This window comes from Helianthus annuus, chromosome 8, assembly GCF_002127325.2.
Source record: "Helianthus annuus cultivar XRQ/B chromosome 8, HanXRQr2.0-SUNRISE, whole genome shotgun sequence".
Taxonomy (NCBI): Eukaryota; Viridiplantae; Streptophyta; class Magnoliopsida; order Asterales; family Asteraceae; genus Helianthus; species Helianthus annuus.
Genome location: NC_035440.2, coordinates 120,630,815 through 120,774,993, shown reverse-complemented (window position 1 = coordinate 120,774,993; position 144,179 = coordinate 120,630,815). Strand labels below are relative to the sequence as shown.

Here is a 144,179-nt window from a genome sequence, read left to right as displayed (position 1 = left end):
TGACCTTTTAGGCTTATGTGAAATTACCAAAATGCCCCTACGGTGCATAGTTTGGTTTTAAATGATAAATTTCACATATATGTAATACCCTACTGATATAACTTATTAAATTAAGTATTTTTCCTGACCAAATCAGACCTGAACCTCAGATTTATATTTGATCTCTTTTATAACCTTTAAAATGACCAAAATACCCCTATGGGGCATAAATTGGTTTTAAATTCATTTTGGGCATAACGGAAGGTATCTTACTGATATCACAACATATTTAAGGCATATTAACTTAGGAAACCTATATATGACTCTTATAGTTACCCGTTACGCATGTTTCACGTTCGGATCGATTTATGTAACTAGTTTGCATAAATTGACCAAAACGGGTCAAACCTTATCATTTTCACTTCAAAATCCAGAATGTGTTTAGTTTACCATATTATACAAGTCTCCAAAACTTGTCGGGTCTCAATCACATTCTAATTCGGTCTGCGCTTAATCTTGCGTTTTGAACCGTAAACCCTTCCTTAAAACTAACCGGTCTATGTTTCAACTTAAATAAGACCCGTTAGGAATCTAATAGGTTAATAAAACCTTCGTTCCAGATTAAGAGCCCCAGTAAAAGTACTTGTGCTTGCTGATTAGGATATACGGCTGAGTATAAATTGCATTGCTAGCTCAGGTAAATACTTTTAACTTATTTTCCCTTATACGGGCTTGGGATATGGTATTATAAAAGTACCGCTTGGTCGGGTGTAGAAACCTTTTAATCGGAGATGATTAAATTGCATAATCCCATTTTAATATGTATTACTTGATAACAAATAACATTGGGGGTTAATGACCGTGTCCTGGATATCCTTGGCTCATTTAAAAAGTGAATGGCCACAACGCAAGCACAAGGTGTAGGCAGAACACCTCCTGTTGCGTATGTAAAAGATATACTCACTCGTAAGGGTGTCTTCTTGTGAGATTATATTTGTGGTGTGTCTATTAATCTTGATCGGTTTGTATAATCACCGGCCCTAAATGTTGGACAAACATGTAAATCAGATACAAGATTTTTATTAATAAAATTGTCCCAAGTTATAAAAGAATTTTTGGGCCTTGTGCATTCAAATCAATTTTCTTAAACATTTTCAAAATGAGTCAGTTAAATTGTATTTACCAGTGTAAACTAACGTATTTTCCAAAAAGGTTAAGTGACAGGTACTGTACGTAATTGGCTGGGAGCTCAGGGCGTTAATAAGGAATCTTGCCAGTTCTAGATGCCTAAAGTCTGTTGAACAGTCTTTCTTTTATTTGATCCGTATGTGGATCTTTTACATACCGTTTGTAATACTTTGATATTCTCATTCGGTTGTAATATAATTATCTTTTGCTTCCGCTGTGAATTTAAATTGTGTTGTCTGACTATGATGATATCAACTACGTCACGATGAGACGAACCGGGAGCAAGAAAGTCGCAAATAATACATGGAAATATCGGGGTGTGACACACCACAAGCCAACAGCCACGGTGAGACGGACTGGGAGCAAGAAAACCGGTTGCGAGTTCCAACTGATTGGAACATATAGAAAGAGGTAACGGTGTTAGGATCTAAGGGTTAACCATGCTCAGCATAACTACGAACCCTTTCTGTATCCAGAAGGTCATCCGTCCCTAATGAGGCTGACTCCAGAAGAGGAGAGGACGTTGGAGCAACTGACGTACCAGAGTATGAAACCACGAGACATTCTTACTATCATTAAAGAACAGAACCATGAGAATGTCTCAACAAGAAACACCATATACATCGCCTGTTAAATTGGGTCAAATTGAGCAAGTCGGCGAGACTCCAATGCAGATACTTCTCCACCGGTTGAAGACAGATGGGTTTGTTTTCTTCCATGGAACATTTGAAAACGACGAAAGGGTACAAGATGTTTTCGTTATCCACCCGGAGTCGAACAAGTTGTGGCGCACCTTTCCGCATGTGTTGCTTATATACTCCACCTACAAGACGAACCGGTACAAAATGCCACTAGTTCAGATTATCGGTGTCACATCCACATACTTATCATTCTGCGTTGCGTATGCGTTCATAGCCAACGAGAAAGAGGAAAACTTCATGATGTGCACAAAATGCAACACATAAATTACATTAATTGTGGCATAAAACTAACCCTTTTTAGTACTAATGTTGGAAAAATTGTGCTTTTGTCTTCCTTTTGTATTTTCAGGATTAAATGAGCTCAAATGAACAAAAGAAGCAAAAAGACAGCTAAATCTAACATAAATACAAGAAAAGGAACAAAACGTGGCATGCTCGACCTCCCGACAACATCTTCCCAAGCAAAACAAGAAGACAGAAGCCTGAACACGCCCCGTGCTCAGGTAGCACGGGGGCGTGCCCAAGTGTCAGCAGAAAAGACAAAGTGGTAGAAGCTTCCATCGCCCACCATGGGGCCGTGCTCAGCGGGCACGGGGCCGTGGTCAACTATAAGATTCGCGGAATCAAGGCAAATCTTGATAGTACAGATATGCTTCGGCACACGCGGTCGTGCTCAGTGGACACGGTGGCGTAGTCAACTAATGTAGACAAACTGCATTTAATGGAGAAAGAGAGGATGATGGACATGGGGCCGTGTCCACCGGACACGGGGCCGTGTCCACCAGACACGGGGCCGTGCCCGAGCTTCTGTTCAGCCTATAAATAGGAGTGCTTGGAGCTCTTGCAACTCATCCCTTGGCACACCACCTCTCTCACACTTCACCCACCACACACCACCATCACAACACCATCATCCACCACCATCATCCATTGTCCATCATAGAGTGTGTGAGTCGTCTCGGGATCCAAGATTGATCGTAAGAGTTCTTGACAATCAAAGGCCATGTTTGCCTAAGTCTCTTACATCACTTGGTGAAGACAAGTGTTTAGTGTAATACTTTTTATTTTTAATCTTTTGCACCTTTTAATTGGTTTTGTATTAGTGAATTTAATTACTAGTTTCTTATGTTGAAGGTGATTCTTCCTTATCGTTTGTCCGTGGTGTCTTGGCATTATTTTACTGTCTATATAAAATAAAAGATTTTCACCATTCATATCTCCACGGTCTATATGGAGGTATGTTGGCTACCTGGTCGGGGGTTAAGGGAACAGTTTGGTAAGAGTCTTGCCATTGTTCAGTGTATAGATCCTGCAAAGGACCTGGGTCAAATTTAGTAGGACCCCCTTCAATACCCAATGGTATTGGATAGCGGGGGTCCAAACTCTTTGATCCCCTAAACTACTATTAAAACTTTAACCCGGCTACTTAGGACTGTATCCTTGCTGACTCAGACTACTTAGCCGAGGGTAACGTCACCTTCAAAAGAGTGGCCTACCACATTATGCATTAATAACTTAATTAATTATCTTTCAATAATCCGACCCTTTAGGATTGTATCCTTGCTGACTCAAACTATTGGGTTGAGGGTAACGTCGCCTTCAAAAGAGGGGCCTACTACAATAACTAAGATAATCTCTTAAACAAGTGCAAAAGTGCGAAAATAATCAAAGGTCACACTATACACGAGTCGGATCCAAGTGATTCATCTTGTCTATCTGTTTTTTACTTTTATTTTATTTTCAGCATTTTAGTTAGTTTTATTTTTCTAGTTTAAAAAAACCTTTTTTCTAACATTTTGATTTGATTAGACGTTGAGGATAAACTGGTACTAAAAGCTCTTGTGTCCTTGGACGACCTCGGTATCTTACCAACACTATACTACGTCCACGATGGGTGCACTTGCCCATATGTGTGTTTAGTGTTAGTGAATATCGTGTTTATAAATTTAAAACTTGGCTAAAAAAGTGTAAAAAGGGCTTAAAATATACACCTAAAAATATACACACTTCACGCACATCAAGTTTTTGGTGCTGTTGCCGGGGACACAAGGATTTTAAGAAAGCTTAAAATCGACGGCCTAATCAGTTTTTCAAAACTTTTTCTAAGCGCGTGCACACTTTTCTGCATTTTAGTTTAGTTTTGCATTTACAGTAGCCTGAACACGGGGCTGTGTTCACTGAACACGGGGCCATGTTGCATATTTTTCGTAAAACACCCAGATACAGAGTCTGAACACAGGGTCGTGCTCACTGAACACGCCCCCGTGCTCAACAAAACCAGTAACTTTAATTTAAACGCCCAGATACAGATCCTGAACACGGGCCGTGTCCACTGAACACGGGGCCGTGTCTAGCCTCTGTTTCCGTCTTTATTTTTGTTTTCTGGTCCCGAGACTCTGTTGAGTGATCCTTATGGATCAATACTCAGGAGGCTACAACTACACCTATGAGGAGGATGATTATAGAAGGGACTATTGCACTAATTGTGGTAACCCGCACTCGGTTCAATATTACAACTCATCTCTACCATCCACTTCATACAATTATTATGAGGAGCCCAGGTACGAGCCATCGACTTCATACACATCCTATGAAGACCAAAGGTATGAACCTTCTCCCTCATACTCCTATTTTGATGAACCAAGGTATGAGCCTTCATACTCATACTTTGAGGAATCAAGATATGAGCCACCACCTTCATACTCTTATTATGAGGAACCATGGCGTGAACAACCCACCTCATATGAGTACTATGAAGAACCAAATTTCGACCCCTATCCATCATATACTTACAATGAAGAACAATGGTGTGATCCATCTACTTCATATGAGTACTATGAGGAACCAAGGATCAAACAACCGGATTCAAGCTTTGAGGATCCCGATCCTTTTTCTATCACCGAAGTGACCAATAGGATATTAGAGCGATACGTAAAAGAATCTCGCGCAAGGGAAGAGGAGTCCCGTGCAAGAGAAGAGTTAAATAAAGAAACGATAGTTGAAGAGTTAAAAATGGAAGAACAAATAAGTGAAAAACCGACACATGAGTTAAACAACGAAAGGGGTGAGGACGATAGCGTTAAAATTCAAAAAGAGTCTAATTTTGAAGAAATTAATCTCTTGTCACCTTCTTTTGAAAATCATTGTTTAGTACCAACTCATGCTAAGTTTTTAAAAGAGTTAAACACTAATACTAAAATTGAGGAAATGGTAAGTGTTAAGTTAACTAATGATCAAACTTCGCTAATAAAAGAAGACCCTTTTGAAATTAACATTACACCGGTTCCATGTTTCTTTCAAAATTCATTTGTTAGTAACGTCACCATTGATAAAGATCTTTGTGTTAACATAATGCCTAATTACATTTTCGAAAAACTAAGTATTAGTGATTTTTCTCCACTTCAAATACCCATTTTTCTATCCAATCGAAAAATAATAAAATCAATCGGTGTAGTTGAGGATGTCTTGGTTCAAACAAACCAAATGGTAATCCCAACCGACTTTGTCATCCTCGATGACGCTCCTCTAGTCTTGGGACGACCTTTTGTAAAAACTCACGAAGCTTTGAAAAACCGGAAATTCAACAATCTACCTCTTCAATTAGGGGCATTCAAAAGAAGCATAGATCTTGAGCGCTCAATGAAATATCCTTTTGGCAACAATGACCCCCTAATTGAAGATGAAGATGAGCCACCTAATACAAGAGAAAAGATTGACCACTTTGTTGAAGAAGAGGTCGCCATAGAACAAACTTTTAAAGTTCTTGATCAAAATGAGCCGCCAAATAAGGAGTCTCCTAAAGACCCCCCTCTTGAGCTCAAAGAACTTCCGAAAGGTTTGGAATATGCTTTTCTAGACAAAGATGGTAAATCACCTGTAATTATTTCGTCTAAATTAAGTAGTTTAGAAAAAGAAAAATTAATTAAACTTTTGAAAAAACATAAAAATGCGATCGCTTGGAAGCTTGTAGATATTAAAGGAATAAGTCCTTCCATGTGCACGCACAAAATTTTAATGAATGATGACTACAAATCAGTAATACAACCACAACGTAGAGTAAATCCAAATGTGCAAGAAGTGGTTAGAAATGAAGTCATCAAATTACTTGACGCTGGACTTATCTACCCTATCTCAGATAGTCCCTGTGTAAGTCCCGTCCAAGTAGTTCTAAAGAAAGGAGGTATGATGGTAATAACTAATGAAAAGAATGAATTAATACCAACAAGAACCGTCACAGGATGGAGAGTATGTATAGACTATAGACGATTAAATGAAGCAACAAGAAAAGATCACTTTCCTTTGCCCTTCATTGATCAAATGTTAGAAAGATTATCCGGTCATAAATTTGATTGTTTCTTGGATGGTTTTTCAGGTTACTTTCAAATTCCGATAGCGCCCGAAGACCAAGAAAAGACAACCTTCACATGTCCCTATGGAACTTTTGCTTATCGACGCATGCCATTTGGTCTATGTAATGCCCCCGCAACATTCTAACGTTGCATGGTGGCCATCTTTCATGACATGATAGAAAAGACAATGGAAGTCTTCATGGACGACTTTTCTATCTTTGGAGATTCATACGACCAATGCCTCGATAACCTTAAACGAATGCTATCCCGATGTGAGGAAACTAACCTCGCCCTTAATTGGGAAAAATGCCATTTCATGGTAACAGAGGGAATAGTACTCGGTCACAAGATCTCAAGCGAAGGAATGGAAGTTGATCGAGCAAAAATAGATACTATTTCTCGATTACCTCCACCATCCTCTGTTAGAGCAATCAGAAGTTTCTTAGGGCATGCCGGATTTTATAGGCGATTTATCAAAGACTTTTCAAAAATTTCAAGACCTCTAACAAAATTACTTGAAAAAGATGCGCCTTTCATCTTTGACAAGGATTGCAATCAAGCATTTCTAACCCTCAAGGAAATGCTAGTCAATGCACCTATCATGATAGCGCCTGATTGGAAATTTCCTTTCGAAATCATGTGTGATGCAAGTGACTTTGCAGTTGGAGCAGTCTTGGGACGAAGAAAAGAAAAGCACTTTCATCCAATTTATTATGCTAGTAAAACACTTAACGATGCACAAGAGAATTACACAACAACTGAAAAAGAATTACTAGCTGTGGTATTTGCTTTTGATAAATTTCGTTCTTATCTTGTTCTTTCTAAAACAATAGTCTATACAGATCATGCAGCCATTCGATACCTTTTCAAGAAACAAGACGCAAAACCCCGTTTGATCAGGTGGATTTTACTCCTCCAAGAATTCGATATTGAAATCAAAGACAAAAGAGGAGCAGAAAACACTGCTGCAGATCATCTTTCACGCTTAGAAGATCCAGCTTTAGAGGCAACTAGGGACGAGCAAATCAACGAAAAATTTCCAACGGAGTCCTTAGAAATGGTGGAATACAAGGAAGAACCATGGTATGCCGACTATGCTAACTATTTAGCTAGCGGTATAGTCGCCAAAGGATGGCCACATCACCAAAGAAAAAAAATTCTTTGCTAATGTGAAGCATTACTTTTGGGAAGATCCTTATCTTTTAAAAATGTGTGCCGACCAACTCATCCGAAGGTGCGTACATAGTAGTGAAGCAAGAAGAATTCTCCGCTATTGTCATGAAGGTCCATACGGAGGACATCATGGTGCCGCTAGTACCGCACGAAAGGTATTTGATTCAGGGTTTTATTGGCCGACCATTTACAAAGACGCGCAAAGTCTAGTTAAGACATGTGATGCTTGCCAAAGATCAGGTAATATTTCTTCCAAAAATGAAATGCCACAAAATGGCATTCTTGTTTGTGAAATTTTTGATGTGTGGGGACTCGACTTTATGGGACCTTTCCCGCCGTCAAAAGGAAACAAATATATACTTGTGGCAGTAGATTACTTGTCTAAATGGGCCGAGGCCGAAGCACTTCCAACAAATGATGGAAGAGTCGTGGTAAGATTTCTGAAAAAATTATTCTCTCATTTTGGAACACCTAAAGCATTAATAAGTGATAGAGGTACCCATTTTTGTAATCATCAACTCGAAAAAAATCTTAACAAGATATGGGGTCTATCACCGGGTCTCAACAGCATATCACCCTCTAACAAACGGACAAGCCGAAGTGACTAATATAGGTTTAAAACGAACACTTGAAAAAACCGTAGGATTAAATAAAAAGGAATGGGCTGATAAATTAGATGATGCTTTATGGGCTTTTCGAACTGCTTATAAAACAACAATAGGCACAACCCCGTACAAGCTCGTCTATGGAAAAAGTTGTCATTTGCCGGTAGAAATAGCTCACAAGGCCTACTGGGCAATAAAAAATGTAAACTTAGATTTAGAATTTGCCGGTAAAAATCGATTTTGTCAATTAAATGAATTAGACGAATTAAGTAATTATGCGTACTCTAACTCTGAAATTTATAAGGAAAGAATGAAAAATTTACACGACAAACACATTAAACCTAATGAATTTCGAGTAGGAGATCAAGTTCTATTGTTTAATTCACGACTTCGATTATTTCCGGGTAAACTAAAATCTAGGTGGTCAGGACCTTTTTCCATCACCCATATTTTTCCTCATGGTGCAGTAGAAATTAATTCCCGGAATGGTATTCCATTCAAAGTCAATGGCCAACGGCTGAAACTCTATCAAGGATTCATTGAGGATGAGGAGGAAGAAATATCGCTTCAAATGGTTGACGAATAAAGGCATCAACATCATACCTGGTAGGTTACGAACAAGCGGATGAACATCGAAACTGGTAAGTCTTCTAACCGAGTTTTGGGAAATCAGGGCACTCACATGAGCACTATAAAAAAAAACTTTGCTCGGCACGGGGCCGTGTCCGCGCAACTGTCGGGATAAAACCCCTTTTCATAACAGTTACATCATTCCACACGCCCCGTTTCCCCGCAAAACGCTCTGGTCCAGGCGATTTTCCGCAGATTTTCAACGTCTCCTCTCATTCTAACAACATCAAGGTATGATTCTATCATCGTTAGTAGTTAGTTTAGTTACTTGCATGTAGTTAAAACATCAAAAATTTGGGGAAAAATCTAAGGTTCTTGAAGTTCATCCGGATCAAACCTCAAATTTTTGTTTAGATCTGATAGCATTAGTATATATTAGTGTTATGGAAAGTAAACCCACTTGTATTCTTGATAGATTTGCCCGATTTCTCACATAAACCCCAAACCCTTGTTTTTGAACCGAAAAAGATAAAATTGAAGGGGTGAACGGTTTGTTTTGGAAAAAACGGCACTTGGGGTTTCATTTTCGGGGGAAACCGCACATACTTGACCAAAAATTTTCAAGTTTTCGGGACCGGGTCGAAAAATGGAACTTTTGAGTAACAGACGCCGGGACACGGGGCCGTGCCCGCTGAGCACGGGGTCGTGTCCAGCCCACTGTTTTCAGTTTTCTCCGAAAAATTTCACTATTTCGTGCTAACTTTTGGTGTATTCTTTCAGATGTCGAAGAATTCACAAGATTCAACGCAAACGAGCTCGATGCTAGGGCCAGATATGACACACTTCAAACAAGACCGGAAGAATATCCAAGACAAGTGTGCACGGATCTCTTAGCCATGGTGAACCAACTTGACCGGTTTAACAACCTCGTTACTGGCCCACTAAGGATTGCCCTAACCACTAGACTTTGTTCCGTCCATGAGTGCACTATGGAGTTCTATAGCACCTTCACTTTCAATTCAAGGTGCGACCCTTTCGACAATGATGGGGTGGCATTCCGATGTGGTGGAACAAAGTACTCGATCTCAATGGCACAATGCAGGGCAATAGTTGGGCTGTATACGGAGGAGGATTCGGGAAGTGAAGAGAACATCGGAGGGGTGCGAGATTTGGATGAGAACGAGCGCTAAGCCGCGTGGGCTCAGATTGGTGAAGGGCACTACAACCGAAGCAGCACAAAGAGTACCAAGCTGAGGGACCCACTCTACCGATACATCCATAGGGTCCTCAGTTACTCTTTAAGCCAAAGGCATGATAGTGGTGGCGTTGTTGGGTTGAGAGATTTGATAGTCCTTCACTGCATTCACACCCGAAGACACCTCGATGTTCCATTTCTCCTACTCCGAAACATGCATCTGAATCAGCTAGCTCATGCACCAACCCCTATCTTCTTCGGGGGATGGGTGTACCGCCTCTTCAAGCACTTCGTGAACATACCTAGGTCTTTCGAAAGGAGCCCATGGTCGGGACGAGTCGATGTACACATTTGCCGCTCCATGAACCTAACCTATGAGGTGGAAGACGGGTCGGTTAGCTTTCAGAGGATGCAAGGGCATGCATGGAACCCACAAGAGGCACTTGTCCTTCACGCTCCACAGTTTCAACAACCTCCCCACTACCAGTACCACCCTCACGGTGATCCAGGCCAATCCTCCTCACAAGGAGGTGGTTTTCCTAACTTTCAGAGTTTGCATGATCTTTTGCAGGAAAACCTTATGTGCACCAGGAACACCTACAACCTCGCCAACAACACGTACAACCGGGTCGGGGCCATCGAAAGAAACATCTCTGATAACCAAGATGACATCGGAAGCATCCGGGAGTACATGGCGGGACATGGAGGAGGAGGTGACGACGAGGACAGTGATGAAGACATGGACTAGGCAGGTGGAGTAGGAGCAGGAGCAGGTGGTTGGTGATCCCACAGGTTAAACCCTATTTTCTATCAAACAATTTCCGGCCTGCGTGCCAAGTGTTAAATAATTTACTTTCCCTAACTCTTTTTATTTTTCTGCATTTGTTTTTTTTTTTACTTTGTGACATGGATGTTGAACTTGGTAATCTAGGATGTTTGGTATTGTTTGGTGTGGTATTTATTGATAAAATAGGTACATACGAGGCTTAGAGTACTAAACATTAGTACTACTAAAGCCGGGACAGGAAAACCAGAGCTAGAAACCTGTTTTTCAACCTTACAGACTATCTACACGGGGTCGTGTCCGGCCGACACGCCCCCGTGGCCACCTCCCAGACCTTCTGTTTGTCTAATTTCTGCAGATTTTTGCCAGACACGGGGTAGTGTCCAGCCAACACGCCCCCGTGTCCACCTTCTGTAAGTTTTCATTACTGACACCTGAACACGGGGTCGTGTCCACCCGACACGGGGCCGTGTCCAGAGTGCCAGTAACATAAAATTTTGCTTTTAACACCCTTTTACACATTTAATCAACCTAAAAACTTATTTTTGGGACACATTGAGGACAATGTGTAATTTAAGTGTGGGGGGATGCTAAAACTTTGAATCTTGCAATTCCTAATCAACAAGCCTTACACAAAACTCTATTGGAACCGCTAATCACCCTAAATTTTTTCAAAAAAAATTTCATTTTTTTTTGTCTAAGTTTAAGTTGGGAATTTCAAGTTCTAAAAAAGGTTATATTTTTACAAATTTACAACCAATAGCGTCGTGATAAAAAAAGAACCAACATAAGAAAATTATGAAACGGCATGACAAGCTTAGTTAAAATTTGATTATATATACTTGATCACATAAAAACCCATTCCCACAAAAGTGAGTTTTGAGCCTTTATTGAGCATACAAATACATATCTTTACACTAAATGCTCATTTTTCGTTTCTTGTGTGAATAGCCGCTTGGTTCTTATGACTCTAGAACTTGCCACGACAATGCATTCCCGGTTCTTACCAACTTAAACCCATGTAAGTAAATGATGGAGGCATTAGGACTAACCCTTTTTCTTTCTACACCATTATTTTTCATTTCTTTTTACCACCTACCCAAAATCCCCATAGTTAACCCCTTTGAGCCTAAACCTTTTCATTTCTTAACCCAAAATAATCACCTTTTTACCCACCTAAACCTTTTTATTTTAACCCTTTCTTTTAGTAACAAAGCTCGGTTTTTCTTATGACTTAAAAAAAATATAATATATATTTGATGAAACCAAATAAACAAACAAGTTCATCAAAAATAACTTTGTTTGAAAGAAATGGTTCATCAAAATAAAAATAAAATTGTGAAAAATAAAAAGTCTTAAAAAAAAACCAACGCTTTTTACGCTTTTCGCCCTTTTACTAACCACTAACCCAACCACCCACCTTTAGCCCAAGCCTAACCCTTCACCCAAAAAGTCCTCTTGATATTTACAAAGGTATATACTTAAAAAGGAGGAGGATTGATTGCTTGGCAAGCTTATGGTAGGAGTAAGTTCCATGCCGCTCTCGAGTGATTCACTAAAAATACACCTTCGGCCGAGTGTTGAGTGATCCCCTGTGAGGTATGTGAACTTGTATATAAATGGAATTTTAAAAAGGCATGTTATGCCCTAATAAGTAATTTATCTTATGAAACGTTTTTAATAAATCATGACGAATAGGATTGTAAATAAATAAAAATAAAACTTGATAAAGAATCTTGGAAATCCCGACACTCTATGACAAGCCCAAAGACCTTCTCTTCTACCCATTCCATTTGGGAGTGAAAAAGCCACATTATAAAGAGTTTTGCTTGAGGACAAGCAAAGATTCAAGTGGGGGGGTATTTGATGTGCACAAAATGTAACATATAAATTACATCAATTGTGGCATAAAACTAACCCTTTTTTAGTACTAATGTTGGAAAAAGTTTGCTTTTATCTTCCTTTTGTATTTTCAGGATTAAATGAGCTCAAATGAATAAAAGAAGGAAAAAGACAGCTAAATCTAACATAAATACAAGAAAAGGAACAAAACGTGGCATGCCCGACCTCCTGACAGCATCTTCCCAAGCAAAACAAGAAGACAGAAGCCTGAACACGCCCCGTGCTCAGCGAGCACGGGGGCGTGCCCAAGTGTCAGCAGAAAAGACAAAGTGGTAGAAGCTTCCATCGCCCACCACGGGACCGTGCTCAGCAGGAACGGGGCCGTGGTCAACTATAAGATTCACAGAATCAAGGCAAATCTTGATAGTACAGATATGCTTCTGCACACGGGGTCGTGCTCAGCGGACAGGAGGGCGTGGTCAACTAATGCAGACAAACTGCATTTAATGAAGAAAGAGAGGAGGATGGAGACGGGGCCGTGTCCAGCGGACACGGGGCCGTGTCCAGCGGACACGGGGCCGTGCTCGAGCTTCTGTTCAGCCTATAAATATGAGTGCTTGGAGCTCTTGCAACTCATCCCTTGGCACACCACCTCTCTCACACTTCACCCACCACCATCACAACACCATCATCCACCACCATCATCCATTGTCCATCATAGAGTGTGTGAGTCGTCTCGGGATCCAAGATTGATCGTAAGAGTTCTTGACAATCAAAGGCCATGTTTGCCTAAGTCTCTTACATCACTTGGTGAAGACAAGTGTTTAGTGTAATACTTTTTATTTTTAATCTTTTGCACCTTTTAATTGGTTTTGTATTAATGACTTTAATTACTAGTTTCTTATGTTAAAGGTGATTCTTCCTTATCGTTTGTCCGTGGTGTCTTGGCATTATTTTACTGTCTATATGAAATAAAAGGTTTTCACCATTCATATCTCCACGGTCTATATGGAGGTATGTTGGCTACCTGGTCGGGGGTTAAGGGAACGGTTTGGTAAGAGTCTTGCCATTGTTCAGTGTATATATCCTGCAAAGGACCTGGGTCAAATTTAGTAGGACCTCCTTCAATACCCAACGGTATTGGATGGCGGGGGTCTAAACTCTTTGATCCCCTCATAAGTTAAACTACTATTAAAACTTTAACCCGGCTACTTAGGACTGTATCCTTGCTGACTCAGACTACTTAGCCGAGGGTAACTTCGCCTTCAAAAGAGGGGCCTACCACATTATGCATTAATAACCCTAGTACGGCTGATAAGGGTTCGTTGATCAATCAGGTTGGTGCGCAAGGTAGTCAGAATGTCCTAAGGGAATCAGGTAAGTCTCCGTTATCTTAAGCTGATTCTGTTGGGGCATCTAGTTCCAGGAAGGTCAATTTTAGAACTCTTGCAAGTCCGGTAGGTCATGAGGGATGTGATGTTGTTTTTCCGAAAGAATCCGTTAGAGTTGTTAAAGATAGGCTTGCTAATACGTTATATGGATACTTCCTTGGTGATCGTGTTGCATACCCAGTAGTCGAATACTTCGTGAGGAATAATTGGAAGAAATTTGGCCTTCAAAAGTCTATGATGAATGGGAGTGGTTTTTTCTTTTTTAAGTTTGCGGATGAAATTGGTATGATGAATGCTATGAAAGAGGGTCCTTGGATCATTCGTTCGCAACCGCATTTCTTAATGTATGGTCCCCATCTTCGAAACTGGAAAAAAAGGAAGTTAAAACTGTGCAACTTTGGGTTAAAATACACGATGTCCCTCTTGCTGCGTATACAGAGGATGGATTAAGCATGATTGCAATGGCTATCGGTAATCCTATGGTTTTAGACACGTACACTACCTCAATGTACTTAGACTCTTGGGGAAGGAGTAGCTTTGCTAGAGCTTTGGTTGAGATCTCGGCTGACAATGATTTCAAAGAGGAAATTGTGATTGCAGTTGCAGATTTGGAAGGGGATGGATTTTTTAAGGAAAAGGTGTATGTGGAGTATGAATGGAGCCCTCATCGATGCACCTTTTGCAAGGTTTTTGGGCATAATGATGGGGCTTGCCCGAGACAAGTCAGGCAGGTCACGAAGGGTCCGGCTACTAGGAAACCTGATACTAAACAAGGGGCAAGCACTCCTTTTTTGGTGGTTAACAATGGTTAGTCTTGCTTCTTGGAATATAAGGGGGTTGAACCGCCCCCTGAAACAAACGGAGGTTCGACAGGCTGTAAAGGATTATAATTTGAGTTTATGTGCAATTCTAGAGTCGCATGTTGATGTTAGTAGACTGAGTCATGTGTGCAGATCTGTGTTTCGTTCCCTGGATTGGACGTCCAATTGGGCTCGTTGTAGCAAAGGTACGGGGATTATTATAGGCTGGAATCCAGCCGTTTTTGATGTTATGGTGTTGTCTCAGACCGATCAGGTTATTCATTTACAACTTTTTTTCAAGACGGATAACAAAATAGCCTTTTGTTCGGTTGTTTATGCGGCTAATTATTATGTGACTTGTAGGGAGTTATGGCACCATTTGTCTATGCACAAAATCTTTGTTGGCAATAATCCATGGTTTCTAATGGGAGATTTCAACTCCGCTTTAAACCTAGAAGATAAATCGGTGGGGGCCTCACCTGTTTCTCTTAGTATGAAAGAATTCCAAGAGTGTGTGGATGATATTGAAATGTTTGATATTAATCGGTCCGGTCTCCATTTTACATGGAGCCAGAAGCCCAAGAAAGGGATTGGTTTGCTGAAAAAGATCGATAGAGTGCTTGGTAATACCCAATTCGTAAGTAATTTTCCGAATGCCGTTGCTCTCTTCCAGCCGTATCGGCTCTCGGATCACTGCCCTTGCGTTTTAAAGCTCCCAGATGCTGGTATTTTGAAACCTCAGTCGTTTAAATTTGCTAATTTTCTGGTGTTTAAGCCTGAATTCTTAGATATTGTGAAGCGGGTGTGGGATACTAGAGTTAATGGAGTGCACCAGTTCTGTGTTGTAAAACGTCTCTGGCTTCTGAAAAAACCTCTTCGTGCACTGTTATTTAAGCAAGGTAACTTGCATAAAAAAGTTGAAAGTCTCCGTGAGAAGATTGATGTCATTCAGAGTTCTATTGATAAACACCCGAATAATGAGAATCTTCGGGTTGAAGAAGCTACTTTAAGTGCTGAATACCAAGAAGCTTTATTGGATGAGGAGCGTTTTCTGAAACAGAAATCCAAAGTGGACTGGTTGAGGGCTGGGGATATGAACACGGCTTTTTTTCATTCTTCGCTAAAAAACAAAAATCATCGTAGCCGTATTGATGTTATTCGTGATACTGGGGGTGTTGTCTTTGAGGGCATTCATGTTCATCAAGCTTTTGTCAATCACTACGAGAAGTTTTTGGGTTGCCGGGGCGATACGTCGCTAAATCCGGCTCCGGATTTATTTTCTAAAGTCTTGGATCCGAATGTTGCTACTCATATGTGTAGACAGGTGACTGAAGATGAGGTAAAGAAGGCTATGTTTTCTATTGGCATTGACAAGGCACCTGGTCCAGATGGGTTTACGGCAGCTTTTTTCAAGAGTGCGTGGCCTATTGTTGGTAATGATGTCTCAAGGGCTATTATTGATTTTTTTGATACAGGGAATCTTCTCCGAGAGTTAAATCACACTCTTATTGTGCTAGTGCCAAAGGTTCCTTCCCCCTCGGTTGTGACTGATTTCAGACCGATTGCTTGTTGTAATGTCATGTATAAATGCATTAGCAAAATAGTTGCGGAGAGAGTGAAGGTGGCTTTGAATAATATTGTCAGCATAAACCAATCTGCTTTTGTACCAGGAAGGAAGATCTCTGACAATATTCTGTTAACCCAAGAGTTGATGCACAATTATCATAGAAATATTGGTCCCCCAAGATGTGCTTTTAAAGTAGATATCCAAAAGGCCTATGATACGGTTGATTGGAGGTTCCTTAAAAATATCTTGCTTGGTTTTGGGTTTAGCACTAAGATGGTCAATTGGATCATGGTATGTGTCTCTACTGCATCATACTCTGTTTGTGTCAACGGTAATGTGCATGGGTACTTCAAAGGTAATCGGGGGCTTCGTCAGGGAGATCCTCTTTCCCCGTATTTATTTACTCCTGTTATGGAGGTTCTCACGGGCATTTTGCATCATATGATCAGGATCGACTCTTCTTTTAAATTTCATAACAAATGTGAAAAGCAGCAAATAATCAACCTATGTTTTGCAGACGATTTGTTCCTGTTTGCCAGAGGGGAAATTGCTTTGGCTAGATGTATTATGAATTCTCTCTCTAAGTTTTCTAAAATGTCGGGGTTGGTGCCTAGCATCCAGAAAAGTACGGTGTTCTTTTGTAATGTCCCAAGTTATATTAAAAACGCTATTCTGAACATTATGCCGTTTAAGGAGGGATCCTTGCCTGTGCGCTATCTTGGTGTGCCCCTAATTTCGTCAGGGCTTCTTTATAAAGATTGTAATGCTATGATGGAAAAGCTTGATAAACGAATCATGCATTGGAGAAACAAATTACTCTCGTTTGCTGGTAGGTTGCAACTCATTATTTCTGTCTTGTCTTCTATGCATAATTTCTGGTCTTCTGTTTTTATATTGCCGACTCGGGTCATTCATGAATTGGAGGTGAAGATGCGGAATTTTCTTTGGTCCCAAGACTTTGTGTTCCAAAAAGGTAAAGCGAAGGTTTCTTGGAAAGTGGTTTGTCTCCCTAAATATGAAGGCGGATTGGGGATTCGGCGGTTAGGGGATGTAAATAAAGCTCTCATGACTAATCATATTTGGAGTATTGTTACGAAAAAGAAACTCGTTGTGGGTGGAGTGGGTTCACAGCTACAGGTTAAAAGGTAAAAACTTCTGGATATCTAAAGTTATTTCGAATTGCTGCTACTCATGGAGGAAGCTTCTTCAGCTTAGACCGCAAATGAGAGAGTATTTTTGGTCGGATATTGGTAATGGTACTAGGACCTCGGCTTGGTATGATTCTTGGTGTGATCTAGGGCCGCTCGGGAATTTTATTTCGCCTAGAACCATTGCTAATGTGGGATTTCGATTGGAGGCCTCTATGTCTGACATTCAGTTAAATGGAGAGTGGAAATGGCCGGTTGCTTGGAGGGACTTATTCCCAGTTTTAATCCAGCTAGATCAATTCCACATCACCTCGAACAAACCTGACAGATTCATGTGGCATGATGGTAATCATCGGAAAGATTTTTCGACCTCGTGTGTATGGAACTCGATTCGATATAAGGAAACGGACGTAGAATGGAGCACTATTGTCTGGTTTGCTCAATGTATCCCGCAGCATGCGTTTCTCATGTGGCTGATCATGCGAGGTAAATTACTTACGCAGGATAAAATTCTAAAGTGGGATTTCTCTCGACGGAAAAATATGAACATGATGTGTTGCTTATTATGCCTTGCAAATCACGATTCCCATAGCCATTTGTTCTTTGAATGTAATTACTCGTCAAAAGTTTGGGATATGGTGAAACGAAAGGTGGGGATGGATTCAGTTCAACCTAAGTGGGCTGATATTGTGACTTAGTTACTTATTCGGTCCAAATCAAAACTAGCCGCTGATTATGTTGCTAGAGTGGTGGTCGCGGCTACTGCGTACGTCATTTGGCAGGAGCGCAATGCTAGGATATTTAAGAATCAGCTGAGACCTCCAGAGACTGTTGGTGCTCATATAATACAATTGGTTCGATACAAGTTAATGGGAGCGAGACTGAAGAATACTGGTAATGTTCGTAGGCTTTTAAGCGAATGGGAAGTCCATGGCAAAGAGATATTGGATGATGGTGGCTGACTAGTTTTTTGGATTGTATTTCGTTTTTTCCTAGATGCTAGGCTAGTTGTTTTGTGTTGATTTGTAGTCGTTGAGTTTGGTGTTTGGTTTACGTTCATGGGGAATACCTCATGATCGAACTAGTGTAGATTCTCTACACTACTTGGTTTGTATTTGGTTGTTGATATATAAAATCACCGGGGTAACCCTTTACCCAAAAAAAAATTATCTTTCAATAATCCGACCCTTTAGGATTGTATCCTTGCTGACTCAAACTACTGGGTTGAGGGTAACGTCGCCTTCAAAAGAGGGGCCTACTACAATAACTAAGATAATCTCTTAAACAAGTGCAAAAGTGCGAAAATAATCAAAGGTCACACTATACACGAGTCGGATGCAAGTGATTCATCTTGTCTATCTGTTTTTTACTTTTATTTTATTTTCAGCATTTTAGTTAGTTTTATTTTTCTAGTTTAAAAAACCTTTTTTCTAACATTTTGATTTGATTAGACGTTGAGGATAAACCGGTACTAAAAGCTCTTGTGTCCTTGGACGACCTCGGTATCTTACCAACACTATACTACGTCCACGATGGGTGCACTTGCCCATATGTGTGTTTAGTGTTAGTGAATATCGTGTTTATAAATTTAAAACTTGGCTAAAAAAGTGTAAAAGGGCTTAAAATATACACCTAAAAATATACACACTTCACGCACATCACTTCAGTGGCTGCTACAGAGGTTGCAAGAGTTACTGGACGGTGTTATGGAGCCCCGTGTAATCGTAACAGACAGAGATCCTGCCCACATGAACGCATGTGCAAGCGTGTTTCCAAACGCTAGACACTCACTTTGTAGGTGGCACATACAACAAAACATCACAAAATATTGCAAGCCAAGCTTTAAAACGCAAGAAGGCTGGGAAAAGTTTGTATACAAGTGGGGCAGGCTGATTAACTCAATGACCGATTACGACTACAACTACTGGTACAAGCGTATACGAGCAAGACTGCCAAACAAAAGACGCAACGGTAAGTTTCCTAGTAATTTTCTTATTAATCGTACTTATCTGACTTGTCTTGACTGCACTTCACTTTGTTTTCAAAGATCATGGACTACTTGTTCTCAAACTGGTTAGAACCATATGGCGACCGGTTTATTTCTTACTGGACCGACCAACATATGAACTTCGGACAACGCACAACCAACAGGGTAGAGAGGCAACATGCGCTCTTGAAGAAATACCTCGATGAACCCAACCACACGCTGGATAAGGTTGTACCACTTATTGATCAACTAATGAAAAATCAGGTCACTAAAATAAAAACCAGCATTAAAGCAAGCAGGAGCCGGACAATGGGTCCACATAACGAACCTGTTTTTGATCTCATTCGAAAGAAGGTTTCACATGCATGCCTAGACCTGTTATCAAACGAAGTTCAAGTAATCGTACTTATCTGACTTGTCTTGACTGCACTTCACTTTGTTTTCAAAGATCATGGACTACTTGTTCTCAAACTGGTTAGAACCATATGGCGGCCGGTTTATTTCTTACTGGACCGACCAACATACGAACAGGGTAGAGAGGAAACATGCGCTCTTGAAGAAATGCCTCGACGAACCCAACCACATGCTGGATAAGGTTGTACCACTTATTGATCAACTAATGAAAAATCAGGTCACTAAAATAAAAACCATCATTAAAGCAAGCAGGAGCCGGACAATGGGTCCACATAACGAACCTGTTTTTGATCTCATTCGAAAGAAGGTTTCACATGCATGCCTAGACCTGTTATCAAACGAAGTTCAAGTAATATAGATCTTAAAAGCAGCTAACGGTACATGCGCGTGCCGTTTGTTCACAAGCTGTGGGTGCCATGCGCGTGCCGATTGGTACCATATATACAAAATCGTAATACATTCTTCGACCAATCACGTCTTATAATATACGCATTTTATCACGCAATGATTTTAACGTTTTATGTTGTTTGTTGTTTTATTTTAATCTAGATCAAAGGATCTCCTTGGAGTCGATAGACCCCTTTTAGCAAAAGCTAGATTTAAAACCTTTAAACGAAGAGTGCAAGGAGGAGTTCTTCGACATAGACAATGAACTGGCGAATCTTAAACAACATTTTTGGGGCAGCCGAGAGCGATAAAGAGAAACATGTTTCAAAAGATAAAGGAGATGGTTAACCCCAATCAGACAAATGTCAAATAGCCAGCCGTGCAGAAAAACCCACGAGGTCGTCCAACCTTAAAGGCTCAACAATAAAGGATGGTTGATTCGTTTGTGGAGCATTCTAGACACAGTTTTATCTCTATTCGGTCATCGGCAGACGCGTATGGTGATTCAGTGGGGATTGCTACACAAGAGTCATACACCCAACCTGCAAGGCATAACTCGTTTGTCCAGTCACAAAGTGATCATCGTGAAGTACTGACATTCATCGACGAGATTGCGAAGGGTGCTAGGCAAAGGAAGGGTAAGCAAAAGGTGGCAAAATCAATGGAAGAGGCACTGACGTTACCTTTACTGCCTGCAGTACAGTTTAACATATTCAAGCACTACCAACAGTTTATACCACCTTGCTTCCATCCATACCTAAGTCACATTCAAGATGTTCGGGGCGATGGTAATTATGGGTTTTGATCTATAGCGGTCGGCTTGTCGCTTCATGAGACGGAGTGGCCGTTAATACGACAGGAGCTCCTAGGTAAGTGCAACCGGTACCAAGACCTGTAGAATCACATAGATTCAATTGAGTTTCAGTTAGTTCAAAACTCCTTTGATTGGAACGGTATAGAGTTTGCACCGAAGCCGAAGTGGCTGCTAATGCCTTTCACGGGAATTTTGATAGCTAACCAGTGGAATGTTATTTGTCACTTATTAAGCGACGTTGGTTGTACTACCTTTTTTCCCTTGTTAACAATAGCCGAACAGAGTGTTCCTCATCAAAACGTTACGCTCGTGCAAGCTAACACGAACCATTTTATTCACGTCAAGTTAGAGGGGGAATATCCAATGCCTACCCCATCAGGGTTCTAGCGACAGCCCACACGTAGATATAGGTTGGATGTAATGATGAAAACTTTGAGCTAAGGTGAATTGTTGGTAAGAGTTGTTTGGTTTCTGTAGTCGTTGGTTATGATCTTATTTGATATTTCGACAATTTGTAAAGACGAAAAGTTTGAGTTAATGAAAAGTTTAATCTTATTTGATGTTCCGAAAATTTGTAATGATGAAAAGTTTGAGTTAAGGTGACCAGTTGATAAACATAAAGCAAAACCAAGATAAGCTTGATCTTATTTCATGTTCTGAACACATACTGACTGCGTTTTTGTCAATTCTAAATATACTAATTAAAAAAAAATTGGTTAATTGTAACGCTTCGAATTTTGTACCTTTCCTGTTTTAGCAAGACTTATTGTACTTTCCATTTTTAGACACTTGTACTCTCGTTGTATTCTATTTCGTTTCAGTGTGTAATCCGAGACTATTGATCATAATGAAAACGCAATTATTTTTGTCATATTCATGTTAGACTTAGGTGTAAACTTATAATCATATTTCACATTTTGAACGCTATGTTATGCTTGATTCTTGCTTCTTTGATTCACATTGATGCTTGTTGCACATTAAACTGATTAGAACACGCAAAATAATCGAAGTTGAAACCAAAATAATGAAAACATATGGCTTCGTACGAAGCCAGGCCGGTTCGTACGAACCCAGCCCCTTCGTACGAACCCACCCAGCTCGTAACCGCTCAATCATTGCTAAATCTTAGGAAACCCTAATGTACCCTCCAATCTATAAATAGAGGCCTTAACCCCTCATTCCAACTCGCCACTTCTCTTGCAAACACTCTCAAATTGATGTTAACGATTATAGGCTTTGTAAGCATTCCTCCCTATTTCTCTTATTCATTTCATTTTCATTTCTTGAGTTTTAAATCACAAACCCTAAACTTTTCTCCAAAAACCTTTGATCCTAATTATCTCGAAGATGGTTTCTACTCGGTTTGCCTAGGCAAACCGTTGTGGAGGAACGCTTATACGAGATTGGATGAAAGTTCATAAAATTTTACAACTTCATTAAATCTCCATTTCGATTATTACACGATCTTGATGGAATCGGGAACCCATCAAACCCTAACTCAATTCATAGTTAAGGGCCTGCATTAGGGTTAATTTCCATCAAGAAATGATGCGTTTCGATGGATCAAACATGAATTTCATCAGGAACAGTGCCTTCATACGAAGGGACTATGCCCGTTCGCACGAAGGGACTTCAGTTCCTACTTTCTGTTTTAATTTTGATTCTGTTCACACACTCATCTATTATCATTTAAACATTTATCTATAAATTAAACAAACACTTCAACATTTTCAGCCAAATCAGATAAAAATCGAGATTTTCATAAAAAACACAGTGGGTTCGTACGAAGGGACTATGCCCGTTCGTACGAACCCACACTGCTAACCAAATCGAACAATTTCCATTTTTGTTTTAACCCCGGATTTCACACCCAATCATTTTATCCACTGTTACAATCATTTACCTTATCGTTTAGCATTCAAAATCGGTTCGTATCGCACTTTAACAGCCCGTTTGTACCAATCACGAGACTCCCTTTGTACGAAGGGGCTAAGCCCCTTCGTACGAACAAACTGTCATGTGTTTTAACTTGTTTAATTTCGCATATTTTAACGGTCTGATCCGACACACTTCTATATCAGTAATCTTATACTCTCATTGAACTATTTCAGTGTGATCTCAAGACTTCATCAAACTTCACTCGTGGTCTAAGTGTAATTCCCACACAAAGCTGTGAGTATATTCAATCCCTTTTTCGTCTTAAACACTTTGGGTGCAACATGTACAATATACAAAAACACACAACACTTGAAACTTGTTTATATGCACATTCTATCCACATTTGAACATGAAAACATTTTGATACTTGTTAATCTCATATGCTATATATACATTTGTGTCTATAAACTCATTAACTTCGATCAAGCCTACCTTAATAATTATAGCGCTATAGGATTAACGCACCGCCCTTGAGTCTTGGGGTATTGTTAAGTAAAACATGTTAAACTCCCTTCGTTTTGACATTGTGGAAAGTCAAGATTGCGTTGGAAACTTTGGTTTGACATATGGTGACACTAGTTCAACATATTAGTAACTTGTATGTGTTATTCATGTTGGATATGAGCACGTCTAAACATTTTATACTTATTATGCTATGTATCAAACCTATATACACGCCAACATTTTTGTTGATAATTATTTTAATATATGTTGCAGGTTGATATGCGAAATGATGAAGAAACAAGCTAGGGTGAACTTAGAAACACACCTTAGAATAAACAATGTTTTTGATTTTATGTTTGATACAATTTGATCATGTTTGAACCTTGTATGACAATTTTGTATTTAATGAAATTTTAATTTAGTTATATTGTCACAATTAGTGTTATGATGCTTTGAGCGATTTGTTTTCGTCTTACTCCGATGTTTTCGCCATCGGTTGGGGTTTGATAGATTTGTATCAGAGCCATAACTATAGGGAATTAGGAAAAGTAGGAATGCTTTTACCTAGTCTATAGTTTAGGAACTTTATCACTATGTGTTCTTTAAAACTACTTGCCTTCTATCTTGTTTGCTTCTTATCTATTCTCTTTGGACTTTAAATATACATGCCTTTCCTAAGGCTAACACAATACACACTTGGAGGCTTGGTGAAGATACTCTTATTCCACAATCGAAACGACTCAACAAAATAGGGGTGATTCCCACATTTGGTGATGACTTTCATTCAGCTATACTTGTTATTTTGCACCAAATTTTAGGGCTGGCAATAGGTAACCTGCTAAGACATGATAACAGAAAAGTATACCATGTGATTTTTTACGTTTTTAAAAATAATCAAAATTTGAAAGTTAGGATCCATTATTTTTCCTTCTAGGTGCATAAAATATACATCTGTCTTATAGACATTAGATATAAAGTAGTTAAACGAGTCGTATTCATGTTTAAAATTTTTGTTGTTCGCAATATCAGATACATGTTAAACCTGGTAAGACACGATTTGCCAGCCCTACCAAATTTACCCTCAAGTTAGGAGTAATATCCGAATCTTGAAGGAAATTTTCATTTCATATTCTAGTGGACCCTTATCAATTGATAAGTACCAACCACACTAGGGTACGATGTTACCAAGCTAGGGGTGAAATTAGCATCTTGATAACTAGTCCCACTCTTTGATTTTCAATCTCACCAAAGTTTCGATTTTCCCAATCGATTAGCGACGTGTAGTAACTGGAAGGACAAATACCGTTAATCGCTTCTCGATAAGAGTATTTGTCTATTAGGCCAAAGCATGTTTTCCTAACTCGAAAGGACTTCGAGTTACTTTGGAATAGTCTTAAGTTACATTCCGTGACAATGCAATTTTAACGTTAAAATCTCTTTTATCCTATCTCAATTTTAATGTGTTTTACATTTGCACGTTATTTCATTTCAAGCTTGGGGACACGAATCGCACTATTCTCGCAATCTAAAACAATAATAATCTCTCGTGAATAAACTAAATTTACGATTCTTTCATTTTTATGTGACACTATGTGAAACTCATGTTATGCTATGTGAAATTACTTGAACATTATATGCTATGTGATGCATTCATGAAAACAAATTTCTTTAAACAAAACATTATGATCAAGTCTCATCTATTCTTTATTTGAATCTTTAGATGTCATCTAGCCGTCTCTCTAACTCAACCAAGAAGTACAAGATTAGCTCCCAAAAGAAGATGATGGCATTCATGGCTAACCAGATAGCACGCATTATTCTGAAAATCGTCAGTGAGATCCAAACTCCTCTACCCCAAACTCCTCTATTGACTCAAAGGTTGAGTAGCCCAAACCTGTGTCATTTAACTTCAAGCACTTTTCAGCGTGCAACCCTAAGCCTTTCACTGGTAATGATGGGGTGACTGCTGTTGATGCATGGAATGTCTGTTGACTACGTCTACATGAAGTCTTAGGTCAAGATTGGTCAACGTAGGGTTTGGAAAGTCAAAAACATGTTTTATGTTGTAGTTTCGCTTCAGTGAACATGTTTGTTAAAGGTTTCGCTTGTGTGTCGATTAGGTTTCGCTTATAAAGTATTGCAAAGGTTTCGCTTGAAAGGCATGTCTTTCAAGCGGAACTACATAGGGTATAAATAGGTAGTTGAAGCGAATCATAGTTGGTGGTTGGTGTACTTGAAGCGGAACTGTTTCATTGTTTTGGAGCTAAAACTCTGTCAAATTTGATTCAAATTGCAATAGAAGAGAAGGAATTGAAAAGGAAAAGCTGTGTTACTTCGCATATATTGATTCCGCCTTTATACGTGAAGATGAACTATCTCAACTGACTATTTAGGGTCGGAACACGGTCCAACAAGTGGTATCAGAGCTCAGGACGAGGAGTTCATAATACTACAGCTTGAATCTGCAGAAATCTCTCTTTTCTACTCACTTTCTCTCATACTTTTTCGATTTGAAGTGGTTACTACGGTTGAAATGGCCTGAATTTTGACTATATTGTGTGTTATACAGTATTAACAAACCCTAGAAAGTTTCAGGTAAAAATTCGGACTAAAACATGGTGAAAATTGGTTAGAACTAGGTTCCGCTTAAACAGACATTGAAGGTTTCGCTTGTAAAGACCTAGTTTCGCTTGTAAGACCTAGATCCGCTTGAAGGTTCCGCTTGAAATACTTCTTTCGCTTATATGTTCTGCTTGCCTTTGACACAACTTATGACATAGTCTCGCTTGAAACTGCCAGTTAGTTCCGCTTATTTGGACGTTTCGCTTGATTGGTTTCGCTTGAAGAGACAATTAGTTTCGCTTGTAGTGAAAGTCTGATAGTTTTGCTTGTACGAACACTAGTGGTTTCGCTTATTCGGACATTGAAGTTTCGCTTATCTGTCATTTGTTGCTTTCGCTTATTTGTCACAAACATTGATAGTTCCGCTTGTTCGTCATTTCTCAAAATCTTGAAAATTTTTCTAAGTGTTTGTTAACTTTGCAGGTACATTCACGATGGATGATATCTTCTTGAACCCATTCAGCGATATGTACGCATTTGCAGGAAATACCGGAAATGATGATACATCGTCAAGCAATACAAACGAGAACCCGCCAAAAGAAAAGAAAAGGGAAGCTTGGGAATCAGAAAGTGCATTTGGAACATTCAATAAACCCCCAAAGCTTATGGCTATCGAGGAGTATAGTCGGTGGTCCAGAAAGTTTGAAGATTGGATGATGGCCTTTGCATTTCCAAGTTGGAAAAGTTTGAAGAACGTATATGATAATGGAAACAAGAATGGTGAAGCATTAACATCATCTGATGAGATTGATTCGTTTGTAGCCAAACAAAAATGTGTGGCACTGTTGTTCCAATCTGTCCGAGAAGACATCATTTCTTTGAATGATTATTCTAACGCTAAAGATCTGTGGAACAAACTTAGAGCAAAATGTTTAGGAAGCGAGGAAATTGTGAAAAACAAACGAAAGCTTCTTAGAAAAGAATTTGATCTTTTTGGATGTCTGAAAAACGAGTCGGTTTGTAAAATGATAGAACGTTTTGGTCATCTAAAGCTGGAGTTAGCACGACATGATATCACATATCCTGAGGATGAGCTTATTGACAAATTGTTCGATTCATTACCAGACGAGATGAATTGGAGATACTATGCGCTGATGTTGAAGAATACCATCAAGGCACCAGAAAAGTTGACGTTAGATTTGTTGATTGAGAAACTCGAGAGTCACGAGTTAGAGCTGAAGAAGACATACAAAGTCAATCATTCATCTTATCAACAAAATCTTGATCTATACTATCCGAAGAGTATGATGCCTAAAGCTACTTCTCCCAAGACTGCATTTTCAGCTGAGAATGTTTCATCAGCAAGCAAAGAAAGTCAAAGCAGTCAAAGTAGTGGAAGTCACAGTGGATCTTCATCTTCTACAAATCGTTCTGATGCAAAATTTTCATGCAACATCGCAATAGACTTGAAGAATGCACAGAATTTTGATGAGGAGTCAGCTAAGCAACAAATGGTCTTCTTGGCGTCAGTATTGGAATCGTATGAAGGGTTGGTAGCTGGTAAGATCGGGAATACAAATCTGATGAAAGAAGATTATGATCAGATAGATCCCAAAGAAATGGAGCTTATCGATATTCGTTGGGCGATGGCAAGTGTTGTTCGTCGAGCACAACGCTTCATGGAAATTACCGGGAGAAAGACGATCGGTGGTCCATCTACTAAGCTGGGGTTCGATAAATCCAAAGTGACATGCTTCAAGTGTAAGCAGAAAGGTCACTTCAAACGTGAATGCAGAAACGCCTATGCTGATGAGTCGGAGAATCCTTTCAAAGATGATTACTACAAGAAGGCGATTTATCACCAAAATAAATCTGAGCCACCTAGATTAAAGCAGAGTGAAGATAATAGAGACAAATCCAGGGCTCTAGCGGTGATCTACGATGATGAGGGGTATGATTGGAGCAAAGAGGTTCTACCGGAGGAAGATGCGGTTGGTTACGCATTTATGGCGAAAAACAATGAACCTGTTCCTTGGAAAGATAATCAAACGGAAGAGCAGAAGTATAGATACAGAAAAATGATTGCTGAAAACAAGATCATTAGACTGTCTGGTATCTATTCGGAAGCAAAGCGAGCGAGAAGATGGGATCCGGATAGAGAGTATTACTTGGATCCGTATGGAAACATCGCGATCGACGACAAAACATTGGATATTGAAGCCATCATCAAGGAGTACAAAGAAGAGGATGAGTATTGGCAACACAAATGGTGGGGAACTCCAACTAAGAAAATGATAGAAGAAGAAAAAGAAAAAGAGAGAAAGGAGAAAGAAGAGATCGAGAAATCAAAGAAGGTTGATACGGGTATTATCGATACAACGCAAGAGTTGACGGCAGAGAACCTGGGAAAAATGGCTGACAAAGTGCTAGCTGCTAAAGCACTTGAGGTAGACTCTAACTCCGTGTCTGAGTCAAAAGGCCAGGTCAGTCCAAACTCGTCAACAAATGCGTCAGGTAAAAAGGTTGAAGGAAATGCTGATTGCAAAAATTGCAGCAAAGAATGCAATTTTTGTAGCACTGTCACGTATCTCAACGGTGAGAAAATTAAAAATCTGACAGCAAAGGTCAGAAGTGTTAAGGATCAGATTCTTGGTCGTGACAAAACAGTTAAAGCTTCAATTGAACGGATAAGAGAATTAACTGGTCTAATTGAAAAAGATAAAATTGAACATGAAAAGGTTAAAATGAAAATGAAAGATTAATTCTTGAAAACCGTCAGATTTCTGAAAAAATTGAAAAACTCAAAAGCACCGTGAAAGATAGTGATGATCGAAATGGTAAAACTTTTAAAGAAAACGAACATCTAAAAGCAGTGGTAAGAATTAAAGAAGAATCAATCAACACACAACTGGATGAAATCGCTAAATTGAAACTTAAAGTTCAAGAGGCTGAAATTGAGAACGAGCGAATCTAGTTGAAGCTTAACAGTTATAGCTCCGCAAGCTTTGTGTTGCAGCACATTGTTCCCAAACCCATAGGAAAAAACAAAGCTGGCGAAGACGTGTATTCTGATGGAACCGGGGTGGGTTTTCACAAAGTTCCACCGCTGATTTTGCATAATTACACGAAAAAGGAATCTGGGTTGGTTGAACTTGAGGAAGAAAGTGCAGTAAAACTTCCTGAGAACATTGATGTTACGTTCACGTCTTCCAATGATGTTAGTGTCCAAAATGATGCGGTAAAAAGTGTTGTTGAAAATGTACTTAAAACAGATAGTGACACTACTGAGGAAGATGGGTGTTTCTTGGACAAATACATTCCGAAACAAAAGTCCAAGAACAACTTAAATGAGGAATCAAATCTTGTCATGTACAAGATGTTGCGTTCGGATAAGTTGTTTTCGGATTCAGAGTTTCCGATTGAGAATGTAAACATGAACAAATTAACAGATGTTTTCAAACTGGTCGATGTTGAGTTGTCAGAAGTGAACAAGTTGAGTCAAACAAAGAGAAAAATTCGTTTTGAAAAACAAAAGGTTTACAACAAGAAGTCTGTTAATCCACCACGTGTCTATAATAACAATCGAAACAACTGGTCGGGAGGTTATCAGGGTGGTAGGAGTTATCAGAAATGGAATGGTCAAAACAAGAAGTTTGTTGAGAAGAAAAAGTTTGTGAACAGTTCGAGTTCACTTGCTGATGCGGAGAAACAAATCTTTTCAAAATCAAACAAAGAGTTCTTTGAGAAAAGAGCTTCTCAGTCTCAGTCTGAAGGCACGAGTCGAGGTGTTGATACTCGAACTTGCTTTAGATGTAATCAAGTTGGTCACATTGCACGAAAGTGTACCAACGTGAAGCCTAAGACTGAAACTGTGAAGACTCAACAGAAGAAAGTTGATGTGAAGGGTAAAGCACCAATCATTGTTGAGAAAAAGAGTGTGAAAAATGAACCCGTAAAGAAGTTGGTAACTCACAACGACAAATTTTACAAAAGGGTTGCTTTATCTCAACAAGTTTGGAAACCAAAAAGTGAGAAGAATGTTTCAACTTCTGAGGTGAAAAAGGCTGAAGAATCAATTACGGTTGATTATGATGCAAATTTCCCACCTCTCAAGGTTGAAAATTTCAAAATTCAAATTGCTAGAGTCAAGGTTACACCTAAGGCTGATGAGGCCTGGGTGGACACCATGTTTGACTAAACAATTTGAATTGCCGGAGCTTCCTGGATCGCGAAGCATGAATCGACATCTTTCTTGAAGTTGTTTAAGTGATGATTTGTTATGTGCAGGATCTTCCAAAACTTGTATCCAGATGGATCATGGATAGTGGAGCGTCAAGACATATGACAGGGAAAACCGCGTTGCTGTATGATGTAAGAAACATTAATGGTGGTTACGTAGGTTTTGCGGGTAATCAAGGAGGAAAGATTATAGGTGAAGGAACGTTATCCAACGGAATCGTAACGTTTGAGAGAGTTAACTACATCACTGAGCTGGAGAACAACCTGCTGAGTATCTCCCAGATCTGTGACAGGATGTATACTACTCACTTCACTGACAAAGAATGTTTGATCTTGAAACCGGGATTTGTGATACCTGAGGAATGGATCATCATGAGGGCACCAAGAGTCAATGATCTGTACGTGTTGGACATGAGCATCGCTACTACAACCACGGGTCAGGCTCATTGTTTTGTGTCCAGAGCAACGGAGAAAGAATCGAGATTGTGGCACCGGAAAATGGGGCATATTCATCTTAGAAAAATGAATCATTTGGTGCATAATGATTTGGTCACAGGAGTTCATGTCAAAGGTTTTCATCTGGAAGGGGAGTGCATTAGCCATGTCAAAGGCAAACAGAAGAAAAAGTCACACCCTACAAAGCAAGTCAATTCAGTTTCAAGACCATTGGAAAGGCTTCACATGGATTTGTTTGGTCCAGTGAATGCCAAGAGTATTACAAGAGATTACTACTGTTTGGTCGTAACTGATGATTATTCCAGATTTTCGTGGGTTTCATTCTTGAAAACGAAAGACGAAACATTTGATAGCCTGATGGCGTTGTTTAAAAGAATTGAGAATCTGTACCAGAGGCCTATCAGTAGAATTCGAAGTGATAATGGTACTGAATTCAAAAACAGTAAGATGGAAGAATTTTGTGATGAAAGAGGTATACTGCATGAATTTAGTGCTCCGTACACTCCGCAGTAGATGGAGTCGCAGAACGCAAAAATCGGACGCTAATCGAGACGGCTAGAACGATGCTCGCAGATTCAAAACTACCAATTAATTTCTGGGCTGAAGCTGTTTCCGCCGCATGCTATACTCTAAACAGAGTTCTTAGTGTCAAGAAGTTCAACAAGACATGTTTTGAGCTGATCAATAACCGCAAACCGAATTTGAAGTATCTAGAACCGTTCGGGTCACCCTGTACAGTTATAGAGCCTCATGGAAAGTTTGGTCCGAAGAGCATTGAGGGAATATTTGTTGGTTATGCCAATCCTTTGCTACCTGTCTTCGTTCCAAGTGAGAAACGGATTATTGAAGCTGCAAATGTTGAATGTCAAGGTTACACTATGCCGCCACAGAACCCTGGTGATTCATGGCGTTATCATTTTGACAAACTTTGGAATTCGTTTGACATGAGAGAAGAATCAGAGGAAGAAGAAGATTTCTTTGATGAGCTGGATATTTTGCGAGAGTATGAGTCGCAGCTCAGGTTCCCAGCGGAGTATTCTAGAAGACCTCGGGAAACTTCAAATGACGATGAAGCAGGTCCTAGTAATGCTGGTGAACATGATGATGAATTTGCTCCTAGTAATCAGTCGGCACTGAATGATGATCAAGAAGCTGAAAACATGCCAGTATTTGACCATGGTGATTCAGATTCTGAGGGGGAGCAGGTCCAGATATCAAGTCAAACAAACCAAGTTGGTGAACAAGATGCAGATCAAAATGTTACTAATCTGGAGGGAAATGTAGATGTTCCAAGCGAAGTGATGCCGCGAACTCTTTCTTATCATCCAGAGGAGTTGATCATAGGAGAATTGCAAGCAGGCGTTCGCACAAGACGTCAAATTGACCAGGGCCTTACATGTTTTTATTCTACAGTAGCACCTTTACAAACTGAATTTAATAAGTTGTTTTATCTCGCAGATTGAACCAAGATCTTACAAAGAGGCGCTTACTGAAGACTCTTGGGTCATAGCGATGCAAGAAGAGTTAAGTCAGTTTGAAAGGTTGGGAGTGTGGAAGTTAGTGGATTTGCTGGATGGTCAAAGGAAAATCAATACAAAATGGGTTTTCAAATGTAAAAGGGACGACAGAGGAGTGGTTGTAAGGAACAAAGCTCGACTCGTTGTTCAGGGCTTTAGTCAACAGGAGGGGATTGATTTTACTGAAGTCTATGCTCCTGTAGCACGACTAGAGGCAATCATAATTTTCCTAGCATTTGCGTCTTGGAAGAATTTTAAAGTATATCAGTTGGATGTAAAGTCAACGTTTCTTTATGGAAAGGTCAAAGAGGAGGTTTATGTTGGTCAGCCGCCGGGCTTTACTGACCCAATCCACAAGAACAAAGTGTATTTGCTGGACAAAGCATTGTATGGTTTACATCAGGCGCCGAGAGCCTGGTACGAGACTTTGTCTCAACACCTACTCGCTAACCAGTTCATTCGTGGAAAAGTGGATGCCACTCTCTTCACTAAAGTCGTTGATGGTCATCTTCTGATCGTACAAATTTACGTAGACGATATAATTTTTGGGTCAACAAATGAGAAATTGTGCAAAGATTTCGAACAGGTGATGAAGCAAAAATTCGAGATGTCATCAATGGGGGAGATGAAATTCTTTCTGGGTCTACAAGTTGAACAACTTCCTGAGGGAATTTTCATTCACCAGACGAAGTATGTTCGTGATATTCTAGAGAAATTTGGAATGTCAAGTTCTACTCCAGCTGCTACCCCACTTGCGACTAATCATGGGATTCACCCAGATCTCACCGGAGACAGGGCTGATGGAACGTTTTACCGTTCCATGATAGGTTCTTTGATGTATCTAACTGCTTCACGTCCTGATATCATGTACCCAACGTGCCTCGCAGCAAGATTTCAGTCTAACCCGAGAGCATCGCACATGATTATTGTCAAGAGGATATTACGTTACCTAAAAGGTACTCCGTCATTGGGGTTATGGTATCCTAGGAAAGGCGATTTTATGCTCGAAGGGTATTCCGATTCGGATTTCGGATGCTGCAAAGTCAACGCAAAATCAACAACTGCAGGATGCCAGTTCTTTGGTCCTAGATTGGTTACCTGGCAGTGTAAGAAACAAACGTCTGTGGCGTTATCTACATGTGAAGCGGAGTATGTTTCTGCTAGCAGTTGCTGCTCTCAGATCCTATGGATACAGCAACAGATGCGCGACTACGGTTTGCAGTTTCTTAACACACCTCTGTTTGTTGATAATGAGGCCGCAATTAACATTACTAAAAATCCAGTACATCACGCTAAAACTAAACACATAGAGATTCGTCATCACTTTATTCGCGATTGTTTCGAGAAAAAGTTGATACGAATTGAGAAAATCCACACTGATGAACAAAAAGCTGATTTGCATACCAAAGCTTTTGATAAAAATCGGTTTCAATATTTGTTAAAACTTAATGGTATGAAATTGCTTTCGGTGTCGGATGGAATTGTGAGCGTTGATGAGAGTACTGTTGCGGATGAAGACGAGAAACAATCTGCAATGGTTTGTCGATTTTTTACGTGTTTTGGTATTTAGGGGGGGGGGAGATAGATGTATATAGATATATTTTCAGAAAAATTCAAAAACAGTAAAAAATGCAAAAATACAAAAAAACATGATAAAATTGAAAAACAAAAGCTTGTGTATATAGGGAAAATGATAGTACATGGGCTAGACAATTACAGTATGGTAAAGATTTGGAAAGACAAAATGAGTTAAACAGTCTCACTGATGATGAGTCGATAGGTTTTCACACATTTAGTAGATTTATTCGGGATAAAAACCTAAAATTTCAAACTTGTGAATTTCGTGGGGAACACTACTTAGATATATAGGTAACCCCTGAAATCTCGTTTGAAAGGTCTCGTATTCTGATATACTAGGTTTTTATACTCAATGATGTCTGGGGTATTATTCCGGGACTTCTGCTGAACGGAAGTTCTGACCTAGTCCTTGGATAATACTTTCATCAAATGCTTGAAACATAGCATAAACCCTCAGCATGCAGATGAAACAATAAAATTGATAGTCGCTGCTGTTGTAGCTAAAAGATCCTCTAAAGGGGACATACTGAAATGTCGAAGCTGATATCTCTCTGCGCATACGGAAGTATCGACCTGAGATCCCTCGGCCCTCGCATACCTAATTTATGTACAGATATCATTGCAGTATTCTCACCTGTAAGACTGAATATTGGGATTCTGGATATGGGAGTATATTCAAGAGGTGGGACACATGAATTGAGCTAAGTTCATAAGTCATCTAAATCGTATTCTGAATAGATTGAAATCAGTGTGAGAATTTAAGATGGATCAGTATATCGACAATCGAGGTGAATTGTTTAAGTCTGAGAATGATATATAGCTTAACGGTACTAGTAATTTGTCTAAAAAGCTGATATGATTCCCTGACACGCTCGCCAAAAATAAGTTTGTATATAGTTCAATTTCTTTACATTCTGCAATTTAAGTTTTCTGAATTTCATTTCTTAGTTTAATACATTATAAAATCCAAAAAGATTTTACATTTCTGCTTTATTTTAGACAAACCAAAGTAGAAAGTTGATTGTTGGATTCTAGAAAGTTGAAGCAGATGCAGGAGATTCTGAGCTGAAGAATGAGGAGAGCTTACTTTGTTGAAGTTTGAAGATGTTTTCAAAGATAAAACAAGTTCATTAAATTGATACTTGTTATTTTCAAGGAAAAATTTTGAAAATATTTTTACTAAATCAGTTTGTTTCGTCAAATAATCAACCAGGGTCATTAAATTGAACCTGGTAGATTAATTGAGTATCAGGGTCATTAACTTGGACCTGAATACTTGAGTGGATTTCTAAAGCTGATTGAGTTTGTGAATTATTGTTTGAATAGATAGAAGTGTAATGTTAATTGTTGAGTAACAGGTTTGGACTTCATTATTCCCACGGAGGCAAATTGTCAAAGATTGATCCAGAACAAGACCTCAGATCCCAGCATATCGAGAGGGGGAGTCTGTGAAAGGGGGAGTCTGGATCAACAGTTAAAGGGAAGTCTGAAGTTAGAGCCAGGATATAATCTTAAATCTGTGAAGAATGCATATGATGAGAAGACAGAGTATTGGAGAAAAGACTAAGACTGAAGACTCAGGAGCTGAAGACTGCTGAAGACTACGTCAACATCCAAGGGGGATTCTGTTGATGCATGGAATGTCTGTTGACTGCGTCTACATGAAGTCTTAGGTCAAGATTGGTCAACATAGGGTTTGGAAAGTCAAAAACATGTTTTATGTTGTAGTTTCGCTTAAGTGAACATGTTTGTTAAAGGTTTCGCTTGTGTGTCGATTAGGTTTCGCTTATAAAGTATTGCAAAGGTTTCGCTTGAAAGGCATGTCTTTCAAGCGGAACTACATAGTGTAGGATCGGTTTTGACACCGTTCGATTGTGTAACGAACGTTCGACGTGCGGAATCCGTGAACATGCGTGACCGAACACACAAGAACGTACTAATGACGTGATTCTATTGATATGATGTCGTGTACAAAGCCGTGAATCACGTAGAGAGACTTTCTCTCTCTAGACTTTCTCTCTCTAGGATAAATCTCTAAATCTCCAAAATGAGCCAAAAGTCTTCCAAAAGTCTTAATCCTTACAACTAAATGATCTATTTATAGGCATAAGGGATATAATGAGAAATCTCATTATTTACAAAATTGCCACCTTGCTTTTCTAACTAGTTGTAACACTAAATGCTTAGAGTTCTTCGGTTTCTGCTACGGAATAGATTGACGGAGGCGATAGACAGATAATGCACTAACAGACTCCCCCTTGGATATTGCCGTAGTCAATCTCGTAGCGCCTTGTCTTTCTCTCTCTTGAACAGAATCCCCGTGGATCTGTCTTCAAGCTTCCGTTGCTCCCCCTCTCGGTAGACTCTTTCTTCAGGCTCCCCCTTTCGTCAAGCTTCCGTGCTTTTGGGATCGACACCTGGATTTCCGTATACAAGCTCCTCCAAAATATTTATCTGGCTTTTTGAATCCACGCTTCCTCTTGCGTTGAGCTCGTCTTCAGACTCCCCCATAGACTCAGCTGTCGGGATCGTAGTCTGGCTTTCAACGTTTCACAAGTTCAGGATCAGTTGATGTTACGGGGCCGAACCATAAACTCGACTAATATGCATATATTAGATTAGTTGATGTTAATACATTTTTTTATGTAAGAAATATATATATATATATATATATATATATATATATATATATATATATATTTATATAAATAAATAAAATAAAAGGAAAATAAATCAAATAATTATACTAAAGTTTGGCACATAATTTGCCGCCCTTTTCTGTTGCCTTCTTTCTTTTGGTCGACCAAGCCCAACAAACATAAGATCCCAGCCCCAACATTACCCATCGGTCCATCTCTCCTAAACCGCCAAACTCTCGAGTGAGTTGTACGTATACATGTTTTTGTTAATAAAAGTTTTTCGCTTGAACTCGGTATTTGCGGCCTAACTCCTTAGCCCAAAACCCTTATCTTTCGGCCCAAGAAATAGTTAACCGACTCCGAAACGTGAAACATATATCATGTATGAGAAGGCATGAAAGATTAGTACAATATACAAGAACAAAACCCTACCTGCCCCTCCACAGAACCCATCGTCTTCCTCATCGCTACCTTACTCGGAATCCCGCAACGAACCAGCCGCTACCATCTTCTTCTTCGACGAGTTCAGTTTCCGTCGAACACCGCTAAGATCCTCTTTTCCCCCATTCGCTCGTAATCCTAGTTATAAGACTCGTCACGGTTTCGGTTTCGGTTCGAGTCGTAATTCATGTTCGCGTGATGCCCGGGCTATCTATTCATGTGTGTGTGGTGCGACATCTATATGTGTATATGAACACCAACAAAGTTAGGAATTATGAAACTGTATGTGGATCTATATGAATATGCTGAGTATATTAGTCGCATTCAATTGTGTGTTATATGTTAATATCATATATGTGCCTCACAAGAAAACATGATTTTTGTTTGTTAGATATATATTTAAATGGGATGTTGATGATTTGATTAATACTCATACTATACGAGCATATGATAGGATAACATGATGTGTAATAGCAAAAACCAACTCGTAATTCCAAGGAGTTCCCGATTAAGTGGAGTGAACAATATAAAAAAAAAATTGAACCTATATGTACAAACACATGAGAGGTGAATGATGTTTTGGGGTCTGATGGTGCATGTTTCACGATTTCTGTGTGGTGAATAAATATGTTGTTTGTATAAAGGAATAAGTATGATATATTGTGTAATGTTGGTTTTAATTAAATGCTTACTGATGAGGATGATGATATATGTGTTGAGCTATGATTTGGTGTGAACATGATTCTATAAGATAGTAATATTTGAGTTAGTATTTTGGAATGAATTGCTAAATTCAAGAACCGACAGTTACGAATTTATGATGTGATGATTTGATTATGTACTAGAGTAGGTTAGCAGGTTATGTGAAAAATAGAGCTTGCTTAACATGTTTAACCATTTCAATTCGTAATTGGACGTTATGTTAATTGGGCCTCGTTAAGATGGGCCGAACATGTTTGGTGGTTAGGCTTGATGTAGTTATGGATAAACTATGTATATATGAATTAAGTTGAGCTATTACATGTACATAGGATTAGCGGTTACGACGTGAACTATATATGTGCGTTACATGTGCTTTATGTGAACGTTGGATTTGTGAGTTAATTGTACGTATAACTTGTGGTTCATGTGCACGCGAAACTGACTGTTGACAATAACCATTTTAGGACGTGATTGATTAACTGATAATCGAGTACCTAATCTTACTGAGCAAACCAAGGTGAGTTTACACTTTCCGCAAGGCATGGGATTCCCAAGGGTTGGGAATGGGTAAAGGATTTAAACTGAAACTGCGTAATCTCCTGGTTTGGGGATTACGTACACACCCTCTTTATTGAAGGGTGACAATACTTGATAAGAATATAATCGGAACCTGCGTAATCTCCTGGTTTGGGGATTACGTACACATCCTCTTTACTGAAGGGTGAAAACACGGATACTAGACCAAAACTCTCTATCATGAAGTCCTTCCTTTTATATCGACTTAATCGCCGGGCCAATGGCGAGCGGGTCATTAGTTAGATAGCGCTATTTAGGTTTGACAAGCCTCACACCCTGCCGCAGAGGACGGGCGTGAACTAATGGATCTGGGCACTAGTCAATGATGATAGACATTGACGTCAGGGCACCAACTTACTTTAGTCAGTGGTCGATATGGTAAACGGGTCTAGTGGTTAACATGGGGAAGCCCCCACCAACTATGGATATGTTTGGGAAACAAGGTAAACGGATTAACTTACAACTTACAAATGAACTCTTGGTTTTGAAACAACTTAATAATTAACACCAACTGTGAACTCGCTCAACTTTGTTGTTGACTCGTTGTTACATGCCTTGCAGGTCGTTAGGTATCTATGGAGCTTGCACGAGCAGGAGGAGTCGTTGTGGGACATGGACCGTTGTGTGCCATGTTAACATTTAAACTTATTGAACTTATGTTTTGGTTTTACCTTTATTGCTTCCGCTGTTTAACTTGAACTTGGTTAACTTGTTTTTGAACACCAATTATATTGTGTGGTTGGATTTTATTTATTTTAAATACATTGTTCAATATGATTGGTGGCTTGATCCTGGTCAGTCACGCCTCCATGCGATGATACTCCGCTGTGGATTTTGGGGGTGTGACACATTGCGCCACGTGTCCAGTGACTCAATGACCCTACACGCTGACTCGGCAAAGCTATAAATAACACGCAGTCTCTCACGGGCCGTGAAGGCCAGCCTTATATCTCTCGTGGGGCGCGAGAGAGCCCTCGTCAGGCCTATATAAAGGGGCTTCGAGCTCATTTGATTCTCGTTCATTTTCTAAATTCTCTCTCAACTTTCTGATAGTCTAAATAATCGGGTATTATACCCCTATAAAGCGAAGCTCTGCCTCGTTGTAAGTATTATAACCCTATTTGTTACCCTACACGATTGATCTAGGGCTCCGTAACGCATGTCAAGGCTCTGCCTGAGTCAGTCGTTGGAGTTCTGTCTCGTGTTACACCCGATTGATCTAGGACTCCGTAATGCATGTCAAGGATCTGCCTGACTCATTCATTGGAGTTCTGTCTCGAGTTGTACGGTTAATATGATTTGGGTTATTTTACTAACACTTGTGCATTGTTTAATTTTAATAGATTATAACCAGGAGATTCACCAGGAAGCTTTAGTTTTATCTAAGTAAACAATGTGAGTACATCTGCTTTTTGCCACCTTTTTGTAAATTACCTCATGATTCAAAATGTTTTACCAAAACCTCGAATGTTTGAAATAAACACTTAACAGTAATTGAGTATTTGTGATTCTACAATTACCGTCGGTATGTTCGGGTTTTGTATAAAAAATGTGAAATATGTTACCATTGGACAAAGAGTTAGCCAATGAGTAATATGACCCACAAGTCAGGTGTTGACAGTACTGAATGAGTAATTGAGTAGATATAACAAATGTAATTGCGGATGCCCTCAATACTGTGAAGTTGTAAAAATTGTTTTGATTAAACTGGGATGCACTCGCCAGTATTTCTTGCTGATAAAACTTTTTTTTTAAATGCGTTTCAGGTAACAAAATGTGAAAGCCAATAGAAGCTAGCTGGAGAGCACTGAAGGCTTGGAAAAATGGCTATAAAAGTTACCTAAATAAAAAGGAGTTTTGCTTTCAATGAATTAGAGTTTATCCCTATAAATTGTGTTGTAATGGAAACTTGGGTTTATCCCAATTATTTGATATACAAAGTTTTGTGTTTTAAGTCTGATAAAATATTTCCTAACTACGGTCCTGATGTATTCCGCTGCCAAATTAATAAACACCGATACCATCTGACTGGCTCGTGGCACCCGCTCTCGGACAGGGGTCGGGGGTTGCGACAGAAGGTGGTATCAGAGCTACAGCCACTGGTTTAAGCCAATGAAGTGTTCTGCTGACACTTAAATTCTGTGTTAGGATATAATTTACGTGATTATGTGTAAATATGTATATTATTGTTTTGCGTTATTTGACAATTTGTTAGTTTACAGTATGAGTGAGCAAGGTACATCGGACGCTTATCGTCACTTAGCTAGTTCACCAAAAGATGAAGGAACATCATCTCAACCAAATCCCTCAGGATACTCAGCTGGTACTGAGGAAGGGATATTTATTTTTAAGGCACAGTCTGAGGAACATTTTACTTCTAAGAAAAGAGGATGGTTTAATAGGGGAGCACATGAGAGAAGAAAAAGGATGAATAAATTACAACAACAAAGAGCGATAGTCATTGCTAATAGGGAAGCGAATGCACAAACTTAGGAAACAGTCAATAGGCCACTATGGGAAGAGGAACTAGATAGATAATTGGCAGATTTCCATATGCTAGCCACTACAGCAGTAGACTCTAACCTAAACCAAATAGCCGAACCACCACTGTTACCCTTATTCCCAGACCAACAAATGCTAGAACCAAACCAGGAAAACCAATTCCCGATACCTGCCTTTGATCCCAATGAGTTACCTAGAATCCCAACCCCAATCTCTTCAGAATATGATCCCTGGTTAGACGACAATAGATCGTACTTGGCCCTATATACTCCCGAAGAACCAGTGCCATAACCACCAGTAAACCCACCAATGAGTCGAGAATATGTACAGGAACTCTGTCAGTATGGAGAAAGTTTAGTCGATGAAGGGAATAGAATTCGACAGATGGGGAAGAAACTAGTTTGGAAGTATGATGAGAATGAAATGCAGTATTGGATGAATGGTACCTAGAATAATGCCTATATATATGTGTAATTTTGATAAAAAAATAAATAATATATAAATAGATAGACTAAAATAGATACCGATGCATAACTATTAGCATGTTTAATTTTCAGTTGTAGTTTGTAATTGACGCATATATATATATATATATATAAAGAGTAAAAGTCGCAATGTTCGACGTTTTTTATCAATCTGTTTGTGTGATTGTGTATAAATATTTGTACTAAATTTTATTCTGTGATAATTAATACCTGATAAATGTTTCCAATCCAGATGGACAACGAAGTAAATCAGGAAAATCAAAATAATGAGAATAATGGAAATCAAATAGATAACAGTGCCATCCAACATATAGTAGCACAAGGAATTATAGATGCTATGCCTTATATTATCAAGACTGTTAAAGAAGCAGAAAATAATAAATCTGCAAATGGAAGTAAATGCCAACACACTGAACCAAGTGACAGTGTGAATGATAATTACGGACCTATAATCCAAGCTCCAATTCCTAAAAGAAGAAGAACTGTCTCTTACGGTTGTTCTTATAAAGAATTCTTTGCCTGCAAACCAATAGAATTCTCAGGCAATGAAGGAGCCATTTCAGCCTTGCGTTGGATAGAAAAGACAGGAGCAGTCAAAAAAATAAGTAAATGTGCAGATGAAGATAAGATTATGTTTGCTTCTAATCTTCTCAAAAATGCAGCCTTAGAATGGTGGAATACTATTCTCCAGTCTAGGGGAAGTGATAGAGTTTATAGTATGGAATGGACCAACTTTAAGGAAATGGTTGAAAGAAAATTCTGTCCTCCCAATGAAAAGGAACAAATCGCCAATAAGTTCCTTAATCTTAAAATGACTAGAATAGACTTCAAAGGTTACACTACCATATTCTTTGAATATGCTAGGATAGTGCCAACCTTAGCCTCACCTGAACCACTATTAATCTCCCGATACATTTGGGGATTAATTAGTGTGATTAGACACGTAGTCAAGGCAGCTAGGCCTCAAACCATAGAATAAGCAGTAGAACTAGCCAACACCCTGACTGATGAATTGGTACGAACACAAGAAGAGAACCAGAGAAAGAACCTAGCTCAGAAGCTGACCCAAGAATTTCATTACCGTAGAAAAGGTACAGGTTCTTCCTCGACACCCTACTGTAAGTGTTGCAAAAGAAAGCACTCTGTAAGATGTTCCATATACTTCAACTTTTGCAAAATGTCTGGACACAAGGAAGAAGATTGTAAGAAGAAACCTAGCAATAGGATATGCTTCAATTGTGGAGAAACTGGGCACATCAGACCGAACTGTCCGAAACTAGCTCTAGCAACAAAAAACAAGGCTAAGACAACTGACGGACCTAAGAAGAATGCTAGAGCATTTGTTCTAACAACTGAGGAAGCCAAGATGATTCCGGATGTGATTGTCGGTACGTTCTTAGTTAATAATAAATTTGCCAAAGTATTATTTGACTCTGGTGCAAACCAAATTTTTATCAATACTTCTTTCTACAAACTTCTCGACCAACCCTTAACCAAAATTCAACAACATTGTCTGGTGGAGATGGCAAACGGAGAATCCACTAAGATTAGTGAAATCTTGCAGGGAGCAAGAATAGAAATCCTGAACCATCATTTCTTTGCTAACCTTTACCCAATGAATCTAGCTAGATTCGATGTTGTATTAGGAATGGATTGGTTGGTAGCCAATCGTGCCAATATTCTATGTGATCAAAAGTCAGTACAAGTAAGTACACCAAGTGGTGAAAAGATCACAATTAAAGGAGATAAGCCAACCAGATCGACAAAATTCATCTCTGTGATGAAAGCTGCAAGTTATGAAAGGAAATGAGGAGTAGTATATATGATTTCCGTAATCATTAATACTAAAGGAAAAGAATTAAAAGATATTCCTATAATATCTAAATTTTCAGACGTTTTTACAGAAGAGTTACCTGGATTACCGCCTGATAGAGATGTTGAATTTAGGATTCACCTAATACCCAGGACGGCACCGATTGCCAAAGCACCATATCGATTAGCACCAACCAAGATGCATGAACAGAAGAAACAATTGGACGAACTTCTTGACAAAGGTTTTATACAACCAAGTTCATCACCGTGGGGAGCACCGGTGTTGTTTGTTAAGAAGAAAGACGGATCAATGCGTATGTGCATTGATTACCGGGAATTGAACAATGTTACGATTAAGAATCGGTACCCACTACCAAGAATCGATGATATGTTCGATCAACTTCAAGGAGCTCGATTCCTTTCTAAGATCGATTTACGCTTAGGATATCATCAACTGAAAGTACAGGAAGAGGACATTCCTAAAACTGCTTTTAGAACAAGGTACGGTCATTATGAATTTACCGTCATGCCATTCAGTTTAACCAATGCCCCAGCCGCATTTATAGACATGATGAACATGATATGTAAACCATACCTGGATAAATTCATAACTGTTTTTATAGATGATTTTCTAATTTACTCTAGGAGTAAAGAGGAACATGCAACGTATCTGCACACACTTTTGACATTATTGAGAAAAGAAAAGCTTTATGCTAAATTCTCAAAATGTGAATTTTGGTTACAAGAAGTGCAATTCCTTGGACTCCTAGTTAATCATGAAGGAACTCATGTGGATCCCACAAAGATCGAGGCGATTACCAATTGGAAAGTCCCTGAGTCTCCAACAGAAGTAAGAAGTTTTCTTGGATTGACAGGATACTATAGACGGTTTATCCGAGATTTCTCTAGAATAGTCATTCCATTAACCAAACTGACCTGCAAATCAGTTAAGATTGAATGGGGACCAAAACAGGAAGAAGCTTTTAAGATTCTTAAGCAAAGGTTAACCAACTCACCTATACTCGCATTACTAGAAGGAACTGAAGACTTTATAGTCTATTGTGATGCGTCTAAGTTAGGATACGGATGTGTGTTGATGCAACGCCGAAAGGTTATAGCTTATGCTTCTAGACAACTTAAGAAACATGAAGAGAATTATACGACCCATGATCTAGAGTTAAGAGCCATAGTTTTTGCCCTTAAGATTTGGAGACACTATTTATATGGAAATAAATTTGTTGTCTATACCGATCATAAGAGTTTAAGTTATATTTTTTGGGCAAAAAGAATTAAATATAAGACAGAGACACTGGATGGAAACTCTTAGTGATTATGATTGTGATATCCAGTATCATGCTGGAAGAGCTAATGTAGTAGCTGATGCTTTAAGTCGAAAGTATCATGAAAAGCCGAAATGAGTACGCTCTCTTAAATTAAATCTGCAGATTGATTTAAATGAGCAAATTAGAGAGGTACAGGAAACAACATTCAAGGATGATGCTGAAGGTTTAAAAGGAATGATTAAGGAATTAGAACAAGGATCAGATGGAATTTTGGTGTTCCATAGGAAAAGGATGTGGATACCTAAACAAGGAAACCTACGCCACAAAATTCTAAAAGAAGCTCATAAGTCTAAGTATACGATATATCCCAGAAGTGATAAGATGTATCAAGATCTAAGAAAGAATTTTTGGTGGATAGGAATAAAAAAGGATATAGCAAACTATGTTGCTAAATGTCTAACTTGTTCACAAGTTAAAGCTGAGCATCAGAAACCCTCACAGTTATTGCAACAATTAGAAATGCCAATATGGAAATGAGAATTGATAACAATGGACTTTATTACCAAATTACCTAAGACAAGAAAAGGTAATGATACAATCTGGGTGATTGTTGACAGTTTAACCAAATCTGCCCATTTCTTACAAATGAAGGAAACTTTCAGTATGGAACAGTTAGCCAAGCTATATGTAAATGAAATAGTTTCATTACATGGAATTCCTTTATCTATTGTATCTGATAGAGATAGCTGTTTTACTTCTCATGCCCATTCGTACGAAGGGGCTATGCCCATTCGTACGAAGGGGCTATGCCCGTTCGTACGAAGGGACTTCAGTTCATACTTTCTGTTAATTTCGATTATGTTCACACACTCATCTGTTATCATTTAAACGTTTATCTATAAATTAAACAAATACTTCAACGTTTTCAACCAAATCAGATAAAAACTGAGATTTTCATAACAAACATAGTGGTCTATATGAAGGGACTACGCCCGTTCATATGATCCCACACTGCTAACCAAACCGAACTGTTTCCATTTCTGTTTTAACCCCGGATTTCACACCCAATAATTTTATTTACTGTCACAATCATTTACCTTATCGTTTAGCATTCAAAATTAGTTCGTATCGCACTTTAACAGCCCGTTCGTACCAATCAGGAGACTCCCTTCGTACGAAGGGACTAAGCCCCTTCGTACGAACCGACTGTCATGTGTTTTAACTTGTTTAATTTAGCGTATTTTAACGATCTGATCTGACACACTTCCACATCAGTAATCTTATACTCTCATTGAACTATTTCAGCGTGATCTCGAGACTTCATCAAACTTTACTCGCGGTCTAAGTGTAATTCCCACACAAAGCTGTGAGTATACTCGATCCCTTTTTCGTCTTAAACACTTTGGGTGCAACATGTACAATATAAAAAAACACGCAACACTTGAAACTTGTTTATATGCACACTCTGTCCAAATTTGAGCATGAAAACATTTTGATACTTGTTAATCTCATATGCTATGTATACATTTCTGTCTATATGCTCATTAACTTCGATCAGGCCTACATTAACAATTATAACGCTATAGGATTAACGCCCGCCCTTGAGTCTTGGGGTATTGTTGTAGATGCACTATGTCTGTAGCTTCCGTCTGTACATAGTGTATATTTTTTCCTGTTAGTGTCATTGTCTAGTTTTGTGTGTATTGTATTTTATACCTGGGTGAAAACGGAACCGTAACATGTTTTGTAAGGCCCATCCAATCGGATGGCTAAGGTCATCCGAATGGATGACCATCCGATCGGAAGACAGATTCTCTCACAGCTAGCCCGCCTATAAATAGGAGACTTGGATCTCATTTGTAAAAAAAAGTTCATGTGTTGTCTTTGAGGCGGAGCTCTTGTCAATTCTCACTGGATCTTTGTACTTTTGCACATCATTAATGAGAATGGAAGCTTTAAACGTTGAACTCGTTGTTGATTCTACTTCTACACTGTATATGGATTCCGCACTTCTACATTGATAGATTCGACCTGAGTTGTTTAATCTAGAACCGAACTACCGGTCCTCACAATTGTTAAGTAAAACATGTTAAACTCCCTTCGTTTCGACGTTGTGGAAAGTCAAGATTGCATTGGAAACTTTGGTTTGACAAATGGTGACACTAGTTGAGCATATTAGTAACTTGTATGTGTTATTCATGTTGGATATGAGCACGTTTAAACATTTTATTCTTATTATGCTATGTATCAAACTTGTATACTCGCCAACATTTTTGTTGATCATTATTTTAATACATGTTGCAGGTTGATATGCGAAGTGATGAAGAAACAAGCTAGGGTGAACTTAGAACACACCTTAGAATAAACAATGTTTTTGATTTGATGTTTGATACAATTTGATCATGTTTGAACCTTGTATGACAATTTAGTATTTAATGAAATTTTAATTTAATTATATTGTCACAATTAGTGTTATGATGCTTTGAGCGATTTTTTTCGTCTCATTCCGATGTTTCCGCCATCGGTTGGGGTGTGATATTAATTGTATATGGGTCGTATAACGTTATTCGACCCATATACAAGACATAAAATAGTGCTCGTGAGCATACGAGCGAATAAAAAATTAATAAAGATTGTATACGACCCATATACGAGCGAAAAACTTTTATTAACAAAAACATGTATACGTACAACTCACTCGAGAGTTTGGCGGTTTAGGAGAGATGGACCGATGGGTAATGTTGGGGCTGGGATCTTATGTTTGTTGGGCTTGGTCGACCAAAAGAAAGAAGGCAACAGAAAAGGGCGGCAAATTATGTGCCAAACTTTAGTATAATTATTTGATGTATTTTCCTTTTATTATATATATATATATATATATATATATATATATATATATATATATATATTTCTTACATAAAAAAAATGTATTAACATCAACTAATCTAATATATGCATATTAGTCGAGTTTATGGTTCGGCCCCCTAAGTTTCTGGTTATGCGAGTTTATGGTTCGGCCCCGTAAGTTTCTGGTTATGCGAGTATTTTTCTAACTTTATGCTTGCATCCACCATAGTGAATATTAACTTTGAGTGAAAGAGTTTGGAAACCGGACGGTAAAAACGAAGTAACTATTGGAATTTGTGGATTTTGGTTGGTTCAGAAACTTAACAAGAGAAGCAACTAAAAAAATACAATTGATTTCTCTTCCGGTTACCAGGCCTATCATCTCCGTCTACGTTTGGTTTCCTCAACGAAGAACCATCAGCCATTATCAGATGTCGATTGTTGAAAGTTTGAACTGATTATTTGTTATCAGGTGAGTTTCTGCTTATAGTTCTTTCTCGGCACTTTTATATTTAATCCGTTCATAATCGTCGACGACGTCACTGCGGTTTTTTCTCTTCATGTTACGGAGAATGTTCTAGAAATTGAAGGAAAAGGAAAAGATTTGTTGAAATCGAATTCAACAGAGATAACTGAATACAACCGGTCAAATCACACACTATATAAAGATGACCGAATAGAGATGCTAGATGTCATTTTGGCTGAATCACACACTTGTATGAACCTGTGTTTTGAAAATAGGCTTTGTTCTTCGTTTATTGGATCGTTCTAATAGATTACAGAGGTTTTTTACCATTTTTTACCATATGTATACGGGCCGTATACGGTTTATACGGCCGTATACTCTCGGTAAAATTTTTTTTACCGATCGTATACAATGTATACGATGATTGTATACGGGCCATATATTGTTATACGGCTCGTATACTATGGGTAAAAATTGGTAAAAAATGGTTTATTCTCTTTAATCTATTAGAACGATCCTTGTCTTGAGAACTTGATTCTTATTTAAACAATGGAATTTGTGGATCAACAGAAATAACTGAAAATAACTCGCCATTCTCTTGCACCTGTATACGTTGGAATTTGTGGATTTCGGTTGGTTCAGATCTCAGAAGTACTCAACAACAGAAATAACAGTTTCGGTTTCATCAACCGGCTTTGAAAACCGGACGGAATCTACGAAGAAACTGTTGGAATTTGTGGATTTCGATATGGTTGGTGTAAAAGCTCACATTTTACTACATTGACCATGTTTTTTGACAAATCATATGCTTCCTGAATCTGAATCTGAATCTGAAAGTTAACTAGACCCCTCAAGTTGTCATTCATAACAACATAGCGTCTGGAGAAGAGTATGTTGATATAGGAGAATTGATGCAATTTTCAAACATTTTATCGTGTGTTGTAATTTTAATGAAGCAATGAAGATTGAATATGCAAACCGGATGGAATCTACGAAGAAACTGTTGGAATTTGTGGATTTAGGTTGGTTCAGAAACTTAACAAGAGAAGCAACTAAAAAAATACAATTGATTACTCGGTCGAATAATGGCCAATATCCGCTCATAATCGTCGACGACGTCACTAGGGTTTTTTCTCTTCCGGTTACCAGGCCTATCATCTCCGTCTACGTTTGGTTTCCTCAACGAAGAATCATCAGCCATTATCTGCCCTTTTTCCTTTGGTTTCTGGTTGATTTTCAGGGTGAGGGTTTTGAATTGATTCCAAACATTTTATCGTGTTTTGTAATTTTAATGAAGCAACGAAGATTGAATATGCAAACCGCATCCGTCTTCTGTTATGATTCGAAACATTCCGAATAACTAGCAGAACCCGACACGTCTTCTGTGATGATTCAAAACATTCCGAATAACTAGCAGAACCCGACACGTCTTTATAGCCATATTCCCACTCACAAGTTGTTGATCTTTGGTTGGTGATTTACTCCCGAACAAACCATGCCCACCTTGACCAGAATAGATAAGCGTATCACTCGATCCATTTACATTCGAATAACGCTGAGAATCCACAACGCTTATGGCCAGATTCTTTCCTTCAATCTTGGCAAAATCAATGCCTGCTTGTTTTATTATCACGAAAGTACTGAACAACCGAGATAGGCACAATAACAACAACAGCTTTCCATGATTTGGAGACTGATCGGAATCGAATCAGTGATTTTACTGGAAGCCGTTTGATTATTGCTTGTTTTATTATCACGAAAGTACTGAACAACCGAGATAGGCACAATAACAACAACAACTTTCCATGATTTGGAGACTGATCGGAATCGAATCAGTGATTTTACTGGAAGCCGTTTGATTATTTCCTCTTGGATCTCGAAAGGCACGTTGTCTGACATCTTGATTTTGATTACCAACTCACCATATCAATTTCTAGGTAGTTAACAATGCTAATTAGAAAAAAACGTGATTCATATACACAACGGTCTCTTTGCTTCGTCCACTAGAACTATTTGTGTATGCATTCTTTTGGTAGTTAACAACGCTAATTAGAAAAAAATCCGTAAAATTAATCATATCGATTGCTATAACAGGATGGATGTGACACACACATATAGATAAGCTGTCACAGTTGTCAAGACTGTTTGTCGGGTTTCCAATGCTCACACAGGGTGATAAACAACGCTGATACGAACACATGTGTTTCGAAATAGGCTTTGTTCTTGGTTTAATGAAGTTACACGTAACATCTACTTATATTCAGATTTAAACAATGCCCGCCTCAACTGAGATAACGGACATCCATCAAGCTCAAAAAGAAAACTTGTGTTTCCCATAGTCAAAAGATTGCGGTTTGTATTTCGCATAGGCATCGTTTCCGTAGTAAAAAACGGTTGGGTTTGCACATTCAATCTTCAATACTTCATTAAAATACCACCAGTAGAAGAACCCGACACGTCTTCATGTTACGGAGAATGTTCTAGAAATTGACGGGAAAGGAAAAGATTTGTTGAAATCGAATTTGACAACTATGACAGCTTATTAAAAGTAGCAAATCACCTCCTGGTCAAATCACACACTATAAAGTTTAAAGTTATCGTGTGTTGTAGTTTTGGAAAGATGACCGAATAGAGATCTGAATAACAAACTGTGGAGAACTTGTTTGTGTCGGGTTCTTCTGCTAGTTACTCGATCAACAGACTGATCGGTAACGTTACTCTACTTGTGCTCCGATTTAAGCGGAGTGTTTCGATCAACGTTTGTTAAAGGTGATGAAGAGTTTAGAAACCCTAGAATGACTGTGTTTTTACTGGAAAAAACATGATACTTGAAAAAACATCCTTATATACGGCCCGTATACAGTTATACGGCCCGTATACATTTGGTAACATAAAAAACCAACCAAAATAATTCCATTGAGCCGTATACATTTTACAAATCGTATAAACATGTATACGGCTCGTATAACTATATACGGGCCGTATATAGTAAAATCAAAAAAACATTCTCTGCGCATTTTCCTATTAAAAAACATTCTATACGAGCCGTATATTTTGTATACGGCCTGTATACACTAGAGATGAAAATAAGATATAGGGGGTGTGGGAATAAAGGAAGCCTATATTTATTACTATACTTTTAAAGTCACTGACAAATAGGTGTAGTGGGTTTGCTTTTCATGTTCATATACAGTAAGATTCATTGTTTGTTTGCTACTGCCTCATCAATCCATTTCCTCGTATTATATCTTTCTCTCACCTAATTCTTTTCTAACCATCGGGAGCAATCCACCACATGGAGTTGAGTTCCAAAGTGATCTTCATATTATGCAGGAAGACAATGATAAGGATGAAGATGATGCTTTGCACAGAGATTGGAATAGCCCTAAGCAAATGGGTGATTGTATGCATGAAGGAGACTCAAAAGAAGCAATTCGGGTCTGTCTTTAAGATGTCGGGTTTACTCGGGTCAAGACCGACAACCGACCCGAGACCGAAATTACATGAAATATGGAACCGATAGGAGCCCGAAAAACATAAAAACAGGTCAGGTTTCCGGTTTTGTCTGGCCGGGTCTCGGGTTTTATATGGGTTACCCGAATTTTGCTCACCCCTAGTTTCAACCAAACTAAGATTTGCAGGAACCCGTGAATAAACAGTTACTTAATAGTCTTTGCAGACACCAGACACCACGTGAAGGCTGAACAATACACAAATACAGAGTACTGTCATCTCATTCAATATGCACAGTTGCATTAAATAATGAGTTTCAACGTCTCTCTTTACACTATAAAGCCGATGTGGGACTTACTCCACTTCAACCCTTTCTTCAATTTTCAACATTTTAGAATATACAAATCTATATATCTGCTCAGAACCGAAGAGATGATTATTACAGAAAAGAAAACCTTTATTTTTCAAAGGTAGTATTTGTTCAAGACTAGATTCTATTATCTTTTTTTTTTTTTTTTCTAAATTTTCAATGTTTCAATCTTCTTATTTTTTCGGTTTAATGACAGGTTTCGTAACGGTTCATCATCAATATGTTGTTGATCACTTGGATGCAGAGATACCAATACAGAAGTACAGAACCTGCAACTTCTGTTCGTGAAGATTATGTTCACATTTATAGGCCGAGACGGGTCGGATTGAACTGCAAGGTAAATACGATGTATTACATGGTTAGAAGTGTAAACGTGTCAAGCCACTTGTGAGCTACTTAGACTAAAGGGTATGAAGAGGATGGGTTTGGAGGGGATGAGCCGCCACATAGGCGTCACGTAGGCTCGGCTTGGAGGGGATGGACCTAGGGGGTGGGGGATGAACCCCTTTATATATATATATATATGTATGTATGTATAGGTATATGTGAGAGGCAAGAGAAGAAAGAAGGTCCGGCTACCCCGGCTGTGGGTGGCCGGTTGTGCCGAGCCGAGCCCAGGGGGGCGGTGTGGGGGACCGGCGCCGGTCCTAGCCGGACCTCAGCCGGCCCCCATACCTTCTAGTCTTAAGATCGGCTCGTTAAAAGCTCAAATCAGTCGAGTTTAATACAGAACAGATTAAACAATGCGGGTAAAATGGCTATGAGATCCGGTTCTAGACCCGCATCTTATGGCATAGCATCTTTTAGCTTAAAGGCATAAGATGCGGGTTCAAGAGATGCGGTTCTAGACCCATCTTTTGATAATTTAAGCAAAAACTATCTTTTCTCAATATATTCAAGAGTTGTGGTTCTAGAACCCGCATATCTTGGTGTTTAAGCTAAAAAAAATTATTTTATTTTTTAATTTTTAGGAAGTTTTATTAAAAATTCCTAATAAATTCCCATTATAAACAAATTATATAAAAATGATAATTAAAAACATAAAAAACAAAATTAAATAAAGCCAATAAAAAATAACCCAATAGTATGAATTACAAAGATTTCAAAGTAACACAAAATTACAAAAGTTTCAAACTAACACATATTAAAATGAAAGTGATATTTAATAACTTCCTGAACTGATATTTTCATACTTGCAACCGAAACCAACGTCTTTAATTCATAGTTGCAACCGAAACCATAGAAGTTGCCTAACAAAATATAACGTTGTATTAATAAAATGAAGCTTAAAATGTATACACAAGTGTACATATGTATAAGATATTAACATGCAATCTTTATAAGACATGTTGTTCCAAGTCTACCCTACATATGCACATAAGACATGAAGATCCAAATCCACGAACTACAAGTTCGACAATACAACAATCGACCAATATATCTACCATATCATAAATCACAAACCATACAAAAAGCATTTATCAAACCATGCAAAGATATACATATCTTATATGATTATCAAAGTTAATGAGTTACAAGTGTCTTGGTCAGGTTGAACCATATATATGTATATATATATATTATACTAATACACACACATATATATACATCCTTATACTACATACTCAACAATTTTTTAGTTGACCCGTTAGATATAAATGATCATTAAATGGTAAAATTCGAGCTAACCTTTGAGACGCCGTTAGAGAGTTTGAACCTCTCTCTTTACACTATAAAGCCGATGTGGGACTGACTCCAGTTCAACCCTTTCTTCAATTTTCAACATTTTAGCCCACAGGGTCCTTTGCCTGTTTCACAATTATCAACTCTTTTTAAGTTTCTTTTATTTGTTTCAGTTCTGATCTATTCACCAACTCATAACAATCTCGAAATCATTTCATGTTTTCAAATGAAATGTTGATAAGCCTGATTTCAGAACATACAAATCTATATATCTGCTCTGAACCGAAGAGATGATTATTAGAGAAAAGAAAACCTTAATTTTTCAAAGTTAGTATTTGTTCAAGACTAGATAAGATTCTATTATCTTTTATTTTTCCAAATTTTTATTTTTTAATTTTCTTATTTTTTTGGTTTAATGACAGGTTTCGTATCGGTTCATCATCAATATGGTTGTTGATCACTTGGATGCAGAGATACCACTACAGAAGTACAGAACCTGCAACTTCTGTTCATGAAGATTATGTTCACATTTATAGGCCGAGACGGGTCGGATTGAACTGCAAGGTAAATACGATGTATTACATGGTTAGGAGTGTACACGTGTCAAGCCACTCGTGAGCTATCGGCTTTAAAAGCTCGAATCAGTTGGGTTTAATGCATAAATGATCAAATGATGCGGGTAAAATGGCTATGAGATGCGGTTCTAGACCCGCATCTTTTGATAATTTAAGCAAAAACAATCTTTACTCAATATATTCAAGAGATGTGGTTTTATAACCGCGTCTCTTGGTGTTTAAGCTAAAAAAATATTTTATTTTTTAATTATCAGGAAATTTTATTAAAAATTCCCATTATAAACAAATTTTCTAAAAATGAAAATTAAAACCATAAAAAACAAAATTAAATAAAGCCAATAAAAAATAACCCAATAATATGAATTATAAAGATTTCAAAGTAACACAAAAGTACAAAAGTTTCAAACTAACACATATTAAAAGGAAAGTGATATTCAATAACTTTCTCAAATGATATTTTCATACTTGCAACCCAGACCAACGTCTTTAATTCATACTTGCAACCGAAACCCTAGAAGTTGCCTAACAAAACATAACGTTGTATTAATAAAATGAAGCTTAAAATGTATACGCAAGTGTACATATGTATAACATATTAACATGCAATCTTTATATTCATATGTTAAAATGCTATCATACATGAATACACATAAAACATGTTGTTCCAAGTCTACCCTACATATGCACATAAGACATGAAGATCCAAATCCACGAACTACAAGTTCAACAATACAACAATCGACCAATATATCTACCATATCATAAATCACAAACCATACAAAAAGCATTTATCAAACCATGCAAAGATATACATGTCTTATGTGATTATCAAAGTTAATGAGTTACAAGTGTCTTGGTCAGGTTGAACCATATATATGTATATATATTATACTAATACACACACATATATATACATCCTTATACTACATACTCAACAATTTTTTAATTGGCCCGTTAGATATAAATGATCATTAAATGGTAAAATTTTAGCTAACCTTGAGATGCCTTTACAGAGTTTATGGCCAGCCCTTAAACATCAAATACCTCCTTAATCCAATGTTCCACTAAGTCTATGACCATAATTTGAACTTCCTCATGCAAAGTCTTCTCTTTTGTATTCCAACTATCTAAATGTATAGAAATAAATTAAAAAGTTGATTATTCTAAACTTTAAAACAACATTAGATAATATAACTAATAAACTATAAAGAATAAGTCTTAACTAAGTACTTATATTAGATCGCTACTGTCACTGTTGTTGAGTTGTGTACCTGAACCATTCGTTCCATTGTTTGCCGGTGTGGATGTTATACTCTCAAAATCCGGTAACTTTGAACTAATTGAAACTCAAATTTAAACTAACCTAGTGGTAGTATCTTTATGTACGAAAGAGCTGAAGAATACAACTCAATAATATGTACTTAGTAGATAGGAGCAATAATGGTATGAACTTAGATCATATAAAGCCATGATATTAACAATAACTTCAGGGTCAAATTCAAATAGAAAATTGTTGCTTAATGTAGGGGTGAGGATTGCCGAGCTATATTTCTAAAGCTCGAGCTTGCCTCGTTCGTAAGTAGTTTTTCTAGCTCAAGCTCGCCTCAGGCTCAGCTTGTTTACTATTTGTTAATTACTTTATATGCATTTATACTTAACTTTTATTATAGTTTTTTATATAATATATTATATTATATAGTTTTTTATCACAATTTTGATACATATAAACTATCATATATTTATAAGTTTCATATATTTTAAATACAAATTAAAAAAAGAGTGAATTTCAAGGATTGTCATTTATTTTTATACCCATTTTCAGGCGCTGTCCTTTATGTTCAAACTTGACGAGTTTTGTACTTTATGTTTTAAAATCCTGCATGTTATCTCCTTTATGCCTAACCCAGTTAATTTTTTTCTCTTAAATTAGGTCATGTGCAGATCACATGAGGGTATAATTGTCTTTTCATCCTATTATTTATAAGAAAAAAATATATATATATATTACCTTCATAAACCCCTCATTCTCCCTCTGTAACACCATCTCTCTTTAAACTCTTTTACCCCTCTCTCTCTCTCTCTATACCTGTTCATCCAACCACCGGTGCACACAACCAATCCCCACCTCTTCAATCTTCACCATCATTCACCACTATCATCCACCACAAAAGCCCCATACCTTCACCATCATTCACCACAGTGAACTGATTTTCATTGAACCACTCCAACCGCCATCTAAAGTTCTGGACACCATGATAACTTCCAACCAAACCACACCAACCATCATCACCGTCACCGGAGCACCTTCCACCTTGTCGGAAAGTTTGTAACTTTTAAACCATGGTGGAGACTCACAGATCTAACTAAGGAACGGACTCAGTTCAGATACTCATGGATCACAGATCTGTTGCCGGACTCAATGTCAGGGGTGTTTCAATGGAGGTGGAGTTGCGATGATCGGAGCACCCTATACCATCACTTCAAGATTTGTTTTTTTTTTTCGAATGGGTTTTTCCCAAATGGGTTTCTGGTTTGATTTTGACTTTTTGTTGTGATCTTTACTCTAAAGTTTCTTTCTTTGGCCTTTTTCCTAGAAAAATTTCATGTTTACCACTTTTTAGGGTTCAAAAATTTTTGCTCTGTTTTTCTCACATATAGGCCATGTTTGGCTTAGCTTTTCAGGAGTGATTTATGATTTTTTAAAAAGTCAGGATAGAGTGACTTTTTGGAAAAGTCACTTTTCCCCTCACATACACCCTCAATCCAAACAGACTTTTTGAAGCTTATGACTTTTCAAAAAGCCAATAAGTCAATAAGTTGTTTCAAAAAGCTTAGCAAAACATGCCCATAGTTATATAAACAGAGAAGTGGTGATGTTATATAAATTAATCAACCATGAATGTGTAGATGGAAGACATGTGGAGTGTGAGATTGAGTGAATAAAGCGGACTAGCTTGTTTCAGAAGAGGTTAGAAACAAAATCATTCTAAAATTGTTTGCGAGTGGTAGATGATTTTGGTGGTGTTAAGCAGGCAAGTAGAAATGATTTAGTGATTCAGTTGGTGGTTGCCGGAGTTGGCGGTGGCCGGAGATGGTGTCGGCAGGTGTTGGTGGTAGTGTTTGATGAAGAAGGTAGGCCACCTTTTTTAAGTATTTTTTTTTATTTTTTAAAATGTTGATTATTTGTATTAAATACACAATTAGTCCCTATAAATATGAATTGACAAAAATGCCCTCATGTGCAAAGCACATGATCAGATTTAACAGAAAAAAATAACTGAGTTTGGCTTAAAGGACAAAACGTGCATGATTTGAAAACATAAAGTACAAAACTCGACAATTTTGAACATAAAGGACAGCGCCTGAAATTTGGTATAAATATAAAGGACAATCTTTGAAATTCACTCTTAAAAAAACTAAAAGACTTGTTTAGGCTTCGGAGCCGGCTCAAGCTCGATAAGTGAAGCTCGAGGTCGGGCTTGGGCTCGATCTCGTTTAAGCTCGACTCAATTCGAGCTTTTAGTAAGCCAAGTTCGAGTAGCTCATGAGCGGCTTGCCTCGTTTGCACCCCATGTTGAGCGTATCTAAAATTAATTAAAGTGACTTCAAGAGAAGAGTTAAGATGTTTTATCTAGGAGCAAGCTTCTGAACTTTTGTCTCAAAGAAGTGGGTTTGTTCATGTAGAGTCAATTATTTTTGCTTCAAATGCGTGCAAGGATCAATTCCTCCGGTAGTATCACAAGCCTTTATGACTGTTGTCATGATATTATTATCCAATAAGCAAATTCCAACTATAAATAAAGATGATCATCCAACAATGGCCTTCAATGAAAATAATAATGTATATCATCAATAAAAATCAAACTTTGTTAAAAGATAATAATTAAGATATTTAAGTCAATTAGTTTGTAACAAAAAATCAAAATAAAAGTCAACTGGTGTGTTTAGTGTCTTAATAAAATAAAATGAAGCTTAAAATGAATACACAAGTATACATCTGTATAACATGCAATCTTTATATTGATATGTTAAAATGCTATCATACATGAATACGCATAAGACATGTTGTTCCAAGTCTACCCTACATATGCACATAAGACATGAAGATCCAAATCAACGAACTACTAGTTCGACAATACAATAATCGACTAATATATCTACCATATGTCCATATCATAAATCACAAACCATACAAAAAGCATTTATCAAACCATGCAAAGATATACATGTCTTATGTGATTATCAAAGTTAATGAGCTACAAGTGTCTTGGTTCGGTTGAACCATATACACGTATATCTATTATACTACATACACACATATATATACATCCTTATACGAATTTTTTGCATAAATAGGTGGTTTGACATGCAAAAGAGTGCTTATAGGTGGTCAACAAAATTGTTTTCAAATATACGTAAGTCGTTGTATGAAACAGCGACCTTCTGCAAAGATTCCGACAGAATTATGTCAAAGCTGCAATAATGTTAACATCGTTGTTTGGCTTTACAATCTTATACAAAGGTCGATGTTTCATGTTAAAAACTAACATAAGGTCGCTGTTTCATCCGGAAAAATGAAAGAAGATCGCATCCCTGTATGTAAAGATAGGTCGTTGTTTCATCCGGAAATGTAAAAGTAGATCGCAGATTGAACCAGAATATTATTAAGGTCGCTGTTTCATGAGTAAATATAAAGATAGGTCGCTGTTTGAAGAGTATACGTAATTGAAGTTTGCTGTTTGATCCAGACCATTAATAAATTTGTTGTTCGAATGCAGAAGAGTAAGGCTGTTCACATGTGACTTTATTTTGAATTTGTGGCAACATTAAAACACTGCAATATGCAGCGAAATCACGTGAACCCCTCTTTCCACATGCTAGCATGCATTAAAACCCCTGCATTCTTACAATGCATGCAAGGAAAAGAAATTGGTGATATGACTACACCATCAGAAATCAAATTCAGTATAATATTAAATCTGATTGTGTAAGATTTACATACTGTTTAGAGGGTTGGGATTCGAAATATTGTAGAGTAGCCTACAATTGAAGCCAAATTTGAGCAGAAGATAGGTGTAAGCATGATTAATTCAAAGAGTAGTCATATCCTATAATTGTGCATACATGCAGATAAAAGTTCATATGAAAAAGAATATATACCCATACACACTTCATTTCAAAATTCTAAGAAACCCACCAAGAAACAATACTTTGCAAATACATTTTGTGACAACTTCAATCTGTTTAAAATGAGTTTCGAACTAGAAAAGTAACCCGCGGCGATGCGGCTGGGACTCACTTAATAACTCTAGTCCTATGTTACCGCCCGCGTCACATTTGATGCAAGCCCCGAAGGGTTGGTGGTAGGGCCTTATTATACTTCTGGATCTCGACCAATCAGCCAGTTGCCAACTTGTGTTATTGCTTCTCCAACATAAGGTAATCCGGGAGCAATGGTTCCCCATGTCCTGGGGATTCGTTCTTCTTTGTTATGCTTGTATATCTAAATGCTGCCACAAAAAAAATTGTATGTCAACATACGAATTAGACTTTTCATATTTATAATATTTTGGACACAACCCAAGTGCAATATCAAGTCCATGATTCATCAAATCATTTTACATTTTTGCTTATAATCAGAATTCTAACAGTACAGTCATGTCCCATTCATAATTTCTTGACATTAGGGCTGTTCATTTTTATCCAAAACCCGAAACCCGACCCGAATTCAAAGCCACCCGAACCCGAATTAGCGAATACCCGAGAAACCCGAACCCGACCAACCCGAACTTTAAATTGTTCGGTTATCGGGTCACTTTTTCCAGGCCAAAAACCCGAACAACCCGACCCGAAAAACCCGTAACACGAAACCCGAAAAAAAAAACCCAACCATTATAAAGAAAACAACAAAACAAACGACACAACTCAAGTATGCCTAGCTTGTTGCAAATTAGAAGTATTTGAATGCTAGATCATATATCATTAAGCAACTATACACCATACAAAAATCAAAGCTCGGAGCCTCTCCATAGTTGCATTTAGAAATGCCTCGCCAAAAAAGAAGCACCATCACATCCATTAATCTCAGATGGGCAACAACCTAGCTTCATCGATACCCAAAGTAACAATGAACATATAAAAAACGCATGCATTAGGCGCAAAGCTTACAGTCGGCTGCAATTAACATTACCACGCCAAGTCAAAAGCCCAATCACAACCATCACTCTTAGATGAGGAATCGCCTATCTTCATCGAGACCCCAAGTGTACACAATCAGTAACACATTTCACAATCTCAATAAACATAAAAATCAACACAACGCATGGCATAACTCAAAACATCAACAAAAATGGCATGTAAAACTCTGATGAAGACATCATAAACATCTCCATCAATCTGTAATACATCAGTGGCAAAAAGCTCAAAGGCACCACAAAGGGTAACCATAAAATACCACCATCTAAACAATGTTACAACCTACAGAAGGAACCGTATCCATATAAAAAGAAAACCCAACTCAAAATCAGAGTGTAACTGGTAAATCCCAATGGTGAAAGAAGAAGCAGGGCAACAAAACCAAAGACGTGAAGCCATAACTCAAGAATCTGTTAGAAAGAATACCCAAGGGACTAATTGGTTAACACAGTACATCTCAAAAAACGACATGCAATCACAAATAATGAGTTGCACACTCAAGAACACAACAAACAAACAATCACAAAGACGATCAGCCAAACAAATCACCCTAAAACGTTTAAAACCCTAGAATTTAAGGGTTTAAAATCCACATGAGCTAAACATTTACCTAAATCGGTACGAAATTAAGAGAATCGATATAGGAAACCGACGGACGGAGGAACACCGGCGAAGGGAGGAGCGGAGGGTAGGTGAGTATGGCAAAGCAAAAAGAACAGCTTCAAAACGAAGTCGATACAGATCGACATATGAAAGTCTCTGATGAACGCAAAACCAACATATCAGGTCGAGTTTCGTTCGCTGGAGCTTGGTCGAAACTTGACCAGATTCATGTCGGAATTAATATTACCGAAAATAGTTTGAAACGACACATCAAGAGCCGATCTAACTAAAACTATAACATGCGGCAAAATAGAAGGCTTACCGGATCTTCGCCGGAGAGTCGTCATACTTCATCGGAATACAGTCGTCATCGAAGATTGTTTGTGTGTCGGTCATGTAGCCTAGCAAGTGAAAAGCGCCGCCTGGTAAACCTCGGTAAACATTGGTCCTTCCACCGTTTCTCTCTCTCAAACGAATCTTCATCTCCATCTGATGTCTCTCTCTACTCTATCTTCTGTTTATATGAATATACAAAGCTTCCAAAAGAAGCTTTAGTAAGGAAATGTACATCTCATCTATGCACATACAAGAAATAAAGCCAGAGTTACAAGTACCTATTGCATAAAGTTGTTGCAAATTAGAGTATATATAAATGTAATCCTGGTCCTCTTAGTGACGCATTGTTGTTTTTGACAAGGATCACCCTGCATTCGAGGTTTTTAAGCATCCCGAAAATTACCGTCAACTAATAAATATTAAACGATCAGATCGTTCGTTTTGGAAGCATCTAAAAACAACATCCTGTTGAACCACGGGTAGAAGTATTAATACATGCAGTAGGATTCGGTAGGATCCTGGACGGTGGGTACCGGTATATAGACCACGCGTTAATAAACGCGTTGGTTGAGCGGTGGAGGCCAGAAACCTACACGTTTCACCTCCCTTTTGGTGAAACACTGTGACTTTACAAGATGTTAACGTGTTGTGGGGGCTACCAATAGAGGGGTTGCCTGTATGTTGGGCTGACAGTGCAATAACATTATGAATTTTTTGCATGTTTAGGTGGTTTGAGATTAAAAAGAGTGTATCTAGGTGGCCTGAAATTTTGTGTTCAACATTAGGTACATCGCCATCTCAAACAGCGATCTTCCTTTAAGTTTCTACAAAATGTCAGGAGATTCTGGAAAAGCTGATTATGTTGCTGAACGTCGCTGTTTCATACCTCCATCTTCCATACGATCGCAGTTACATGCCACAATCTTCATAAAGATCGTTGTTTCATCATACCATCTTCCATAAAATCGCTGTTTCATACTACCATATTCCTGAAGATCGCTATTTGATAAAGAAATCTTCCTGAAGATCGCTGTTTCAAAGAAACATCTTCATTAAGATCGCCATTTCATACAGATATCTTATCTAAAATCGCTAAATGGTGCAGCAATGTTGATTAATTGACTGTGTCATTTGCAAGAGTCACATGTGAGTTTTAATTTGAAATTGTGGCCATTAAAGACTTCCATATGCAGTACTATGACATGCAAAATCAGACCTCTCACCTCTGCAAATGCATGCATTCTTATCTCACATGATATGACTACACAATCCAAAGTTTAATTTCATTGTAATTTTTAAATCGGGTTGTGTAAGAATTCCACTATTTTTCACTATGGATTCTAAAATTAATACAGTGATGAGTAATACAGAGAAAGGAGTTTGTAGTCAAATCTCTGAAGTTGTCATATATGCAGAGAAACGGGTCTTAAAAGATGAACATAAACCAAAGCACAAGCACATTTCGTTTCAAACACCTAACAAACCAACCTTCAAACCTTGCTTTACCAATAAATTTTCTGTGAACTTTGATCTGCCGAAGATGAGTTTCGAATGTCATCCTAGTCCTCTTAATGCATCGGTGTTGTTTTTGAACAAGGATCATCGGGCATTTGAGGTTTTCAAAAATCCAGAAAATTACAGTAACCCGATAAATATTAAACGATCGGATCGATCGTTCTGGAAGTATATGAAACAACATCCGGTTGGTCCAAGGGTAGAAGCTTTAATACGTGCAGCAGGATTCAGTGGGATACTGGACATTGGGTACTGGTATATAGACCACGCCTTAATAACTGCGTTGGTTGAGCGGTGGAGGCCAGAAACTCACACGTTTCACCTTCCTTTTGGCGAAACCACTGCGACATTACAGGATGTTAACGTGCTGTGGGGGCTACCAATAGACGGCGAGCCTGTATCTGGGGCTGACATTGGTATAACAGTGTATACTGCAAGATCCAAGTGTCAAGATCTGTTGGGGTTTATCCCTGAGGAAACTCAAGTGAAGGGCAAAAGGGTTAATTCGACGCGAGTTTTACAAGAAATAATGTCGGATTTTTTTGAAAACCAAGCATCAGTTCAAGACTGCCTTTTTCGTGCACGCTTAATAATATTTTATTTAATAGGGTGCACAGTCTTACCTGATAATGCAAAGAACCTGATTTCTCTAATTTTTTTGGAGTTTCTTGAAGACTTGCCCGCATGTTCGGGTTATAGTTGGGGCAGTGCTGTGTTATCCCACCTTTACATAAACCTTTGTAACACTGCAGCACCAAATGCTATAGCCGTTACTAGCCCATTGTCACTTCTACAAGTGTGGGCCTGGGAGAGGAGAGGTTTTGTTGTTTTGCTCCTTCTATTGCCGAGTTCCACTACAATGCCCCGTTAGCTGCTCGGTACACTAAATTGGAAAAATTTTAATTTATTTTTTCGGTATGTATATAACACTATGTTAATTTATTATTTATCTTTGTAGGTGGAAGGGAAGCTTAAGCTGTACAGAGGTTCCCACACATTGCCTGAAAACATATAGATCTCAGCTGTAATTTATGACCGATGCAACAGTATGGTTGTTAGTTGTTGACATATAAAAGTTTTTTTGAAGACGTTTCTAAAGTTTGATTTTTTTTTTCAGTTTAATTGGAGACCCTACGACGACATTGTGGGTAGACTCCCCGATATATGTCAGTGTGGTACGGGAATTTGGCTGAGTTGTTGCCCTCTGATATACTACTCGGTTGTGGAGCATCACTATCCTCAACGAGTGATGAGACAGTTTGGCATTGTCCAGTATATACCTCACCCAATTGCCATAAATAATACTGAGCATGCCAGGCTTCATTCCATAAACCGGATCGGGAAAACCGGGTGGAACTGGAGATCTCGTCACGATCCGTATATTCGTGGGTGAGACACGTCATCAAAACTTGGTCACCGGGGAATACATCACATCTGTTTCCGTTGCCAATGATTGCATGGCGTGGTACATGCAGCATACCGTGTTATATCTGACGAACCCACGATTTCCACCTGGCCCCATGAGCGGCTTCCAAGATGAATGAGCAAGGGTCCAAATGATGGTATATTTAAGTTTAAAATTATTCAACATTACCTTTATTATTGTTAGTATAAAACTTAATTATTATTTTTTTGCGGTCGGAGACGATGTGTCTAATACACCGATCTCAAGATCTGGACTTTATTCAGGGTGGGGCGTATCGAGCCCTTAAAATGTCTAATGTTCCAAAATACACACAATATCCGACTCACCTGACACAAGAACCGATGGACCTTGTTTCATATCCTCGTACACAGAGGTTAGGGAGGCCACGTCGTCATGGACGTGGTGGTAGAAACGTTCAAGAGCCCGAGACATCAAATTGGGGCACAAACTTCGAAACAGGGGGGATCAGGATCCGGTGTTAACAAAAATGAAAATTTTGCGGGAAACTTTGGTGGGCCACAAAACGTTGGCACTATGTTTGCGGACGCTAATCTAGTCGCAAACAATGATAACACTGAGCCATGGCAGTCAATTTTGGCTACGGCATGCAACTCCGGCGGGTATGACATGACCGACTTATTTGACTCCCAACAAAATGACGTGGGTAACAACAATCAGTTTGTGGACCCAAACATAAGTCAGTCAGGGTTTGTTACCCCCTCGTTACAGATCATGGACCCCAACATAAGTCAGGCAGGGTTTGTTACCCCCTCGTCACAGATGATCACCTTTATGCCAGACAGCCAAACAGACTATCAGTACTGGGCCCATAACCAAAGTAACGAAGATCACCGGACCCGTTATCAAAATCCTGAACCAAAACCCTTAAACTGGGGTGTCGACTTGAACCTGTTTCCAGCGAATGACCCATAGTTAACTGGTTTAAGAATGTAATACATTTTGGAATTAATATATTGTGTTTTTTGTTGTTGTTATTTGTGCAATATATTTTACTATTTTTTTATTGTCCAAAGTAATCTGATACTGAACAAATTTCATAGCATTAAAAAGTTCATTACATTAACAAAAAAAAAAAAAAAAAAATTCAATAACTGGTTCAAACTAAACTGATACTGAACTTCTAAAACTTAGGTTTTATGGCGGTTTATGTGTATTTTTAGTTTAAGTTTTAGAAGTTCAGTATCAGTTTAGTTTGAACCGGTTATTGATGTCTTTTTTTGGTTAATGTAACGAACTTTTAATGCTATGAAATTTGTTCAGTATCAGTTTACTTTGAACAATAAAATAATAGTAAAATATATTGCACAAATAACAACAACAAAAAACACAATATATTAATTCCAAAATTTATTACATTCTTAAACCAGTTAACTATGGGTCATTCGCTGGAAACAGGTTCAAGTCGACACCCCAGTTTAAGGGGTTTGGTTCAGGATTTTGATAACGGGTCCGGTGATCTTCGTTACTTTGGTTATGTGCCCAGTACTGATAGTCTGTTTGGCTGTCCGGCATAAAGGTGATCATCTGTGATGAGGGGGTAACCAACCCTTCCTGACTTATGTTGGGGTCCATGATCTGTGACGAGGGGGTAACAAACCCTGCTTGACTTATGTTTGGGTCCACAAATTGATTGTTGTTACCCACATCATTTTGTTGGAAGTCCAATAAGTCGGTCATGTCATACCCGCCGGAGTTGCATGCCGTAGCCAAAATTGACTGCCATGGCTCAGTATTATCATTGTTTGCGGCTAGATTAGCGTCCGCAAACATAGTGCCAACGTTTTGTGGCCCACCAAAGTTTCCCGCAAAATTTCCATTTTCGTTAACACCAGATCCTGATCCCCCCTGTTTCGAAGTTTGTGCCCCAATTTGATGTCCCGGGCTCTTGAACGTTTCTACCACCACGTCCACGACGTCGTGGCCTCCCTAACCTCTGTGTACGAGGATATGAAACAAGGTCCACCGGCTCCTGTGTCAGGTGAGTTGGATATTGTGTGTATTCTGGAACATTAGACATCTCAAGGGCCCGATACGCCACACCCTGAATAAAGTCCAGATCTTGAGATCGGTGTATTAGACCCATCGTCCCCGACTGCAAAAAAAAAAATTAATAATTAATTTTTATACTAACAATAATAAAGGTAGCGTTGAATAATTTTAAACTTAAATATACCATCATTTGGACCGTTGCTCCTTCATCTTGGAAGCCGCTCCTGGGGCCAGGTGGCAACCGTGGGTTCGTCTGATATAACACGGTATGCTGCATGTACCACGCCATGTAATCACTGGCAATGTAAACAGATGTGATGTATTCCCCGGTGACCAAGTTTTGATGACGTGTGTCCCACCCACGAACATACGGATCGTGACGAGATCTCCAGTTCCACCCGGTTTTCCCGATACGGTTTATGGAATGAAGCCTGGCATGCTCAGTATTATTTATGGCAATTGGGTGAGGTATATACTGGACCATGCCAAACTGTCTCATCACTCGTTGAGGATAGTGATGCTCGACAACTGAGTAGTATATCAGAGGGCAACAACTCAGCCAAATTCCCATACCACTCTGACAAATATCGGGGAGTCTACCCACAATGTCGTCGTAGGGTCTACAATTAAACTGAAACAAAAAAAAAAATTCAAACATTAGAAACGTCTTCAAAAAACTTTTATATGTCAACAACTAACAACCATACCGTCCTCGGTCATAAATTGCAGCTGAGATCTATATGTTTTCAAGCAATGTGTGGGAACCTCTGTACAGCTTAAGCTTCCCTTCCACATACAAAGATAAATAATAAATTAACATAGTGTTATATACATACCGAAAAAATAAATTAAAATTTTTCCAATTTAGTTTACCGAGCAGCTAACGGGGCATTGTAGTGGAACTCGGCAATAGCAGGAGCAAAACAGCGAAACCTCTCCCAAGCCCACACTTGTAGAAGCGACATTGGGCCAGTAACGGCTATAGCATTAGGTGTTGCAGCGTTACAAAGGTTTCTGTAAAGGTGGGATAACACAACACTGCCCCAACTATAACCCGAACATGCGGGCAAGTCTTCAAGAAACTCCAAAAAATTTAGAGAAATCAGGTTGTTTGCATTATCAGGTAAGACTGTGCACCCTCTCAAATAAAATATTATTAAGCGTGCACGAAAAAGGCAGTCTTGATCTGATGCTTGGTTTTCAAAAAAATCCGACATTATTTCTTGTAAAACTCGCGTCGAATTAACCCCTTTGCCCTTCACTTGAGTTTCCTCAGGGGTAAACCGCAACAGATCTTGACACCTGGATCTTGCTGTATACATTGTTATACCAGTGTCAGCCCCAGATACAGGCTCCCCGTCTATTGGTAGCCCCCATAGCACGTTAACATCCTGTAATGTCACAGTGGTTTCGCCGAAAGGAAGGTGAAACGTGTGAGTTTCTGGCCTCCACCGCTCAACCAACGCAGTTATTAAGGCGTGGTCTATATACCGGTACCCAATGTCCACTATCCCGCTGAATCCTGCTGCATGTATTAAGGCTTCTACCCTTGGACCAACCGGATATTGTTTCATATACTTCCAGAACGATTGATCTGATCGTTTAATATTTATCGGGTTACTGTAATTTTCTGGATTTTTGAAAACCTCAAACGCCCAGTGACCCTTGTTCAAAAACAACACCGATGCATTTAGAGGACTAGGATGACATTCGAAACTCATCTTCGGCAGATCAAAGTTCACAGAAAATTTATTGGTAAAGCAAGGTTTGAAGGTTGGTTTGTTAGGTGTTTGAAACGAAATGTGCTTGTGCTTTGGTTTATGTTCATCTTTAAAGACCCGTTTCTCTGCATATATGACAACTTCAGAGATTTGACTACACACCCTTTCTCTGTATTACTCATCAGTGTATTAATTTTAGAATCCATAGTGAAAAACAGTGGAATTCTTACACAACCCGATTTAAAAATTACAATGAAATTAAACTCTCGATTGTGTAGTCATATCATGTGAGATAAGAATGCATGAATTTGTAGAGGTGAGAGGTCTGGTTTTGCATGTCATAGTACTGCATATGGCAGTTTTAATGGCCACAATTTCAAATTAAAACTCACATGTGACTCCTGCAAACGACACAGTCAATTAATCAACATTGCTGCACCATTTAGCAATTTTAGATAAGATATCTGTATGAAATGGCGATCTTAATGAAGATGTTTCTTTGAAACAACGATCTTCAGGAAGATTTCTTTATCAAATAGCGATCTTTAGGAAGATGGTAGTATGAAACAACGATTTTATGGAAGATGGTATGATGAAACAACGATCTTTATGAAGATTGTGGCATGAAACAGCGATCTTATGGAAGATGGAGGTATGAAACAGCGATCTTATGGAAGATGGAGGTATGAAACAGTGACGTTCAGCAACATCATCAGCTTTTCCAGAATCTCCTGACATTTTGCATATACTTGAACAGGGGCGGAGCTACCTTTATGCCGGGGGCAACGCCCGCTACGGCTTGGCGCGGAAAAAATTAGAAAAATTAGTGTAAATTTTGGAAAAATTTGAGGTTTTTTCGATTTCGTTACGGCTTATTTATAAAACGTTACGGCTTGGCGGATTTTCTAGATCCGCCACTGTACTTGAAGGAAGATCGCTGTGTGAGATGGCGATGTACCTAATGTTGAACACAAAATTTCAGGCCACCTAGATACACTCATTTTAATCTCAAACCACCTAAACATGCAAAAAATTCCAAGCTTCTGAACTTTTGTCTCAAAGAAGCGGGTTTGTTCATGATATTATCATCCAATAAGCAAATTGCAACTATAAAAAAAGATGATCATCCAACAATGGCCTTCAATGAAAATAATAATGTATATCATCAATAAAAATCAAAATAAAAGTCAACTGGTGTGTTTAGTGTCGTTTAGAAAAACTCATGTCGGTTAGCTATAACAGACAAAACCGTAGGGTATAATTGTATAAATACCCTCATGTATGTAATTTGTAAAGTGTGTGGAATAGATTGTGTTTAATGTATATTTAAGTGTTTTCTCCCCATATCTATACCACCGAGTCCCTTGCACATTGTGCATACGCATATATACATATAGTCTTCATCCAAACATCATATGAAATGATCCAGTATTAATCGATTCTAAAGAGCATGTGAAACTTTACCTTGGCAAAACAAACTTTCGTGTAGCATCAACAACTCTTATTCCATTAGCAAGTTGTTGATATAAAACTCGCCTTGAAATACAATAATCATAAGCAACATTTTTAACCCCAAGAGTGAGTTTTTTGCTGAAATAATGCCAATTTCAAAAAAAAATTCACAACTAATGTCTTCCTTCAAATATTTTCACATCTAATGCTATAGGCATTACAAATGGCGATTTCTCACAATTACTAGGCATTGACAGAGAATGTAGGGTCTGTATGGTACGGGTAGGGTCTGTATGGTACGGGGTAATGGAATAGACGAGTGAATGGAATGGACGGGGTAATGGAATGGACAAGGGAATGCAATGGATTATTACCATTCCATGTCTTGTTTGATTACCATGTGGGAATGAAATGAATTATTATTGTGTATTGTTTGGTAGGCAAGAAAAACGAAGGAATAAAATCAGCGGTGAGTGGTGGTTGTCGATGGTAGTGATTGTGGGTGGCGGCAGCGGTGGTGGGTGGCCACGGCGGTGGATGGTGGCGGTGGTGGTGGCTGCGAGTGGCGGTGGAGGCGGCGATGGCGGGGGGTGGTGACCGGGGGTGCGTGGAGGCAGAGGTAGCGATGGGTGGCGGGGCGGCGGTGGTTGGTTGTGGCAGTGGTGGTGGCGCCAACGGTGGTGGTGGGTGGCGGAGGCGACTGGCGTTGGCGACGATGGTGAATTGGAACAACGCTTTCATATAATCGTTGTTTGAATTATACATGTTTGGAAAGTCGTTTCAATTGGATATGTTAAATAAAAGTTGTTGAATTGTAAGTTAACATATTAAAGTCGCTAAAGTGATCCACTACTTCCCTTAAAAGTTGCTGATTTGAATCGTGATATGATAAAGACACTGGTTCTTTTGATTTTTAGCCTAAGACCCATCATTCAAAGAGTTGGTTCACGTGCTTTTCTACAAAAAAAAGCCACATGGTGGAGTACTGGTTTTATTATTTGAATAGTGTAGGGAGAATATAGTAGCAGGCATTTACACTAAATAGTAGTAGTATTTGAATAGTGTACGGAGAATATAGTAGCAGGCATTTACACTAAATAGTAGTAGTATTTGAATAGTGTACGGAGAATATAGTAGTAGGCATTTACACTAAAGCCTGTGGCTTTGTGGAGTCGTTGAGAATGAATAATATCAAGGGAAAATCACGCAAATAGCCAAGTTGACGCCGTCATTTCAAGAATAGCCATTTGACACCTCTCAACGAGCCATTTCCGTTTACTGAAACGGCACAAAAAAACCCTTCAACGGCAGCCAATCAGAAGACGACACGTGTCCGACAAACCCTGAAACGGCTTCGGCGACCAACTTTGATGAAAGATCTCAGCCGAGCCGTTTTCCGTGGCTCCTGGACCCAAGCCGGCTAAGGACCCCATCTGAGTACCTTCAACGAGCCGAGCCGTTTCAGCGGGTTGGAGCCGGCTTGTCAACTACGCTGTTTACGTATACACGGGACCCACCACTGCAGCCAAGCCGTTTCACCGTACTATTCGAGTCGTCTTAGCCTACTGTTCGAGCCGTTTCAGATGTTCCAAGCCGTTTCAACAGTTTCGAGCGGTCTAAGCCAACAGTTCGAGCCGTTTCAGCTGTTCCCAAGCCGTTTCAACAGTTTCGAGCGGTCTCAGCCAACAGTTCAAGCCGTTTCAGCTATTCCTGTTGGTGCAGTCATCTGTCGTCTTCGTCTTATGTCGAGTCTCGGTTTCGGTGCGAATCTGAATAAGTGTGACATCACGAGTGACATCACATATATGATATCACTTGTTATCATTTCTACAATAGGCTCATGAAAAGTCAACATGCACAAGTGAAGTCAAGGAGGATGTGCATGAAATATAGAATTTAGTGTTGACCGTTTGAAAAAGCATTTCGTTTGAGATGCTTCCGTTTGAATTGTCATGATCGTTTGAAGGGTTTCAAACGGTCAGGGGTTCATTCCTATAAATAGGTTTCAAACTTTCTCATTTGTAATTTTTCTGATTTCCGACGGCGAAGCTCCGTCGAAGTGTCTCTGTACTGTAACTCTGTTAAAGATCAATAAACAAGACATTTTATAGTGAATCCAAGCTAAACGAAGACCAAATCAATGTATTCCGCCTCTGATTCGGTCTGAGCACTCTTCTGATCGACTCGTCAGGTCGTTTCATGATCCTACATGTGGTATCAGAGCTCAGGAGGAAGAGTTCTTACCGTTTAGCTCGTTTTCGCTAGCAAATTCTGATTTTCTACACCTTCTTTCAAAAATTTGATACTTTTCACGGTTAAAAACGGCTGATTTTCACATATAACATACATAACAGTGTTTTAATCAATCCTTGAAAATATCAGATCAAAACTCGACGTAAAACTGGTAAAAATGGCTTGAAAATTGGTGACCGTTTGAACGAGCCTAGCGCCTGATCGTTTGAAAACTGCCTGACCGTTTGAAACTGCCAACTTATCGTTTGAAACAGGATCCTATCGTTTGAAGATATGCATTCCGTTTGAACTGACCGTTTGAAACAGTCTCATTCCGTTTGAAACATGACTTTCGTTTGAAAATTGATCTTCCGTTTGAACGACGAATTGTTTGAAAACAACATACCGCTTGAACGTACATTGGGTTGTGTGTATATTGATTTTTGTAAACACATTTAACGAGGGTGTCAGGTTTGCATGTGAATATAAGTTGTGCAAGTGATTATACAAGTTTCAAAGTTGTGCATGTGAACATATTAAAAACTAGTTCTTGTCGGCCATCAAGTTTGTTTGTACACCTCATTTCTATACTCGGTCAAATCAAGCAAAATGGCATATGATCATAAACTGAATTGTCAGATCATTAAAGTTGGCATGTGATTCTCATGAATTGAGTGTCTTGAAGACTTTTAAATCGGTCCAATCATCAATCAGTGGGTATTATAATTGTCGGCCACGAGATATAGAAAACAATTAACGTGAAAGTGTTCAGCCCATGTGATTGGTCCATATCAGCGGCCCAATCATAATCATCTTGATATTAGTTGCCGACCCATCAGTTGTTTTGTAGTTGGCCCATGTGCAATTCATTAATATAGCAGATTATTAGCGGCCCAATCAGAAGTATCTTAGCATTGTTTGTTGACTATTCTCGGCCCAATCATTGTTTAGTGCAGCCCAATTCATACTCGGAATAATTAAAAGGGTGTTTTGAGTGAACTTTGTCGGCTACTGTGAATTGTTTGGCCCAATCAAAAGGGATTCATGACAACGGCCCAATGATCATGTGTTTCACATAGAGGCCTGTCACGTGATTAAAAGGACTGCGGCCCAATCATAGTGTTGGAAATTTAGTTTGTCGGTTTTTTATATTCATTGATCAAAGGCCCAAGTTTTATTAACATCGGCCCAATTAAGTGCTGTGTGATTAAAGTTCTCGGCCTAATCACTGTTTAGAGCAGTCTACTTCATACTCAGATTTCGGAAAAGTTTGAAAAGGGGATCTAGTTTGAACTTGGTATTTCGTTTGAACAGGTTGTTTTTGAAAGATGGACAAAATGTTTGATGAAAAGGAGAATGAGTTGGTTGAAAGGTTAAATAGATTTGGTTGGTATCATACGAGTATGTATGAAAAAGATGATAAGAAGATTTGGACTCTTAGACTTGAAAGGTTTGCTTGTCAACAGGATGAGACCGTGAAAGAGATGGGAAAGAGATTTGATTACTTGATGTACAAATTAAAATCATTTGGAATAAAATTGACAGATACTGAAAAAGTATCGAAGTTGGCAGACGCTTTACCTACCGAATGGGATGAGGTTTTAGAGAAATTAAAACAAAAGCCTAAATTTTTGAAATTACATCCATCTAATTTCATCAGTAAACTTCAAAAGCGTCATTATGAAAATTCTGATAAGAAGAAGCTATTGATGAATAAAATTATAGGAAATCTAAATGAAATGAATTTGGGAAATCTAGATAAAATCAATTTGGATGTAATTTCTGAAATTGATAGAAGAATATGTGTGTGTCTTAGTGCAAAAGATGTTATGAAATATGATATTGATATTCGCTAATTTACACATATTTTAGTCCCCCGTTTTACCCCTATTTTATGCGTTTTCGGCCGTAAAACCGTCATTCGGATACTTAATTATCTACATTTTTGTTTACAGGCCTAAAACAGCATACCAGACAAGATAATAGCGAAAACGAGGACTTTCTGGACAAAACGACAAAGCTGTGGTCATTCTGTTAAGGATTCTGAACTGGGCCTGTGGAACGACCGTTCCACCTGATGCACGGTCGTGCATCTCCGACAAAGTTGACCAACTCGGTGATGAACGGTCAGTGCGACTGGGCGTTCTAGGAAAACAAGGCGGCTCGGTGAAGAACGGTCGTTCCATATGAAGAACGACCGTGCGTATCCGATGAACCAACAGAGTCTCGGTGATGAACGACCAAGGAACCAAGCGTGCAACTTAGACCTCGGTAAGGAACGCCCGTGCCATATGAAGAACGCCCGTGCATGTTCGAAGACCAGTCAACGATCTGTGATGTCATGCGGTATGGTGGACCACCACCAATAATGCTTAAAGTGCACGGTCGTGCGATCGGGAGAACGGCCGTGCGACACCGAAAAAGCATATAAACAGAACAGAACCATTCTATCCGTAACTCTGGAATTTTGGAGAGCTTTGCAGGCGATTTTGAGGCTCCGAAGGCTTCTGCTTTCACTCGGATTCAAGCCACATTGCCCGGTTTTGCTCATTTACTATCCGGATTCTTAATCTTGTGCTTGTTTATGGTTGGGTTTTCTAATCTTTCCATGTTTTTGTTAACCTTTCAAGCATTTAGATTAATATTTATGTATTATTGTAGCCTTTGGGCAAAAACACAACAATCCCTTGCTTGATTATAACCATTAGTATGTTTATCTATGTTTGTAATGAAACTTTGAAGTATTTTCTATGATTATCTTTGATGATTAGTTTGCAACCTTGTTATTGATATTGATTTCTTGATTATAAGTAATTGTGTTGGATGATTGGTGCTTGGTTAGGTAAGATAGTTGAAAAATGAAGCTTATTTAATCATGTATTAGTAAACTTTAAACTTTGTTAACTAGCTTAACTTGGTTAAAATGTGGGCACCATGATACTCTAACGGGTGATGTGCGTGAAGTGTGTTATATTTTTGATGAGTATTTAAGCCCCTTTTTACACTTTTAGCCAAGTTTTAAATTTATAAAACACGATATTCACTAACACTAAACACACATATGGGCAAGTGCACCCATCGTGGACGTAGTATAGTGTTGGTAAGATACCGAGATTGTCCAAGGACACAAGAGCTTTTAATACCGGTTTATCCTCAACGTCTAATCAAATCAAAAAGTGAGAAAAATGTTTTAAACTAAGAAAAATAAAAACTAACTAAATGCTGAAAAATAAAATAAAATAAAAACAGATAGACAAGATGAATCACTTGGATCCGACACGTGTATTAGTATAACCTTTGATTATTTTCGCACTTTTGCACTTGTTTAAGAGATTATCTTAGTTATTGTAGTAGGCCCCTCTTTTGAAGGCGACGTTACCCTCAACCCAGTAGTTTGAGTCAGCAAGGATACAATCCTAAAGGGTCGGATTATTGAAAGATAATGAATTAAGTTATTAATGCAAATTGTGGTAGGCCCCGCTTTTGGCGGTGACGTTACCCTCGGCTAAGTAGTCTGAGTCAGCAGGGATACAGTCCTAAATAGCCGGGTTATAGTATTAATAGTAGTTAACTTATGAGGGGGTCAAAGAGTTTGGATCCCCGCCATCCAATACCTATGGGTATTGAAGGAGATCCTACTAAATTTGACCCAGGTCCCAAGCAGGACCTCTAAACGCTGAACAAAGGCAAGACCCTTACCAAACCGTTCCCTTAACCCCCGACCAGGTAGCCAACATACCTCCATATAGACCGTGGAGATATGAATGGTGAAAATCTTTTATTTTATATAAACAGTAAAATAACGCCAAGACACCACTGACAAACGATAAGGAAAGATCACCTTCAACATAAGTAACTAGTTATTAAAGTCATTAATACAAAACCAAATAAAAAGTGCAAAAGATTAAAAATAAAAAGTATTATACTAAACACTTGTCTTCACCAAGTGATGTAAGAGACTTAGGCAAACATGGCCTTGATTGTCAAGAACTCTTACGATCAATCTTGGATCCTGAGACGACTCACACACTCTACGATGGACAATGGATGATGGTGGTGGATGATGGTGTTATGGTGGTGGTGGGTGGTGGATGAAGTGTGAGAGAGGTGGTGTGCCAAGGGATGAAAGAGAATGAAGCCAAGCTCCTCTATTTATAGGCTAAACAGAAGGCTGGGCACGGCCCCGTGTCCGCTGGACACGCCCCCGTGCCCGTCTGACATTCTCTCTCTTCATTAATTGTAATTCGCAATTACAATTAATGCGCCTGCTGTACTTTCACCACGCCCCCGTGCCCGCTGGACACGGCCCCGTGGTGGGCAATGGAAGCTTCTACTGGTTTGTCTTTTCTGCTACTTCCTGGGCACGCCCCCGTGTTCGCTGGACACGGGGCGTGTTCAGACTCTGTTTTCTCTTCTTTGCCTTTGGAGGTGCCGTTGAGGGTCCGGGCAGTCTACTTTTGTTCCTTTTCTTGTATTTATGGTAGAATTAGTTGTCTTTTTGCTTCTTTTGTGATTTTGAGCTCATTTCATCCTGAAAATACAAAAGGAAGACAAAAACACTCTTTTTCCAACATTAGTACTTAAAAAGGGTTAGTTTTATGCCTTAATTGATGTGATTTATATGTTGCATTTTACACACATCAAATACCCCCACACTTGAACTTTTGCTTGTCCTCAAGCAAAACTCTTTAAATGTGGCTTACACTCCCAAATGGAATAGGTAGAAGAGAAGTTTTTTTAGCTTGTCCTAGAGTGTCGGGAATCCAAGGTCTTTATAAGTTTTATTTTTATTTATTTACAATCCTATTCGTTATGATTTATTTTGAACGTTTCATAAGATAAATTACTTATTTGGGCATAGCATGCCTTATTAAAATTCCATTTATATACAAGTTCACATACCTCATGGGGGATCACTCAACACTCGGCCGAAGGTGTATATGTCACACCCCAACCGATGGCGGAATCATCGGGGCGCGGCACTAGTCGAATCAGATTGCTCAAGAGAATCCATAACAACTATATTGCGATAATATTTATTACATTTGTCATCCCATACTAACAAACAATACAATCACGTAAGTCATCACAGATTTCTTGTCCTCTCGAACAATTCAAATCCGACAACCTAGATTTTAGATGAGTTTCTAGACTTCCTAGCTTGATTTGATGTAAACTTCGGCTAAACCTGCAACATACGTTAAAACTTTGTCAATACAAAAGTATTGGCGAGTATACAGGTTTGATATGTGATAGTGTGATAGATTAAAAGTGCTGCGAATTTCCGCATGCATAAACGTAATACACGACATATATACTCACAAAACTGATACTACCAGCTAAGTCCTCGATGCTCGACTCTTTGATGGCATAACTAGACCCCGTCGGGCGAAATAGTACTATACTAGTCTTGGTGGGACGTCACGAGTATAAGTCCTAGCATACATGTACTAGCATCACGTATATCTATGCAAACAGTTATTCGCAAGTGATAAATAGTCCAATTAAATCATTCGTTTGATAAGTTTGGTTGTTATGGAACGTATGTTACACCCAAAATTCGATAAAAGGGGTTGGTTAGTGGTTAGTAAAAAGGGCGAAAATCGTAAAAGCGTCGGTTTTCGTAAAATGCCTTGTCTTTAGCGACTTTTTATTTTGAAGTATTTCTCCAAACAAGCTTTTATATAGCTTTTGTTTGTTTTTGACTTCATTCATATATATATATATATATATTTTTTTTTTCATCACATAAAAAGGCGAGTTTTACGAAAAACCGAGCTTGTTACTAAAATAAAGAGTGAAAAATAAAAAAGGTTTTTGGTGGGTGAAAAGGGTTTTTGGGGTAATGAAATGAAAGGTTTAGGCTCAAAGGGGCTATCTAGGGGGATTTTGGGTAGGTGAGAAAAAAAAATGAAAATAATGGTTTTGAAAGAAAAATTGGTTAGTCCTAATGCCTCCATCATTTACTTACTTGGGTTTAAGTCGGTAAGGATCGGGAATGTATCGTCGTGGCAAGTTCTAGATTTGTAAGAACCAAGCGGCTATTCACACAAGAAACGAAAAATGAGCATTTAGTCTAAATATGTATATTTTTGTGCTCAATACAGGCTCAAAACTCACTTTTGTGGGAATGGGTTTTTAATGTGATCAAGTATATATAATCGAATTTTTAACTAGACTTGTTATGCCGTTTCATAATTTTCTTATGTTGGTTCTTTGTTATCACGACGCTATCGGTTGTAAACTTGTAAAAATATAACCTTTTTAGAACTTGTTATTCCCAACTTAAACTAAGACACGTAAATAAAAAAAAAATGAAAAAGTTTTTGAAAAAAATTTGGGGTGTTTAGCGGTTCCAATAGAGGTTTGTGTAAGGCTTGTATTTAGGATTTGCAAAATTTCAAGGTTTAAGCATCCCCCCCACACTTAAATTACACATTGTCCTCAATGTGTCCAAAAATAAAGTTTTTGGTTGATTAGAATGTGTAAAAGTGGGTTTAAAAAGCAAAGATTTATGTTACTGGCAGTCTGGACACGGCCCCGTGTCCATTGGACACGGCCCCGTGGTGAACTGCCAGTACCGAGAACTTACAGAAGATGAACACGGGGGCGTGTTGGGTGAACACGGCCTCGTGTCTGGCAAAAATTTGCAGGTCAGTGACCAAACAGCAGATCTGGGAGATGAACACGGGGGCGTATCGGCTGGACACGTCCCCGTGTGGACAGTCTGTGAGCCTGAAAAATAGGTTTTGTCTCCCGGTTTCTCCCTTTTGGGGCTGCAAGTGCTAATGTTTAGCACTCTAACCCTTGCATTGCACCTGTTTAATCACTCAATACCAACCAAACAAGCAAAACCATCCTAAATTACCATCGTCAAATATCATCCAAGCATAAAGTAAAAATAAAACAAAGATAAAAAGTAGTTAGAGAAAGTAAATTATTCGACAAATGGCACGCATGCCATGAATTGTTTGATAGATAGAAGGGCACTTAAACCTGTGGGCTCATCACCAACCAGCCCCTTGTTCCTTCAAGCCTCCTACTCCATGTCTTCATCACTACTATCACCTCCACCCCCATGCCTCGCCATGTACTCCCGGATGCTACCGATATCATCTTGTATATCGTTAATGTTGCGCTCGATAGCTCCAACCCGGTGGTGTGTGTTGTTGGCGAGATTGTAGGTGTTCCTTGTGACATGAGGTTTTCCTGCAAAAGATCATGTAAACTTTGAAAGTTAAGAAAACCACCTCCTTGAGAGGAGGATTGGCCCGGATCGCTTTGGGGTGGGTACTGAAAATGGGGATGTGGTGCATGAAGAACTAGAGCCTCCTACGGGTTCCATGCATAGCCTTGTGTCCTTTGAAAGCTCACCGTCCCGTCTTCCGCCTCATAAAGTAAGTTCATGGCTCGGGAAATGTGGTAATCGACTCGTCCCGACCATGGACTCCTTTCAAAGGACCTTGGGATATTCGTGAAATGCTTGAAGAGACGGTACACCCATCCTCCGAAGAAGATTGGTGTAGGAGCATGAGCAAGGCGATTTAGGTGCATGTTTCGCAGTAGGAGGTACGGAACATCGAGAGGCTTCTGGTTGTGGATGCAGTGAAGGACAACCAAATCTTTCAACCCAACAACGCCACTACTGTCGTGGCGTTGGTTCAGCGAGTACGTGAGGAGCCTGTGGATGTAGCGGTATAGCGGGTCCCTCAGTTTGGTGCTTTTGGTGCTGCTTGGGTTGTAGATTCCTTCACCTATTTGAGCCCATGCGGCTTGGCGTTTAGTTGCATCCAAGTCTCGTAATCCCCCAGTATTCTCTTCATTCCCCGCTTCCTCATCACTGTATAGCCCTATGATAGATCCAAACTGTGCCATGGAGGTTGTGAACGTGGTCCCTCCACATCGGAATGTGACCGCCTCATGGTCAAACGGTTCACATCTCGAGTTGAAAATGAAGGTGCTGTAGAACTCCATCGTGCATTGATGTACCGACCGTAGTCGGGTGGTCAATGCGACATGCAGTGGACCCCTCACAATGTTGTTGAAGCGGTCAAGTTGATTCACCATGGTTAGCAAGTCGGTACACGCCCGCCTTGGGTACTCTTCCGGTCTTGTTTGTAGAACCTCGTATCGTGCCCTAGCGTCCAGTTCACTTGCGTTAAACCTCGTGAATTTAGACATCTGAAAAGAATACATAAAAATTAGTACGAAACAAGGAAAATCAGAGTGAAACTGCAAACAGTGGGCTGGACACGGCCCCGTGTTCAGCGGACACGGCCCCGTGTCCAGGCGTCTGTAACCCAAGAATTCCATTTTTCGTCCCGGTTTCGAAAACCTGAAAATTTCTAGCCCAATAGTAGCAGTTTCCCCCGAAAATGAAACGCTAAGTGTCGTTTTTCCCAAAACAAACCGTTTACCCTTTCAATTTCGTGTTTTTCGGTTCAAGAACAAGGGTTTGGGGTTTTAGTTGAAAATCGAACAAATCTATCAACAATACTTGTCTATTTACTTCCTACTATACTAATCTCAACTACTACTAACAAATTACATCAAAAATTTTGAGTTCGATCCGGATGAACATGAAGAACCCTAGATTTTTCCCCAATTTTTGATGTTTTAACTACATGCAAGTAACTAATCTAACTACTAAAGAGGATAGAATCATACCTTGACGTTGTTAGATTCGGTGGTGACGTTGAAAAACTGCAGAAAATCGCCTCTAACCAGAGTGTTTTCGGCTATACTGGGCGTGTGGAATGGTGTAACTGATAGGAAAAGAGGGTTTTATCCCGACAGTTGCCTCGACACGGCCCCGTGCCGAGCAAAGTTTTTGAATTTTTTTTTGTGCTCGTGTGCATGCCCATTATTTCCGAAAATGGCTAGAAGACTTACTGGTTTTTAAACGTACACTTACCTGTAACATGTCGGGTATGAGTTTATTCGTTAACCGTTTGAAGTGAGATCTCCTCTTCCTCATCCTCGATGGATCCTCGGTAGAGTTTTAGCCGTTGGCCATTGACTTTAAATGGTGTCCCATTTCGAGTTTTAATTTCTACTGCACCGTGTGGAAAAACATGGGTGACGGAAAAAGGTCCTGACCACCTAGATTTTAACTTACCAGGAAATAACCGAAGTCGTGAATTAAACAATAGAACTTGATCTCCTACCCGAAATTCATTGGATTTAATATATTTATCGTGTAGATTTTTCATTCTTTCCTTATAAATTTCGGAGTTAGAATATGCATAATTCCTTAGCTCGTCTAATTCATTTATTTGACAAAATCGATTTTTACCGGCATTTTCTAAATCTAAGTTCACGTTTTTTATTGCCCAGTAGGCTTTGTGAGCTATCTCTACTGGCAAGTGACAACTTTTTCCATAGACGAGTTTATATGGGGTTGTGCCTATAGTGGTTTTATAAGCAGTTCGAAAAGCCCATAAAGCGTCGTCTAATTTGTCGGCCCATTCTTTTTTATTTATTCCTACGGTTTTTTCAAGTATTCGTTTTAAACCTCGATTAGTCACTTCGGCTTGCCCATTTGTTTGAGGGTGATATGCCATTGAGACCCGATGATAGACCCCATATCTTGTTAATATTTTTTCGAGTTGATGATTGCAAAAATGGGTACCTCTATCACTTATTAAAGCCTTTGGTGTCCCGAAGCGAGAAAACAGTTTTTTCAAAAATTTTACCACTACTCTTCCATCATTTGTTGGAAGAGCCTCGGCCTCCGCCCATTTAGACAAGTAATTGTGACACCTGTGTCACTTCAACCATCAAACAAATGCCAAACCAAGGAAATATTGTATTTCATACTTGGGATTTGTATAAATATGTGTATGCTTTGCACATATCAATTCTTGTTCAATTTCATACTCTACAACGCTTTCTGGAGAATTATACGCAAACTGGTGCATAAACGTACTTAGTTTAATGCGACAAATACTCCGGGAGACCATCATACACTTAACATACCTTAAATAACCTTTACATAACTTAGAAATAAGTTTTGAAGGCATTGGTATGGCAAAAACAAGTTAATTCGCTTACAGGGACTAAACTTGACAAACTGCGAAAGTATGCCAATTTGAACTGTAACGAACATTCCGGAACATTTCCATAAGTTAAACATACCATATATATCCTTTACATAGCTTAGAAATAGGCTTTGAGGGGTTTGGTATGCTAAAACAAACTTTTGGATCATTCAGGGGCTAAAAGTGTCAAAAAGTGCACAAGTTTGCACTTTCGCGCATAACCTACGTTCTGAATACATCCGGACATCCGAAAATTTATGTAAGCATTATAATATTATGCCTTAGTGTTTGGCATGAGAAAAATCCATTCGTCGCGTCATTTGGATCATCTTTCGCGCTTATGCGCATTCCGTCGTAATTAAGCGAACATCGCGATCGTACGGCCAAACGAACCGACATCCGGAATATTTTTGAGCATATTTCAAGTCCCCTACACTTTAACTTCATCTTAGAGCCTTGAAATGAGGTTAACGGGGCTTAAACGTGCCAAAATGGGCCAAAATACGTGTTTCTGAAGTGCAGGGACCAAAATTGAAAATTCTGGTCTGGGAACCTTAGGCGGGGCGCGTAAGGATTTGCCAAATCCTTAGGCGGGCCGCGTGAACATGTCTGACAGAAGATTTTGCATTTAATGCAGAATCTGGCCTTTCGTTCGATCAAGGGGCGATGCCTTTTCACCCAACGAAGAGCCAAGGGTCAAGTTCACTGAACTTATCCACTTGGACACATGTACGCACGAGATCAAGGCACGATATTCGATAAAACGATCCTAACGGTTCCACTTTTCCTATAAATACCCCCCCCCTTTAGTGTAAAATTCACAAAATCAGATCTTAGAGCTCTAAGTTGAAACCATTGTTTCATACCTGAGCTATTTGGTCTTGATTAGCACTCGGGGACCCTCCGTAAGTCTTCTTTCGCTCTTTTATTCGCTTTTCGAGTCCGAAAGTCAACGTTTTGTTGACTTTCTGCATTGACCAGCTTATGGTCGATGCGAAGTTCATGGAACTTCATAACGTGAGCGTGATCACGATGGTTATAGTCCGTAGTGACTATACCTACTGATCACCACGTTAACTAGGCCCAGTGACGAGTCGTAGTTTCGGCCAAAATGCGCATTCTTGCGTATTTTGTAACCAAACTACTCGTGGGCATCAAAGCCGTTTGTTTTGATGCCAAACCTGTTTCTAAACTTAGTTAAGCATGTTCTAACATGCTTAGCTCGTCACTTTTAGTTTAGTGCTTATATAGGGTCGTAAGGTAAGCGATTTAAACCATCGCTTATACTTTCGAACCCGACCCATTTGGTCGGTCATTAGGACCCGACCAAACACATTAGGTGACCATAGCTATAACCTTCCGAGGTTATACCGTGTGGTCGCAATGTTAGGCGTCCCGAACGCGTTCTACGCGAACGACGCGTTAGGGTAGCATAAGCTACCTAAACGGGTCGTGATGGACCGTAAGCACTTAGATTAGGTTTCATTTTAGTATGTAGGCTTTGCTAAGCCATATCACACGAGTCTCCATACTCGTTTGGTTTACGAACCCGCGTACTATCCGATCCTTCCGATTTGGTCCGGTATATTAACATAGCTACCTATTAGGTGCCGTTTGATATCCCGTGATCTTTAGCATTATCCGGTTGTTATACAAGGAACTCAAAGCAATCTCAGGTGAGTACATAGTTCCCCTCTTTTACTGTTTCTGAACTGTTTTGGGGTGAAGCATGTGTACCTATCTGTTATTTTCATGATTTCAAAGTATAATTGATTATACATGATAGTATTTATCTTTTGACAAACTAAATGACTATCTATGGTTTAAACACTGATTTCTCAAAAAATTACAAAAATAATTGTTGGAATAGTACCTATTTTGTTCACCAGACCGATTGGTAGTATGATATAGCGCTATAGGACTAGACACCCCATTCCTGTTGTCATGGAATGTCTGAAACCAATTCGTTTCTCCATCCAAATAGGGATTTCCTTTGTGGTATCCCTATAGTCTCAAAGGTGTAGTTTGATGCACCAGGTCTGAATGAATTCTTAAATCGCACCTTTAAGGTATATTTTGATATACTCCCAAAAAGTATAGTTTGATATACTCTCATGTGTGGTGTTGTACAGAACTAACATATATTTTGTAATCATCCAAAGCATATTGTGATATGTTACTTACATAACTAAAACATAGTTTAGTATGTTATTTATCACATCCAAAGCATATACTGACATGTTAGTTACAAAACTAAAACATGGTTTAATATGTTATTTATAAATCCAAGGTATACTTGTAATATACTACTGAAAACTATTATTTTGAACAACTAAAGTATATTTAATATACTATCTATCAAACGATTTGGTTTTGGTTAGTGTTTAGATAACGGAACGAGTGTAATGTGATGAAAACATGGTAGATACGCCGCTGGTACTTCTTATATATAAGTGTTTTCATTGCATTACATACCGTGGCGTTATTTAGCACACTTGAGTTAACAATATTGGAACTGAAATATATTTTAATATATTACTTATTCAACTTTCTTAAAACCAAGGTATATTTTATATATACCATAAACGTTTTATTAAAACATTGTTTTTCAAACAACTTAACTTATACAAACTCATTTTACATGGTTATTCAGTTAACCCTACATTATTCTCTTATTTATACATATCATCTGATCCTATCGTTTTTCAAATGATTTACAAGACAAAGCAAATTTACAAAGTTCATGACTAAACATTTTCTCAAACATAAGTCATGAACTCCGTTTTCACAAAACCTATGTATCTCACAGGCATTTTTATGCTGACGTACCTATTTTTACACATGTTTCAGGTGCTGTCTTGAGATGATTGTTGATGCATGCTACATTTAGGATGGACTCGTGCCTTAGCAACTTTAAAACTTGGAAGATCATAGTTGTACTTATGTGATTGTAATAGAACAACGAGTTCATTTAATCAATAAAACAATATTTAAATTTCCATGTGTTATGAAACAATGATTCTGTTACAACACTCCCCGACGTTTCCGCCACGTTTTGTTGTACCACGTGGTCGGGGTGTGACAGAAAAGTTGGTATCAGAGCTCATGGTTATAGGGAATTAGGTTATTAGTAATGCTTTGACCTAGTCTATAACCTTCCTAGGACCCTAACGCGAGTTTACTTGCGTTTAGTCATAAAACAACACCGTCACCTATCCTTAGGCGACGACCGCAACAAGAACATAAATTTCAAAACCGCTTTGAAAACTAATCATCTGTTCTAGGATGATTGATTACTAGGTTTTGAACCCTCTGTTATAAGGTTTTGAACCCCTTTGAATTTTCAAAACTCTCGTCAAAGTTGGTCTAAATATTGTGAACACATGCAAACTGGAAGGGTGGGTGCCTGTACCCTGAGTTTTCTGTCTAAGGCTAGAGTGTTCGTACAAATCCACATAATCGGACCAGTCACTCTTACCTGGGAACTCTTGGGGTGAGTGTCCACTTATAGGCGAGCATGTCTTCGCGATACATTATTTTGACCTATTTGCTTTGATTAATCACCAGGTCGTTTGTTGCTTTGTAGTAACAGACAGACGGTCACTATCCTTGCTTTCATCAGATTTGTTTCATCTCATCCTTTTCGTCTAATTCTCTCACTCGTTTCCTCTCATGTTTCCTCTTTTAGAATGCCTCCTCGACGCGACAATCAGATGGCGAATGCCGAACTGGCGGAAATCATCGCGCAACAAATGGCTGCTGCCTTCCCAATTCTTTATGCTCAAATAACTCAAGCCATCAACAACAACAATGCTCCATGCAATTTCAAGATTTTTAACTCAGCTAAACCGCTCAAGTTCAATGGTTCTGAGGGAGCAACTGGTCTTCTTCAATGGTTCGAGAGCATTGAGAATACTTTCCGTCACGTTCAGTGTCCTGAAAATCGCAAGGTCGAGTTTTCTTCGAGTGTGTTTCAGAAGAGGGCTCTTACGTGGTGGAACGGGGTTATGAGAGACCGCGGTGCAGAGGTTGCATTAGCACAGACTTGGGCCGAGCTTAGGGCTCTTATGATGAAGGAGTTCTGTCCTCGTCATGAGCTTAGGGCTCTAGAAAGGGAATTTAATGATTTAAAGCAAGACAGTGGGGAACATCGAGCCTATACTGATCGCTATGAGGAATTGAGCTTGTTATGCCCTACTATGGTTACGCCTCTGGATAAGGCGATTGAGAAATACATTGATGGGCTTCCTGACGTAGTTCAGGACATCGTTACTGGCAGCAACCCTACTACTGTCAGACAAGCCATTGAATTGGCTGCCACTCTGACTGAATCCCAAATCAGGAAGCGCAAGCTGTTTCGGAAGGGCGACTTAAGACCATCTGACAAGACTGCTCATGTGGAACCAAAGGAAGAAAGTGCTGAGGTGTCCAAGAAGAAAAAGCGCAAAGCCTCTCAAAGCTACGCTGTAACTGCTCAAGACAAACAAGTTGCACCAAACCAGCCAACACAACCTCGTAAAAGACAAAACTATGTTGGTACTGCACCGTTGTGCAACAAATGCAACCGTTATCATCTAGAGCAAGAGCAGTGTCACAAATGTACCCACTGTGGGCGGTTGGGACATTTGATCAATGTTTGTCGTTATGCAAATCAAGCTGCTGCAAACCCTGCTGCTGTTCAAGCACAGTTCCCTCCAGGGTCATGTTATAACTGTGGTGACCTTACCCACTACAGGAACAATTGCCCAAGGCTTGTTAACATACCTCCAGCGCGTGGACGAGTGTTCAACATCAATGAGGCAAACATGAACAATGATGCAGCAGTGAACAATTAGTGCTTTGTATTACCTTAGTTGCTATCTTTTGACACTTCAAGACAATTCCGTTGTTACATAAATGAAGATTTGTTGTTTTTATTTCTGCAAAATTTATGCGTTTGTGTGAATGCTTGATGCAACTTTATGATATCAACCCAAAGACAAACTACTCGTATGGTTCTGTCATATTATGATCACTTGTGATCTCCCCAAGAACCTTAAACTCTCGTTTCTTTTAAGAAACAAAGTCAAACACTTATTGAGAATCCCTCTATCTTTATAGATAGATCTTCATAAATCGTTAAAGTGCCAAATGAAATCCATAGGTTGGATTCCTAGTGTGCCTTAATATCCATACCTAAGGATAACAAAATAAAGAATCAAGTTAACTAAATTTGTGCTTATGTATTTTCTTACATGTTTTGTGGTTGTATGTGATCCATCCAAATCCTCATAGAATCTTTCATATCTTCATACGAGAGATTCATAATGGGATATCCAAAGATACTATCTTAAACCCTTAATGGATTTCAACAGTGTAGTTAAGTCCCTCGGGTTATAAAGTATTATTCTATAATTGGACCTCTTGAAAGGTCTGCTTAAACAGATTGATTTTGAAAATCTGATTAGAAATATCATGTGATGATATAAAAAATGATCCCTTAAGCGGTCTATTTAAAGAGATCGTACGACGGTCTAGTTAAGAAGATCATGTGTTGATCTAGTTAAAAGATCGTTCGTTGATCGAATTAAAAGGATCCTTTGGTGGTCTAGTCAAATCGCTTCATATTTATTCAAGTAATTTTCCTACGGATTATGAAATGGACTGTGCGGACTGTGCAAGGAATTACGTAATTATGGAGGCCTACATAATTATGGAATTCAGTGCACAGGAACCACAGGAAGTTTCATCATGTGTTAAGACCTAGTGACAAGAATAATGATACGGGAGAAGTCTCGGACCTCGACCAATGTCATTTATTCCCACACTCCCCCAATTCTGATCTCAATCACACACCAAGTTTTCCTATGATAAGCCTTCATAAGAAACGTTCGTCAATCAGTAGTTCAAAATTTCATGTTTTACTATTTCAAGGAATTCACTCTGAGGGTTAACAAATTCGCTAAGAATCCTAACATGGCCCAGAGTTTTACCTAAGGGTTCAATGGATCTATTATAAGGCGAAACCTTCACAGCTGTCCTCACGAGTTTCCTCTAGAATTAAATTTCGGGACGAAATTTCCTAAAGTAGGGGAGACTGTGACACCTGTGTCACTTCAACCATCAAACAAATGCCAAACCAAGGAAATATTGTATTTCATACTTGGGATTTGTATAAATATGTGTATGCTTTGCACATATCAATTCTTGTTCAATTTCATACTCTACAACGCTTTCTGGAGAATTATACGCAAACTGGTGCATAAACGTACTTAGTTTAATGCGACAAATACTCCGGGAGACCATCATACACTTAACATACCTTAAATAACCTTTACATAACTTAGAAATAAGTTTTGAAGGCATTGGTATGGCAAAAACAAGTTAATTCGCTTACAGGGACTAAACTTGACAAACTGCGAAAGTATGCCAATTTGAACTGTAACGAACATTCCGGAACATTTCCATAAGTTAAACATACCATATATATCCTTTACATAGCTTAGAAATAGGCTTTGAGGGGTTTGGTATGCTAAAACAAACTTTTGGATCATTCAGGGGCTAAAAGTGTCAAAAAGTGCACAAGTTTGCACTTTCGCGCATAACCTACGTTCTGAATACATCCGGACATCCGAAAATTTATGTAAGCATTATAATATTATGCCTTAGTGTTTGGCATGAGAAAAATCCATTCGTCGCGTCATTTGGATCATCTTTCGCGCTTATGCGCATTCCGTCGTAATTAAGCGAACATCGCGATCGTACGGCCAAACGAACCGACATCCGGAATATTTTTGAGCATATTTCAAGTCCCCTACACTTTAACTTCATCTTAGAGCCTTGAAATGAGGTTAACGGGGCTTAAACGTGCCAAAAATGGGCCAAAATACGTGTTTCTGAAGTGCAGGGACCAAAATTGAAAATTCTGGTCTGGGAACCTTAGGCGGGGCGCGTAAGGATTTGCCAAATCCTTAGGCGGGCCGCGTGAACATGTCTGACAGAAGATTTTGCATTTAATGCAGAATCTGGCCTTTCGTTCGATCAAGGGGCGATGCCTTTTCACCCAACGAAGAGCCAAGGGTCAAGTTCACTGAACTTATCCACTTGGACACATGTACGCACGAGATCAAGGCACGATATTCGATAAAACGATCCTAACGGTTCCACTTTTCCTATAAATACCCCCCCCCCCTTTAGTGTAAAATTCACAAAATCAGATCTTAGAGCTCTAAGTTGAAACCATTGTTTCATACCTGAGCTATTTGGTCTTGATTAGCACTCGGGGACCCTCCGTAAGTCTTCTTTCGCTCTTTTATTCGCTTTTCGAGTCCGAAAGTCAACGTTTTGTTGACTTTCTGCATTGACCAGCTTATGGTCGATGCGAAGTTCATGGAACTTCATAACGTGAGCGTGATCACGATGGTTATAGTCCGTAGTGACTATACCTACTGATCACCACGTTAACTAGGCCCAGTGACGAGTCGTAGTTTCGGCCAAAATGCGCATTCTTGCGTATTTTGTAACCAAACTACTCGTGGGCATCAAAGCCGTTTGTTTTGATGCCAAACCTGTTTCTAAACTTAGTTAAGCATGTTCTAACATGCTTAGCTCGTCACTTTTAGTTTAGTGCTTATATAGGGTCGTAAGGTAAGCGATTTAAACCATCGCTTATACTTTCGAACCCGACCCATTTGGTCGGTCATTAGGACCCGACCAAACACATTAGGTGACCATAGCTATAACCTTCCGAGGTTATACCGTGTGGTCGCAATGTTAGGCGTCCCGAACGCGTTCTACGCGAACGACGCGTTAGGGTAGCATAAGCTACCTAAACGGGTCGTGATGGACCGTAAGCACTTAGATTAGGTTTCATTTTAGTATGTAGGCTTTGCTAAGCCATATCACACGAGTCTCCATACTCGTTTGGTTTACGAACCCGCGTACTATCCGATCCTTCCGATTTGGTCCGGTATATTAACATAGCTACCTATTAGGTGCCGTTTGATATCCCGTGATCTTTAGCATTATCCGGTTGTTATACAAGGAACTCAAAGCAATCTCAGGTGAGTACATAGTTCCCCTCTTTTACTGTTTCTGAACTGTTTTGGGGTGAAGCATGTGTACCTATCTGTTATTTTCATGATTTCAAAGTATAATTGATTATACATGATAGTATTTATCTTTTGACAAACTAAATGACTATCTATGGTTTAAACACTGATTTCTCAAAAAATTACAAAAATAATTGTTGGAATAGTACCTATTTTGTTCACCAGACCGATTGGTAGTATGATATAGCGCTATAGGACTAGACACCCCATTCCTGTTGTCATGGAATGTCTGAAACCAATTCGTTTCTCCATCCAAATAGGGATTTCCTTTGTGGTATCCCTATAGTCTCAAAGGTGTAGTTTGATGCACCAGGTCTGAATGAATTCTTAAATCGCACCTTTAAGGTATATTTTGATATACTCCCAAAAAGTATAGTTTGATATACTCTCATGTGTGGTGTTGTACAGAACTAACATATATTTTGTAATCATCCAAAGCATATTGTGATATGTTACTTACATAACTAAAACATAGTTTAGTATGTTATTTATCACATCCAAAGCATATACTGACATGTTAGTTACAAAACTAAAACATGGTTTAATATGTTATTTATAAATCCAAGGTATACTTGTAATATACTACTGAAAACTATTATTTTGAACAACTAAAGTATATTTAATATACTATCTATCAAACGATTTGGTTTTGGTTAGTGTTTAGATAACGGAACGAGTGTAATGTGATGAAAACATGGTAGATACGCCGCTGGTACTTCTTATATATAAGTGTTTTCATTGCATTACATACCGTGGCGTTATTTAGCACACTTGAGTTAACAATATTGGAACTGAAATATATTTTAATATATTACTTATTCAACTTTCTTAAAACCAAGGTATATTTTATATATACCATAAACGTTTTATTAAAACATTGTTTTTCAAACAACTTAACTTATACAAACTCATTTTACATGGTTATTCAGTTAACCCTACATTATTCTCTTATTTATACATATCATCTGATCCTATCGTTTTTCAAATGATTTACAAGACAAAGCAAATTTACAAAGTTCATGACTAAACATTTTCTCAAACATAAGTCATGAACTCCGTTTTCACAAAACCTATGTATCTCACAGGCATTTTTATGCTGACGTACCTATTTTTACACATGTTTCAGGTGCTGTCTTGAGATGATTGTTGATGCATGCTACATTTAGGATGGACTCGTGCCTTAGCAACTTTAAAACTTGGAAGATCATAGTTGTACTTATGTGATTGTAATAGAACAACGAGTTCATTTAATCAATAAAACAATATTTAAATTTCCATGTGTTATGAAACAATGATTCTGTTACAACACTCCCCGACGTTTCCGCCACGTTTTGTTGTACCACGTGGTCGGGGTGTGACAGTAATCGACTGCCACAAGTATATATTTGTTTCCCTTTGAAGGTGGGAAAGGTCCCATGAAATCGAGTGCCCACACATCAAAGATTTCACAGACGAGAATGCCATTTTGAGGCATTTCGTTTTTGGACGAAATATTACCTGATCTCTGGCAGGCATCACATGTCTTTACAAGGTTTTGTGCATCCTTGTAAATGGTTGGCCAGTAAAATCCCGAATCAAATACCTTTCGTGCGGTACTTGCGGCACCATGATGTCCTCCGTATGGACCTTCATGACAGTGACGGAGAATTCTTCGTGCTTCATTACCATGGACACACCTTCGGATGAGCTGGTCGGCACACATTTTGAAAAGATAGGGATCTTCCCAAAAGTAATGCTTTACATCAGCAAAGAATTTTTTTCTTTGATGATGTGGCCATCCTTTGGTGACTATACCGCTAGCTAGGAAATTAGCGTAGTCGGCATACCATGGCTCTTGTCTACTCTCCATCATTTCCAAGGATTCCGTGGGAAATTTCTCGTTGATTTGCTCGTCTCTGGTTGTCTCCAAAGCTGGGTCTTCTAAGCGCGAGAGATGATCTGCAGCAGTGTTTTCTGCTCCTCTTTTGTCTTTGATTTCGATGTCGAATTCTTAGAGGAGTAGAATCCATCGAATCAAACGGGGTTTTGCGTCTTGCTTCTTGAAGAGGTATCTGATGGCTGCATGGTCTGTATAGACTACTGTTTTAGAAAGAACAAGATAAGAACGAAATTTATCAAAAGCAAATACCACTGCTAGTAATTCTTTTTCTGTAGTTGTATAATTTTCTTGTGCATCATTAAGAGTTTTACTAGCATAATAAATTGGGTGGAAATGCTTTTCTTTTCTTTGTCCCAAGACTGCTCCAACAGCAAAGTCACTTGCATCACACATGATTTCGAAAGGAAATTTCCAATCTGGCGCTATCATGATAGGTGCATTGACTAGCATTTCCTTGAGGGTTAGAAATGCTTGATTGCATTCCTTGTCAAAGATGAAGGGTGCATCTTTTTCAAGTAATTTTGTTAGAGGCCTTGAGATTTTTGAAAAGTCTTTGATAAACCTTCTATAAAATCCGGCATGTCCTAGGAAACTTCTGATTGCTCGTACGGAGGATGGAGGAGGTAATCGAGAAATAGTTTCTATTTTTGCTCGATCAACTTCCATTCCTTCGCTTGAGATTTTATGACCGAGTACTATTCCCTCTGTCACCATGAAATGGCATTTTTCCCAATTAAGGGCGAGGTTAGTTTCCTCACATCGGGATAGCATTCGTTTAAGATTATCGAGGCATTGGTCATATGAGTCTCCAAAGATGGAAAAGTCATCCATGAAGACTTCCATTGTCTTTTCGATCATATCATGGAAAATGGCGACCATACAACGTTGGAATGTTGCAGGCGCATTACATAGACCGAATGGCATGCGTCGATATGAGAAAGTTCCGTAGGGACATGTGAAGGTTGTTTTCTCTTGGTCTTCCGGTGCTATCGGTATTTGAAAGTAACCTGAAAAACCATCTAAGAAACAATAAAATTTATGACCGGATAATCTTTCTAACATTTGATCAATGAAGGGTAAAGGAAAGTGGTCTTTCCTTGTCGCTTCATTTAATCGCCTATAATCTATACAAACTCTCCATCCTGTGACGGTTCTTGTTGGTATTAATTCATTTTTCTCGTTAGTTATTACCGTCATACCTCCTTTCTTTGGAACTACTTGAACGAGACTTACCCACGGGCTATCGGAGATAGGGTAGATTAGTCCGGCGTCGAGTAGTTTGATGACTTCATTCTTAACCACTTCTTGAACATTGGGGTTCACTCTTCGTTGTGGTTGAATGACCGTTTTGTAGTCATCATTCATTAAAATTTTGTGCGTGCACATGGAAGGGCTTATTCCTTTAATATCTACAAGCTTCCAAGCGATCGCGTTTTTGTGTTTTTTAAGCAGGCTAATTAATTTTTCTTTTTCTACATTACTTAATTTAGATGAAATAATTACAGGTAAACTACCATCTTTGCCTAGAAAAGCATATTCCAAACCTTTGGGAAGTTCTTTGAGCTCAATGGGTGGGTCTTTAGAAGACACCTTATTTTGTGGCTCATCTAGATTAAGAACCTTAAAGGTTTGTTCTATGGCTATCTCTTCTTCGACAAAGTGGTCTTCTTCGTTGGTTGTATCGGGTGGTTCAGCTTCATCTTCAATTAGGGGATCATTGTTGTCAAAAGGATATTTCATTGAACGCTCAAGATCTATGCTCCTTTTGAATGCCCCTAGTTGAAGAGGTAGATTGTTGAATTTCCGGTTTTTCAAAGCTTTATGAGTTTGTACAAAAGGTTTTCCCAAGACTAGTGGGGCGTCATCAAGGATGACGAAGTCGGTTGGGATCACCATTTGATTTGTTTGAACCAAAACATCTTCAACTACACCGATTGATTTCATTACTTTTCGATCGGATAGAAAAATGGGAATTTGAAGTGGAGTAAAATCACTAACACTTAATTTTTCAAAAATGTAGTTAGGCATTATGTTAACACAAAGATCTTTATCAATGGTGATATTACTAATAAATGAATTTTGAAAGAAACATGGAACCGGTGTAATGTTAATTTCAAAAGGGTCTTCTTTTATTAGCTAGGTTTGATCATTAGTTAACTTAACACTTACTAAGTCTTTGATTTTAGCACTAGTGTTTAACTCTATTAAAAACTTAGCATGAGGGGTTACTAAACAATGATTTTCGAAAGTAGGTGACAAGAGATTAATTTCTTCAAAATTAGACTCTTCTTGAATTTTAGCGTTATCGACCTTACCTCTTTCGTTGTTTAACTCATGTGTCGGTTTTTCACTTTCTTGTTCTTCCATTTTTATACTTTCAACTATCTCTACGTTATTATTACTTTTTAATTCTTCTCTTGCGCGGGATTCCTCTTCCCTTGCGCGAGATTCTTTTATATAACGTTCGATAGTTTTAAGTTGTTCTAATATCCTATTAGTCACTTCGGTGAGAGAAAAAGAATTTGGATCCTCAAAGCTTGAATCCGGTTGTTCTTTCGATCCTTGGTTCCTCATAGTACTCATATGAAGTAGATGGTTCACACCATTGTTCTTCATTATAAGTATATGATGGATAAGGGTCGAAACTTTGTTCTTCATAGTACTCATATGAGGTGGGTTGTTCACGCCATGGTTCCTCATAATAAGAATATGAAGGTGGTGGTTTATATCTTGAATCTTCAAAGTATGAGTATGAGGGCTCATACCTTGGTTCATCAAAATATGAGTATGAGGGAGGAGGTTCATACCTTTGGTCTTCATAAGATGTGTATGAAGTTGATGGCTCGTACCTGGGCTCCTCATAATAGTTGTATGAATTGGATGGTTGATATGAACTTGTACCTGGGCTCCTCTAAAAATGAAAAAGTTTTTGAACTTGTAAAAATATAACACACTTCACGCACATCAAGTTTAATAAATTTAAAACTTGGCTAAAAGTGTAAAAAGGGGCTTAAATACTCATCACGAATACTTGAAAAAACCGTAGGAATAAATAAAAAAGAATGGGCCGACAAATTAGACGACGCTTTATGGGCTTTTCGAACTGCTTATAAAACCACTATAGGCACAACCCCATATAAACTCGTCTATGGAAAAAGTTGTCACTTGCCAGTAGAGATAGCTCACAAAGCCTACTGGGCAATAAAAAACGTGAACTTAGATTTAGAAAATGCCGGTAAAAATCGATTTTGTCAAATAAATGAATTAGACGAACTAAGGAATTATGCATATTCTAACTCCGAAATTTATAAGTAAAGAATGAAAAATCTACACGATAAATATATTAAATCCAATGAATTTCGGGTAGGAGATCAAGTTCTATTGTTTAATTCATGACTTCGGTTATTTCCTGGTAAGTTAAAATCTAGGTGGTCAGGACCTTTTTCCGTCACCCATGTTTTTCCACACGGTGCAGTAGAAATTAAAACTCGAAATGGGACACCATTTAAAGTCAATGGCCAACGGCTAAAACTCTACCGAGGATCCATCGAGGATGAGGAAGAGGAGATCTCACTTCAAACGGTTAACGAATAAACTCATACCCGACATGTTACAGGTAAGTGTACGTTTAAAAACCAGTAAGTCTTCTAGCCATTTTCGGAAATAATGGGCATGCACACGAGCACAAAAAAAAAAAAAAATTCAAAAACTTTGCTCGGCACGGGGCCGTGTCCGCTGGACACGGGGCCGTGTCCGCTGGACACGGGGCCGTGTCCGCTGGACACGGGGCCGTGTCGAGGCAACTGTCGGGATAAAACCCTCTTTTCCCATCAGTTACACCATTCCACACGCCCCGTATAGCCGAAAACACTCTGGTTAGAGGCGATTTTCTGCAGTTTTTCAACGTCACCACCGAATCTAACAACGTCAAGGTATGATTCTATCCTCTTTAGTAGTTAGATTAGTTACTTGCATGTAGTTAAAACATCAAAAATTGGGGAAAAATCTAGGGTTCTTCATGTTCATCCGGATCGAACTCAAAATTTTTGATGAAATTTGTTAGTAGTAGTTTAGATTAGTATAGTAGGAAGTAAATAGACAAGTATTGTTGATAGATTTGTTCGATTTTCAACTAAAACCCCAAACCCTTGTTCTTGAACCGAAAAACACGAAATTGAAAGGGTAAACGGTTTGTTTTGGGAAAAACGACACTTAGGGTTTCATTTTCGGGGGAAACCGCTACTATTGGGCTAGAAATTTTCAGGTTTTCGAAACCGGGACGAAAAATGGAATTCTTGGGTTACAGACGCCTGGACACGGGGCCGTGTCCGCTGAACACGGGGCCGTGTCCAGCCCACTGTTTGCAGTTTCACTCTGATTTTCCTTGTTTCGTACTAATTTTTATGTATTCTTTTCAGATGTCTAAATTCACGAGGTTTAACGCAAGTGAACTGGACGCTAGGGCACGATACGAGGTTCTACAAACAAGACCGGAAGAGTACCCAAGGCGGGCGTGTACCGACTTGCTAACCATGGTGAATCAACTTGACCGCTTCAACAACATTGTGAGGGGTCCACTGCATGTCGCATTGACCACCCGACTACGGTCGGTACATCAATGCACGATGGAGTTCTACAGCACCTTCATTTTCAACTCGAGATGTGAACCGTTTGACCATGAGGCGGTCACATTCCGATGTGGAGGGACCACGTTCACAACCTCCATGGCACAGTTTGGATCTATCATAGGGCTATACAGTGATGAGGAAGCGGGGAATGAAGAGAATACTGGGGGATTACGAGACTTGGATGCAACTGAACGCCAAGCCGCATGGGCTCAAATAGGTGAAGGAATCTACAACCCAAGCAGAACCAAAAGCACCAAACTGAGGGACCCGCTATACCGCTACATCCACAGGCTCCTCACGTACTCGCTGAACCAACGCCACGACAGTAGTGGCGTTGTTGGGTTGAAAGATTTGGTTGTCCTTCATTGCATCCACAACCAGAAGCCTCTCGATGTTCCGTACCTCCTACTGCGAAACATGCACCTAAATCGCCTTGCTCATGCTCCTACACCAATCTTCTTCGGAGGATGGGTGTACCGTCTCTTCAAGTATTTCACGAATATCCCAAGGTCCTTTGAAAGGAGTCCATGGTCGGGACGAGTCGATTACCACATTTGCCGAGCCATGAACTTACTTTATGAGGCGGAAGATGGGACGGTGAGCTTTCAAAGGACACAAGGCTATGCATGGAACCCGCAGGAGGCTCTAGTTCTTCATGCATCACATCCCCATTTTCAGTACCCACCCCAAAGCGATCCGGGCCAATCCTCCTCTCAAGGAGGTGGTTTTCCTAACTTTCAAAGTTTACATGATCTTTTGCAGGAAAACCTCATGTGCACAAGGAACACCTACAATCTCGCCAACAACACACACCACCGGGTTGGAGCTATCGAGCGCAACATTAACGATATACAAGATGATATCGGTAGCATCCGGGAGTACATGGCGAGGCATGGGGGTGGAGGTGATAGTAGTGATGAAGACATGGAGTAGGAGGCTTGAAGGAACAAGGGGCTGGTTGGTGATGAGCCCACAGGTTTAAGTGCCCTTCTATCTATCAAACAATTCATGGCCTGCGTGCCATTTGTCGAACAATTTACTTTCTCTAACTACTTTTTATCTTTGTTTTATTTTTACTTTATGCTTGGATGATATTTGACGATGGTAATTTAGGATGGTTTTGCTTGTTTGGTTAGTATTGAGTGATTAAACAGGTGCAATGCAAGGGTTAGAGTGCTAAACATTAGCACTTGCAGCCCCAAAAGGGAGAAACCGGGAGACAAAACCTATTTTTCAGGTTCACAAACTGTCCACACGGGGACGTGTCCAGCCGATACGCCCCCGTGTTCATCTCCCAGATCTGCTGTTTGGTCACTGACCTGCAAATTTTTGCCAGACACGAGGCCGTGTTCACCCAACACGCCCCCGTGTTCATCTTCTGTAAGTTCTCGGTACTGGCAGTTCACCACGGGGCCGTGTCCAATGGACACGGGGCCGTGTCCAGACTGCCAGTAACATAAATCTTTGCTTTTTAAACCCACTTTTACACATTCTAATCAACCAAAAACTTTATTTTTGGACATATTGAGGACTATGTGTAATTTAAGTGTGGGGGGGATGCTTAAACCTTGAAATTTTGCAAATCCTAAATACAAGCCTTACACAAAACTCTATTGGAACCGCTAAACACCCCAAATTTTTTTCAAAAACTTTTTCATTTTTTTTTATTTACTTGTCTTAGTTTAAGTTGGGAATAACAAGTTCTAAAAAGGTTATATTTTTACAAGTTTACAACCGATAGCGTCGTGATAACAAAGAACCAACATAAGAAAATTATGAAACGACATAACAAGTCTAGTTAAAAATTCGATTATATATACTTGATCACATTAAAAACCCATTCCCACAAAAGTGAGTTTTGAGCCTGTATTGAGCACAAAAATATACATATTTAGACTAAATGCTCATTTTTCGTTTCTTGTGTGAATAGCCGCTTGGTTCTTACAAATCTAGAACTTGCCACGACGATACATTCCCGATCCTTACCGACTTAAACCCAAGTAAGTAAATGATGGAGACATTAGGACTAACCAATTTTTCTTTCAAAACCATTATTTTCATTTTTTTTCTCACCTACCCAAAATCCCCCTAGATAGCCCCTTTGAGCCTAAACCTTTCATTTCATTACCCCAAAAACCCTTTTCACCCACCAAAAACCTTTTTTATTTTTCACCCTTTATTTTAGTAACAAGCTCGGTTTTTCGTAAAACTCGCCTTTTTTTGTGATGAAAAAAAAATAAAAAAATAATATATATGAATGAAGTCAAAAACAAACAAAAGCTATATAAAAGCTTGTTTGGAGAAATACTTCAAAATAAAAAGTCCATTTGGGAGTGTAAGCCACATTTAAAGAGTTTTGCTTGAGGACAAGCAAAAGTTCAAGTGTGGGGGTATTTGATGTGTGTAAAATGCAACATATAAATCACATCAATTAAGGCATAAAACTAACCCTTTTTAAGTACTAATGTTGGAAAAAGAGTGTTTTTGTCTTCCTTTTGTATTTTCAGGATGAAATGAGCTCAAAATCACAAAAGAAGCAAAAAGACAACTAATTCTACCATAAATACAAGAAAAGGAACAAAAGTAGACTGCCCGGACCCTCAACGGCACCTCCCAAGGCAAAGAAGAGAAAACAGAGTCTGAACACGCCCCGTGTCCAGCGAACACGGGGGCGTGCCCAGGAAGTAGCAGAAAAGACAAACCAGTAGAAGCTTCCATTGCCCACCACGGGGCCGTGTCCAGCGGGCACAGGGGCGTGGTGAAAGTACAGCAGGCGCATTAATTGTAATTGCAAATTACAATTAATGAAGAGAGAGAATGTCAGACGGGCACGGGGGCGTGTCCAGCGGACACGGGGCCGTGCCCAGCCTTCTGTTCAGCCTATAAATAGAGGAGCTTGGCTTCATTCTCTTTCATCCCTTGGCACACCACCTCTCTCACACTTCATCCACCTCCCACCACCACCATAACACCATCATCCACCACCATCATCCATTGTCCATCGTAGAGTGTGTGAGTCGTCTCGGGATCCAAGATTGATCGTAAGAGTTCTTGACAATGAAGGCCATGTTTGCCTAAGTCTCTTACATCACTTGGTGAAGACAAGTGTTTAGTATAATACTTTTTATTTTTAATCTTTTGCACTTTTTATTTGGTTTTGTATTAATGACTTTAATAACTAGTTACTTATGTTGAAGGTGATCTTTCCTTATCGTTTGTCCGTGGTGTCTTGGCGTTATTTTACTGTCTATATAAAATAAAAGATTTTCACCATTCATATCTCCACGGTCTATATGGAGGTATGTTGGCTACCTGGTCGGGGGTTAAGGGAACGGTTTGGTAAGGGTCTTGCCCTTGTTCAGCGTTTAGAGGTCCTGCTTGGGACCTGGGTCAAATTTAGTAGGATCTCCTTCAATACCCATAGGTATTGGATGGCGGGGATCCAAACTCTTTGACCCCCTCATAAGTTAACTACTATTAATACTATAACCCGGCTATTTAGGACTGTATCCCTGCTGACTCAGACTACTTAGCCGAGGGTAACGTCACCGCCAAAAGCGGGGCCTACCACAATTTGCATTAATAACTTAATTCATTATCTTTCAATAATCCGACCCTTTAGGATTGTATCCTTGCTGACTCAAACTACTGGGTTGAGGGTAACGTCACCTTCAAAAGAGGGGCCTACTACAATAACTAAGATAATCTCTTAAACAAGTGCAAAAGTGCGAAAATAATCAAAGGTTATACTAATACACGTGTCGGATCCAAGTGATTCATCTTGTCTATCTGTTTTTATTTTATTTTATTTTTCAGCATTTAGTTAGTTTTTATTTTTCTTAGTTTAAAACATTTTTCTCACTTTTTGATTTGATTAGACGTTGAGGATAAACCGGTATTAAAAGCTCTTGTGTCCTTGGACGACCTCGGTATCTTACCAACACTATACTACGTCCACGATGGGTGCACTTGCCCATATGTGTGTTTAGTGTTAGTGAATATCGTGTTTTATAAATTTAAAACTTGGCTAAAAGTGTAAAAAGGGGCTTAAATACTCATAAAAAATATAACACACTTCACGCACATCAAGTTTTTGGCGCCGTTGCCGGGGACACAAGGATTTTAAGAAAGCTTAAAATCGACGGCCTAATCAGTTTTTCAAAACCTTTTCAAAACGCGCGCACATTTTTCTGCATTTTAGTTTAGTTTGCATTTACAGTAGCCTGAACACGGGGCCGTGCTCGCTGAACACGCCCCCGTGCTGCATATTTTTAGTTAGATACCCAGATACAGAGTCTGAACACGGGGCCGTGCTCACTGAACACGCCCCCGTGCTCAACGTGACCAGTAACTTTAATTAAAACGCCCAGATACAGACCCTGAACACGGGGCCGTGTTCACCAGACACGGGGCCGTGTCCAGCTTAAACCTGTGGGCTCATCACAAAGATAAAAAGTAGTTAGAGAAAGTAAATTGTTCGACAAATGGCACGCAGGCCATGAATTGTTTGATAGATAGAAGGGCACTTAAACCTGTGGGCTCATCACCAACCAGCCCCTTGTTCCTTCAAGCCTCCTACTCCATGTCTTCATCACTACCATCACCTCCACCCCCATGCCTCGCCATGTACTCCCGGATGCTACCGATATCATCTTGTATATCGTTAATGTTGCGCTCGATAGCTCCAACCCGGTGGTGTGTGTTGTTGGCGAGATTGTAGGTGTTCCTTGTGCACATGAGGTTTTCCTGCAAAAGATCATGTAAACTTTGAAAGTTAGGAAAACCACCTCCTTGAGAGGAGGATTGGCCCGGATCGCTTTGGGGTGGGTACTGAAAATGGGGATGTGGTGCATGAACTAGAGCCTCCTGCGGGTTCCATGCATAGCCTTGTGTCCTTTGAAAGCTCACCGTCCCGTCTTCCGCCTCATAAAGTAAGTTCATGGATCGGCAAATGTGGTAATCGACTCGTCCCGACCATGGACTCCTTTCAAAGGACCTTGGGATATTCGTGAAATGCTTGAAGAGACGGTACACCCATCCTCCGAAGAAGATTGGTGTAGGAGCATGAGCAAGGCGATTTAGGTGCATGTTTCGCAGTAGGAGGTACGGAACATCGAGAGGCTTCTGGTTGTGGATGCAGTGAAGGACAACCAAATCTTTCAACCCAACAACGCCACTACTGTCGTGGCGTTGGTTCAGCGAGTACGTGAGGAGCCTGTGGATGTAGCGGTATAGCGGGTCCCTCAGTTTGGTGCTTTTGGTGCTGCTTGGGTTGTAGATTCCTTCACCTATTTGAGCCCATGCGGCTTGGCGTTCAGTTGCATCCAAGTCTCGTAATTCCCCAGTATTCTCTTCATTCCCCGCTTCCTCATCACTGTATAGCCCTATGATAGATCCAAACTGTGCCATGGAGGTTGTGAACGTGGTCCCTCCACATCGGAATGTGACCGCCTCATGGTCAAACGGTTCACATCTCGAGTTGAAAATGAAGGTGCTGTAGAACTCCATCGTGCATTGATGTACCGACCGTAGTCGGGTGGTCAATGCGACATGCAGTGGACCCCTCACAATGTTGTTGAAGCGGTCAAGTTGATTCACCATGGTTAGCAAGTCGGTACACGCCCGCCTTGGGTACTCTTCCGGTCTTGTTTGTAGAACCTCGTATCGTGCCCTAGCGTCCAGTTCACTTGCGTTAAACCTCGTGAATTTAGACATCTGAAAAGAATACATAAAAATTAGTACGAAACAAGGAAAATCAGAGTGAAACTGCAAACAGTGGGCTGGACACGGCCCCGTGTTCAGCGGACACGGCCCCGTGTCCAGGCGTCTGTAACCCAAGAATTCCATTTTTCGTCCCGGTTTCGAAAACCTGAAAATTTCTAGCCCAATAGTAGCGGTTTCCCCCGAAAATGAAACCCTAAGTGTCGTTTTTCCCAAAACAAACCGTTTACCCTTTCAATTTCGTGTTTTTCGGTTCAAGAACAAGGGTTTGGGGTTTTAGTTGAAAATCGAACAAATCTATCAACAATACTTGTCTATTTACTTCCTACTATACTAATCTAAACTACTAACAAATTTCATCAAAAATTTTGAGTTCGATCCGGATGAACATGAAGAACCCTAGATTTTTCCCCAATTTTTGATGTTTTAACTACATGCAAGTAACTAATCTAACTACTAAAGAGGATAGAATCATACCTTGACGTTGTTAGATTCGGTGGTGACGTTGAAAAACTGCAGAAAATCGACTCTAACCAGAGTGTTTTCGGCTATACGGGGCGTGTGGAATGGTGTAACTGATAGGAAAAGAGGGTTTTATCCCGACAGTTGCCTCGACACGGCCCCGTGTCCAGCGGACACGGCCCCGTGCCGAGCAAAGTTTTTGAATTTTTTTTTTTGTGCTCGTGTGCATGCCCATTATTTCCGAAAATGGCTAGAAGACTTACTGGTTTTTAAACGTACACTTACCTGTAACATGTTGGGTATGAGTTTATTCGTTAACCGTTTGAAGTGAGATCTCCTCTTCCTCATCCTCGATGGATCCTCGGTAGAGTTTTAGCCGTTGGCCATTGACTTTAAATGGTGTCCCATTTCGAGTTTTAATTTCTACTGCACCGTGTGGAAAAACATGGGTGACGGAAAAAGGTCCTGACCACCTAGATTTTAACTTACCAGGAAATAACCGAAGTCGTGAATTAAACAATAGAACTTGATCTCCTACCCGAAATTCATTGGATTTAATATATTTATCGTGTAGATTTTTCATTCTTTCCTTATAAATTTCGGAGTTAGAATATGCATAATTCCTTAGCTCGTCTAATTCATTTATTTGACAAAATCGATTTTTACCGGCATTTTCTAAATCTAAGTTCACGTTTTTTATTGCCCAGTAGGCTTTGTGAGCTATCTCTACTGGCAAGTGACAACTTTTTCCATAGACGAGTTTATATGGGGTTGTGCCTATAGTGGTTTTATAAGCAGTTCGAAAAGCCCATAAAGCGTCGTCTAATTTGTCGGCCCATTCTTTTTATTTATTCCTACGGTTTTTTCAAGTATTCGTTTTAAACCTCGATTAGTCACTTCGGCTTGCCCATTTGTTTGAGGGTGATATGCTGTTGAGACCCGATGATAGACCCCATATCTTGTTAATATTTTTTCGAGTTGATGATCGCAAAAATGGGTACCTCTATCACTTATTAAAGCCTTTGGTGTCCCGAAGCGAGAAAACAGTTTTTTCAAAAATTTTACCACTACTCTTCCATCATTTGTTGGAAGAGCCTCGGCCTCCGCCCATTTAGACAAGTAATCGACTGCCACAAATATATATTTGTTTCCCTTTGAAGGTGGGAAAGGTCCCATGAAATCGAGTCCCCACACATCAAAGATTTCACAGACGAGAATGCCATTTTGAGGCATTTCGTTTTTGGACGAAATATTACCTGATCTCTGGCAGGCATCACATGTCTTTACAAGGTTTTGTGCATCCTTGTGAATGGTTGGCCAGTAAAATCCCGAATCAAATACCTTTCGTGCGGTACTTGCGGCACCATGATGTCCTCCGTATGGACCTTCATGACAGTGACGGAGAATTCTTCGTGCTTCATTACCATGGACACACCTTCGGATGAGCTGGTCGGCACACATTTTGAAAAGATAGGGATCTTCCCAAAAGTAATGCTTTACATCAGCAAAGAATTTTTTTCTTTGATGATGTGGCCATCCTTTGGTGACTATACCGCTAGCTAGGAAATTAGCGTAGTCGGCATACCATGGCTCTTGTCTACTCTCCATCATTTCCAAGGATTCCGTGGGAAATTTCTCGTTGATTTGCTCGTCTCTGGTTGTCTCCAAAGCTGGGTCTTCTAAGCGCGAGAGATGATCTGCAGCAGTGTTTTCTGCTCCTCTTTTGTCTTTGATTTCGATGTCGAATTCTTGGAGGAGTAGAATCCATCTGATCAAACGGGGTTTTGCGTCTTGCTTCTTGAAGAGGTATCTGATGGCTGCATGGTCTGTATAGACTACTGTTTTAGAAAGAACAAGATAAGAACGAAATTTATCAAAAGCAAATACCACTGCTAGTAATTCTTTTTCTGTAGTTGTATAATTTTCTTGTGCATCATTAAGAGTTTTACTAGCATAATAAATTGGGTGGAAATGCTTTTCTTTTCTTTGTCCCAAGACTGCTCCAACAGCAAAGTCACTTGCATCACACATGATTTCGAAAGGAAATTTCCAATCTGGCGCTATCATGATAGGTGCATTGACTAGCATTTCCTTGAGGGTTAGAAATGCTTGATTGCATTCCTTGTCAAAGATGAAGGGTGCATCTTTTTCAAGTAATTTTGTTAGAGGCCTTGAGATTTTTGAAAAGTCTTTGATAAACCTTCTATAAAATCCGGCATACCCTAGGAAACTTCTGATTGCTCGTACGGAGGATGGAGGAGGTAATCGAGAAATAGTTTCTATTTTTGCTCGATCAACTTCCATTCCTTCGCTTGAGATTTTATGACCGAGTACTATTCCCTCTGTCACCATGAAATGGCATTTTTCCCAATTAAGGGCGAGGTTAGTTTCCTCACATCGGGATAGCATTCGTTCAAGATTATCGAGGCATTGGTCATATGAGTCTCCAAAGATGGAAAAGTCATCCATGAAGACTTCCATTGTCTTTTCGATCATATCATGGAAAATGGCGACCATACAACGTTGGAATGTTGCAGGCGCATTACATAGACACAATGGCATGCGTCGATATGCGAAAGTTCCGTAGGGACATGTGAAGGTTGTTTTCTCTTGGTCTTCCGGTGCGTGAAAAGTTGTCACTTGCCAGTAGAGACGGCGTGAAAAGTAGTACTTATTCCCATGCGCATTACAAACCTATGCGCATTACAAACCTATGCGCATTACAAAACCCATTCCCATAAAAGTAATACTTATTTGGTGACAACCAAATCTTTCAATATAAATAAGTATTATATTGGTCTTCCGGTTATATTTTTACAAGTTCAAAAACTTTTTCATTTTTTTTTATTTACTTGTCTTAGTTTAAGTTGGGAATAACAAGTTCTAAAAAGGTTATATTTTTACAAGTTTACAACCGATAGCGTCGTGATAACAAAGAACCAACATAAGAAAATTATGAAACGGCATAACAAGTCTAGTTAAAAATTCGATTATATATACTTGATCACATTAAAAACCCATTCCCACAAAAGTGAGTTTTGAGCCTGTATTGAGCACAAAAATATACATATTTAGACTAAATGCTCATTTTTCGTTTCTTGTGTGAATAGCCGCTTGGTTCTTACAAATCTAGAACTTGCCACGACGATACATTCCCGATCCTTACCGACTTAAACCCAAGTAAGTAAATGATGGAGGCATTAGGACTAACCAATTTTTCTTTCAAAACCATTATTTTAATTTTTTTTTCTCACCTACCCAAAATCCCCCTAGATAGCCCCTTTGAGCCTAAACCTTTCATTTCATTACCCCAAAAACCCTTTTCACCCACCAAAAACCTTTTTTATTTTTCACCCTTTATTTTAGTAACAAGCTCGGTTTTTCGTAAAACTCGCCTTTTTATGTGATGAAAAAAAAATATATATATATATGAATGAAGTCAAAAACAAACAAAAGCTATATAAAAGCTTGTTTGGAGAAATACTTCAAAATAAAAAGTCGCTAAAGACAAGGCATTTTACGAAAACCGACGCTTTTACGATTTTCGCCCTTTTTACTAACCACTAACCAACCACCCACCTTTAACCCAAGCCTAACCCTTCACCCCAAAAGTCCTCGTGATATTTACAAAGGTCAAAAGTTAAAAAGGAGGAGGATTGATTGCTTGGCAAGCCTATGGAAGGCGTAAGTTCCATGCCGCTCTCGAGAGATTCACTAAAAATATACACCTTCGGCCGAGTGTTGAGTGATCCCCCGTGAGGTATGTGAACTTGTATATAAATGGAATTTTAATAAGGCATGCTATGCCCAAATAAGTAATTTATCTTATGAAACGCTCAAAATAAATCATAACGAATAGGATTGTAAATAAATAAAAATAAAACTTATAAAGACCTTGGATTCCCGACACTCTAGGACAAGCTAAAAAAACTTCTCTTCTACCTATTCCATTTGGGAGTGTAAGCCACATTTAAAGAGTTTTGCTTGAGGACAAGCAAAAGTTCAAGTGTGAGGGTATTTGATGTGTGTAAAATGCAACATATAAATCACATCAATTAAGGCATAAAACTAACCCTTTTTAAGTACTAATGTTGGAAAAAGAGTGTTTTTGTCTTCCTTTTGTATTTTCAGGATGAAATGAGCTCAAAATCACAAAAGAAGCAAAAAGACAACTAATTCTACCATAAATACAAGAAAAGGAACAAAAGTAGACTGCCCGGACCCTCAACGGCACCTCCCAAGGCAAAGAAGAGAAAACAGAGTCTGAACACGCCCCGTTTCCAGCGGACACGGGGGCGTGCCCAGGAAGCAGCAGAAAAGACAAACCAGTAGAAGCTTTCATTGCCCACCACGGGGCCGTGTCCAGCGGGCACGGGGGCGTGGTGAAAGTACAGCAGGCGCATTAATTGTAATTGCGAATTACAATTAATGAAGAAAGAGAATGTCAGACGGGCACGGGGGCGTGTCCAGAGGACACGGGGCCGTGCCCAGCCTTCTGTTCAGCCTATAAATAGAGGAGCTTGGCTTCATTCTCTTTCATCCCTTGGCACACCACCTCTCTCACACTTCATCCACCACCCACCACCACCATAACACCATCATCCACCACCATCATCCATTGTCCATCGTAGAGTGTGTGAGTCGTCTCGGGATCCAAGATTGATCGTAAGAGTTCTTGACAATCAAGGCCATGTTTGCCTAAGTCTCTTACATCACTTGGTGAAGACAAGTGTTTAGTATAATACTTTTTATTTTTAATCTTTTGCACTTTTTATTTGGTTTTGTATTAATGACTTTAATAACTAGTTACTTATGTTGAAGGTGATCTTTCCTTAAAAAAAAAAAATTAAAAAAAAAAATTAAAAAGTAAAAAATAAAAAATTTGGGGTGTTTAGCGGTTCCAATAGAGTTTTGTGTAAGGCTTGTATTTAGGATTTGCAAAATTTCAAGGTTTAAGCATCCCCCCCACACTTAAATTACACATTGTCCTCAATGTGTCCAAAAATAAAGTTTTTGGTTGATTAGAATGTGTAAAAGTGGGTTTAAAAAGCAAAGATTTATGTTACTGGCAGTCTGGACACGGCCCCGTGTCCATTGGACACGGCCCCGTGGTGAACTGCCAGTACCGAGAACTTACAGAAGATGAACACGGGGGCGTGTTGGGTGAACACGGCCTCGTGTCTGGCAAAAATTTGCAGGTCAGTGACCAAACAGCAGATCTGGGAGATGAACACGGGGGCGTATCGGCTGGACACGTCCCCGTGTGGACAGTCTGTGAGCCTGAAAAATAGGTTTTGTCTCCCGGTTTCTCCCTTTTGGGGCTGCAAGTGCTAATGTTTAGCACTCTAACCCTTGCATTGCACCTGTTTAATCACTCAATAGCAACCAAACAAGCACAAACCATCCTAAATTACCATCGTCAAATATCATCCAAGCATAAAGTAAAAATAAAACAAAGATAAAAAGTAGTTAGAGAAAGTAAATTGTTCGACAAATGGCACGCAGACCATGAATTGTTTGATAGATAGAAGGACACTTAAACCTGTGGGCTCATCACCAACCAGCCCCTTGTTCCTTCAAGCCTCCTACTCCATGTCTTCATCACTACCATCACCTCCACCCCCATGCCTCGCCATGTACTCCCGGATGCTACCGATATCATCTTGTATATCGTTAATGTTGCGCTCGATAGCTCCAACCCGGTGGTGTGTGTTGTTGGCGAGATTGTAGGTGTTCCTTGTGCACATGAGGTTTTCCTGCAAAAGATCATGTAAACTTTGAAAGTTAGGAAAACCACCTCCTTGAGAGGAGGATTGGCCCGGATCGCCTTGGGGTGGGTACTGAAAATGGGGATGTGGTGCATGAAGAACTAGAGCCTCCTGCGGGTTCCATGCATAGCCTTGTGTCCTTTGAAAGCTCACCGTCCCGTCTTCCGCCTCATAAAGTAAGTTCATGGCTCGGCAAATGTGGTAATCGACTCGTCCCGACCATGGACTCCTTTCAAAGGACCTTGGGATATTCGTGAAATGCTTGAAGAGACGGTACACCCATCCTCCGAAGAAGATTGGTGTAGGAGCATGAGCAAGGCGATTTAGGTGCATGTTTCGCAGTAGGAGGTACGGAACATCGAGAGGCTTCTGGTTGTGGATGCAGTGAAGGACAACCAAATCTTTCAACCCAACAACGCCACTACTGTCGTGGCGTTGGTTCAGCGAGTACGTGAGGAGCCTGTGGATGTAGCGGTATAGCGGGTCCCTCAGTTTGGTGCTTTTGGTGCTGCTTGGGTTGTAGATTCCTTCACCTATTTGAGCCCATGCGGCTTGGCGTTCAGTTGCATCCAAGTCTCGTAATCCCCCAGTATTCTCTTCATTCCCCGCTTCCTCATCACTGTATAGCCCTATGATAGATCCAAACTGTGCCATGGAGGTTGTGAACGTGGTCCCTCCACATCGGAATGTGACCGCCTCATGGTCAAACGGTTCACATCTCGAGTTGAAAATGAAGGTGCTGTAGAACTCCATCGTGCATTGATGTACCGACCGTAGTCGGGTGGTCAATGCGACATGCAGTGGACCCCTCACAATGTTGTTGAAGCGGTCAAGTTGATTCACCATGGTTAGCAAGTCGGTACACGCCCGCCTTGGGTACTCTTCCGGTCTTGTTTGTAGAACCTCGTATCGTGCCCTAGCGTCCAGTTCACTTGCGTTAAACCTCGTGAATTTAGACATCTGAAAAGAATACATAAAAATTAGTACGAAACAAGGAAAATCAGAGTGAAACTGCAAACAGTGGGCTGGACACGGCCCCGTGTTCAGCGGACACGGCCCCGTGTCCAGGCGTCTGTAACCCAAAAATTCCATTTTTCGTCCCGGTTTCGAAAACCTGAAAATTTCTAGCCCAATAGTAGCGGTTTCCCCCGAAAATGAAACCCTAAGTGTCGTTTTTCCCAAAACAAACCGTTTACCCTTTCAATTTCGTGTTTTTTCGGTTCAAGAACAAGGGTTTGGGGTTTTAGTTGAAAATCGAACAAATCTATCAACAATACTTGTCTATTTACTTCCTACTATACTAATCTAAACTACTACTAACAAATTTCATCAAAAATTTTGAGTTCGATCCGGATGAACATGAAGAACCCTAGATTTTTCACCAATTTTTGATGTTTTAACTACATGCAAGTAACTAATCTAACTACTAAAGAGGATAAAATCATACCTTGACGTTGTTAGATTCGGTGGTGACGTTGAAAAACTGCAGAAAATCGCCTCTAACCAAAGTGTTTTCGGCTATACGGGGCGTGTGGAATGGTGTAACTGATAGGAAAAGAGGGTTTTATCCCGACAGTTGCCTCGACATGGCCCCGTGTCCAGCGGACACGGCCCCGTGCCGAGCAAAGTTTTTGAAAAAATTTTTATTTTATTTATTTATTTATTTATTTTTTTTTTAAGGAAAGATCACCTTCAACATAAGTAACTAGTTATTAAAGTCATTAATACAAAACCAAATAAAAAGTGCAAAAGATTAAAAATAAAAAGTATTATACTAAACACTTGTTCTCACCAAGTGATGTAAGAGACTTAGGCAAACATGGCCTTGATTGTCAAGAACTCTTACGATCAATCTTGGATCCCGAGACGACTCACACACTCTACGATGGACAATGGATGATGGTGGTGGATGATGGTGTTATGGTGGTGGTGGGTGGTGGATGAAGTGTGAGAGAGGTGGTGTGCCAAGGGATGAAAGAGAATGAAGCCAAGCTCCTCTATTTATAGGCTGAACAGAAGGCTGGGCACGGCCCCGTGTCCGCTGGACACGCCCCCGTGCCCGTCTGACATTCTCTTTCTTTATTAATTGTAATTCGCAATTACAATTAATGCGCCTGCTGTACTTTCACCACGCCCCCGTGCCCGCTGGACACGGCCCCGTGGTGGGCAATGAAAGCTTCTACTGGTTTGTCTTTTCTGCTGCTTCCTGGGCACGCCCCCGTGTCCGCTGGACACGGGGCGTGTTCATACTCTGTTTTCTCTTCTTTGCCTTGGGAGGTGCCGTTGAGGGTCCGGGCAGTCTACTTTTGTTCCTTTTCTTGTATTTATGGTAGAATTAGTTATCTTTTTGCTTCTTTTGTGATTTTGAGCTCATTTCATCCTGAAAATACAAAAGGAAGACAAAAACACTCTTTTTCCAACATTAGTACTTAAAAAGGGTTAGTTTTATGCCTTAATTGATGTGATTTATATGTTGCATTTTACACACATCAAATAACAAGTTCTAAAAAGGTTATATTTTTACAAGTTGGGAATAATAAGTTCTAAAAAGGTTATATTTTTATATGTCCCTACGGAATGGTCTTCCGGCAAGTTGTAAAAATATTTCCAACTTAAACTAAGACGTGGACGATAGTCGTCCCTGTGCCGATTGTGCCGTGAAGTACTCCCCATCGACTTCGTTCGGTGCATACATAGACCTGAGCGATTCGGCATACACCTTCTTTAACGAGAGCCCGGAAAAGGGTTGGACTTGTCCACCTAGAATGAAAATAGGAATTACCCTCACCGATAACCTCTTGCGTTCTCGCCTTAGTATAGGACAATTAAGGTATCTTAGGCACTTTGGGGTTGTTCCAACAAATCAAGAGCCACCCGATATAAATTAACTCCTTAGTAGAGACAAAACTTCATAAAACAGCTTTCCGACACGGGGCCGTGCCCGGCCAACACGCCCCTGTGTCCACCAAAAGATTCCCTTCTGATCAGAACGTCAGAATACGGACAAACTGTGTCAGAATTTCATCTGCACACGGGGCCGTGTCCAGCGGACACGGGGCCGTGTCCAGAAGGCTGTCGTTTTCTATAAATGCAGCCAAAAATCCTGCACATTTGGACCAACTTGGGACAGAGATTTGAAGGAATCTTCTCTCAAACAATCCTAGGTAAGTCTAAAAGAAGTTTCCAACAACCCATCTTGTCCTTTCCTCTTCTAGACATTTCCTTCTTTTTCATTTTTCTTCAAGAACTACCATGAAAAGTTTGAATTTTTCAACCTTTGTGGTAGGAAACAATGAGTTTTGATCATGGAATCTTGGTAAAAACATGTTGTGTAACATTGTTTAAAGTTATTTACTGCCAAAAAGTCTACATAAATTCAGGAAATAACTTAAAAACCCAAGGTTCCTTGCTCCAAAAACTCTGCAGAAAGATGAACACGGGGCCGTGCTCAGTGAGCACGGGGCCGTGTCCAGAAACTGTTTCGTCATATAAACTGCTTTTGGTTTATTTTTCGTAGAATGGCGAGTGAGAACAGCGAAACATCATCCGTTCATTCCTCAAACAGCCGAAGGGGAAGAAGGCCCTCCGTTGAAGCTACACTTGTGCACTATGTGATAGCACTAAGGGAAGCTCTCGACGAAATGACGTCAGTATAGGAGGTCCTCATTGACCGTATTAACGATCTTACAATGGGACTTGAAAGCAGCTTCCAAGAGATTAACCTTTTGCACCAAAGGTTAAACATTCTGGTAGCACCTCCTATTGAACCAGTCCTTCCACAACAAGACTGGAACCTAGCACTCGGGGTTCACAACCCTACCGGGTGGGAAGACTTTCCCGCAGAACCTCCCATGGAAAACCCGCAAGAGATTCCAGCGGAAGTTGCCACTCCTCAAACTAATGCAAATGAGCCCTCTTTTCTCCTTCCAAGGGAGGTAGAGGAATGGCTCGCCGACATGTGAGGAGAACCACACCCGGAAGAAGGAGTTCTAAAAAGCCTTATCTAACCAAGATTAGTAGCTTCTTGGAAATTTTGCTAAATTAAAATAAAACATAAGGCTAGAACTCCATAGTTTAATATCTATGTACTTTTATCTTTAACTTAATGTAATGTCTCTCTATGTTCGCAATGTTATGATGGTTTTTAAGATTGATGGTTGTTTTAACAAATAAAACACACTCATGGTGGTAATGGATGAAAAAGGGAATGAGAAAAATGGAACCATTCACGAAGAACAGAGCAACCCGACAAAAATCTCCATCACAGAAGGCTCAACACGGGCCGTGCCCAACCAACACGGCCCCGTGCTCAACCAACACGGCCCCGTGCTGAGCCCCCTGCAGAAAATCACCCAGTTCAGGTAACTGGACACGGGCAGTGTTCAGCGGACACGCCCCCGTGTCCAGGCTTCTGTTTCAATTCTCTAATTTTTGTTACTGGCACTTGACCACGGGGCCGTGCCCGGTCACCACGGGGCCGTGTCCAGGATGCCAGTAACATAAATCTTTGTTTTTTAACTTACTTTTACACATTCTAATCAACCAAAAACATTATTTTTGGACACATTGAGGACAATGTGTAATTTAAGTGTGGGGGGGGGGGGATGCTAAAACCTTGAAATTTTGCAAATCCTAAACACAAGCCTTACACAAAACTCTATTGGAACCGCTAAACACCCCGAATTTTTTCAAAAAGTTTTTCATTTTTTTTCATTTACTTGTCTTAGTTTAAGTTGGGAATAACAAGTTCTAAAAAAGTTATATTTTTACAAGTTTACAACCGATAGCGTCGTGATAACAAAGAACCAACATAAGAAAATTATGAAACGGCATAACAAGTCTAGTTAAAAATTCGATTATATATACTTGATCACATTAAAAACCCATTCCCAAAAAAGTGAGTTTTGAGCCTGTATTGAGCACAAAAATATACATATTTAGACTAAATGCTCATTTTTCGTTTCTTGTGTGAATAGCCGCTTGGTTCTTACAAATCTAGAACTTGCCACAACGATACATTCCCGGTCCTTAGTAATTTAAACCCAAGTAAGTAAATGATGGAGGCATTAGGACTAACCATTTTTCTTTCAAAACCATTTTCATTTTTTTTTCTCTCACCTACCCAAAACCCCCTACATAACCCCTTTGAGCCTAAACCTTTCATTTCATTACCCCAAAAACCCTTTTCACCCACCAAAAACCTTTTTTAGTAACAAGCTCGGTTTTTCGTAAAACTCGCCTTTTTATGTGATGAAAAAAAATATATATATATGAATGAAGTCAAAAACAAACAAAAGCTATATAAAAGCTTGTTTGTAGAAATACTTCAAAATAAAAAGTCGCTAAAGACAAGGCATTTTACGAAAACCGACGCTTTTACGATTTTCGCCCTTTTTACTAACCACTAACCAACCACCCACCTTTAACCCAAGCCTAACCCTTCACCCCAAAAGTCCTCGTGATATTTACAAAGGTCAAAAGTTAAAAAGGAGGAGGATTGATTGCTTGGCAAGCCTATGGAAGGCGTAAGTTCCATGCCGCTCTCGAGAGATTCACTAAAAATATACACCTTCGGCCGAGTGTTGAGTGATCCCCCGTGAGGTATGTGAACTTGTATATAAATGGAATTTTAATAAGGCATGCTATGCCCAAATAAGTAATTTATCTTATGAAACGTTCAAAATAAATCATAACGAATACGATTGTAAATAAATAAAAATAAAACTTATAAAGACCTTGGATTCCCGACACTCTAGGACAAGCTAAAAAAAACTTCTCTTCTACCTATTCCATTTGGGAGTGTAAGCCACATTTAAAGAGTTTTGCTTGAGGACAAGCAAAAGTTCAAGTGTGGGGGTATTTGATGTGTGTAAAATGCAACATATAAATCACATCAATTAAGGCATAAAACTAACCCTTTTTAAGTACTAATGTTGGAAAAAGAGTGTTTTTGTCTTCCTTTTGTATTTTCAGGATGAAATGAGCTCAAAATCACAAAAGAAGCAAAAAGACAACTAATTCTACCATAAATACAAGAAAAGGAACAAAAGTAGACTGCCCGGACCCTCAACGGCACCTCCCAGGGCAAAGAAGAGAGTCCGGGCAGTCTACTTTTGTTCCTTTTCTTGTATTTATGGTAGAATTAGTTGTCTTTTTTGCTTCTTTTGTGATTTTGAGCTCATTTCATCCTGAAAATACAAAAGGAAGACAAAAACACTCTTTTTCCAACATTAGTACTTAAAAAGGGTTAGTTTTATGCCTTAATTGATGTGATTTATATGTTGCATTTTACATACATCAAATACCCCCACACTTGAACTTTTGCTTGTCCTCAAGCAAAACTCTTTAAATGTGGCTTACACTCCCAAATGGAATAGGTAGAAGAGAAGTTTTTTTAGCTTGTCCTAGAGTGTCGGGAATCCAAGGTCTTTATAAGTTTTATTTTTATTTATTTACAATCCTATTCGTTATGATTTATTTTGAACGTTTCATAAGATAAATTACTTATTTGGGCATAGCATGCCTTATTAAAATTCCATTTATATACAAGTTCACATACCTCACGGGGGATCACTCAACACTCGGCCGAAGGTGTATATTTTTAGTGAATCTCTCGAGAGCGGCATGGAACTTACGCCTTCCATAGGCTTGCCAAGCAATCAATCCTCCTCCTTTTTAACTTTTGACCTTTGTAAATATCAAGAGGACTTTTGGGGTGAAGGGTTAGGCTTGGGTTAAAGGTGGGTGGTTGGTTAGTGGTTAGTAAAAAGGGCGAAAATCGTAAAAGCGTCGGTTTTCGTAAAATGCCTTGTCTTTAGCGACTTTTTATTTTGAAGTATTTCTCCAAACAAGCTTTTATATAGCTTTTGTTTGTTTTTGACTTCATTCATATATATTATTATTATTATTTTTTTCATCACATAAAAAGGCGAGTTTTACGAAAAACCGAGCTTGTTACTAAAATAAAGGGTGAAAAATAAAAAAGGTTTTTGGTGGGTGAAAAGGGTTTTTGGGGTAATGAAATGAAAGGTTTAGGCTCAAAGGGGCTATCTATGGGGATTTTGGGTAGGTGAGAAAAAAAATGAAAACAATGGTTTTGAAAGAAAAATTGGTTAGTCCTAATGCCTCCATCATTTACTTACTTGGGTTTAAGTCGGTAAGGATCGGGAATGTATCGTCGTGGCAAGTTCTAGATTTGTAAAAACCAAGCGGCTATTCACACAAGAAACGAAAAATGAGCATTTAGTCTAAATATGTATATTTTTGTGCTCAATACAGGCTCAAAACTCACTTTTGTGGGAATGGGTTTTTAATGTGATCAAGTATATATAATCGAATTTTTAACTAGACTTGTTATGCCGTTTCATAATTTTCTTATGTTGGTTCTTTGTTAGCACGACGCTATCGGTTGTAAACTTGTAAAAATATAACCTTTTTAGAACTTGTTATTCCCAACTTAAACTAAGACAAGTAAATAAAAAAAAAATGAAAAAGTTTTTGAAAAAAATTTGGGGTGTTTAGCGGTTCCAATAGAGTTTTGTGTAAGGCTTGTATTTAGGATTTGCAAAATTTCAAGGTTTAAGCATCCCCCCACACTTAAATTACACATTGTCCTCAATGTGTCCAAAAATAAAGTTTTTGGTTGATTAGAATGTGTAAAAGTGGGTTTAAAAAGCAAAGATTTATGTTACTGGCAGTCTGGACACGGCCCCGTGGTGAACTGCCAGTACCGAGAACTTACAGAAGATGAACACGGGGGCGTGTTGGGTGAACACGGCCTCGTGTCTGGCAAAAATTTGCAGGTCAGTGACCAAACAGCAGATCTGGGAGATGAACACGGGGGCGTATCGGCTGGACACGTCCCCGTTTGGACAGTCTGTGAGCCTGAAAAATAGGTTTTGTCTCCCGGTTTCTCCCTTTTGGGGCTGCAAGTGCTAATGTTTAGCACTCTAACCCTTGCATTGCACCTGTTTAATCACTCAATACCAACCAAACAAGCAAAACCATCCTAAATTACCATCGTCAAATATCATCCAAGCATAAAGTAAAAATAAAACAAAGATAAAAAGTAATTAGAGAAAGTAAATTGTTCGACAAATGGCACGCAGGCCATGAATTGTTTGATAGATAAAAGGGCACTTAAACCTGTGGGCTCATCACAAACCAGCCCCTTGTTCCTTCAAGCCTCCTACTCCATGTCTTCATCACTACCATCACCTCCACCCCCATGCCTCGCCATGTACTCCCGGATGCTACCGATATCATCTTGTATATCGTTAATGTTGCGCTCGATAGCTCCAACCCGGTGGTGTGTGTTGTTGGCGAGATTGTAGGTATTCCTTGTGCACATGAGGTTTTTCTGCAAAAGATCATGTAAACTTTGAAAGTTAGGAAAACCACCTCCTTGAGAGGAGGATTGGCCCGGATCGCCTTGGGGTGGGTACTGAAAATGGGGATGTGGTGCATGAAGAACTAGAGCCTCCTGCGGGTTCCATGCATAGCCTTGTGTCCTTTGAAAGCTCACCGTCCCGTCTTCCGCCTCATAAAGTAAGTTCATGGCTCGGCAAATGTGGTAATCGACTCGTCCCGACCATGGACTCCTTTCAAAGGACCTTGGGATATTCGTGAAATGCTTGAAGAGACGGTACACCCATCCTCCGAAGAAGATTGGTGTAGGAGCATGAGCAAGGCGATTTAGGTGCATGTTTCGCAGTAGGAGGTACGGAACATCGAGAGGCTTCTGGTTGTGGATGCAGTGAAGGACAACCAAATCTTTCAACCCAACAACGCCACTACTGTCGTGGCGTTGGTTCAGCGAGTACGTGAGGAGCCTGTGGATGTAGCGGTATAGCGGGTCCCTCAGTTTGGTGCTTTTGGTGCTGCTTGGGTTGTAGATTCCTTCACCTATTTGAGCCCATGCGGCTTGGCGTTCAGTTGCATCCAAGTCTCGTAATCCCCCAGTATTCTCTTCATTCCCCGCTTCCTCATCACTGTATAGCCCTATGATAGATCCAAACTGTGCCATGGAGGTTGTGAACGTGGTCCCTCCACATCGGAATGTGACCGCCTCATGGTCAAACGGTTCACATCTCGAGTTGAAAATGAAGGTGCTGTAGAACTCCATCGTGCATTGATGTACCGACCGTAGTCGGGTGGTCAATGCGACATGCAGTGGACCCCTCACAATGTTGTTGAAGCGGTCAAGTTGATTCACCATGGTTAGCAAGTCGGTACACGCCCGCCTTGGGTACTCTTCCGGTCTTGTTTGTAGAACCTCGTATCGTGCCCTAGCGTCCAGTTCACTTGCGTTAAACCTCGTGAATTTAGACATCTGAAAAGAATACATAAAAATTAGTACGAAACAAGGAAAATCAGAGTGAAACTGCAAACAGTGGGCTGGACACGGCCCCGTGTTCAGCGGACACGACCCCGTGTCCAGGCGTCTGTAACCCAAAAATTCCATTTTTCGTCCCGGTTTCGGAAACCTGAAAATTTCTAGCCCAATAGTAGCGGTTTCCCCCGAAAATGAAACCCTAAGTGTCTTTTTTCCCAAAACAAACCGTTTACCCTTTCAATTTCGTGTTTTTCGGTTCAAGAACAAGGGTTTGGGGTTTTAGTTGAAAATCGAACAAATCTATCAACAATACTTGTCTATTTACTTCCTACTATACTAATCTAAACTACTACTAACAAATTTCATCAAAAATTTTGAGTTCGATCCGGATGAACATGAAGAACCCTAGATTTTTCCCCAATTTTTGATGTTTTAACTACATGCAAGTAACTAATCTAACTACTAAAGAGGATAGAATCATACCTTGACGTTGTTAGATTCGGTGGTGACGTTGAAAAACTGCAGAAAATCGCCTCTAACCAGAGTGTTTTCGGCTATACGGGGCGTGTGGAATGGTGTAACTGATAGGAAAAGAGGGTTTTATCTCGACAGTTGCCTCGACACGGCCCCGTGTCCAGCGGACACGGCCCCGTGCCGAGCAAAGTTTTTGAAATTTTTTTTTTTGTGCTCGTGTGCATGCCCATTATTTCCGAAAATGGCTAGAAGACTTACTGGTTTTTAAACGTACACTTACCTGTAACATGTCGGGTATGACTTTATTCGTTAACCGTTTGAAGTGAGATCTCCTCTTCCTCATCCTCGATGGATCCTCGGTAGAGTTTTAGCCGTTGGCCATTGACTTTAAATGGTGTCCCATTTCGAGTTTTAATTTCTACTGCACCGTGTGGAAAAACATGGGTGACGGAAAAAGGTCCTGACCACCTAGATTTTAACTTACCAGGAAATAACTGAAGTCGTGAATTAAACAATAGATTTTGATCTCCTACCCGAAATTCATTGGATTTAATATATTTATCGTGTAGATTTTTCATTCTTTCCTTATAAATTTCGGAGTTAGAATATGCATAATTCCTTAGTTCGTCTAATTCATTTATTTGACAAAATCGATTTTTACCGGCATTTTCTAAATCTAAGTTCACGTTTTTTATTGCCCAGTAGGCTTTGTGAGCTATCTCTACTGGCAAGTGACAACTTTTTCCATAGACGAGTTTATATGGGGTTGTGCCTATAGTGGTTTTATAAGCAGTTCGAAAAGCCCATAAAGCGTCGTCTAATTTGTCGGCCCATTCTTTTTTATTTATTCCTAAGGTTTTTTCAAGTATTCGTTTTAAACCTCGATTAGTCACTTCGGCTTGCCCATTTGTTTGAGGGTGATATGCCATTGAGACCCGATGATAGACCCCATATCTTGTTAATATTTTTTCGAGTTGATGATTGCAAAAATGGGTACCTCTATCACTTATTAAAGCCTTTAGTGTCCCGAAGCGAGAAAACAGTTTTTTCAAAAATTTTACCACTACTCTTCCATCATTTGTTGGAAGAGCCTCGGCCTCCGCCCATTTAGACAAGTAATCGACTGCCACAAGTATATATTTGTTTCCCTTTGAAGGTGGGAAAGGTCCCATGAAATCGAGTCCCCACACATCAAAGATTTCACAGACGAGAATGCCATTTTGAGGCATTTCGTTTTTGGACGAAATATTACCTGATCTCTGGCAGGCATCACATGTCTTTACAAGGTTTTGTGCATCCTTGTAAATGGTTGGCCAGTAAAATCCCGAATCAAATACCTTTCGTGCGGTACTTGCGGCACCATGATGTCCTCCGTATGGACCTTCATGACAGTGACGGAGAATTCTTCGTGCTTCATTACCATGGACACACCTTCGGATGAGCTGGTCGGCACACATTTTGAAAAGATAGGGATCTTCCCAAAAGTAATGCTTTACATCAGCAAAGAATTTTTTTCTTTGATGATGTGGCCATCCTTTGGTGACTATACCGCTAGCTAGGAAATTAGCGTAGTCGGCATACCATGGCTCTTGTCTACTCTCCATCATTTCCAAGGATTCCGTGGGAAATTTCTCGTTGATTTGCTCGTCTCTGGTTGTCTCCAAAGCTGGGTCTTCTAAGCGCGAGAGATGATCTGCAGCAGTGTTTTCTGCTCCTCTTTTGTCTTTGATTTCGATGTCGAATTCTTGGAGGAGTAGAATCCATCTGATCAAACGGGGTTTTGCGTCTTGCTTCTTGAAGAGGTATCTGATGGCTGCATGGTCTGTATAGACTACTGTTTTAGAAAGAACAAGATAAGAACGAAATTTATCAAAAGCAAATACCACTGCTAGTAATTCTTTTTCTGTAGTTGTATAATTTTCTTGTGCATCATTAAGAGTTTTACTAGCATAATAAATTGGGTGGAAATGCTTTTCTTTTCTTTGTCCCAAGACTGCTCCAACAGCAAAGTCACTTGCATCACACATGATTTCGAAAGGAAATTTCCAATCTGGCGCTATCATCATAGGTGCATTGACTAGCATTTCCTTGAGGGTTAGAAATGCTTGATTGCATTCCTTGTCAAAGATGAAGGGTGCATCTTTTTCAAGTAATTTTGTTAGAGGCCTTGAGATTTTTGAAAAGTCTTTGATAAACCTTCTATAAAATCTGGCATGTCCTAGGAAACTTCTGATTGCTCGTACGGAGGATGGAGGAGGTAATCGAGAAATAGTTTCTATTTTTGCTCGATCAACTTCCATTCCTTCGCTTGAGATTTTATGACCGAGTACTATTCCCTCTGTCACCATGAAATGGCATTTTTCCCAATTAAGGGCGAGGTTAGTTTCCTCACATCAGGATAGCATTCGTTTAAGATTATCGAGGCATTGGTCATATGAGTCTCCAAAGATGGAAAAGTCATCCATGAAGACTTCCATTGTCTTTTCGATCATATCATGGAAAATGGCGACCATACAACGTTGGAATGTTGCAGGCGCATTACATAGACCGAATGGCATGCGTCGATATGCGAAAGTTCCGTAGGGACATGTGAAGGTTGTTTTCTCTTGGTCTTCCGGTGCTATCGGTATTTGAAAGTAACCTGAAAAACCATCTAAGAAACAATAAAATTTATGACCGGATAATCTTTCTAACATTTGATCAATGAAGGGTAAAGGAAAGTGGTCTTTCTTTGTCGCTTCATTTAATCGCCTATAATCTATACAAACTCTCCATCCTGTGACGGTTCTTGTTGGTATTAATTCATTTTTCTCGTTAGTTATTACCGTCATACCTCCTTTCTTTGGAACTACTTGAACGGGACTTACCCACGGGCTATCGGAGATAGGGTAGATTAGTCCGGCGTCGAGTAGTTTGATGACTTCATTCTTAACCACTTCTTGAACATTGGGGTTCACTCTTCATTGTGGTTGAATGACCGTTTTGTAGTCATCATTCATTAAAATTTTGTGCGTGCACATGGAAGGGCTTATTCCTTTAATATCTACAAGCTTCCAAGCGATCGCGTTTTTGTGCTTTTTAAGCAGGCTAATTAATTTTTCTTTTTCTACATTACTTAATTTAGATGAAATAATTACAGGTAAACTACCATCTTTGCCTAGAAAAGCATATTCTAAACCTTTGGGAAGTTCTTTGAGCAAAATGGGTGGGTCTTTAGAAGACACCTTATTTTGTGGCTCATCTAGATTAAGAACCTTAAAGGTTTGTTCTATGGCTATCTCTTCTTCGACAAAGTGGTCTTCTTCGTTGGTTGTATCGGGTGGTTCAGCTTCATCTTCAATTAGGGGATCATTGTTGCCAAAAGGATATTTCATTGAACGCTCAAGATCTATGCTCCTTTTGAATGCCCCTAGTTGAAGAGGTAGATTGTTGAATTTCCGGTTTTTCAAAGCTTTATGAGTTTGTACAAAAGGTTTTCCCAAGACTAGTGGGGCGTCATCAAGGATGACGAAGTCGGTTGGGATCACCATTTGATTTGTTTGAACCAAAACATCTTCAACTACACCGATTGATTTCATTACTTTTCGATCGGATAGAAAAATGGGAATTTGAAGTGGAGTAAAATCACTAACACTTAATTTTTCAAAAATGTAGTTAGGCATTATGTTAACACAAAGATCTTTATCAATGGTGATATTACTAATAAATGAATTTTGAAAGAAACATGGAACCGGTGTAATGTTAATTTCAAAAGGATCTTCTTTTATTAGCGAGGTTTGATCATTAGTTAACTTAACACTTACTAAGTCTTTGATTTTAGCACTAGTGTTTAACTCTTTTAAAAACTTAGCATGAGGGGTTACTAAACAATGATTTTCGAAAGTAGGTGACAAGAGATTAATTTCTTCAAAATTAGACTCTTCTTGAATTTTAGCGTTATCGACCTTACCTCTTTCGTTGTTTAACTCATGTGTCGGTTTTTCACTTTCTTGTTCTTCCATTTTTATACTTTCAACTATCTCTACGTTATTATTACTTTTTAATTCTTCTCTTGCGCGGGATTCCTCTTCCCTTGTGCGAGATTCTTTTATATAACGTTCGATAGTTTTAAGTTGTTCTAATATCCTATTAGTCACTTCGGTGAGAGAAAAAGAATTTGGATCCTCAAAGCTTGAATCCGGTTGTTCTTTCGATCCTTGGTTCCTCATAGTACTCATATGAAGTAGATGGTTCACACCATTGTTCTTCATTATAAGTATATGATGGATAAGGGTCGAAACTTTGTTCTTCATAGTACTCATATGAGGTGGGTTGTTCACGCCATGGTTCCTCATAATAGGAATATGAAGGTGGTGGCTCATATCTTGAGTCTTCAAAGTATGAGTATGAAGGCTCATACCTTGGTTCATCAAAATATGAGTATGAGGAAGGAGGTTCATACCTTTGGTCTTCATAGGATGTGTATGAAGTTGATGGCTCGTACCTGGGCTCCTCATAATGGTTGTATGAATTGGATGGTTGATATGAAGTATTATATTGAACCGAGCGTGCGTTACGACAGTTAGTGCAATAATTACCCCTATAATCATCCTCATCATAGGTGTAGTTGTAACCTCTTGAGTATTGATCCATAAGAATCACTCAACAGATCACAACTGAGTCTCGGGACCAGAAAACAAAAATAAGACGAAAACAGAAGCTGGACACGGCCCCGTGTCTGGTGAACACGGCCCCGTGTTCAGGGTCTGTATCTGGGCGTTTTAATTAAAGTTACTGGTCACGTTGAGCACGGGGGCGTGTTCAGTGAGCACGGCCCCGTGTTCAGACTCTGTATCTGGGTATCTAACTAAAAATATGCAGCACGGGGGCGTGTTCAGCGAGCACGGCCCCGTGGTCAAGTGCCAGTAACAAAAATTAGAGAATTGAAACAGAAGCCTGGACACGGGGGCGTGTCCGCTGAACACGGCCCGTGTCCAGTTACCTGAACTGGGTGATTTTCTGCAGGGGGCTCAGCACGGGGCCGTGTTGGTTGGGCACAGCCCGTGTTGAGCCTTCTGTGATGGAGATTTTTGTCGGGTTGCTCTGTTCTTCGTGCATGGTTCCTTTTTTTCTCATTCCCTTTTTCATCCATTACCACCATGAGTGTGTTTTATTCTACAAAATAAGACTAAAAGATTAAACTAAACTATGGATAGTTCCGCGGAATGCCTCCGTGGTGCGCCACGTTTATAAGGGTCCTTGGCTAGACCCAATGCGAGGTTATATGTTTTCTGAGTGGGATGCTTGGCGTCCCATGTTACACCGTCGGAGAGCAGCATCCAAGCTCGAATCAATAACCTTCATGTAATTGACTGGGTCGTCGTCCTCTATTCTCTTCCCAACTCCGAACTTCACCTCATCATCCCCATACCTCAAAGTGAGTGTCCCGTCATTCATATCTACCACTGCTTGTGCTGTGGCAAGAAAGGGTCTTCCCAGTATAAGGGGGACCTTGGTGTCTTCCTCCATATCGAGTATGACAAAGTCGGCTGGATAAACGAATCTGCTTACCCTTACCAAGACATTCTCGATGACACCTTGTGGGAATTTGACGGATCGATCAGCGAGTTGTATGCTCATTTTTGTAGGGCTCGTGGTTCCGAAGCCAAGCCTCTTGAACATTGATGAGGGCATAAGGTTAATGCTAGCCCCTAGGTCGGCCAAGGCATTGCGAACGGGCGATTCCCCTATTGAGCACGGAATCGTGAAACTTCCGGGATCGATTTTCTTTTGGGGAAGTTTATTGAGTACGAGGGCAGAGCATTCTTCGCCTAAATTAACTAATTGCAAATTTTCAATTTTCTTCTTATGCGTAAGGAAGTCCCTCATAAATTTAGAGTATTTGGGCATTTGGGTTAGGACTTCGATAAAAGGAATATTGACATGCAATTGTTTTAACAGACTTTCGAATTTTGCGAATTGCTCATTTGTCTTTTGACGAATTAACCTACCGGGGTACGGAACTCGAGGAGCCTTGGTAGGCTCTGGTGATGGAGGAGAGTTCTTCTCCTGCAGAGGTGTTGGCACTGTTTCTTCTGTAGGTGGTGGTACTTCTGCAGGCCCTACGGTGCGGTTTCGTAGTGTGATTAGGTGAACTTGCGCCTTTGGGTTTGTTTCGGTATTGCTAGGTAATGCGCCTTGCGGTCTCTCGGAAAAGTTTTGAGCTATTTGATTTATTTGTTTTTCTATGTTTTGAATGCTAGCTTGTTGATTCCTAAAATTAGATTCTAATTGTAGAAATCTTTCCGAGTTTTTCTTATCAGTGTCAGAGACGAGGCGAGATATAGTATCTTCAAGCCTTTCTCGTCCACCTTGTTGTTGAGTGAAATTTTGTGACTCATTTCTTGATTGCTGAAAGTTTGTTCGTTGGGTTTGTTGGTTACTACTATTGCCGGGTTCCCTCCAACCAAGGTTTGGGTGGTTTCGTCATCCTTGGTTGTAAGTTCCCGTTGGGGGACCCGACGGCCTAGGTCTATTATCAATGTAGTTTACCATTTCTTGTTGATCGTCCGTTTCTTTCATGCAACTCCAATTTTCATGTGACCCACCACACCCTTCACAAGCCATAACCGAGACTGTTTTTGTCATTTCTAATTTTTTTATTTTTGAAGAAAGGGCCTCGATTTGGGCTTGTAAAGAAGTTCTTTCGTCGACCTTATGGGCGCCCGGGGCGATAGACTTATTTCCCCGGGGGGTGAAATGCTTGAAGAGACGGCACCATGAAAAGACGTGGATGAAATGAAAAAGAATGTCCCTACGGATTGTGCCGTGAAGGACAACCAAATCTTTCAACCCAACTTATTCAGTGAAGGACAACCAAATCTTTCAATATAAATAAGTATTATATTGGTCTTCTTCAGCAAAGTATTATAAATAAGTATTATAATACTTGCTTCACCAAATAAGTATTATAAGTATTATATTGGTCTTCTTCAGCAAAATAAATCCACAACCACGTCTTCTCTTGCGCGGGATTCCTCTTCCCTTGCGCGAGATTCTTTTATATAACGTTCGATAGTTTTAAGTTGTTCTAATATCCTATTAGTCACTTCGGTGAGAGAAAAAGAATTTGGATCCTCAAAGCTTGAATCCGGTTGTTCCATCCTTGGTTCCTCATAGTACTCATATGAAGTAGATGGTTCACACCATTGTTCTTCATTATAAGTATATGATGGATAAGGGTCGAAACTTTGTTCTTCATAGTACTCATATGAGGTGGGTTGTTCACGCCATGGTTCCTCATAATAGGAATATGAAGGTGGTGGCTCATATCTTGAGTCTTCAAAGTATGAGTATGAAGGCTCATACCTTGGTTCATCAAAATATGAGTATGAGGAAGGAGGTTCATACCTTTGGTCTTCATAGGATGTGTATGAAGTTGATGGCTCGTACCTGGGCTCCTCATAATGGTTGTATGAATTGGATGGTTGATATGAAATATTATATTGAACCGAGCGTGCGTTACGACAATTAGTGCAATAATTACCCCTATAATCATCCTCATCATAGGTGTAGTTGTAACCTCTTGAGTATTGATCCATAAGAATCACTCAACAGATCACAACTGAGTCTCGGGACCAGAAAACAAAAATAAGACGAAAACAGAAGCTGGACACGGCCCCGTGTCTGGTGAACACGGCCCCGTGTTCAGGGTCTGTATCTGGGCGTTTTAATTAAAGTTACTGGTCACGTTGAGCACGGGGGCGTGTTCAGTGAGCACGGCCCCGTGTTCAGACTCTGTATCTGGGTATCTAACTAAAAATATGCAGCACGGGGGCGTGTTCAGCGAGCACGACCCCGTGTTCAGGCTACTGTAAATGCAAACTAAACTAAAATGCAGAAAAATGTGCGCGCGTTTTGAAAAGGTTTTGAAAAACTGATTAGGCCGTCGATTTTAAGCTTTCTTAAAATCCTTGTGTCCCCGGCAGCGGCGCCAAAAACTTGATGTGCGTGAAGTGTGTTATATTTTTGATGAGTATTTAAGCCCCTTTTTACACTTTTAGCCAAGTTTTAAATTTATAAACACGATATTCACTAACACTAAACACACATATGGGCAAGTGCACCCATCGTGGACGTAGTATAGTGTTGGTAAGATACCGAGGTCGTCCAAGGACACAAGAGCTTTTAATACCGGTTTATCCTCAACGTCTAATCAAATCAAAAAGTGAGAAAAATGTTTTAAACTAAGAAAAATAAAAACTAACTAAATGCTGAAAAATAAAATAAAATAAAAACAGATAGACAAGATGAATCACTTGGATCCGACACGTGTATTAGTATAACCTTTGATTATTTTCGCACTTTTGCACTTGTTTAAGAGATTATCTTAGTTATTGTAGTAGGCCCCTCTTTTGAAGGCGACGTTACCCTCAACCCAGTAGTTTGAGTCAGCAAGGATACAATCCTAAAGGGTCGGATTATTGAAAGATAATGAATTAAGTTATTAATGCAAATTGTGGTAGGCCCCGCTTTTGGCGGTGACGTTACCCTCGGCTAAGTAGTCTGAGTCAGCAGGGATACAGTCCTAAATAGCCGGGTTATAGTATTAATAGTAGTTAACTTATGAGGGGGTCAAAGAGTTTGGATCCCCGCCATCCAATACCTATGGGTATTGAAGGAGATCCTACTAAATTTGACCCAGGTCCCAAGCAGGACCTCTAAACGCTGAACAAGGGCAAGACCCTTACCAAACCGTTCCCTTAACCCCCGACCAGGTAGCAAACATACCTCCATATAGACCGTGGAGATATGAATGGTGAAAATCTTTTATTTTATATAGACAGTAAAATAATGGCAAGACACCACGGACAAACGATAAGGAAAGATCACCTTCAACATAAGTAACTAGTTATTAAAGTCATTAATACAAAACCAAATAAAAAGTGCAAAAGATTAAAAATAAAAAGTATTATACTAAACACTTGTCTTCACCAAGTGATGTAAGAGACTTAGGCAAACATGGCCTTGATTGTCAAGAACTCTTACGATCAATCTTGGATCCCGAGACGACTCACACACTCTACGATGGACAATGGATGATGGTGGTGGATGATGGTGTTATGGTGGTGGTGGGTGGTGGATGAAGTGTGAGAGAGGTGGTGTGCCAAGGGATGAAAGAGAATGAAGCCAAGCTCCTCTATTCATAGGCTGAACAGAAGGCTGGGCACGGCCCCGTGTCCGCTGGACACGCCCCCGTGCCCGTCTGACATTCTCTCTCTTCATTAATTGTAATTCGCAATTACAATTAATGCGCCTGCTGTACTTTCACCACGCCCCCGTGCCCGCTGGACACGGCCCCGTGGTGGGCAATGGAAGCTTCTACTGGTTTGTCTTTTCTGCTACTTCCTGGGCACGCCCCCGTGTTCGCTGGACACGGGGCGTGTTCAGACTCTGTTTTCTCTTCTTTGCCTTGGGAGGTGCCGTTGAGGGTCCGGGCAGTCTACTTTTGTTCCTTTTCTTGTATTTATGGTAGAATTAGTTGTCTTTTTGCTTCTTTTGTGATTTTGAGCTCATTTCATCCTGAAAATACAAAAGGAAGACAAAAACACTCTTTTTCCAACATTAGTACTTAAAAAGGGTTAGTTTTATGCCTTAATTGATGTGATTTATATGTTGCATTTTACACACATCAAATACCCCCACACTTGAACTTTTGCTTGTCCTCAAGCAAAACTCTTTAAATGTGGCTTACACTCCCAAATGGAATAGGTAGAAGAGAAGTTTTTTTAGCTTGTCCTAGAGTGTCGGGAATCCAAGGTCTTTATAAGTTTTATTTTTATTTATTTACAATCCTATTCGTTATGATTTATTTTGAACGTTTCATAAGATAAATTACTTATTTGGGCATAGCATGCCTTATTAAAATTCCATTTATATACAAGTTCACATACCTCACGGGGGATCACTCAACACTCGGCCGAAGGTGTATATTTTTAGTGAATCTCTCGAGAGCGGCATGGAACTTACGCCTTCCATAGGCTTGCCAAGCAATCAATCCTCCTCCTTTTTAACTTTTGACCTTTGTAAATATCACGAGGACTTTTGGGGTGAAGGGTTAGGCTTGGGTTAAAGGTGGGTGGTTGGTTAGTGGTTAGTAAAAAGGGCGAAAATCGTAAAAGCGTCGGTTTTCGTAAAATGCCTTGTCTTTAGCGACTTTTTATTTTGAAGTATTTCTCCAAGCAAGTTTTTATATAGCTTTTGTTTGTTTTTGACTTCATTCATATATCTATATATATATATATATATATATATATATATTTCATCACATAAAAAGGCGAGTTTTACGAAAAACCGAGCTTGTTACTAAAATAAAGGGTGAAAAATAAAAAAGGTTTTTGGTGGGTGAAAAGGGTTTTTGGGGTAATGAAATGAAAGGTTTAGGCTCAAAGGGGCTATCTAGGGGGATTTTGGGTAGGTGAGAAAAAAAAATGAAAATAATGGTTTTGAAAGAAAAATTGGTTAGTCCTAATGCCTCCATCATTTACTTACTTGGGTTTAAGTCGGTAAGGATCGGGAATGTATCGTCGTGGCAAGTTCTAGATTTGTAAGAACCAAGCGGCTATTCACACAAGAAACGAAAAATGAGCATTTAGTCTAAATATGTATATTTTTGTGCTCAATACAGGCTCAAAACTCACTTTTGTGGGAATGGGTTTTTATTGTGATCAAGTATATATAATCGAATTTTTAACTAGACTTGTTATGCCGTTTCATAATTTTCTTATGTTGGTTCTTTGTTATCACGACGCTATCGGTTGTAAACTTGTAAAAATATAACCTTTTTAGAACTTGTTATTCCCAACTTAAACTAAGACAAGTAAATAAAAAAAAATGAAAAAGTTTTTGAAAAAAATTTGGGGTGTTTAGCGGTTCCAATAGAGTTTTGTGTAAGGCTTGTATTTAGGATTTGCAAAATTTCAAGGTTTAAGCATCCCCCCCACACTTAAATTACACATTGTCCTCAATGTGTCCAAAAATAAAGTTTTTGGTTGATTAGAATGTGTAAAAGTGGGTTTAAAAAGCAAAGATTTATGTTACTGGCAGTCTGGACACGGCCCCGTGGTGAACTGCCAGTACCGAGAACTTACAGAAGATGAACACGGGGGCGTGTTGGGTGAACACGGCCTCGTGTCTGGCAAAAATCTGCAGGTCAGTGACCAAACAGCAGATCTGGGAGATGAACACGGGGGCGTATCGGCTGGACACGTCCCCGTGTGGACAGTCTGTGAGCCTGAAAAATAGGTTTTGTCTCCCGGTTTCTCCCTTTTGGGGCTGCAAGTGCTAATGTTTTTCAAAGCTTTATGAGTTTGTACAAAAGGTTTTCCCAAGACTAGTGGGGCGTCATCAAGGATGACGAAGTCGGTTGGGATCACCATTTGATTTGTTTGAACCAAAACATCTTCAACTACAACGATTGATTTCATTACTTTTCGATCGGATAGAAAAATGGGAATTTGAAGTGGAGTAAAATCACTAACACTTAATTTTTCAAAAATGTAGTTAGGCATTATGTTAACACAAAGATCTTTATCAATGGTGATATTACTAATAAATGAATTTTGAAAGAAACATGGAACCGGTGTAATGTTAATTTCAAAAGGGTCTTCTTTTATTAGCGAGGTTTGATCATTAGTTAACTTAACACTTACTAAGTCTTTGATTTTAGCACTAGTGTTTAACTCTTTTAAAAACTTAGCATGAGAGGTTACTAAACAATGATTTTCGAAAGTAGGTGACAAGAGATTAATTTCTTCAAAATTAGACTCTTCTTGAATTTTAGCGTTATCGACCTTACCTCTTTCGTTGTTTAACTCATGTGTCGGTTTTTCACTTTCTTGTTCTTCCATTTTTATACTTTCAACTATCTCTACGTTATTATTACTTTTTAATTCTTCTCTTGCGCGGGATTCCTCTTCCCTTGCGCGAGATTCTTTTATATAACGTTCGATAGTTTTAAGTTGTTCTAATATCCTATTAGTCACTTCGGTGAGAGAAAAAGAATTTGGATCCTCAAAGCTTGAATCCGGTTGTTCGATCCTTGGTTCCTCATAGTACTCATATGAAGTAGATGGTTCACACCATTGTTCTTCATTATAAGTATATGATGGATAAGGGTCGAAACTTTGTTCTTCATAGTACTCATATGAGGTGGGTTGTTCACGCCATGGTTCCTCATAATAAGAATATGAAGGTGGTGGTTTATATCTTGAATCTTCAAAGTATGAGTATGAGGGCTCATACCTTGGTTCATCAAAATATGAGTATGAGGGAGGAGGTTCATACCTTTGGTCTTCATAAGATGTGTATGAAGTTGATGGCTGGTACCTGGGCTCCTCATAATAGTTGTATGAATTGGATGGTTGATATGAAGTATTATATTGAACCGAGCGTGCGTTATGACAATTAGTGCAATAATTACCCCTATAATCATCCTCATCATAGGTGTAGTTGTAACCTCTTGAGTATTGATCCATAAGAATCACTCAACAGATCACAACTGAGTCTCGGGACCAGAAAACAAAAATAAGACGAAAACAGAAGCTGGACACGGCCCCTTGTCTGGTGAACACGGCCCCGTGTTCAGGGTCTGTATCTGGGCGTTTTAATTAAAGTTACTGGTCACGTTGAGCACGGGGGCGTGTTCAGTGAGCACGGCCCCGTGTTCAGACTTTGTATCTGGGTATCTAACTAAAAATATGCAGCACGGGGGCGTGTTCAGCGAGCACGGCCCCGTGTTCAGGCTACTGTAAATGCAAACTAAACTAAAATGCAGAAAAATGTGCGCGCGTTTTGAAAAGGTTTTGAAAAACTGATTAGGCCGTCGATTTTAAGCTTTCTTAAAATCCTTGTGTCCCCGGCAGCGGCGCCAAAAACTTTAATAAGTGATAGAGGTACCCATTTTTGCAATCATCAAGTCGAAAAAATATTAACAAGATATGGGGTCTATCATCGGGTCTCAACGGCATATCACCCTCAAACAAATGGGCAAGCCGAAGTGACTAATCGAGGTTTAAAACGAATACTTGAAAAAACCGTAGGAATAAATAAAAAAGAATGGGCCGACAAATTAGACGACGCTTTATGGGCTTTTCGAACTGCTTATAAAACCACTATAGGCACAACCCCATATAAACTCGTCTATGGAAAAAGTTGTCACTTGCCAGTAGAGATAGCTCACAAAGCCTACTGGGCAATAAAAAACGTGAACTTAGATTTAGAAAATGCCGGTAAAAATCGATTTTGTCAAATAAATGATTTAGACGAACTAAGGAATTATGCATATTCTAACTCCGAAATTTATAAGGAAAGAATGAAAAATCTACACGATAAATATATTAAATCCAATGAATTTCGGGTAGGAGATCAAGTTCTATTGTTTAATTCACGACTTCGGTTATTTCCTGGTAAGTTAAAATCTAGGTGGTCAGGACCTTTTTCCGTCACTCATGTTTTTCCACACGGTGCAGTAGAAATTAAAACTCGAAATGGGACACCATTTAAAGTCAATGGCCAACGGCTAAAACTCTACCGAGGATCCATCGAGGATGAGGAAGAGGAGATCTCACTTCAAACGGTTAACGAATAAACTCATACCCGACATGTTACAGGTAAGTGTACGTTTAAAAACCAGTAAGTCTTCTAGCCATTTTCGGAAATAATGGGCATGCACACGAGCACAAAAAAAAAAAAAAAAAAATTCAAAAACTTTGCTCGGCACGGGGCCGTGTCCGCTGGACACGGGGCCGTGTCGAGGCAACTGTCGGGATAAAACCCTCTTTTCCTATCAGTTACACCATTCCACACGCCCCGTATAGCCGAAAACACTCTGGTTAGAGGCGATTTTCTGCAGTTTTTCAACGTCACCACCGAATCTAACAACGTCAAGGTATGATTCTATCCTCTTTAGTAGTTAGATTAGTTACTTGCATGTAGTTAAAACATCAAAAATTGGGGAAAAATCTAGGGTTCTTCATGTTCATCCGGATCGAACTCAAAATTTTTGATGAAATTTGTTAGTAGTTTAGATTAGTATAGTAGGAAGTAAATAGACAAGTATTGTTGATAGATTTGTTCGATTTTCAACTAAAACCCCAAACCCTTGTTCTTGAACCGAAAAACACGAAATTGAAAGGGTAAACGGTTTGTTTTGGGAAAAACGACACTTAGGGTTTCATTTTCGGGGGAAACCGCTACTATTGGGCTAGAAATTTTCAGGTTTTCGAAACCGGGACGAAAAATGGAATTCTTGGGTTACAGACGCCTGGACACGGGGCCGTGTCCGCTGAACACGTGGCCGTGTCCAGCCTACTGTTTGCAGTTTCACTCTGATTTTCCTTGTTTCGTACTAATTTTTATGTATTCTTTTCAGATGTCTAAATTCACGAGGTTTAACGCAAGTGAACTGGACGCTAGGGCACGATACGAGGTTCTACAAACAAGACCGGAAGAGTACCCAAGGCGGGCGTGTACCGACTTGCTAACCATGGTGAATCAACTTGACCGCTTCAACAACATTGTGAGGGGTCCACTGCATGTCGCATTGACCACCCGACTACGGTCGGTACATCAATGCACGATGGAGTTCTACAGCACCTTCATTTTCAACTCGAGATGTGAACCGTTTGACCATGAGGCGGTCACATTCCGATGTGGAGGGACCACGTTCACAACCTCCATGGCACAGTTTGGATCTATCATAGGGCTATACAGTGATGAGGAAGCGGGGAATGAAGAGAATACTGGGGGATTACGAGACTTGGATGCAACTGAACGCCAAGCCGCATGGGCTCAAATAGGTGAAGGAATCTACAACCCAAGCAGCACCAAAAGCACCAAACTGAGGGACCCGCTATACCGCTACATCCACAGGCTCCTCACGTACTCGCTGAACCAACGCCACGACAGTAGTGGCGTTGTTGGGTTGAAAGATTTGGTTGTCCTTCACTGCATCCACAACCAGAAGCCTCTCGATGTTCCGTACCTCCTACTGCGAAACATGCACCTAAATCGCCTTGCTCATGCTCCTACACCAATCTTCTTCGGAGGATGGGTGTACCGTCTCTTCAAGCATTTCACGAATATCCCAAGGTCCTTTGAAAGGAGTCCATGGTCGGGACGAGTCGATTACCACATTTGCCGAGCCATGAACTTACTTTATGAGGCGGAAGACGGGACTGTGAGCTTTCAAAGGACACAAGGCTATGCATGGAACCCGCAGGAGGCTCTAGTTCTTCATGCACCACATCCCCATTTTCAGTACCCACCCCAAGGCGATCCGGGCCAATCCTCCTCTCAAGGAGGTGGTTTTCCTAACTTTCAAAGTTTACATAATCTTTTGCAGGAAAACCTCATGTGCACAAGGAACACCTACAATCTCGCCAACAACACACACCACCGGGTTGGAGCTATCGAGCGCAACATTAACGATATACAAGATGATATCGGTAGCATCCAGGAGTACATGGCGAGGCATGGGGGTGGAGGTGATGGTAGTGATGAAGACATGGAGTAGGAGGCTTGAAGGAACAAGGGGCTGGTTGGTGATGAGCCCACAGGTTTAAGTGCCCTTCTATCTATCAAACAATTCATGGCCTGCGTGCCATTTGTCGAACAATTTACTTTCTCTAACTACTTTTTATCTTTGTTTTATTTTTACTTTATGCTTGGATGATATTTGACGATGGTAATTTAGGATGGTTTGTGCTTGTTTGGTTGCTATTGAGTGATTAAACAGGTGCAATGCAAGGGTTAGAGTGCTAAACATTAGCACTTGCAGCCCCAAAAGGGAGAAACCGGGAGACAAAACCTATTTTTCAGGCTCACAGACTGTCCACACGGGGACGTGTCCAGCCGATACACCCCCGTGTTCATCTCCCAGATCTGCTGTTTGGTCACTGACCTGCAAATTTTTGCCAGACACGAGGCCGTGTTCACCCAACACGCCCCCGTGTTCATCTTCTGTAAGTTCTCGGTACTGGCAGTTCACCACGGGGCCGTGTCCAGACTGCCAGTAACATAAATCTTTGCTTTTTAAACCTACTTTTACACATTCTAATCAACCAAAAACTTTATTTTTGGACACATTGAGGACAATGTGTAATTTAAGTGTGGGGGGGATGCTTAAACCTTGAAATTTTGCAAATCCTAAATACAAGCCTTACACAAAACTCTATTGGAACCGCTAAACACCCCAAATTTTTTTCAAAAACTTTTTCGTTTTTTTTTATTTACTTGTCTTAGTTTAAGTTGGGAATAACAAGTTCTAAAAAGGTTATATTTTTACAAGTTTACAACCGATAGCGTCGTGATAACAAAGAACCAACATAAGAAAATTATGAAACGGCATAACAAGTCTAGTTAAAAATTCGATTATATATACTTGATCACATTAAAAACCCATTCCCACAAAAGTGAGTTTTGAGCCTGTATTGAGCACAAAAATATACATATTTAGACTAAATGCTCATTTTTCGTTTCGTGTGTGAATAGCCGCTTGGTTCTTACAAATCTAGAACTTGCCACGACGATACATTCCCGATCCTTACCGACTTAAACCCAAGTAAGTAAATGATGGAGGCATTAGGACTAACCAATTTTTCTTTCAAAACCATTATTTTCATTTTTTTTTCTCACCTACCCAAAATCCCCCTAGATAGCCCCTTTGAGCCTAAACCTTTCATTTCATTACCCCAAAAACCCTTTTCATCCACCAAAAACCTTTTTTATTTTTCACCCTTTATTTTAGTAACAAGCTCGGTTTTTCGTAAAACTCGCCTTTTTATGTGATGAAAAAAAAATATATATATATATATATATATATGAATGAAGTCAAAAACAAACAAAAGCTATATAAAAGCTTGCTTGGAGAAATACTTCAAAATAAAAAGTCGCTAAAGACAAGGCATTTTACGAAAACCGACGCTTTTACGATTTTCGCCCTTTTTACTAACCACTAACCAACCACCCACCTTTAACCCAAGCCTAACCCTTCACCCCAAAAGTCCTCGTGATATTTACAAAGGTCAAAAGTTAAAAAGGAGGAGGATTGATTGCTTGGCAAGCCTATGGAAGGCGTAAGTTCCATGCCGCTCTCGAGAGATTCACTAAAAATATACACCTTCGGCCGAGTGTTGAGTGATCCCCCGTGAGGTATGTGAACTTGTATATAAATGGAATTTTAATAAGGCATGCTATGCCCAAATAAGTAATTTATCTATGAAACGTTCAAAATAAATCATAACGAATAGGATTGTAAATAAATAAAAATAAAACTTATAAAGACCTTGGATTCCCGACACTCTAGGACAAGCTAAAAAAACTTCTCTTCTACCTATTCCATTTGGGAGTGTAAGCCACATTTAAAGAGTTTTGCTTGAGGACAAGCAAAAGTTCAAGTGTGGGGGTATTTGATGTGTGTAAAATGCAACATATAAATCACATCAATTTAGGCATAAAACTAACCCTTTTTAAGTACTAATATTGGAAAAAGAGTGTTTTTGTCTTCCTTTTGTATTTTCAGGATGAAATGAGCTCAAAATCACAAAAGAAGCAAAAAGACAACTAATTCTACCATAAATACAAGAAAAGGAACAAAAGTAGACTGCCCGGACCCTCAACGGCACCTCCCAAGGCAAAGAAGAGAAAACAGAGTCTGAACACGCCCCGTGTCCAGCGAACACGGGGGCGTGCCCAGGAAGTAGAAGAAAAGACAAACCAACAGAAGCTTCCATTGCCCACCACGGGGCCGTGTCCAGCGGGCACGGGGGCGTGGTGAAAGTACAGCAGGCGCATTAATTGTAATTGCGAATTACAATTAATGAAGAGAGAGAATGTCAGACGGGCACGGGGGCGTGTCCAGCGGACACGGGGCACACCACCTCTCTCACACTTCATCCACCACCCACCACCACCATAACACCATCATCCACCACCATCATCCATTGTCCATCGTAGAGTGTGTGAGTCGTCTCGGGATCCAAGATTGATCGTAAGAGTTCTTGACAATCAAGGCCATGTTTGCCTAAGTCTCTTACATCACTTGGTGAAGACAAGTGTTTAGTATAATACTTTTTATTTTTAATCTTTTGCACTTTTTATTTGGTTTTGTATTAATGACTTTAATAACTAGTTACTTATGTTGAAGGTGATCTTTCCTTATCGTTTGTCCGTGGTGTCTTGGCATTATTTTACTGTCTATATAAAATAAAAGATTTTCACCATTCATATCTCCACGGTCTATATGGAGGTATGTTGGCTACCTGGTCGGGGGTTAAGGGAACGGTTTGGTAAGGGTCTTGCCCTTGTTCAGCGTTTAGAGGTCCTGCTTGGGACCTGGGTCAAATTTAGTAGGATCTCCTTCAATACCCATAGGTATTGGATGGCGGGGATCCAAACTCTTTGACCCCCTCATAAGTTAACTACTATTAATACTATAACCCGGCTATTTAGGACTGTATCCCTGCTGACTCAGACTACTTAGCCGAGGGTAACGTCACCGCCAAAAGCGGGGCCTACCACAATTTGCATTAATAACTTAATTCATTATCTTTCAATAATCCGACCCTTTAGGATTGTATCCTTGCTGACTCAAACTACTGGGTTGAGGGTAACGTCGCCTTCAAAAGAGGGGCCTACTACAATAACTAAGATAATCTCTTAAACAAGTGCAAAAGTGCGAAAATAATCAAAGGTTATACTAATACACGTGTCGGATCCAAGTGATTCATCTTGTCTATCTGTTTTTATTTTATTTTATTTTTCAGCATTTAGTTAGTTTTTATTTTTCTTAGTTTAAAACATTTTTCTCACTTTTTGATTTGATTAGACGTTGAGGATAAACCGGTATTAAAAGCTCTTGTGTCCTTGGACGACCTCGGTATCTTACCAACACTATACTACGTCCACGATGGGTGCACTTGCCCATATGTGTGTTTAGTGTTAGTGAATATCGTGTTTTATAAATTTAAAACTTGGCTAAAAGTGTAAAAAGGGGCTTAAATACTCATCAAAAATATAACACACTTCACGCACATCAAGTTTTTGGCGCCGCTGCCGGGGACACAAGGATTTTAAGAAAGTTAGGAATCAACGGCCTAATCATATTTTTATTTTTCTTTAATTTTTTAATTTTTTTTAGTTTTTCAGCTTCTGCAGAGCTCAGCACGGGGCCGTGCCTGGTCGGACACGGGCCGTGCTCAGCATCGTTACTGGCAGTTTTTGTTTTTCAAGTTACAGAAGGCTGACCACGGGGCCGTGCCGGTGCAACACGGGGCCGTGTCCACTTTCCAGTAACTGGGATCTGAAAAACAATCACTGCAATTCCGACCACAGGGCCGTGTTCGCTCAACACGGGGCCGTGGTGAACCTTCTGACCAACATTCTTTTCTGTTTTTATTGCAGGACTTGGAACCCGACGCCATCCTCACATAGTGTATGAGCTCCAGTTCCAATAAAGACATAAAAGAACTGCTAGAAGAACCCGAACGCTTTCTCAGAAAAAGGTTAAAAGCCAAAAACCAAGAGAAGGTTTCGGGTGATCCACCTCCAATGGCGGACCAACGTACCCTTATGGATTATCTACGGCCCACCGTAGGTAATCTAGGCGCCGCTATCAATGCTCCGAATGTCGAAGCCAATAACTTCGAACTTCGACCGCATTTGATACAAATGCTCCAAAACTCCGCAACCTTCCACGGGCTTGCGGACGAGGATCCCCATCTACATATAACTAATTTCTTGGAAATATGTGATACCTTTCGGATCAATGGAGCATCAAACGACGCCATCCGCCTCCGTATGTTTCCATTCTCACTAAAAGACCGAGCGAAAGCTTGGCTCAACGCCCTCCCAGCTGGATCGGTAAACACCTGGGATGAACTAGCCCAAAAATTTCTATATAAGTATTTCCCTCCTGCTAAAACTGCTAAATTAATGGCTGAAATTAATACATACTCACAAGAGGACGGGGAATCCTTATATGAAACTTGGGAAAGGTTCAAGGAGCTATTACGCAAGTGTCCCCATCACGGCCTCGCAATATGGCAACAAGTATCCACTTTCTACAATGGATTGTTGCCACACACTAGGCAGACACTTGATTCTAGCTCCGGGGGACTTTTAGGTAACCGACGCCCACATGAAATATATAATCAGATTGAGGAAATTGCTCAAACCAATTTTCAATGGCACACCCCCCGGGGAAATAAGTCTATCGCCCCGGGCGCCCATAAGGTCGACGAAAGCACTTCTTTACAAGCCCAAATCGAGGCCCTTTCTTCAAAAATAAAAAAATTAGAAATGACAAAAACAGTCTCGGTTATGGCTTGTGAAGGGTGTTGTGGGTCACATGAAAATTGGAGTTGCATGAAAGAAATGGACGATCAACAAGAAATGGTAAACTACATTGATAATAGACCTAGGCCGTCGGGTCCCCCAACGGGAACTTACAACCAAGGATGGCGAAACCACCCAAACCTTGGTTGGAGGGAACCCGGCAATAGTAGTAACCAACAAACCCAACGAACAAACTTTCAGCAATCAAGAAATGAGTCACAAAATTTCACTCAACAACAAGGTGGACGAGAAAGGCTTGAAGATACTATATCTCGCCTCGTCTCTGACACTGATAAGAAAAACTCGGAAAGATTTCTACAATTAGAATCTAATTTTAGGAATCAACAAGCTAGCATTCAAAACATAGAAAAACAAATAAATCAAATAGCTCAAAACTTTTCCGAGAGACCGCAAGGCGCATTACCTAGCAATACCGAAACAAACCCAAAGGCGCAAGTTCACCTCATCACACTACGAAACCGCACCGTAGGGCCTGCAGAAGTACCACCACCTACAGAAGAAACAGTGCCAACACCTCTGCAGGAGAAGAACTCTCCTCCATCACCAGAGCCTACCAAGGCTCCTCGAGTTCCGTACCCCGGTAGGTTAATTCGTCAAAAGACAAATGAGCAATTCGCAAAATTCGAAAGTCTGTTAAAACAATTGCATGTCAATATTCCTTTTATCGAAGTCCTAACCCAAATGCCCAAATACTCTAAATTTATGAGGGACTTCCTTACGCATAAGAAGAAAATTGAAAATTTGCAATTAGTTAATTTAGGCGAAGAATGCTCTGCCCTCGTACTCAATAAACTTCCCCAAAACAAAATCGATCCCGGAAGTTTCACGATTCCGTGCTCAATAGGGGAATCGCCCGTTCGCAATGCCTTGGCCGACCTAGGGGCTAGCATTAACCTTATGCCCTCATCAATGTTCAAGAGGCTTGGCTTGGGAACCACAAGCCCTACAAAAATGAGCATACAACTCGCTGATCGATCCGTCAAATTCCCACAAGGTGTCATCGAGAATGTCTTGGTAAGGGTAAGCAGATTCGTTTATCCAGCCGACTTTGTCATACTCGATATGGAGGAAGACACCGAGGTCCCCCTTATACTAGGAAGACCCTTTCTTGCCACAGCACAAGCAGTGGTAGATATGAATGACGGGACACTCACTTTGAGGTATGGGGATGATGAGGTGAAGTTCGGATTTGGGAAGAGAATAGAGGACGACGACCAAGTCAATTACATGAAGGTTATTGATTCGAGCTTAGATGCTGCTCTCCGACGGTGTAACATGGGACGCCAAGCATCCCACTCAGAAAACATATAACCTCGCATTGGGTCTAGCCAAGGACCCTTATAAACGTGGCGCACCACGGAGGCATTCCGCGGAACTATCCTTAGTTTAGTTTAATCTTTTAGTCTTATTTTGCAGAATAAAACACACTCATGGTGGTAATGGATGAAAAAGGGAATGAGAAAAATGGAACCATGCACGAAGAACAGAGCAACCCGACAAAAATCTCCATCACAGAAGGCTCAACACGGGCCGTGCCCAACCAACACGGCCCCGTGCTGAGCCCCCTGCAGAAAATCACCCAGTTCAGGTAACTGGACACGGGCCGTGTTCAGCGGACACGCCCCCGTGTCCAGGCTTCTGTTTCAATTCTCTAATTTTTGTTACTGGCACTTGACCACGGGGCCGTGCCCGGTCACCACGGGGCCGTGTCCAGGATGCCAGTAACATAAATCTTTGTTTTTTAACTTACTTTTACACATTCAAATCAACCAAAAACATTATTTTTGGACACATTGAGGATAATGTGTAATTTAAGTGTGGGGGGATGCTAAAACCTTGAAATTTTGCAAATCCTAAACACAAGCCTTACACAAAACTCTATTGGAACCGCTAAACACCCCGAATTTTTTCAAAAAGTTTTTCATTTTTTTTCATTTACTTGTCTTAGTTTAAGTTGGGAATAACAAGTTCTAAAAAAGTTATATTTTTACAAGTTTACAACCGATAGCGTCGTGATAACAAAGAACCAACATAAGAAAATTATGAAACGGCATAACAAGTCTAGTTAAAAATTCGATTATATATACTTGATCACATTAAAAACCCATTCCCACAAAAGTGAGTTTTGAGCCTGTATTGAGCACAAAAATATACATATTTAGACTAAATGCTCATTTTTCGTTTCTTGTGTGAATAGCCGCTTGGTTCTTACAAATCTAGAACTTGCCACAACGATACATTCCCGGTCCTTACTAACTTAAACCCAAGTAAGTAAATGATGGAGGCATTAGGACTAACCATTTTTCTTTCAAAACCATTATTTTCATTTTTTTTTCTCTCACCTACCCAAAATCCCCCTAGATAGCCCCTTTGAGCCTAAACCTTTCATTTCATTACCCCAAAAACCCTTTTCACCCACCAAAAACCTTTTTTTATTTTTCACCCTTTATTTTAGTAACAAGCCCGGTTTTTCGTAAAACTCGCCTTTTTATGTGATGAGAATATATATATATATATATATATATATATATGAATGAAGTCAAAAACAAACAAAAGCTATATAAAAGCTTGTTTGGAGAAATACTTCAAAATAAAAAGTCGCTAAAGACAAGGCATTTTACGAAAACCGACGCTTTTACGATTTTCGCCCTTTTTACTAACCACTAACCAACCACCCACCTTTAACCCAAGCCTAACCCTTCACCCCAAAAGTCCTCGTGATATTTACAAAGGTCAAAAGTTAAAAAGGAGGAGGATTGATTGCTTGGCAAGCCTATGGAAGGCGTAAGTTCCATGCCGCTCTCGAGAGATTCACTAAAAATATACACCTTCGGCCGAGTGTTGAGTGATCCCCCGTGAGGTATGTGAACTTGTATATAAATGGAATTTTAATAAGGCATGCTATGCCCAAATAAGTAATTTATCTATGAAACGTTCAAAATAAATCATAACGAATAGGATTGTAAATAAATAAAAATAAAACTTATAAAGACCTTGGATTCCCGACACTCTAGGACAAGCTAAAAAAAAAAAACTTCTCTTCTACCTATTCCATTTGGGAGTGTAAGCCACATTTAAAGAGTTTTGCTTGAGGACAAGAAAAAGTTCAAGTGTGGGGGTATTTGATGTGTGTAAAATGCAACATATAAATCACATCAATTAAGGCATAAAACTAACACTTTTTAAGTACTAATGTTGGAAAAAGAGTGTTTTTGTCTTCCTTTTGTATTTTCAGGATGAAATGAGCTCAAAATCACAAAAGAAGCAAAAAGACAACTAATTCTACCATAAATACAAGAAAAGGAACAAAAGTAGACTGCCCGGACCCTCAACGGCACCTCCCAAGGCAAAGAAGAGAAAACAGAGTCTGAACACGCCCCGTGTCCAGCGAACACGGGGGCGTGCCCAGGAAGTAGCAGAAAAGACAAACCAGTAGAAGCTTCCATTGCCCACCACGGGGCCGTGTCCAGCGGGCACGGGGGCGTGGTGAAAGTACAGCAGGCGCATTAATTGTAATTGCGAATTACAATTAATGAAGAGAGAGAATATCAGACGGGCACGGGGGCGTGTCCAGCGGACACGGGGCCGTGCCCAGCCTTCTGTTCAGCCTATGAATAGAGGAGCTTGGCTTCATTCTCTTTCATCCCTTGGCACACCACCTCTCTCACACTTCATCCACCACCCACCACCACCATAACACCATCATCCACCACCATCATCCATTGTCCATCGTAGAGTGTGTGAGTCGTCTCGGGATCCAAGATTGATCGTAAGAGTTCTTGACAATCAAGGCCATGTTTGCCTAAGTCTCTTACATCACTTGGTGAAGACAAGTGTTTAGTATAATACTTTTTATTTTTAATCTTTTGCGCTTTTTATTTGGTTTTGTATTAATGACTTTAATAACTAGTTACTTATGTTGAAGATGATCTTTCCTTATCGTTTGTCCGTGGTGTCTTGGCATTATTTTACTGTCTATATAAAATAAAAGATTTTCACCATTCATATCTCCACGGTCTATATGGAGGTATATTGGCTACCTGGTCGGGGGTTAAGGGAACGGTTTGGTAAGGGTCTTGCCCTTGTTCAGCGTTTAGAGGTCCTGCTTGGGACCTGGGTCAAATTTAGTAGGATCTCCTTCAATACCCATAGGTATTGGATGGCGGGGATCCAAACTATTTGACCCCCTCATAAGTTAACTACTATTAATACTATAACCCGGCTATTTAGGACTGTATCCCTGCTGACTCAGACTACTTAGCCGAGGGTAACGTCACCGCCAAAAGCGGGGCCTACCACAATTTGCATTAATAACTTAATTCATTATCTTTCAATAATCCGACCCTTTAGGATTGTATCCTTGCTGACTCAAACTACTGGGTTGAGGGTAACGTCGCCTTCAAAAGAGGGGCCTACTACAATAACTAAGATAATCTCTTAAAAAGTGCAAAAGTGCGAAAATAATCAAAGGTTATACTAATACACGTGTCGGATCCAAGTGATTCATCTTGTCTATCTGTTTTTATTTTATTTTATTTGTCAGCATTTAGTTAGTTTTTATTTTTCTTAGTTTAAAACATTTTTCTCACTTTTTGATTTGATTAGACGTTGATGATAAACCGGTATTAAAAGCTCTTGTGTCCTTGGACGACCTCGGTATCTTACCAACACTATACTACGTCCACGATGGGTGCACTTGCCCATATGTGTGTTTAGTGTTAGTGAATATCGTGTTTTATAAATTTAAAACTTGGCTAAAAGTGTAAAAAGGGGCTTAAATACTCATCAAAAAATATAACACACTTCACGCACATCAAGTTTTTGGCGCCGCTGCCGGGGAGTGCTAAACAGGTGCTGTTTGGACCTGATTTTGAGCTCATTTCATGCACTCTAAACATTAGCACTTGCAGCCCCAAAAAGGGAGAAACCGGGAGACAAAACCTATTTTTCAGGCTCACAGACTGTCCACACGAGGACGTCTGTTCCCCGGCAACGGCGCCAAAAACTTGATGTGCGTTACGACAATTAGTGCAATAATTACCCCTATAATCATCCTCATCATAGGTGTAGTTGTAACCTCTTGAGTATTGATCCATAAGAATCACTCAACAGATCACAACTGAGTCTCGGGACCAGAAAACAAAAATAAGACGAAAATAGAAGCTGGACACGGCCCCGTGTCTGGTGAACACGGCCCCGTGTTCAGGGTCTGTATCTGGGCGTTTTAATTAAAGTTACTGGTCACGTTGAGCACGGGGGCGTGTTCAGTGAGCACGGCCCCGTGTTCAGACTCTGTATCTGAGTATGTAACTAAAAATATGCAGCACGGGGGCGTGTTCAGCGAGCACGGCCCCGTGTTCAGGCTACTGTAAATGCAAACTAAACTAAAATGCAGAAAAATGTGCGCGCGTTTTGAAAAGGTTTTGAAAAACTGATTAGGCCGTCGATTTTAAGCTTTCTTAAAATCCTTGTGTCCCCGGCAGCGGCGCCAAAAACTTGATGTGCGTGAAGTGTGTTATATTTTTGATGAGTATTTAAGCCCCTTTTTACACTTTTAGCCAAGTTTTAAATTTATAAAACACGATATTCACTAACACTAAACACACATATGGGCAAGTGCACCCATCGTGGACGTAGTATAGTGTTGGTAAGATACCGAGATCGTCCAAGGACACAAGAGCTTTTAATACCGGTTTATCCTCAACGTCTAATCAAATCAAAAAGTGAGAAAAATGTTTTAAACTAAGAAAAATAAAAACTAACTAAATGCTGAAAAATAAAATAAAATAAAAACAGATAGACAAGATGAATCACTTGGATCCGACACGTGTATTAGTATAACCTTTGATTATTTTCGCACTTTTGCACTTGTTTAAGAGATTATCTTAGTTATTGTAGTAGGCCCCTCTTTTGAAGGCGACGTTACCCTCAACCCAGTAGTTTGAGTCAGCAAGGATACAATCCTAAAGGGTCGGATTATTGAAAGATAATGAATTAAGTTATTAATGCAAATTATGGTAGGCCCCGCTTTTGGCGGTGACGTTACCCTCGGCTAAGTAGTCTAAGTCAGCAGGGATACAGTCCTAAATAGCCGGGTTATAGTATTAATAGTAGTTAACTTATGAGGGGGTCAAAGAGTTTGGATCCCCGCCATCCAATACCTATGGGTATTGAAGGAGATCCTACTAAATTTGACCCAGGTCCCAAGCAGGACCTCTAAACGCTGAACAAGGGCAAGACCCTTACCAAACCGTTCCCTTAACCCCCGACCAGGTAGCCAACATACCTCCATATAGACCGTGGAGATATGAATGGTGAAAATCTTTTATTTTATATAGACAGTAAAATAACGCCAAGACACCACGGACAAACGATAAGGAAAGATCACCTTCAACATAAGTAACTAGTTATTAAAGTCATTAATACAAAACCAAATA

General features: G+C 39.6%; 2 protein-coding genes, 1 long non-coding RNA gene and 1 other non-coding gene across 6 annotated transcripts; 2 read left to right on the top strand and 2 right to left on the bottom strand.

Moving 5' to 3' along the window:
* The first annotated feature begins 1,757 nt into the window (after window positions 1-1,757).
* Window positions 1,758-2,132, top strand: LOC110944027 (protein FAR-RED ELONGATED HYPOCOTYL 3-like). Its single transcript, XM_022185752.1, has one exon. It carries the CDS (start codon window positions 1,758-1,760, stop codon window positions 2,130-2,132), a length of 375 nt encoding a protein of 124 aa, XP_022041444.1.
* A 48,488-nt stretch (window positions 2,133-50,620) lies between these two features.
* On the top strand, window positions 50,621-73,384 carry LOC110941990. Of its 3 annotated transcripts, none has more exons than XR_004863895.1 (4): window positions 50,622-51,304; window positions 51,401-51,541; window positions 53,310-53,451; window positions 72,908-73,384. It is a non-coding gene; the product is annotated as an uncharacterized LOC110941990 (long non-coding RNA). The 3 variants fall into 3 exon arrangements; XR_002594544.2 differs by lacking the exon at window positions 72,908-73,384 and adding an exon at window positions 57,819-59,532; XR_002594543.2 differs by lacking the exon at window positions 72,908-73,384 and having other exon boundaries at window positions 50,621-51,304; window positions 53,310-56,078.
* Window positions 73,385-79,415: 6,031 nt separating this feature from the next.
* Window positions 79,416-119,135, bottom strand: LOC118481040 (the record flags this gene model as incomplete). The annotated part of the gene is made up of 7 exons (XM_035976125.1): window positions 79,416-79,436; window positions 91,112-91,980; window positions 103,722-104,387; window positions 111,515-111,529; window positions 114,487-114,497; window positions 117,862-118,625; window positions 118,761-119,135. Coding segments are annotated over 7 exons (2,721 nt in total), but the record flags the coding sequence as incomplete, so codon positions are not given.
* An 18,178-nt stretch (window positions 119,136-137,313) lies between these two features.
* LOC118481574 lies at window positions 137,314-137,420 on the bottom strand. Its single transcript, XR_004865785.1, has one exon. It is a non-coding gene; the product is annotated as a small nucleolar RNA R71 (small nucleolar RNA).
* Window positions 137,421-144,179: the final 6,759 nt, after the last annotated feature.

What these genes read in the sequence shown, in the direction of transcription:
- LOC110944027 (XM_022185752.1), top strand. Translation starts at nt 1,758, where the DNA reads ATGAGAATGTCTCAACAAGAAACACCATATACATCGCCTGTTAAATTG.